Raw genomic sequence first — 144,179 nt, forward strand, 5'->3', positions numbered from 1 at the left:
ACTCGACTTCTTTGCTAAATCGTTTTTCCCCCATCCATTTACACAGTAAATTCTTCACTTACTGGCATCTTCATAAACGTGTTTCAATAAAATTTAATAATTATGTACATTAAGATACATTGCTCCTTTTTTCAACTGTTTTCTTCCTGGGTGCTTTATCTATTTTCAATGCTACCATAATTGGTATCTTTTATTAAATTACATTTTCTAAATGTTTATGGCTGAAGTATACAAACAGATTAATGTTTATATATTAATTTTGCATTAGGCAATCTTTCTGAAGTCTAGTTAGCTATAATAATCATTAGAGATCCTTTTGGGGTTTTCTATGTACATAATCATATCATCTGCATAAAAAGAAAATTGTGCCTTTTCTTTTCAAAATCTCACTGGTCTGACCAGGACTTCCACCTTTGTCTTCCTTCTGCTTTTAAAGGAATTACAGCCAAACTTCATTATTCATGGATTCCCCATCTGTAAACGCACCTGCTTGCTAAGATTCTCTGTGACACCGGAATCAATAGAGCGCTTTTGCGGCCATTTGCGGCCATTTGCAGGTGCAGAGTGGCGAAAAATCTGAGTCACTCTCCCTGCAGGTTCAGCGGAGGGCGAGCAAGGCTCTGTCTTCTAGCTTCAGCTCTAATGCTGGAAACATGTGTCCTTTTCGCAGTCTGTTTAGTGTCACGTTTTTCGCATTGTGGCACTTCTTGTCAGTGATTCCACTGTCTAGTGCCCTACATGAGAGAAGGCTGGCTCGTGACATAGGAAGGAAATACCTGTGTTGGGTACCTGGGTGGCTCAGATGGTTAGGCGTCTGCCTTCGGCTCAGGTCATTATCCCAGGGTCCCGGGATCAAGTCCTGCATCGGGCTCCCTGCTCTTCGGGAAGCCTGCTTCTCCCTCTCCTTCTATTACTCCCCCTGATTGTGCTCTCTCTCTCTCTCTCTGTCAAATAAATAAATAAAATCTTTAAAAAAAAATTTGTTCACACAAGCGTTCTTCAGGCCTATTTGCTATTTCTATTTCTGTGTAAATTATATTTTCACAGGCACATGTCTATTTGGTTCAAGTTTTCGAATATAGTAGAATAAAATGTTCACCATATTTTCTTATATTTCATCTTGGAAACACCTATAGGTATGTCCCTGTCATATTTCTGATATTCGACTCGTGCCTTTTCTCTTTTTTGTCCTCCACCGGCATGATGAGAGACATTCGGACAGGTTGGTGACGCCCCCAGGTGCTAGGGGTGCCTGGCAATGGAAGCACCTGAGAAAGAGCTCCTGCTTTCTCAGTGGATATTGCTGTGCCCAACCTCAATGTCCCAGAGGACCCAGGGGACCCTTGTCTGCGGCCCCAATCCCCCTTCTCACAAGGGCACCCATGCTAACCCCTGTTGATCTAAGACTCTTCCCCATGCGGACTGTGGGTCCCTAAGCCCTCTGTCTCCTGCTTACCCAGTGCTTTTCTCACCCTTGCAATTATAAGAATGAGGAATAACAGGTGTAACAGTGTCCCCCTGCTGTGGCAATTGCCCTCACTCAGCTGCCATATACCATAAATATTCTGAAGATGGGGAATGAGGCTGTGACCCAAGGAGCATGAGCAGCCTCTAGTACCTGCAAGAGGCTCCAAAACGGATTCTCCCCTAGAGCCTCCAGAAAGAACGCAGCCTTGCCAATGTCTTGATTTCAGCCCATGTTGGACTTCCGACTCCAGAACGGTGCGTGTTGTTTGAAGCCACTAAGTTTGTGGCTTTATGTGTTAGCAGCCAGAGTAAACTATAATACCACCTTATCTGTTGCCTTCTGTCTTGCCCACATTTTTTCATGTTTCTTTTTCTTTACTTTCTTAGCCTTCCCTGTGATCATGTTTCAATCATTACATTTTTTCTCTATCACTTTGGAAGTCCTACACTTTGTATTCTTTTTGTGGTTACTAAAGAAATCTAAATTTATCTACAGACCAGATTATCCATTATCTTTACACTCATAATAGGTAATATAAAGGGGACGCCTGGGTGGCTCAGTTGGTTAAGTGTCTGCCTTCGGCTCAGGTCATGAGCCCAGGGTCCTGGGATCGAGTCCTGCCTCGGGCTCCTTGCTCATTGGGGAGCCTGCTTCTCCCTCTGCCCCTCCCCCTGCTTGTGCTCTCTCTCTCACTCTCTCTCTCTGGCAAATAAATAAATAAAGTCTTAAAATAAATAAAATAAATAAATAATATAAGGAACTTAAAACAACCATATATCGTCACCTCCCTCCCAAAGCATGTGTTACTACTAAGGAGTATTTTGATTCTATAATTCAACACCCCAAATTAAACATTGAGATTTTTTCTTTATATGATTAATGATTGTTTAATCTACCCAAATATCTGCCATTTGCTTATTATTCCTTACTGCACCTCAGACCTTTCATATAAGATTACTTTCCTTCTAGCCAAAGTAAATCTCTTTCGACTTTCTTTAGTCAAGGATTGTTGTGGCAAACTCAGCTTTTTGGGGGGGGCGGGGTTTCTTTTGGGTCTCAAAATGTTTTGTTTTGCCTTGTTTTTTTTTTTCTGTTTACTACTTTGTCAGGATACGATTTCAGTACAGTAAATTGCATGTATTTAGAATGTACAATTTGATGAGTCCAACAGATGTAAAAACTTGTGAAACCAGCAACACAATCAAGATACAGAACATTTCCATCACCCCAGTGCTTCTTCATGCCCTTGGCACTCCATCCTTCCTGCCCCCCTTGTCTCTGGGCAATCACTTTGTTTACTGTAACTATAGATTAGTTTCCTTCTTTCTAGAATCTTATGTAGGTGAGATAATTCAGTAAATAGTTATTTGGATCTGACTTCTTTCGCCCAGTATAATTATTTTGAGATTGATTCACATTATTACATATATCAACAGTTCCATTTTACTATTGGGTGGTGTTCAGTTGTATAAATACGCCACAATTTGTTATCACTTCCTCTGCGATGGACATTGGGTTGTACCGAGTGTTTTGACTGTTATAAATATGCTGAGGACATTCATGTACAAGTCTTTGTGCAAACACCCGTTTTCATTTCTTTGGGGTAAATACTTAAGAGAGGCATGACATATGGTAGGTGTATATTCAACTATTTAAGAACTGCCAAACTGTTTTCCAAAATGTGTGTACTATTTTAAGGCCCACCAGCAATTCCAATTGCCCCCTATTTTTGTTAACATTGATGTTGCACTTTTTAAAAATTTAGTCATTCTAGTATATGTGTAGCAGGATCTTAATTCGGTTTTGATGTGCATTTCATTGATGCCTCACATAGGCAGTCTCTAAGATGGCCTTTAACAGTCCTTACTTCCTGGCATTCACCCACTTGTGTAATTGTGTAATGGACTGAACTTAATGATTTGCTTCTAATGGCGAGAATACTACGACACTGGTTGGTTATCACTTCAGCAACGAGGTTACCAAAAGACTGGCTTCCTTCTTGCATGGCTCTCTCTTTTTCTCTCTTGAAAGCGGGCCGCCGTGGAAAATTCTCAGGCATAATCTTTTCACACATTTCCTCTGTCCTTTTTTTTTTCCACTTCCCTTTCTGGAACTCAAACAAGATGTAATTAGAACGTCCTCCTCGAGCTTTCGTGCCATCTTAACTGCTTCAGTTATTTTCAATCTCTTTGTTTCCTGTGCAGTATTCTAGATCATTCCTTGAATCTGTCTCCCAGTTCCTGGTTCCCACTTCTGTTGTGAGTACTCTCCTGTAAGACATAGAGTGTTTTTCATTAGGAGCACTTTCATTTCTAAGGTTCTACTGGCTCCTTTTTATTTTTCATTTCTTACTCTTTGTGCACGTTTTTAATCCATTCTTTTATTTCTTTGAATGTTCAGCAAACTTACTTTCTGTGTCTGAAGGAGTTTTAAATCTGCTTCCGTGTCTGTTATTCCTGCTTGCTTGCCTTTGCTGTGCTTTGTTTCCTTATTATTTTGTAATTTTTCACTGTCCTGGTAGTCCTTAGAACTTTATCTTTGGGAATTCTTAGGGCCTGCATTGAAAATGATTTCCTCCAGAAAGGATTTCTATTTGAAACTGGTGTCTGTGGCACCAATCAATCCTAAACTACTTTAACCTGTTCTTGGTTAAGGTTTTAGGAATCACCAGGTATGGTAAATTTTGGTAGTAAATATGCATGAAGGGAGGCTTATAATTTTGAATTATCAAGAAAGATTTGTTTTTGGCTACTCCAAGATTCAAGAGAGGTAGTTTCCTTGCAGCCCCTCCCCCTCCTTAACCTAGGTGCAGATTTATTTCCAATTCATTATTACCCTCAGGAAATAGTCTTTTGAATCTCAGCTTTATGCAAGAGACCTATAATTAGACACTCCATGGGCAGTCTTGGCTTTTGTCAAATGTCACTGTCCCCACAAGGCTTGGAAAGCCAAGCTCAAGTTCGCTGGATTTCAATAAGAACACTCAAGGCAAAAGGTTGATTTAGTGCTCTACCTACTTCTATAGGTTAAAGCTTCTACTTAGCTTGTGGCATCTGAGTATCTCTACCTTCTTTCTAGCTCACTGATGCATTTGGAAATAATTTTTAAATAGTTTCAGAGGCGGAGTTATCAAGTCCAGCATGCTGCCAGAAATGGAAAGGTTCCTTTTAATTTTTGCAGGTTTCTAATGAAGTGTGAATTAATTTAACAATGTTCAACCACGCATCTAGTAAAACAATTCGGAGCACTTTGCCGTAGTCATTTCAGGCTGCTGTAACAGAATACCATAGACTTGGTGGCTTAAACAACACAATTTATTTCTCCGTCCAGGAGGCTGGGAAGTCCAGGATCAAAGTGTGGGCAGATCCAGTGACTGGTGAGAACCCACTTCCTGGTTTGCAGATGGCCCTCTTGCTGTGTCCTCACATGGTGGAAAGCAGAGAACAGTCATTTCTCTCAAGTCTCTTCTCATAAAGGCACTAATCGCATTCACGAGGCTCTACCGTCATGAGTCATGAGTTAATCACCTCTCAAAGGCCCCAACCCCTAACACCATCACACTGGAGATGAGGGTTTCCCTATGAATTGTTTTCCAGGGAACTTTATTGTTTCATCTCAGACAGCTGCATGTGTAGCTTTAAGTCAAGATGTGAAAGGTGAAAAGGAGGTCAGTTGTGTTTTCTTGTCATCTTCAGCAAACCTTTCAGCCAGATACCAGTTCTAGTCCTCAGCTTTCATCTTCAGTCCCTCCCCACACGGAAGGGCTATTAAAATATTTTCAGACATCCCTAACATGCATGGATGGAACGTCTTCGAATCCCTCTGTTTCGTGAAAAGTGAATTTATGTAGGAAAATACAAAAGATATCAGTCTAAACATCTTTAGGCAGCTTTTTAAGACACGTAGCTATCCGGATCATCCTCATAAGGCCCTTTTAGGCTGTGGAATCCTGGAGGTTTAGAGCTGGAGGTCATGACTCCAATATCTTATTCAATAGTTAAGGAAGTTGAGGTCCCAAGACCTCAGCTGGGGCTAAGCCTGTACTTTGTACATTGCCTAGCTCATAGGAAGCAGCTGAGTTTGATTCAAGGGGCCTGAACCCCAATCCTAATCTCTTTCCTCCAAGCCCCACTGCTAATAGCACTATTCGCAAAAATCAAGACTTGCTCTTTCAAACAATCTTAGGGGTTTTGTAGTGCAAACATCCCACCCCCCAACCAGACACATCTTTCCATAGCCTAATACGACATGCCGAAGTATTGTTGATTTAAGATTTAACATGGATTTCAGCTTCTAATAGGCCACGTCGTTGATTTGGCCACTCATAATTTTTATGTGCCATTTGTGCACTTTATAGCCCATTGGAAGCTTGTTGTATAATGTACACAGTACATTTATGCCCAATTTGTAGCATTACTATTTTAATTAATTGAAGAGGTTAATAGTTTTGTATATTTGATTTTACGGCACCTATTTTGCATATCCATTACATTTTTAATATTGCATTCTGGATCAGAAGTGTAACCCCTAATTGTAACATGGTTCCCATGGGAGAATATAGCTCGCTTTATGACAGTCTCTTTATGAAAATTTCTAGAAATGAATTATGGTCTATGTATAATCTGTAGCATCAAATTTATGAGTAATGGAATTAGGATATGTGATCTGTGTGCTATCATTTGAGGGGCACTGTCAATGGCAGCAGAAGCTTGACAATTTCCCATGGAAAACCAACGTGACCCCACCATTATGATTTTATGATAACCTGTAGAGGACAGGGGATGGAAAATAAAGCATTTAAAGAAAGATTATACATTTTTAACTAATGTGACATAAAATGTTCCCATCCCGCTAGTAAAAAAAATGCTGAATTTGTTGTTTTATAGCAGCATGTCTGTCTCCTAGAGAATAGCCAGTATTAGTACTATTTTCTTTCATGGGGTGACTGGAACATTTTGCTTACTTACATGATTTACAAGGCTACTTTAGAAAAGGAACAATAACAGCTCAGATGCGGATTTGTTCTAACGTAGAGAAGTTACATTAGAGATTTAGGATGGTGGAAAATGTAAAACATACATTATCATACAGAGGATATGGAGGCGATATGAAAATAAGGAGAATCATATGGAAAAGGAGGCAATATGAAAATAAGGAGAATCATAATTTGTTTAAAGAAATTCAGTCAGGGCGCCTGGGTGGCTCAGTTGGTTAGGCGACTGCCTTCGGCTCAGGTCATGATCCTGGAGTCCCGGGATCGAGTCCCACGTCGGGCTTCCTGCTCAGCAGGGAGTCTGCTTCTCCCTCTGACCCTCTTCCCTCTCGTGCTTTCTATCTCTCGTTCTCTCTCTCTCTCAAATAAATAAATAAAATCTTTAAAAAAAAAAAAAAAAGAAATTCAGTCAAATGTGCACTTTGCACTAAATACTTCCAGAGGTCTGTATTTGATTTTGCATCTTTTGTTGTATCCACAATCCTAGCAAAGACTTCTGTTACCATTTAATGTTAACAAATCACTTATCAACCATAATGACTTGTTATGGTAATCCACGTTTGCTTAGTCAGCTGCAAAGTCCTTAACGTGCATCAGGTCCAAGAGTCAGTGGTTATGGATGAACTATGTGCCTTAATAAGGAACTTGGCTTCAAATAGTGATAAGCTTAATCTGGTAAATTTGACTGCTGGTCATCATTGCAACATGAATGAATAAAATTCTGACCACCTAATTATTCCTTAATCTGATTATCACCACTCATCACATTCCTAAAAATGTCCTATGAGACTTTCTCATTTAAACCTAGTTGATAGCTGATTTAACACTATCAATAAGGTGGCCAAGTAGCTTTATCTGCTTCTTTGAGATCATGAGCTGTCCAGGGATGGAGGTATTCAAAAAGGAACCGGGAGGGTGCCTGGGTGGCTCAGTTGGTTAAGCGGCTGCCTTCGGCTCGGGTCATGATCCTGGAGTCCCGGGATCGAGTCCCACATCGGGCTCCCTGCTCAGCAGGGAGTCTGCTTCTCCCTCTGACCCTCTTCCCTCTCGTGCTCTCTGTCTCTCATTGTCTCTCTCAAATAAATAAATAAAACCTTTAAAAAAAAAAAAGGAAGTGATCCTTAAAAAAAAAAAAAAAGGAACCGGGAGATCTCTAGGGACACTTTCAAGACTGTGCCTCCCATTCTCTGAAGGAACGTGTACGTGACAATGAGAATATGGGAGATGCTCACATGGCTGGAGAGTACTGGATACAAAGAACAATCAGAGTTGTGATTGCCACTTCAAGCAGAAGCAAATTCAACCTGAAATTGCTGATATCACCAGCGAAACATTCACCCATGTGTTATAAAATGAAAAGCAATGGTCTAAAAGTCAGGAGTTCCAAATGCAAGTTACAGCTCTGCCACTAAATAATTGTATGTTCTTGTGGCGCCTGGGTGGCTCAGTCGGTTGGGCAGCTGACTCTTGGTTTTGGCTCAGGTGGTGGTCTCGGGGTTGTGGGATTGGGTCCCACATCAGGCTCCACGCTCAGCAGGGTGTCTGCTTGGGATTCCTCTGCCCCCCCCCCCCCGCCCCCGACTCTCTCATTCTTTCTCTCAAATAAATAAATAAATAAATAAATAAATCTTTTAAAAAAATAATTGTATGCTCTTAAGCAAGCATCTCAATTTGTTTTCTGGGCTGACGTAGAACTCACTAATCCTTTCTAGCCTCAACCTTTTGCCTATTACTTGCCTGTTTAGACTAAACCAACTTTATTTCCATTTCTCAAGGAGACAGTTGTCCACCTCAAAGCTCACCACCTCTCTCAGCTGTTCCAGGTAGAGCAGAGAATGCAGGGAAGGTATTAAGAGACATGGGACCTGCCTTCAAGGACTTTATAATCTAACCCATAGTTCAGATGGTTCTCACCCACAGGGAAGGAAGAGTTAACCTGCACAGTGTTAGGTATAATGAGGAGAGGAGAATGTGGTGCCACGGTTGGCCCAGAGAGGAGAATGTGGTGCAACGGTTGGCAATGACTTTGCCAAAGCACAGAAGGAATGGGGCTTGGATGACACTTGGGCTGGATGCTCTTGGATGGACAGAGTTTGCTCAGGCTGAGGGCACAAGGAAGGTTATTTGAAACTGGGTGAGCAGCATGAACAGGGTCAGGAAGGTAAGAACAAGCATGGCGTGTAGAGGAAACAGTGATTTGCTTGAATGAGAGAAGGTGAGCATGGGACGTAAGACTGACTGGAACAGTAATAATGAACCCAATTACGAGGACATTGAAAAGTAACTCAAAGAGTCCATTGTGACATGGGAACCAGGAGGGGTTTGGGAATCCTTGAGTAGGTGTGTGTTTTGGTCCATTTGAGCTGCTATCAAAGAATCCCACAGACTGGGGGGGGGGGGGGCTTAAACAACAGAAATTTATTTCTCACAGTTCTGGAGGCTAGAAGCCCAACATCAAGACATCAGTGGATTCGGTGTCTGGTAAGACCTGCATCTTGGTTCATAGATGCCTGTCTTCTTGCTGTGTCCTCTCAGGGTGGACAAGGATGAGGGAGCTCTCTGGCATCTCTTGTATAAGGACACTAATCTCATTCATGAGGAGTCCACCCTCATGATCTAACCACCTCCCAAAGGCTCCACCTCTTAATAGCATCACCCTGGGATTTAGGTTTCAACTTATGAATTTGGGGGGACCACCAGCATTCAGTCTATAGCAGAGTGGTGAAGTTCTGTTCAGGGAAGGTTAGACAGATGTGCCTTTGTAAACTGAGTTACTTATAGGCAGAGAGGGGGGAAAATAAGATAAAATAGGATCAGAAGCAGAAGAGATGAGTGGGGAGAGGAGAAGAAGGGAGAAGAGGCCCCTTTGCAAATACCTAATTGGTTCAGGAAGTGAGGCTAGAGTGCAGGAGAGTTGTCAGACTGACATCTGGATAGTGGAGACACCTCATGAAAAAAAGTGACTTTCTGTATATCCCCAAATTAATTGAAAGGGACTAGAAGACATATTTGTACACCTGTGTTCACAACAGCATTATTCACAATAGCCAAAAGTTGGAAGCAAGTGTCCAAGGAGGGATGAATGGATAAAGAAGGGTCCATAGAGGGGTGAATGGATAAAGAAAATGTGGCATACACATACAATAGAACATTATTCAGCCTTAAAAAGGAAGGAAATTCTGACACACGCCACAACATGGATGGACCTAGAGAACACTATTCTAAGTGAAATAAGCCAATCCCAGAAGGATAAGTAGTGTATGATGACATCTATTTGGGGTACCTGCAGTAGTCTGATTCATAGAGACAGAAAGTACAATGGTGGTTTCCTGGGGCTGGGGAAAACAGGGTAACAGGGTAGGGGAGTTATTGTTTAATGGGTACGGTTTCAGTCTTGCAAGATGAGGAAAGTTCTGGAAATGGCTGGTGGGAATGGTTGTACAACAATGTGTACTTACTGCCACTGAGCTGTATACTTAAAAATGGTTAAGATGGTAACTTTTATGTTAAGTGTATTTTACCACAATTTTTTTAAAAAAGAAAGAAGTAATCTTCCTTAGTCCAAGGCTCTGAATGCCATCATCCCCAGCTGCCTCGGGGGCTTCATTCCGTTTACCATCCTGTCTCTTTCTCTCTCTCGCCTGGACCTTCAAGCCCTCCCTTTCTCTCTCTCTGTCAACTCTTTCTGGCCAGTAGTCTTCAAATAATTTTCTATGCTTTGTAGAATCTATTTTTTCACTCTTCAGCCACTACCTTCAGACAATTGACCAACAACCCCCTTCTCCTAAAATTCACTCATGCTTTTTAGTTCTGACCTGGTTGAACCACCAAGCTGGAGTTTATCCTGTTGACCTCCACCTCCTTCAAATTGTTTCTGCCCCTCTTCTGTCCCACCGAACTCTCGAGTTATCTGCTACCTTTGGAGTCCCTCCCTGACTCCCATTCAGGCTTCTTCGTGGTTGCTCTTCCAGCGTGCATAGTGCTGGGGGCCCCCAGTTCCATCTTGGATTCTCTTTTATCTCTTTTATCCTCACACTTTTTCAGTGGTCATATCCACTCTTTGGCCTCAGGAACCATCAAATGTTGATGATGCCTAAGTCAACATCTACAGTAGAGCTCTCACTCCAGTACTTTCCACCCATAGTCACTGGCCTTCTGGAGATCATCACTTGGATGTCCCACATACATTTCAAACTCAACATGTCCAAACTTGAACTCATTTTGGCCCCTCCCCATGATGCACATACCAACTCCTCCTCTAATAAGCCATTTGCTGAAATGGCAGAATTACCAATAACTACCCAAACCAGAAAGTTCCCATCATCCTCTACTTCCCCTTCTCTCTCATGCCCATTTCCCATCAGTTATAATCCTGTCGATTATACTGATTCTGGGAAGTTGGAAAATCCGCAGGTAGGCCAGTCCTCTGAGAAGAGACTTACAGTGCTCTGCCCATCTGAGGGGCCATCAGAAAGCTTATTAGTGTCAAAAAGAATATTTTAATGGTAGTCTGATCTGTGTGTTAGGAAAAAGGATTTGAATATTCAAATGAGTCGACTTTCATTAGTAGTAAATGTTTCGGGATGATGTAGCATCCCTGGTGTTGAGTATACTCTTTAAAGTCTGCTTTTGAGACATTTGAACTGCATTTGTTATAGAAGTATTTAATATCAGCAAATGTGATAAGTTACTTCTAGAAGAACCAGGAACAGCATCTGTTGTTAGATGATAAGGCATCAGTTTGAATGCCTCAAAGCCCTGTTAAGTAGGGAGAAGGCAGTCAGCTAGAATTTGCCTGGGAGGGTTGGTTGAGGGGGTCCCTATCTCCTCCTCCAAAGCCTGTTGGAGGCTGATCTGGATTTCCAGAGCCCCTTTGAGCCTCAAACTTTGGCTCACTCACTTCAAGTGGGAAGCTACATCATCCTACCTGCCAGGACCCTCCTTCCCACACAACTTGGCGGGAAGAAGGCATCTGCAGGGTGATGGCAATTAGCACTCATGAAAGAGAAACAACAACTGTTGGCTACTGTATTGTCTTTGCTGTGCTTGAAACCCCATAAAGGGTGTTGTAGATTGACTGTCTTTCCCCTCAAAATATGTTCAAGTCCTAGTCCCTGGTACCTGTGAATGTGACCTTACCTAGAAGTGGTCTTTGCAGGTGTCATCAATTTAAGATGAGGCCATTGGATAAGGTTCTACTCCAATGACTGGTTTCCTTACAAGAAGAGAGTAACTTGGACACACAGACACACAGGGAAGAACACCAGGTAAAGACAGAGGCAGCAACTGGAGTGATGTGTCTATAAGTCAAGGAATGCCAAGGATTGCTGTCAGCTACTGGAAGCTAGGAGGCACACATGGCCCAGATTCTTCCCTAAAACCTCAGAGGGAGTCTTGGTTTTGGACCTCGAGCCTCCAGAACTCTGAGAGAATAGATTTCTGTTCTTCTAAGCCACTCAGTGAGTGGTTCTTTGCCTAGGAAAAGAAAACGATGGGGAATCCTGGATGGGACAGAAACAGGAGCCCAAAGGGAAGCCCCCATAATGTCCACCCCAGGTTTAAATGGCAGCCAGTCAACACAGTGTATCTTAAAGAGCTCTCAGGTTGGCCCTCCTCTCTGACCTGGGCCCCGGGGTCCTCTTGCCTGGATTCCACAATGGTCTCCTACCTGGTCTCTCCACTCCAGTCATACACCAGGGATAGGGGAAACCTAACGCTAATCATAGTCACATGGATTGAGAACCATGGTCTTAATAATGTCAGAAGCAACTGGCCTGCTCTGTGAACGTGCAGGCAGAATCCTAATGAGGATCCTCATCCGCCTTTCACTAAATCTTGACGACAGTTCTGTGATGAGTAATACTATAAACCGCATTTGGGGGCACGGGGACATTGAGTAATTAGCCTGAGGTCACACAGCTAGAATTTGAACTCGGGCCGGCTAACTCACCACCCTTTCCCGTGTTACTCTATCGCCTGGGGAAGGGGGTGGCAAACCACACTTCAGGGCTGGAGGAGCAAGCAGAGCCCCTTAAAGAGATGGAGTGCCCATCTTGAGACAGTCCTTTGAAACTGGGGTGAGGTATCATCATGATTTCTCGGCGGAGACACTGAACTCTGCGATTGGCCTCAAGTGCCAATGTGAGTCAGAACTGGACCGGAAACCGCACTTTATACACTCTCTCTCTCCCCCCACCAACTGCTGCTTGTTCTCTCCTGGGCCCTCCTCCAGTCTGGGCTGGGAGTGGAGCCCAAAGGATCCCCAGGCCCCACCAGAGGCTGACAAGCCGGAAGTCCTGGGGTGATCAAGGCAAACGCTTGCTTGCTCACAGCTAGCGCATTATCCAGTAACTTTCCCAAGAGTGCAGTGAGAGTTAATGTTTATAAAGTGCTCTGAAAGCCTCTGATAAAAGACATTAAATGGCATTAATAGAACACCTTCTGCAGGCCCCATGTCTCACTCCGGCTTGATTGATATGCATCCCTCTTGCGCAGTAGGTGGACGCTTTACTTCAGATGAATTGAGCTCATTAATTAGGATCCCGTGTGCAGTTTATTGTGAAGGATGCTCGGTTATTACCGTAATTAGGACCCTGAGCCAACCCCGGACTATCTCACTGTAAACATATGGGGGAGGGGGACTGTCTCCTTGAACCCTTTGTGCGCTTAGTTGCTAAATTCAAGCCCATTATCTTGCACAGACAGGTACCTGAGGCTCCAATAAAATAAAGTGTCACTGATTTCAACAGGGCTCTTTCTTAGATGACTGTCCAGTAAGCACGTGATTAATGCATTGCTTAATAGTACTTCCCTATTTCCAGACATGAGCTCAACGCTGGTCCTATAACACCTCTATTCATCATTTCCACTCAGCATCTAATAAACATTTTGAAGCAAAATCAAGCTTCTTTACCCATTTGCCACCAAGGGGCTACTTCAATTAGCCAGAAAAGTGGCAGTACCCTTAAGGCAAATGTTCACAAACGTGGTTGCACATTAGAGGCCTCTGGGGAGCTTTAAGCAAATTTGGATGCCCAGACCCCAGCCTTAGAAATTCTGATTCTGATTCATGTGGTCTGGGGACTAGGTATTAGTGTGTTGTGGGGGGGGGGGGGGGGGGGCATCTTTCTTTTTCTTCTCTTTCTTTTAATTAATAGACTTTATCTTTTTAGAGCAGTTTCAGGCTTACAGAAAAGCTGATGCTGGTCCAGCTGGAAACCCAGAGTCCCCATATACCCGTTCACAAATGCCATATAGAAAATATATGTATATATATTTAATGACCTGAGTGATTCAAATGTGCAGGCCGAGCTAAGAATTCAGTTTCAGTGCAATCATTATCTACACAACTAGAATTCAACAGCTTTGGGTAAAAATAATTTCTGATTGAACCACAGCCCAAACTGTTCCAGGTTTTCTCAACACTTGTCCCTAATGTAGCAGCCCAAGCTTGAGAGTGGATTGGCATTCATTTAAAGGAAGATGACTCTGTTCACCATCGTGGTTTATGCCTTATGCATAATGAATGGCCTTATCAATTATTAGAGGCCTGGAGGGTTCTCTTCCTTGTTAGATTAAAATATAAATAGAAATAATACAAGTGGCAATCTAGAACTCTTTGAAATGGTTGATGAGTTGCAGTACTTAAGGAAAATTAACACAGTACTTCTAAAAAGGAGTTGAGTATTTTTGATATTAGTAGTCTTGCTGTAAAGATAACCAAGTAGAACAAAGGAAGTAATCTATTTGATAGAGAATAGAAAATATGGGGGGGGGGGAATGTGTTTTTTTCATAGTACCTGAAAGAGAGCTACACACGGAAGCTAGTGTTTTGGGTCCATAACCATTCATTCATTAAACAAGTATTTATAGAGCATTTACTATGTTTCAGGTGCTAGGTGCTGTGGAAAAACAATAAACCAAGTAGGGCAATAATGCTGCTCTTATAGTATTTATATTCTGGTGGCATATTAGAATATGCACTCTCCCACTTAGCCAAATGCTGTTGGAATTGTCTAACAACAGTTGGATACCTCTGGAAACGTGAAATATTATGTAAATTGTAAACATTATTGACAACACCATGGCTTTTCATTAGGCTGGCATCAAGATAAAATGAAACTCTAAAATTCACTATGAAATACACTTAATTACTGAATTTTGACTTGAGAGAAAGTTAATGCACTTTGATACCGGTGTGTTATAACAGTTGGATTGTTGAAGTATAAATCATAAATCATATGTAAAATATAGAGAAGAAATAAATTCAGGGTGTCTGGGTGGCTTGGTCAGTTGATTTCCGCTCAGATCATGATCTCAGGGTTGTGGGATCAAGCCCTGCGTCGGGCTCCATGCTCAGCGCAGAGTCTGCTTCTCCCTCTCCCTCTGTTCTCCTCCCTGCTTGCGCATGCTCTCTCTCTCAATCTTTCATAAATAAATAAAATCTTTTTTAAAAAGAAAAGAAAAGAACTCAAGTTCTTTCATAGGGTTAACAGCTTATAGGTATGTTGGGTCGATTTCAGTTGATAGACATGTTTTAGAATGTTGTTAGGAGGAAATGGCATCTTTTTTTTTTTTTTAAGATTCTATTTATTTGACAGAGAGAGAGATAGCGAGAGCAGGAACACAAGCAGGGGGAGTGGGAGAGGGAGAAGTGGGCTTCCCCCCCCTCCCCGGGAAGAAGGAGCCCGATGCGGGACTCGATCCCAGGACCCTGGGATCATGACCTGAGCCGAAGGCAGACACTTAACGACTGAGCCACCCAGGCGCCTGAGGAAATGGTATCTTTAATGAAGGGCACTGGTATCTCTCACTTAGCTTATGGTGTATAACAAGCTTCTCTGAAATGAAGTACCTTAAAACAACACAATTTAGCTTTTGTTTAGCTCATGATTCTGTGAGTCACCTGGGAGTTTTTTCTGGACTGGCTCAGCTGAGCTCTGTTGGGGCCTCTCAGGTGCTACCGCCAACTGATAAGATGGCCTTGCTCACTGACGGCTGGTCTAGTGCCCCCTAGCTGAGATGGCTCATCTCTTCTCCATGTGGCCTCTCATCCTCTGGTGTCCTGGTCTCCTTCACATGGTGAGAGCAAGGTCCAATGCTCAACTAGTTTTCAAGTCTGTGCTTGTGTCACATTTGCTATTGTCCCCTTGACAAAAGCAACTCACATGGCCAAGCCTAGAGTCGGTAATGGGAGGGCACTACTCAAGGGCAGAGACGGAAATTATCGTGACATTTGTGCAAATGATTCACTCCACTATCCCATTGCTAGGCATGGGTTTTTAGGTGAGATTCTCCTAGAAATTGCTATTTTCTGAGAAGTTCCCCCTTTGATCATGGGCCCCATGTACACTCAACTCTAACTGTTCACAGTGAATACAGCCCAGGGAAGACAGCACCTTGCTGCATCATTTCACACAGTCTGGGATCTGGAGATGCACACTTCATCTCCTGGACCGTACTAGGTTCCACCTCTGGGAACCATGCTTTCCTATCCTAAAACAGCTTCATAAATTTCATATACACCCCTAATTTCCACACAGACCACACCCCTGCATCTTTAAGAGAAGAGAAAGATGTTTGTGATAGTGCTATGAATATCTCTCTCCCAGGACTCAAACTCAAACGATCTGCCTCTTCCTTCAGCCAGAATTATCAGGGAATCATTGTTAGAACTGCGTGCAGGGGATTGGAGACCTGGAGTTCATGGGGACTGGGTCAAGAAAGAGGCTCAGGAAAGAGAGAATATACCTCTTGGGGGGACTCAGATTGGACTCCCCCTCAGAGATGAGAAGAAGTGCAACAAAGAGAGGAAAACCAGAAGAGTGTCTTCCAGCATCTGTACGTCCTTATTTAGAGTCTGATAAAATTCAGTAAAAATTTTGTTTCAACAAGATCAGCCACAAGTTCAATACTCCATTGCATATTTGAAAGTTGCGAAGAGAGATCTTAAAAGTTCTCATCACAAGAAAGAAAAATTTGTAACTATGTGTTGTAACAAATGTGTGGATGTTCACTAAACTTAACGGGTAATCAATTTATAGTATATACATGTATCAAGTCATTATGTCGTACACTATGTTGTACATTATGTTGTACACCTAAAACTAATACAATGTGTCAATTATATCTCAGAAAAAAAAAAGATTAGCCTTGTGTTGATGATTGTTTAAGCAGATGATAGTTACATAGAGGTCCATTGTACTATCCCCTCTACTTTCGTACATGTTGTAAATTTCCCATTAAAATATTATTTTGTTTGTTTGAAAAAAAATTTGTTTCAAGTTTGAATATAATTGCCATGATTAACTCCCTGTCTTGGTACAGGAGGGAGTATAGTCCAGTGGTTAGGCACTCAGGCTTCCACCACGGACTACCTGTGTGACCTTGAACGAGTTAGCCTAGGTAAGCCTCACTTTCTCCCTCTGTCGTGGCCAGGGTTGTCCAGAGAAACAGAACCAATAGATAGAGATTGAGGTGGAGATCGATTTTAAGGAACGGGTTCACAGAATTGCAGGGCCTAGAAAGTCTGAAATTATAGGACAAGCTGGGGGGCAAGAAATTCTGATAGTCGATGTTGCAGTGTGGAGTTAGAACGCCAGAGAGCAGCAGGCTGGAAACTCAGGCAGGGTTTCTATGTTGCGTTCCTGAGGATAATTCCTACTTCGGGGCGGGGGCTCAGACTTTGCTTTAGATGCCTTCAAATGATTGGATGAGGCCCACCCAAATTATGGAGCATTATCTGCTTTACTCAAAGTGTACTAATGTAAGTGTTAATCATCTCTAAAAAATACCTTCACAGCAATATCTAGATGAGTGTTTGACCAAACAATGGGCACCAGAGCCCGTGCCAGGTTGACACATAAAATTAACTATCACACTATCCATTAAAGGGAAACGAATAGTATATATGTCATAGAATTGTAATGCAATGAAGCATACAAAGCAGGGAGAATGGCTCCTAGCATTCATCTTGGCTGTCAATTTTCTTCCCATACCCTACAGAAGCAGTAAAGGCTGGTCACCCACATACATTGGGGCTATGTAGTTTGGGGAAGGGGTGAGCAGAAGGTTTGGTGGATTTATGGCAGGTAAGTGGTTTTATCCCTTAAAGAACCAGAGTGGGGCATCTGGGGTTAGTTTTAAATTGATGTTTGTTTTCAAAAGAAAAGGAATTTAAAAAGAGCTCTGAGATCCTTTAAGACTGAGCTGTTGCTTTAGAGACCCATCACCTAGCAACAGGAAGATAATACCTTCTCTCCTCCAACAGGTAAACCTCTGGCTTATCTAATTGAAATTTCAGGCTTCCTGCCACACTCCTGAAAAACTATCACTTTAAAGGGATCAAACTGTACGCCAAACAGAGTCAAATTTGAATGTGCGAGCTTCCAAGTGGCAGGCTAATGAGATTTTCATTGGGAGAAGAGATTTGAAGCTCTACAGCTCATAATTTTAAGTAGCTTTGTTCCATTGGCATGCATTGAATTTCACAAAAAGACTGCAGTAAAATTCCTTTTTTGACTCCTGTCTGGGGATCAAAGATAAGTGTTAGAAGCAGAAACAAAGGGTAAATTGTAAGAAAATAAAGAATTATCTAGACTTTTCACCAGCTTGAGTTATCTTGTATTCTTCCCTCCCTGGTCCCTGACCCTCCCTTCCCATGTTCGTTACAAATGCTCCCCATTCTACTTCTGAAATGACTGCTCATTCCATGCTTTTCCATTCTACTGACATTGCCCTTGACAGTACCCCTGACTGATCTCCCTGACCAAACTGTCTAAGCTATCCTTGACACCATTGACCAGTTTATTTCTTTTAAGACACAGTCTTTCCTCATTCTATTCTCTGCTCAAAAGTGTCCATAGCTACTCTTGCCTTCTTTTCAACAAAATTCAAACTCCTTTGCTTGGCATTTAAGACCTTCTGTGATATAACCTCAAATTTTCTTTCCAAGATTATTTCCATATTTCTGTGCACCAGTTCTAGCCAAACACAAATTTCTGGTCCTCCCCAAACCTGCCCTGAGCCTTTTTGACTCCACATCACTATTTGAGCACCTCCTCAGATGCCCTCTCCTTGAATCCCAGTAATTCACCTAGGCCCAGGCATGCCAATTCTTCCAAGAAGCCTTCCTTGATTTCCCTCTTCCCAAGTAGTAACAGATTCTCACCTTTCAGTGCACCTCTCTTGTGATATTTATCACATTTAGAGAAGTCAGTAGGGTGTAGTAGTTAGATGCACAACTTTGGAGGCAGAACACTGTGCTTGAGGCCCAGCTCTGCTGCTTCTTATCTGTGTTACCTTGGACAAATTGCTTACCTTCTGGGAACCACAGCTTATGTTTATCTTTTTGAAAAATGAGATAGCCAGTGGTTGTGAAAGTTAAATAAGTTAAATCACGGAATGTGCCTGGCATGTAGCTGACAGTCAGTAAATAGTAACTCTTATTTTCTAAAAATCACATTTAACGTTTTTTATAGTCTATATGGTCGCCATCTCATTCCTCCATTGTGAAATCCTTTGGGGGTAGAATCTAGATCATAAACCCACCCGGTTCCTCTCCCCACCGTGCCTGCCATGTATTAATATTCGAAAAAAATTGCTCATGGTGGCCTTCCCCGGGTACCCTATCTAAAATGCCCCACCACCCCACCCCAGTCACATGATATATCTCTTCACTGGGCCTTATTTTGACATTACACCAATTCTCATCTGAGTTACAGTATATGCCTATGGTTTTTGTCATACATATATTTTATTGTCTCTCTCCCCCACAAAAATACACTTTCAAAAAGACAAGGACTTTTGTGCGTTTTGATTATTGCTGAATCCCAGCACCTGGGTCAGTGTGCATAGGGGGCATTCAACAAATATTTGCTGAACACATGAATGAATGAGGATCTCCTTTCTCTCTCTCTCTCTCTCTCTCTTTTTTTCCTCTGAGTTGTATCTCTAAATAAAGGGATGATGTTTATTGCCAATTCCCCAAAGCTAGGTTTACAGAGAACAATTGGAATATTAACCAGATGATTTTGGTATATGTGTCAGGTGAAGAAACTCCAAATGTGATTGGAAATGTATGGTAGTGATGTCTAGTGCTTACCCATTTCTTCTCTCCCTCTCTTTTGGGGCATGTGAGGAGATCACATCTCTCTGCTCCCCTTCCAGTCAGGCAGGACCATGTTCTGGAGCAGAAGTGAAGCATGTCACTTCCAGGCCAAAGCCTTTAATTATCACTGTGAGACCCTCTTCATCTGCCCCGTCACCTGAGGAGGTCACATGTTCTAGGAGGTTCAGCTCCGGGATGGTGAGCCCTCTGTTCAGCCTGGATCCTGCAATGTTGCACAGAGGATACCTGTCTTAGACTGGATCACCTAGACCCACAAACAGCTTTGTAAGAGTGAGAAATAAGCTGGGTGGGACTCAGCCATGAGACAAACGGATTGTTTGTTACTATGCATAACCTAGCTACCCTGACTTGTATTAGGGTGGATTGTATGAAGAGTCAGAAGGAGAGTCTTGGTATTTACCAACAAATCTATCAATGCAAAATAGTCTTTCACCTGAAATATTAAGTAACTCACAACATAGTGTATTTCAGTGATTGTGGAAATGTCCTCTTAACTTCCTTGATTTATCCCTCATTCTTTGTAGATAAGGGGAATGTACCAACCTTTACTGGTCTTCAGTGGAGTCCTTGCTTTGCATGCTACCATATTTACCAAACCCTGTGCATCCAGAACGATATGGTCATGATTCTAACCCGCACATGTTTCAGCTCACGCTGTACTATGCAAAGAAAGGACTGCCTGAATTTGACTTTACTAGAAAGTACTGAACTATAAAGGGAGAAGACTTGGAAACTCAATTTCCTGACAGTTTCCTTTGGTTTTCTTTTTTTCTTTGAAGATCAAGAATGTTTTTCCTATAAATTACTGTGACTTCTCATTAACAATGAACTTCACACACTCTATCTTAACATTGCTGATTGTCATGGTCTTCTCTCTTCATATCCAAACCACTGTTTCTCCTATCACATAAGTAATACTGGTTACTGAGTTATGATAATTAATTCATCATCGATTTACTCAAGATATAGCAGAATGAACTTATAAACAAATAGCTGCCATCTTTTATAAAAATACCCTTACTATCTGAGGGACAGCCTCCTTGTACAAAAATAATAAGACCAACCCAGGAGCCATGAATTCTTCCCCAGGACTAAGGGATGAGTTTGCATGAGTCCATCACTCTTTCTGCCCTTTGAGCAAGAATAGCTATTGGCCAGAGGATGAGATATGGCCCATGTCCCCAGGATGAGACAAGTGGATTGACTTTCCAAGGGATGAAGTCCATGTCGTTGGCTGCATTAGCACAGTTCTCTAAACAGCTGAACTCATGAGTCATCTGAGTTCTTAAAGAGGTTCCCAAACCTATTGATTCATTATTGACACCAACCCAACCCATGCTGGTGCTAGGAAAATCAGATGTTTTAAGGTGTAGTCTATGAACTGGAGGGTCTTACAATCTAGTTTGGGTCATGAGTGACTTGAGTCTTTTAAAGCAGAAATATGGAGTAGTGCAAAATAATTACATTTGCTGTTTCAGAAAGTCTAGAACTTTCTGTCATGTCCATATTACATTATAAAAGATAATCCGTGATGAGGGCCAAGAATAGTGTAGGCACAGTAAGAGCTGGAATGAAGAGTTGCCAAGGGAGAGGATTGGAGGTCTAGGCAGTTTTATTGAGGAGATGAGATAAAGGGCAGGTAAGACTTGCATCTGAGAAAGGAACTCAAATGCCCAGGGGGCCGAGCTGAAAACAGGAGTGAGTGAGAGCAGTACGGGCCGCAAGTGCTAAGGGCACATACACAGGCTAGACGGAACATCCACCACCCCTCTGCTGCGCACGAGCCTGGGGCCCCGTTACTAGGCCTTTCAGATGTTTCCAGAAAACTTAGAAATCCATATTTGTAAGAAATGGCCAGATCTTAAAATATTGGCAACTCAGATAAATACGATCGCAGGTCAAATAAAACAGTTTCTGGCAGGATTGGACTACTGCCTTGCAACTCTTGCCCCAGGTCACCCAGGCGGGAGGCTCGAGAAAGATTTTCTTCTGCTCTGGGCCGACCCCTCGCATTTCCGATGACTGTACTTCTCCTGTGTGCAGAATAGAGTGAGCTCTGATTAAATTGATATGAGATATAGTGCATTGACTTCGCATAATTCCTTAATTTCGAGGAGGAAATTTATATTCCCCCCCCACACACACACACATACACAATTTTGCTCTGTCAACAGTAATTGTCCTGAGGCACTGCCCCACTGGGGAGAGATGCTGAAGAGGGGTTGGCGGTAATTCATTAAATTCTATTTGCTAAAGAGCAAATGGCAAAGCCCTCAATCACACTTCGCGCCTCTTCGGCGGCCTCCAGGGGAAGCCGCTGTCCAGGATTATAAAACTGCTATTTTACTTTATTTTTTCTTTTTTTTATTGTGGTAATATATACACACTCTTTACCATTTTTACCATTTTTAAGTGCACAGCTCAGGGGCATTAAGTACATTTACAGTGTTGTGCAACTGCCACCGCCATCCATTTCCAGAACTTTTTCATCATTCCAAACAGAAACTGTTTATTCATTAAACAATCACTCCCCATTCCTCCCTCCCGATCAGCCCCTGGTAACCTCTCTTCCACTTTCTGTCCCTGTGAATTTGCCTACTCTACGTACTTCATCTGAGGGAAATCACGCAAGCGTTGTCCTTCTGGGTCTGGCCTATTTCATGACGCATGATGTTTTCAAGGTCCATCCGTGCTGTGGCAAAGATCCCATTTACTTTTTAATTTGTTCATTTCCCCCATATTTCCTCACCACTTTCCTTATTTTGGTGGTAAATAAATACAAAAAGGATAATACTCCGAGCATAAAAACCACCGAAGAATGTGTCATTCAGAGCTTTAATTCTCTTAAAAAGAAAGGATCCTGATTTGTCCAAATCTCTGGCTTTCAGACTGTCTGGATTTGAATCCTGACCCCGCCATTAACTATTATATGTTCTAGGAATGTTATTTAACCTTTCTGTGCCCTGGTATTCTCACATAAGAAAGCCAGGAAAATAATAATTCATATATATGCTAATATCCAATGTTATAAACACAGAAGGAGCATTCATACAGAGGAGTCTTAGTAATTCAATTTTTTGGAAATATAACCAGGGACTGACTTTATATCTCTATGTGTATTCTAAATTTTGTTTAAGTAAGTCCTTGGTAGTAAATGTGGCCTCTTGGATAACCAGGTACTGCTCCGAGATCCAGGACTATTAGCCATAGGAGAAGAAGCTGCCACAGGGCCTTTGCACAGCTCCCTGTCCAGTGGTCCCATCCCCAGCCATCATGCTAAAGTCTGGGAGCAGAGGACAACCCACACAACAGGATCACAGTGACCACTCTCAGCGGGGAAGTTGACTGAAATATTTGGAGGCTCTTTGAACAAAGGAAAAGAGAAAAGAAGGAACAGGGCAGGGGTGGGTGGAGAGGAGGGGTCTAATCCACTAAAGAAGGCCATTCAGTGAAGGGGCAGAAATCCTGACATACCTTTTATCAGCCCCAAGAACATCCACTTTTTCAATAGCCAAGCACTGTTCGAGAAGTACGGGTGAGAGTAAAGATACAAGTGAGAATATTCTCTACGGATCATTTACACAAAGGAACTGAGTAGGATGCCTCCCTGCAGGCAGATCACAATCAGGTAGGCGAGAGAGGTAGGGAAGTCGATGAGTTCTATGAGTGCCAAGCAGAAGAAAGGTAATAAGATACCGACTACCACAGAGGAGGGACTGATGAACTATCTCTCGGAGGGTCAGAGAAGCTTCCTGGCATATACGACATCAAGGCTAGGAAATTGAGTAGTTTCCCAGTCAGACCAGAAAGATAGGGAGAGACAGTGGATGGGCAATTGCATTCAGGGAATATTTAAAATCCTTTAACACTGCTGAAACTTAAAAATAAGTTGGAGAGGTAGGTAGGGGGAGGAACCAGGAGCCCTGGGTGTGAGGCTAAGGGATGTGGACCCTGGTCTTATTGACGAGGTGGAGCCAAGAAAGGGTTTAATCAGGAGGGGGGCATGCTCAGAGATCTGTGGTTTCTGAAAGAACACACTAGCATTGGTGAAGAGGACAAAAAGTGGGTAGTAGAGATAAAGCGGAAGGCAGGGACATCAGCCAACAGTTGATTGGAGTTTCCCGATAAGCATCGAAACCAGGGCAGTGGCCATAAGAATGTAGAAGAAAAATAAACTGGATGCTTCTTCTCTTATTTTTTAGTCTTTTTTTTCCCCAAAGATTTAATTTTTTCAAGTTATCTCTACACCCAACATGAGGTTTGAACTGATGACCCTGAGAGCAAGAGTCACATGCTCCACCAACTGAGCCAGCCAGGTACCCTTAATTTTTTAGTCTTTATAGCCATGCATTTGACAGGTATTTAATGAGCATTTACTGTTAACCGAAGCATTTCATTAATACATGCTATATTTTTAAGCTTTTTGAAGCATTTTCACAAGCGTCGTTACCGTGTTTGAGCCCCAGAGCAACTGTGCAAGGTAGTAAGTTCCATCATCCCCATTTTACAGTTGCAGAAACCGAGGTCCAGAGAGGTGAACTGATTTTTCCCAAGGTTACACAGAGAACTAGCTGCAAAGCCCAAGCTGGGACCCAAACTTTACCCGGAACCAGGTGTCCTCTCTGCTCCCATCCCATGACATCAACAGCTCAAAACTATTTCCCTGTTTACGCATCCCCAGAAAATGAAAGGCTGCTTGGCAACAGGTTATTGGTCGAGGGAATGGAAAATTTCAAAGAAAGCCAAAACTTTTAGTGAACTGTAGAATTCGTGGAGTTATTGATCTAGATACAAGTGGCCCAGGCAAATGGGAAGGAATGCAGGGCTGTTTTTGGTTTGTTTTTTAAACAAGTGGGGAGTCCACTTATCCATACACACAGCTCTGGCTCAGTTAATAACCAGGGTTTCTGGGGTGCCTGACAGGATGCCTGGGCCTCCTTCCTGCTGTGGGGGTAAAATCTATAAAATCTCTGCGTTAGATGGAAAGGCGGGTGGGGCCGTGAAGATCTGTCTTGGTCACGGAGGAAAACCAAAACGCATTTGGTGAGGCTTTAATTTGCTTTCAGGCTTCTCTCTACCATCTGTGGATGCCGGGAGGGGAGCCTTCTGTGACCCATCAGTGCACACGGATTCTGTGTGGTGTCTCCATTCGCCTGCATCCCCAACAGGAGTGCCTTCAGAAAGCCAAAGTCGCTGCTTCTACCTCTTGCTAAGTTGGTCATGTATTTGTGGCTCCCAGACCTCTTTGTTGAAAAACATTTTCCATTCAGAGTTAAATCTGGCTGATTCCGCCACCGTATTTATATGCTTGGGTCTGTGTGTTATCGCTGTAAAAAGAGATTAGTCCTGCTGCAATAACTATTTCCATTGAGAGGGCACTTTGGGCTGAGAGGCCCATTCGAAGCCACAATGTTTTGATGCTGCTTCTTTAAAATCAGCCACTTTCTCACATCAAACTCTGTAAAAACGACAGATGGGCTCTGGGCACAACCCCCACAATCGCCTGGTAGAGAACAGCCTTAAAGAAGGCCACGTTGGCAATCTTTTCCTGAACCCCCATGAGAGAGGTTGCCCACACCTCAAGTTTAGACCCAAATTAGAGTCCACCCAATTCGTGGGGAAAGACTGGCTGGAGAAAAAGCAGAAATCACCTTAGAAATCACCGAGAAAAGTGAACGTCAAGTTTATTTCTTCCAGTAGGACTCCTTTTACCCGACGGAAACCGGTGACGGACGGGCTGACACTGCCATGGTCCTCCCCTTGCCCCCCCGCCCCCCCCGGCAGCCCCGATGGCTCCCAGGGAACGTTCTCTGAAAACTTCTATGCAGGCGAACTTCCTCATTTTTTGGATAAGAAGACAGAGGTCTAGGGAGATGAGGTGACCTGCTCAAAGGCTGACAGCAAGCGGCAGGGACAATGCGGTGTCCGACAGGTCTCCTCAGCGGAGGAGGGAATCAAGGGAGCAACCCAAAGAGCATTCTGGATCCTCCCTGATCATGTCACTGTTCGTGACCATGTCACTGTTCGTGCTTTCCTCCTGAGTGGGAAACTTAGGAGATCTTCAATTTTGGATCTTCTTCAGTGTGCTCCTTCCTGACCTCCCCTTAGCGGGGACCAGCATCTTTCTTTTTTTTTTTTGCCTTGAACCTGGGTTGAAACTGCATGACCTTTTAAGGACATGCAGAATCATCCACCCCAGAACCTTCCCCTTTTTGAATCGAAAAAATAGGCCTCCAGGGGACAGAGCTCAGGCCTTTGCCTAATGGCTGGGGGGCACCTCCCCCACCTCGGGGTCCCCCCCACTGCCCCACAAGGGGCCCTTCTGCCCACCTTCACCCAGGAATGTCTTTCTTCTTGTTGTATTTGTGAAAGAAAGAAAAAAAGAAAGAAAGAAAGAAAGAAGAAAAAGAAAGAAAGAAAGAAAGAAAGAAAGAAAGAAAGAAGAGAGAGAAAGAAAGAAAGAAAAAGAAAGAAAGAAAGAAAAAGAAAGAAAGAAAAAAGAAAAGCAATGTGAACATAAAATGTCAAGATCCAAGAAAACTGAAAGACCAACCTGCTTAACCAAGCATTTCTGGAAGGGAAGAATCCTTTTGACTAATGTTTTCAGACGGTTTGCTCACTGTCCATTTATCACCAGTTCTTGTTTGCCAGTCCCAAGCAGATCATTTATATGTGCCCAGAATCCCTGGGTAATGGGCATGCTGTAAAAATAAATAGAATAAATAAATTAGTTCTTGAGCTCCTCGAATAAATCCAGTTGAATTAAACGCACCTAAAGTCACTCAGTCTTGAAGAGCAAAGTGAAGACTGTAATGAAATAGACATTTTGGGAAAAAGGGAAAAGAGGGAAAAAAACTTCACCCAAAGGCATGAAAAATTTTAAGAAACAAAGGGAGTCATATTTGCACAGAGAGTTAGTCATTGTTATTTTCTAGAGGCTTTGTCTCCCAATTGCCTTTTTCCATAGCCTCAATTTCACCTTACATTTCTAGAACCTTCCACTGAAATTTGAATGCAGGTCTTTTCCAAAGTGGAGTCAGTGACAGTTACCTGACAGTTATTATATATGCCCAAAGAAAAGGTCAGATTGTTTACTTCAAAAAATGACCCCTCCGAAAGGAGAAAGTAGCCCAAATTTTCACATCCTTATTGTCTTTCCTATTATGAGGTTTATATACTTAGAATAACAAAGATCTACTGGATTAGGCACGTGGACTAGAAACACACACGCCCACACACAGGCACGCATGCACAGTCCTTGGATGAGACCTCACAGCATACCAGGCGCTGTTCTAAATCCTTTATTTGCATTAAATGTTTTAACCCTCACAGCAACCCTATAAATCATGTACTATTATGATCATCTCCATTGTAAAATGAGGAAATTGCTAGTTTTATTTTTTTAATTTTTAAAAAATATTTTATTTATTTATTTGACAGAGAGAGACACAGCAAGAGAGGGAACACAAGCAGGGGGAGTGGGAGAGGGAGAAGCAGGCTCCCCGCCAAGCGGGGAGCCCAACGCAGGACTCGATCCCAGGACCCTGGGATCATGACCTGAGCCGAAGGCAGACGCTTAACAACTGAGCCACCCAGACGCCCCTAGTTTTAAATTTGTATAGAGGTCACCTGATAGAATTTTTTTTAAAAAGGCACCTAAGATTTAAAATATATTGTACAATTAAGGTAAATTATATTTATAGCAGACATTTGATATCTGTGCCTATAAAAGTTTATATATTCAAGTTGACTTAAACTGCATTTTTTTAAAGAACTTCTCACTGGAAAGATAAGGTATCACCTTATAATTTGGATTATTTTCTACTTGAGCATACTCAGTGTTTCCTGAGCACCTACTGTGTGCAGAGTACACACTGTGTGCAACTGTTGGGGAAACCGACATGTATCTAGCACCACCTTAAATCCAGTTACAGTCAGTACTCATCACCCTCACACACACTCACCTATGCACACTCATGCTCACACATACTCACCCACAATCGCACTCATTCTCACACACCGATGCACACTCATGCTCACACATCCATGCTCACGCTCACATACTTACCCACACTCACACTCATGCTCACATACTTACACACACCCATACATCCATGCTCACGCTCATCTATTCACACACACACACACAGTCACACTCACACATATCCTCCCTTGCTCCTCCCAGAGCCGAGACCAGGCCAAGGCAGTGGATGCCTCTCAGAGTGAGCGCCTCCTTACATGTCCCACCCCAGCAGCCTCACCTGTCTCCCCCGACTCCCGGCCCTGCCCTCTCCCTCCTCACACACACACACCACACACCATAATTAAAGACAACAAAATCAAGCACGGTCCTGTGTGCCAATGGGCTATGGGGAATGCACAACATCTGTAGATGGTCAAGTGAGAGGGCTGGAATAGATGCGACATCAGTTCATTCTGATTAACAAGTGAAGTCACCAAGGCAGTCAGCCTCAAGCATGAACAATTTAAGGAAGAGGAAATGACTGTATTGTAGGAAGACAGCTGAACAGGAGCAGCTCATTAAAATGAGCTTGATGGGCAGGAAAGAGAAAGTAAACTATTCCCCACAGCAGTAGCAAGAATCTAAGCGCAGAAAGTGATGAGATCTGCAAAGAAGAGAATCCCAGCCCACTTGGGTATTCTAAAACCGGCAGTGTATCCAAACCTGACCGTGCTGAGCTATCCCAGCAGACGAAATGACTCATACCCTCATTCATTCAGCAAATACTCACTGAGTCTCCATCACTCCTCTGAGTGCTCGGGGGTGCAGTGCCGAGTGTCAGGCACAAATAGGTCTATCAGGATAAATCCAGGGCAGGATTAACACGATCCCCTCTCTTAGTAGTACCGTGTTCAAATTCTCTTATAGGAAGTCTTTTCCCATGTAGTCGCACATCCACTAATTCTGCTTCTCCAAAATTTACATATTCAATCCTTTTTTTTTAAAAGATTTTATTTTTAAGTAATCTCTACACCCAACATGGGGCTTGAACTCACAACCCCAAGATCATGAGTCACGTGCTCTACTGACTGAGCCAGCCAGGCACCCCATCCTCTTTTTTTTTTTTTTTATAGCAGAACACCATTTTTCAGAACTATATAAACTGAAGTCATTCTGAAATTAACAATGGTTTCCATAGAAATAAAAGCCACTAAGTATCTGCTTTGGAAAAGGCTAGAGGAGCTGGGCTGAAATTTGAGGAAGAGCAAAGCTTCTACTTTGGAGTGAATGTTTCCCTTCTGATGGCTGGGGGATGAGGCACATTAGAAGGGGGTAAAATCAGGACCATTTCTTGGTTGTCTGACATAAAGCTAGAAAGGAGGTGTGATTTGTTCTAAATGGTGGGGGTGGGGGATGTAATTTAACAGGGAACTTAACTGTGCAGTGGGGCCAATTGTGTTTAAAGTATATATAAACTGATAGAAATTTATAGAAGCATAGATAAGCCCTTACATGGCTTATGCATTGAGTATATTGAAAGTAATTATTACATGGACACCTGGGTGGCTCCGACTCTTGATTTTGGCTCGGGTTCATGATCTCAGGGTAGTGAGATCGAGCTCCGCATCAGGATCCATGTTCAGCAGGGAGTCTGCTTGAGATTTTCTCTCTCCCTCTCCCTCTGCACACCACAGCTCCTACCCCCGCCATGCTCGAGCATGCGCACACATGGGCGCGTGCTTTCTCTCCAAATAAAATCTTTGTTTTTTTTAAGATTTTATTTATTTATTTGACAGAGAGAGACACAGCGAGAGAGGGAACACAAGCAGGGGGGTGAGGGAGGGAGAAGCAGGCTTCCCACCGAGCGGGGAGCCTGATGCAGGGCTCGATCCCAGGACCCCTGGATCACGATCCGAGCGGAAGGCAGACACCTAACGACTGAGGCACCCAGACGCCCCTCTAAATAAAATCTTTTTTTAAAAGGTAATTATTACAACTATTGATTTTATTCCACGAAATTTATATTTCTATTAAAATGATTTTCTATGAAATGATAAAATAATTTTTTAATTTATGTGTTTTGCATATATTCGTGAATTCCTTTATTTGTTTGCCTAATCCTCTATGTAGTGGTTCTCAAAGTATGGCCCTCCAGGGCCAACAAATCTTCCTAATGGGTTGCCCTTGACAATCCTAAAACTTTTTCTTAAGTGCCTGAATGAGATCAACTCATTAATAACATCTATATATGTTTTGCTACATTTGGTATTTTTAAACTAAAATTAGTGCTTTTTAGACTTTGGAGAATTTACGCCGGGCTCCAATTCAGTATTTTACTAACATTGCAAGGCTCCAGTTGCATGTGTGCATATGCAAGTAGTTGGATTCCTACAATTTGGGGGAAGGATACATATTAATTATCAGTACTGCCTTGAATAATCATGTTTTTTAATTGCTGCTCTTCTGCTTCTTAACAGCAAATTATTGTTAGTTTTGTTCATCATTATCAATTTAGTTTGTTGTGAGTTGTTTTTAACCCCATAGCATATAGTAATGAATATTTATGAATTTTTAGGCTATAATTTTCCAAAATTACTCTGGTATGTATGCACTGTGTTCAAGTATGAATCATCCATTCCCTTATTACTAAAGCAGATGTATACATATTTCCCCCATAATTTGCTAATATGAGAACATTTCATCAGTAATGTGTGCAGTGCATGGAATTTTAGCATGCAAATTACAATATAACATGAAAGTAAATCTAATAAAAGTATTGGGTTATTTTACATTTACGTGTTATTGTCTTAAAAAGCAAACATGGGTAATGGTTTAATCTTACTACATAAAAAGTAAGCACTGCATATATATGTGTATATATATATATATTTTTTTTTTGGCCATATTTTGATTATCTGGAGCAAGACAAAGTTGTGAATCATTATTCAAGGTCAGTAGTCTCCAAACTGTTTTACCAGATGTTAATAGGTGTTCTGCAAACAATGGATTCTTTACTCACATAAATTGGGAGGAAGTGATATGTATTATGTTTCCTTTTTCCAGATTTGCAAGGCCCTTTAGCATACTGCGATGGTTACTTTTATGTGTCAACTGGGATAGGCCATGATGCCTAGATATTTGGTCAAACACTGGCCTGGATGTTGCTGTGAAGGTATTTTGTAGATGAGATTAACAGTTAAATCAGTGGACTTTGAATAAAGCTCATTGTTCTCCCTAATGTGGGTGGATCTAATTCACTAAGTTGAAGACCTTAAGAGAAAAAATAGTGACCTCCAAGGAAGAGGGAATTCTGCCAGCGTTTGGTTTTGGACTCAAGCTGCAGCATCAACCCTTCTCTGAGTCTGCAGCCTACTGGCCTGCTCTGAAGATTGCCAACTTCTACAGGTACATGAGCCAATTCCTTAAAATAAATATCTTTATAGATAGATACATACCCTAATATGATAGATTTATACACAAATGTATATTCTCATATATAAACATATAGTGTACACACATACATCCTATTGGTTCTGTTTCTCAAGAGGACATACCACACATGTTAAAGGCTCTAGAAAGTTCTACAATTAAAAAAAAAAATCCCTGTTTAAACCAGTGTTTTCCCAGGTTATTTAACCACAAAACCTTTTTCATATAATACCTACAACTATCACAAATACGGCTTGGGCAATGTTTTTCTCAAGACTTGACCTTAGAGCTGATCTGTAGCCTCTGTCAGCAGCATCCAGCTCTAAACCTGTTCAACTCAGAAAGTGATACCGTAGCTATTGGGACAAAAGCCTCCACCCGTCCTGTCCTTCCGCACAGGGCGCTGGCGGAGCGAAACGGCCACGTTTTGTGGGCACAGCAAGGTGAAATGGTCACTGTGGGGTCAGTTCCACATACAGCGGTGTCTGACGAAAATAACTCCTGGTAGAATAGACCCCGTAGGTGGGCTTTTGTGAAATGCTCTTTTATGGATATTTCTGGGGACTGGCGAGTCGTCCTGAAATACCATCAATTACAGTGCGACGTGGCATAAGGCGACACATGAATGGCAGGGAGCCTGACCAGAAAAGCCAGTTCTGCCTCTATAAAAGGCATCATGCCTCCTCTGTCTTATTATCCCTTCTCACATGTGTTTTCACAAACGGTCCTCACTGACCCCAATTTATCCTTCAGAGCTTATTCTAGAAGCCATTGCCCTTTCTGACTAATCTCTTCCCCAGAACCCACCAGATCAGCCTGCCCTCTTCCCTGTCACGTGCGTTCAAACACCGTGGACCCCTGCACTGGACGTAAACTGTACTTATTAGTGCCTATCTTCCCTCCAGGACTGTGAAGTTCAAGAGGACAACGGCCCTTTCCATCTCGTTCGTCTGGGCAGCTCTAGGGTCTGGCGAGCAGCTGGAATGCCCCGAGAAGGAACGAGTGCCCCGACAAGAGCTTCCTCCCCTCTCGTTTTCCAAGGGAGTCCATATCAATTTTCCTTTCCTGGTAGCCCGATTGGTGTACTTTTCTCTACTTTGATCTATCCCTAAAGATCTTCACTCTTTCAACCTTTAAAAAACCTCTGTGCCAAGAGCCCGTGGCATGTTCACATGTATGTGTATGCACACACACACAGTGCACACGCATGCACATCTCCACCTTTGCTTACTCTTGCAAATAAGAATAAATACATTCACTTATCAAGCAAAATAGGGTGAAGAGATGGGGAATGCAAGTAACAGGAGGAGCAAAGAGAGACTGAATCCAATTACGGCTCTATCATTTTTTGGGTCAAGTAGAATTGTGCAGAAGTTTTCAAACCTATAAAAAGAAAAGCAGAGGCTCAGTCAGGTCCCGGGATCGGTTCCTTTCCCCACAGCTGCCATTTCCCCAGCCTAGTGCTACACTATGTACACTGAACATGGGTTTCTCTTCAAGAGTCCTCGCTGGAAACAAAAGCATTGAGAAAACTCATGCATTGGCAGGTAAACAGGTTTTCCTTTCAGGAAATTTGGCCGAACATTTGGAGGGGACGCAGATGTAAGGACTGAGGGGGAGGGTGGCGCTCAGTGGATGCCGGGCCTGGCTCCAATCACTCCCTGTGCATCCTCTACCATCCCCTCCAGACCCTCGGTTACTTGGTTACTTGCAGGGAGGGGCCAGAATGGCAAAGACCTTGGAGTTGACACAGGTTCCCCCCCTTCTTCCAACCCTACACCCAGAGGCAGAAAACTTGCACTAGCTATCCAAATAGAGCCTCATCTGAAAGAGGTTGCCAACATGGGCCTCCCCAGGCAAGGTACGCTTGCAGGGCTCTCCTGTGCCCCCCTGTCATTTACCCCAATTCCCACTAAGTCTACAGAGAAGTCTCTAGATAAGGCTATAGGTACAATCCAGTCCTGGGCGTGGAGGAGCTAAGACCTGGAAAAGCTAAGGTCTTTAATAAATGCCTTAAATGCCTTAAATGCCTTTCTGCCCCTTTTTAGAAAAGCTCAAGCATGCAGGAGGGATGTAAGGGAATCCCTAGCCGCCCCAACACACACACACACATGCCCACTCGCTCTGAGACCAGAGAAATCCATACAAGAAATTCTAAAATATGATAAATATATTTCACATTTCCAAAGATCTGGACTCCCTAGTACAAAGTGTGCTTTTTGGTACAAGAAATGGGTATTGAATCACAGTAATCTCACGCTTTTAAAACTATGGGGATTATTTTTTAATAATTGCCCAGAGAGAGCCAGGTCATGCTTATACTAGCATGCATGCATGATCAGATCATTGATAACCCCTTAAGAAGGATTAGGCCACTTGCTAAACTGAATTGAAATTCATTGATGTGATCCAGAGTTATTGAAAGACAGGATGCTTTTATCAAAAAAGGCTCTCCCAAACACTCTCTGTCCCACTGAAGAAAATATGCATTGAAGGATACCTTTCCGGATTCAGAGCCAAGAGGCAGATCACAGTGCCTCTCACTACACGAGCGCCTATGTGAAGTTGTTCTACACATAGTATAATAAGATGGTCCACCTGGGGCCTGACACACACATGGCCATTTCTAAACAGGAGAAGGAGAAAGGTAGGGCCACAGGAAGTCATGAAAACCCAAGTTGCAATACCATCCTTGCTTTTACTCATTACACATGCGCTCTTCAGCTTCTTGGAGGAGCCACTTGAAGGTCACCTCCGCTTAAAATTCTTGGCTCGGGAGCTCCCTGTTGCTTTATTACCTAAGTCTATTAAAATTCTTAGAGTAGCTGATGATGAAAATTCCAGGCAATTTTTTTTTTTCTTCATGGAGTGGGAAGAAAAAAAAAAACACAAAAAACCAACGCGTGAGTCTATTTGAAATCGTTTTATGAATTTTAATCATAGCAAATGTGTTTTAACAGTAGTCATAAAATCAACATTACCACATATACAAAGGACAAGACACCAGTTTGGCATACAAAAATACCATATATTAAAATTGGGTTCATTGGAAAAACTCAGGACTTGCTAAGACACCATCTACACCAGAGAGAGCAAGCAAGAATGCTTTTAAGACATTCAGATTTATAAACAGCAGCTTGATATCCCCCTTACAAAGTCAATTATTTGGCAACATTTGAATAATATTTTCTACATGGCCCAGCAGCTCATTTATCTGTAGGGCTATTTGGCCCTTCAAAAGAAAAGCTCCTAAAATAAATAATCCACATAATTGTGAATGAAACACGTCAAGGACTTGAGTTAGCCTCTGAGCAGCATTAATCTAGCCATCTGACTGGAATATTAGTTATCAAGAGGGCCAGGGAACCCACCAGTGGAGCTGGAAGACCGGCAGGAATCCTCCAGAGCAGCCGCATGGCTTATGATGGGGAAGTCTGCACCCACCCCAAGCTGACACCAGCCTCCCCTCCTGCAACTGTCAAGTGAGGCAAACAGGAACACGTGGTGGAATAAAGAAACTATAATAAATGACAACAACCAGGATTGAAAACCAAAATATTCTTGAACGAGTCTTCCCAATAGTATCAACCTACTCAAGTCGGCATACATCCATAGGCACAGGCATTGCATTCCACTGCTAAGAGGGTGTTATTAGAGTTTGTCTGTAATGACTCAGCAACCAACTCTAAAGCAGGCTCTGAGATTGTCTAGCATGTGGACAACCCGGGGGGCCCTCCTTGGATCCTGTCATTGGCCGAGTCCACTCCCTATAGGTCTTCAACTTAAACATCTGGAATTTAATTGTGCTTAAGTTATTCCTAGTCGTCCCTGTGTTTCTTTCTTCAGCTGGTTTCTGCCACGACTGACCTTCAGCTCCTATATACTTTGTTCTCGACCCATGTTCCCACTACAGATTTCTCTCCTTTTCTGCAAGTATTTTCTCACTGTCTTGAGCACATCTATCTATTGCTATAGACCTGAGGCCGCATCTCCACTGCTCCCACAGATCTGTCTCTCAGCCAGAAAAATCAGACCAGGAGTTTCCTGAACCACGGTGTATGATAGTAGCTACTCTGTCCTCCCATGTGAACAGAGATGACACCGACTGAGGTTGATCCTCGCTCCCCTTCCAGGGGACATCTTCCTCCTCTTTTTCCTCCTTCTTACAGCCCATGCTCCTTTACCACCCTCACATTCAATCGTCTCCTTCCAGATTCTCAAAAAGCAAATGTCAAATGAAAAATGGAACATCCCCCTTTGGAAAACTCTTGTTGGAATAACCCAATAACTCACAGGGAGAATACAGAAAACTTTCACACAGGCTACCAGCCCTACAGCCCGTAGTGATGAATTTAGAGCAGTGTTCTAGAAGAACAGGGACTATAAGAGAGCACCCCAGAAAAACAAAGAAAATGCATGCCTTTTCAGACTTCAAGAGACTCCTCTGTACTTTGCCCCAAATATTACTGATTGTCCCTAAAAAGATCATAATATGAATCGTATCAAAAATCTTAGACTAGAATAATAAAGTCCAGCTAACGAGATGAGTGTTTTCAAGCACCACTACATCATAAGTGAAATATACATAGTGGGATACCCCAGGCAGTGAATCCTAAAAAAAAAAAAAAAAAAAAAAATCCCTTGGCCCAACTGTGCAAGTAAACTTGTGCCGAAAAATTGGAGCCATGCTGCAAGAGTTTAGGAATAATGGTATTCCACCCATGATGCCTGAACAGAGCCAAAAAACAAGCCATTTGAAAGACGGAAATTAAATGCCCCACCTGCTTATGTTCTTCGATCATCAATGGCTTTCCAATAAAATGTGTACAGTAGAACCCACCTCTTCAAATGCTTGAGGTCTCAAGGGTTTATTCATCTAGACATTCCCAAAGGTGGTTGGTTTGATATAATGTATGCAGCCCATAGCATTTGTTAAGAAATTAATATCTAAATTCAACATTATATAACCCACAAATTGGAAAATGTGACTAACATTTTGTACTTGATTTTTTAACTCCTGTTACAGGTAAGTCGTGTGTGTGTCTACATGTATGTCTACACCTGTATGTGCAGATACAGATATGTGTATCTATATATAGTGAATCATGTCAGAAAAAAAAAATCAATGGCTTGAATTTCCACTTATTTTTTAGAAGTATTTCATGCTTAATAATATTTAACTGATCTTCATTGCTTTTGAGATAGACTACTACTTTCAACACAGTTACTGAGTTTTCTTGATTACTTCATTCTTCTTTGGAGCTTCTGTTTTGGTAAGGGTTATGTTATAAGTGATATTTTCCTGGGAGTGATGAAAATGGCAAGGAACAGTCTCTCCTTCCAGGTCAAGGATGACAGATCAACTGACTGGTGACACAACTTGTATGGAAACAAAACACTGACTGATTGGCAGCATCATTCTTTTAGGAGAAGATAGAAATTCAAACCTTTTCGATATCACTCCTCTCATACCAATAACCTCTGGACCTCTAAATTCCTCTTAAGTCTAAAGAAAAACTACCATTTTGGCAAAAAAAAAAAAACAACAATAATTTTAAAAGCTAAAAAGGTCACACCCACTGACAAGTTCTAGGAAAAAAAATTCACCAGATTTTGCTAAATTGAGACAAATGCAATGTTTACGTTACATTCAGAAACAATGAAAAGCAGACTAGCCAATTTTGACACAGCACGGGATTTCAAATAAAGCAATGGGAACTCTTCAAATCAAAATCTAGACCATAACAAATACCATACTACCAGGAGAGTCTCATCTTTCTATGAAAATATATCTCCAACTGAAGTTTCTGCTTTCCTTTACTCACTTAAAAAGCAATTTTAGTAACTTTAATAACCCTCCAGTCTTTAAATTCCATGGGCAATGTTTTTTAATGTAAAAAAAAATGTCTTTGTGCAAGGCTGCAAATTTGCGATTTGTTCAGCGATAAGGGATAAAAGGAAAAACCAAATGACAGGTGTCAAATCTCACTCTAAAAACAGTCCCTATGTTGTAGTCTGGTATCTGAAAAAGGATGCCCACATATGCCCACACCCAACACGACGACGAGCCAGCAGACTTCAAGGGCAAACAAAAAACCCTCTATGAACACTGCAAAACATGATTTCTCTTACATTTCACACCTTACTCATGCAGTGATGAAGTCTGGGTAAGATGCTCAAAGTGAAGAGGAATTTCACTAGGGTTTTTTTTCTTTTTTTCTGTAACATTTGTTTTTGGCCATAAGACCCTAAACACAGTTTCATAGTACAGGTCATGCATAGCTTGCAAGTCAAAAGTTTTTACAGCTACTGTCTAACTACTATTTTTGGACAATAGATTCACATACAGCTAATGATCCCAGAAAAGGGGCTTCATAAAGCACTCTTTAAGCTTCACTGACCATTCTTTGGCCCAAAGTATGAAAGTAATAACCCCAAAGGGCAATCAATGAATTTTAATCATCGTACTTGAGATCAAGCCCAGAAAGGATTTTTTTTAGCCAACTGCATGTTACTAAACCACAAACTGTCTTCTTAGCCTTACTCTGTTAACACTCTCATGTTAGATCCTACCGCGCAACCCTCCAGAATTACACGATCCAATATGGTAGCCACCAGCCAAAAGTGAGTGACTATATTTAAATAACTTAAAATGAAATAAAATACAAAATCCAGTTCCTCAGTCGTACTAACCCCGCTTCAACTGCCCACTAGCCAATGGCCACTATATTGGACCGCATAGGTCATAGAACATTTCCATCATTGGAGAAAGATCTATTGAACAGACTAGATCTCAAAGGCTGCACCAGCACATGGATTAACCTTCAAGGGACCTACTTTTAAGTCATGCTAGAGATTGAACTTAATTATGTTCTTAAAGAAAATACCTTTTAGCTTTCTAATCATTACGTATGACTGAAACTGAGAACCCATTTACCTTTTCCTCACAACTTATGCCCCAGGTCATTATACAAAAATTTCCCAAAGACAATGCTTTTTGACAGCATACTCGGTTGGCTCTACTTAACATATTAACCATTCTCTCGCTTATGTCAAGATCGTTAATAAAGATGAAAATTCATGCTTCTTAAAGTTTACTATTTACACAACACTCATTGTCCTTTACATAAGGGCGGGGGGAACCAATGGTTTGCAATTTTAAAAATTCAAATCACATCATTTTTATTAAACGTCTATACTCATCCTTAAATCAACCCTCCTTTCATTTCCGAGAGGTAGATGCTAACTAAAATGGATACATATATATTTAAAAAAAAAACAAAAAACTAAAACACTATTGAGTTAGTAAAGGGAATTCATCTACCCTCCAAAAGACCATAGCCCAATAGAGATATCATCAGGCCTAGGAAGAAGCAAGAGAAACTGTAATGCAGTTCTTGCATCCCTTTTGCTGCAGAATTACAAGGGGCCACATACCTCTGTGGGGCTCCATGGTTGGTTGCTTTCAGCTCTGACTTTCTGTGCTTTCAGTTGTGATTTTTTTTTTCACTGATGTGCAACTGTGAATTCCGGTTGATTGTGTCACTGGACTTTTGTCACACGGGGTAGATGAATTGCTAGTGTCGTGGGGAAATGCCAGAAAAGGCCAGCAGGATGGGATGCCAACTAACATGAAAACATCAAGTCTACAAAAATTCTATCTGCAGGCTGAGATAGGACGCACACAAACACACACACACACACATGTGCACAACTGCACACTTTAACAAGCAATGCACAAATAACTGCAGGCAGAATCCATTTAAACAATATTTCTTAGGTCAGTAAGACGCACGCACAAAATTCTGATTTTGGTGTTACTGTTACCTTAAACTGTAAAGTCAAGAGATTGTTTTTAAGTTACATGGACAATTTTTACTCTACGGCTTTGCACTAAGAAACACAGGGCGCCCTATCGCCACGCACATTAGTGTCTATGTGTAACCTACTTAACACGTAGAACTCCAGGACATACTGCACTACAGGGCCAGTCATTTCATACTGTACATAAACAGATGTAGATATCATTCACAAAATTAACTCAAATATGGCCTGGCTGAAAATTGCAAGGGTCAAGTCCATTTGAAATGTAGCATTCTTCACTTGATCTTAGCCAAAAGGCCGAGAAGCGATTGAAATGTAGCATTCTTAATGGAACATTATCTGTGGGGTTTTTCCTCTGAGAGGAATAGAAATTAGGTCAGACATGCATCACGGCAGCCTGGCAGAGTTTGAGAAATCAACACTAACCCAACAGTATATTATGTTACGTAATAGAGGACAGTATTCAGCTAATATGATACCTAAATTATTAATACCAAATAAATCCTAGATTATTTATTGTATAATGCCCAATAGCTTACACAATAAAATGGCATTTTAACCTAATTTCTACTTTTAGCTCTCAAATACACTTGCTTCATGAATTCCATAAAAGAAATTAGAAGAGAATTGTAAAGCTCACAGCTTTTTCTGAACACACACACATCCAGGCCCAGGAATTTACCACTTAACGCCAGCAGACCTTTCTTCACCAGCATCTGCACATTTAAGAGTATTTGAGAATTTATGAAGAACTGACCCACTTAGATTGGGAACGTGAGTTCTTAGTTTATCTTGTTACTTTTCTCAATAAACATATTTTGAAATACAAGAGATTTTCTCACTTATACCCACAAGAAGAAACTGGAATCCTACAGTTTAACTTTCACAGAGCATCTTTCAAAAAGCAATCATGGACTATTAAAATGTCAGTCCAGGTTTGTCATCGATGAACAACACTCACATCTATTACAATACCTCCAAACTGGGAGAAAAGACAGAATCTTCTGTTACTTTCATTTGTGCCTCACAGAATACAGGACTTGAATACACAGAAGAAGAGCAAATGTTGGAAGTGACGAGTGTGCGACACTTCACTGGGCGGATCCCAGTGCCCAAGAGGTGGCCACCGAGTCAGACCCTGGACTCATTCAGGCCCACAGTCTTACTCCTGGGATTCTTCTGAAAAGATTCAAAACCTGAGGTAAATCAAATGACACACACACGCACGCGCGCGCACACACACATGCACACACACACAAGTACACAATATTTACATTAAAAATTCTTATTTTGTGAGATGGCTTGAGAAAAATTGGCATATAGGGTTCCTGTGGGATTAGGCATTTCTCATTATTACTGTTTATTGCTCCCCTGTTGGGCTTTCAGTTTAATAAACACGTAGCAAGCTCTAATTACAAGGGAAGAAAAATGAAGGTATGTAACAAAACACAACACACTGGAAACACTCGTTCAGACATTTTCTCCAAAAAAAAAAATGACCGTCCCCTTCACTTATTTTAATTTGGGTGCCATTCAAAAAGTATAAAAAGCCTCAGCAACTAAATGAAGACTGGATTTCCATTACAAAGGGGAAAGAAACCAGCACTGCACGTCATCGCTGAAGTTTTACGTGGATTCTCAGGTTTAATTCTACTTGTATACATAAGCATCTCTGTTTTAATCTACCACATTTAGAGATCACATTGTATGCACTTGCACGGTTTAACATCTAAGTAGATTAGGTCTATCTCGTAACATGATTTGGACAAATCATAAATTACAGTCCATTTAATAAATGATTATGAGGATGCATGCAATCGTCCTGGAAGCTGTTGCCACCAACACTCAGAACGACTGGCCCGGTAGCTCGCTGAGACCTCACGTCTGCCCTTCGTGTCTGTCTCCGGTTAATCAAGTGGTAGCCCAGAGGCCATGGCTGGCACCAAATGATCAGCGTCGCCCCCATCTTCTCGCTGCGATCCCATCACCAACACCTGCTCAACCCCGAGTTGGCACCCAAGAGAGACTTCCCTGCAGCCCTGTTCAGCCACAGGAGATCACAGTGAAGCGCTTAGAAATGCAAGACATGTTGTGCAGCACGATGCCCAGCAGGAAGACGAGAACGCAGGCCACCAGGATCACAGTGCACACCCCGGACCAGGTGGAGCTTTTCGCCACGCCCCGCCTGTCTGGCTCCTCCTCCCCCGCCTCCGGGGGCGCCCCGCCCTGCAGAGGTTGCTGCTCTGTGGGGACGGTCACCACGGTGACGGCCTTCTGCTGGCTCCCGGGCAGCAGGCGGCAGCTCATGTCTCCCGGCAGCAGCGCTCGCTCCTTGGAGATGGGCAGGGGCAGCATGTAGCACCCATTGCTGGGAAGTTTGATGAACACTGGGGTGTGCTCGGACGCGTGCGGGATGGCGATGACCGCAAGGACCTCGGGGTCGTCGGGGAGCTGCGACACGGAGAAGCCCGGGGGCAGCTTGGTGATGCCCCGGCACCAGGGGCACCTTACGTCCTTCTGGCTCGTCCTCATCTGCTGGAGGCACACCGAGCAGCATGTGTGTTTGCAATCCAGCAACTTGGGCCTTCGCCGGGGGCTGTAGTAGTTGAAACAGATCTGACATTCCAGCAAGGAATCTTGGGAGAGCGTCTCCATCGTGGCCGTGGCTGTGGCCGGGAAGCAGGAGGGCCAAGGCCAAGGGCAAGGAGCTTGTTCTCAGGGGCTGGCACTCCCACGCCTTCCTTCTTGTCTTTCCAAAGTCGTGAGGTGACCGGGGAGCTCAGGGACATAGAGCATACTCAAGTGTGTTCATTTCTGAAGAAGATAAAAAAAAAATGCAGAAAAGTTAATGATTTCAAACAAGCTGAGATGTCAGCACATCTGCCGGAATTCAAATGTCTTGGCACTGGGTCAAAAACGTAAAAATGTCCCACTCGAGAGAGATTACAGGAGTTCCTTGGGTAATGAATGCCCAGTGGAAGGTAAACGAGTTGTCTCAGGCGGCTTCTTACGGTACTTTGCTCATTTCTAAAGGGAACACCTTCATGGGGGTACACAATGCCCCGTATTTCATAAAGAGGGAGTCTTGATTCTGTTTTGTGTATTTCGGTGGACCCTGGCTTGTTCTTCTAAAATACAAGGGAGAAATGCTCTTGCTTCCAATAAGAGCAACCTCTCCTAGAAGTAAATTTCTTTCCTTAGGCCCTCTGGTCTTCTTTTCCTGACTCTATTTACCCTCCTGTAAGTATTCATCGCCAGATTCAGGCGCAACTTCCCAAATCTAGGGACTCCATGTAACTAGTTCGCTCAATTCCGCTCTCCTAGGAAATTAAAACAATGCTGCCAAAGAAGTGCACACAGGCATGTGTTGTTTTTTTTTTCCACCAAATCACTGAAACAAAGTAATTCTTGTCATTTGGTTTTAAAAGAGACAAAAACTCAAAACAACAGCAACAAAGACGAGCGGCAGCAATGAACCTTCAGGCAGCAGGGTTTGCAAAGGCACACAAGGACCCCTAGTATTTTTCAGTCCGTTCTTTTAATTGCATTACTATTTAGGCTTGCACCAAGTAACGGGACTACAAGCAAATACTATTAACTCACCAGTCAGAATCAAGTATTGTCTAGCAAGAGACTGTCAGAGAAGACTGGCAAGCACTCCCCCACCAGGCAGCCCCCCACCATAAAACAAAGAGTGTCAGCCTCCTGGTGTAAAGGAAGCAAAGTAACTTAGTTCAACTTAACTGGGGTCTGAGGAACCCAGTGTTTCAGTGAAGGCTGCCCAACTCTGTTTCCTATTGAAAGCATCCAAATTACGGGTCTCTGGATGGAGTCACAATGACTCTGGAAAGAACTACCCAACCACTCTTGTAGAAATAATTGCCAGTCATTGAACCCCACCCACTCCCAGAGCCAGGGGATAATAACATGGAAAAGCTCCAGCACGTTTCTTAAAAAGCAAACCTCCTTTTTCTAACTTCCCTTGTGAAATTAAGAATGTACTCCTTGCCAATGATACGATTTGTTAAAAATCAAAATTAGAAATGCAGAAAAAGCATAAAGCAAAAAATAATCACTGGTAAAAATTAACAATGACAGGGGCACCTGGGTGGCGCAGTTGGTTGAGCGGCTGCCTTCAGCTCAGGTCATGATCCCAGGGACCTGGGATCGAGCCCCACATCGGGCTCCTTGCTCAGCAGGGAGCCTGCTTCTCCCTCTCCCTCTGCCTGCCTCTCTGCCTACTTGTGCTCTCTATCTCTGTCAAATAAATAAATAAAATCTTTAAAAAAATGAATAAATAGATATTAAAAAAATAAAAAAAATAAAAATTAACAATGACAGTCAAAAAGAGCAACATAATTGTAAAACATTTTAGCTGTAGTAAGAGCGCCTAGATTAAATTACTGAAAGTCAAATACAGTAATACAGCATTCGGAAAGTTCATATCATAATCAACTACTTATCTAGCTACTAATTCAAGAAATTTTTATTGAATAATTGAAATTTGCTAAGGGTAGAACTCAACTGTTCTCACTGAAAAAAAAAATATATATGAGGTGATGGACGTGTTAATCAGCTAGATTGGGGGGGTCCTTTCACAATGCATATAGCAAATCACCACCATGCACACCTTAAATACCTTACAATTTTGTCAGTTATACCTCAATAAAGCTGAAAAAAAGTAAAAATTCAAGATATCTGTGGAACGTATCAGGTACAAAGCACAATGCTAGCTACTATAGGGCATCAAGATGAATCAGATCCAAATCCTACTCTTAAGCAATTTCAGGTTAGGTAAGAAAGAAAACATGAATAGATTTCCTCTTCCATTCATTTATTCATTCAAATTATTATTGAACATCTGCCGTGCGTCAAGCATTATGGTATTTGTTTTTGTCCCTTGTAACTAAGACCTTGTCACTGCCCACAAGAAACTCCCAGCCTAGCGGTAACCAGTTATGCATGTAAACAGTTGTAATACAAATACAGAGTGATACAAGCCATACAGGAGCCCGAGGAATCAGGGATGGCTCAATGAAAGATCTGGATTATGGAGAGGATTTAAACATGTCAAATCAGGGGGCAGTTTATTTTCAGGTTCAGAAATCATTGAGCAAAGGAAAGAGGGTGAGCAACTACAGCATTATTTCTAGACTCTACCTGTGGCACTAGCTAGAGGATTTTTTTCCTAATACAAGAGTAACTTAAAAATGCCCCCTCTAAGAGTTTTATAGTTTTAGCTTTGATGTTTAGGTCTTTGAAACAGATGCCTTTTTAATTTATTCTTTTTTTAAGATTTTCTTTTTCAGTAATCTCTACACCCACCCAAAGTGGGGCTCAAACTTACAAGCCCGAGATGAAGAGTACAGGCTCCACCAATTGAGACAGCCACGCACCCCCCGATGCCTTTTAAGGAAACAAAATTCTTACAGAACCTGCAAGCACCCTCCCGCTGATCCAGCCGGAGAGCGCAGTCCTGCAGGGAGGGGAGAGGTGAGCATGGCCAGGCACAGACCACACACCGTGGACAGCCTTGAGTGCCAGACCAAGGATGTGGGACTTCCTAGCAGGTGATGGAAAACACCAGAGAGGTTAAGAGTATGAGAATGAGGGGACCCCTGGGTGGCTCAGTCGGCTAAGCATCTGCCTTCCCACCCAGGTCATGATCCTGGTGTCCTGGGATTGAGCCCTGTGTGAGGCTCCCTGCTCAGTGGGGAGTCTGCTTCTCCCTCACCCTCTGCAACCTCCCCATCCCCACCCCCTGCTCATTCTCTCCCTAATAAATAAATAAAATCCTTAAAAAAAAAAAAAGAGCATGAGAATGATTCATTAGGGTAGCCATATTCGGGATAGAATGGAAAGAACCGCTGGGAAGCTATTATGATATTAGACAAGAGGTAACGAATCGTCGAAGGAAAGACTGGCAATCAGGATGAAGAGATGAAAGGTGCCAGGCGGTTCTAGGGAAGCCGAGTGGGATCCGGCAGTGAATTACAATGTGGCTGCACAGTGGGGAGAAGGCACAGAAAGTCTGGAGAGGATAGTGACATCATTAAGAGAAATAGGGATCCCGAGAGAACGACAGTGAGTTCTGCTTGGGCCATATTCCAGTTGAGGTGCTGGGAAGATATACGAAATAAGTTATGCAGGAAGATAGAAAAGAGTCGGACAAAAGCTGAAAGTGTGGGGCTGATATTGTAGAGAAGAGTCAGGTGTGGACCCGGAGACCTACCTAGGTGACAGCCACAGAGAAGAGCTATCAGCCAGAGACAATGGAACAGAACAGAGAGACACCCTCGGGGAGCACACAGCTCCGTCTGATGGAAAGGAAGCACGGAGACAGAAGCAGAAGGAAAGCTATCAACATCTCCCAGCATGCATCCCTGGCAAAAAAAAAAAAAAAAAAAGGCCTGAGCAGCATAAGGGTATGGAGAGGGAACCTTGGGTTTTGGTGGCCAGGAGATCCTTAGTATTTTTAAGAGTGTTTTCAGTGAGCCTCAGGGAGGTGACACAGTAGGCAGGGATGCTAGATGGGAGCACCGGAGCCCCTTCTGAGGTAGTGCAAGACGAAGGGGCAGGACAGTAGCTGAGAGGGCAAGGAATCAAACACTTTGTTTTGAGAACAGAGAAATTTGAGCAAAGAGAAGCAGGGGAGGCAGGAGTGCTCCAAGCTGCGGGGTCTGCTCTTTGCTGTCCAACGCCGTGACCGCCAGCGACAGGTGCAGGCGAAGGGAGCGTGTGGAGCTTAAGAGAGGGGGAAAGCCGACAGACTTCCCCAGTGGGCCAGCAGTTAGGGTAGAACCTTCTAATTTCAGACCCCAGGTACGGAATGTATTCTTTCTTAAAATCCAAAAGCTAAACACAGGGTTTGCTGGTGAATCTTGCAAATGCTCCTCTCTATCCTTAGCGTTAAAGCCCAGGGACAGAGATAAGGCCACAGTGACAGACCACAGGGAGATGTGAATGTGTGTGGATGGGAAGGATTCACTGCTTGGAGCTGTGGAGGCAGAAATGACAGAACTGGGGAGGGGTAAGAGAAAAAGCACAGATTCTTGCAGTTTCATGAATTTGGAGACAGCTTTCCTTAACAATGGTGCTCAGGACTACCACCCTCAAGGAGTGGAGCTGGGACAAAAAATATTTCTTGACACCAGTACGGAAACAGTGACCACCGATTTATTAACCTTCCTTCCTGCCATATTCTTTACCTTACTTCTATATAAAAATGCGGGAAGCAGCTTAGCAGAGGAGGAAGAACAGAGGCTTTGGCCTCAGTGAACTTCGGGTCCAATCCTTGCTCTGTCACCACCAGCTGTGACACTAGAGCGAGTCATTGAACCTCTGGAAGCCTGCGTCTTCACCAGCTAATGAGGAAAAATGGAGCTGTAGCGGAAGTCAAGTGAAGGGCTCAAGGAGCACTGGTGTCATCTCCCTCCCTCCCTCCCGACTCCAGACTCCTTCCTTCCGGTGCTATGTGCCATCTGCCCAGGGAGCTCTCCCTGGCTCTCAAAGAACTGCCATTTTGAACAGCTTGGGAGGAAAAATGCAAGTATTCTCCTTGGCCCTGCCCCAAGACCTGCCACACCACCATTTTTCAACAAAACCAACATGCAATTTTATTCATGAATTTATGTTCCAAGTAATGTTCACTTAATTGGCATTCAGCTCCCTTAAAACTAGATTATACTACTCAATTTCCAACTCTATCCAAGTGAGCCTAGGTCCTAGGATAGAGGCTGAACACCAAAGCAGAATGGGGAAACAGTTCCTATCTTCCACGCTTAGCCACTCAAGCCATTTTGGCAGCAGCATCTCTGATTTATCCGTGGACGTGTTTGGTATGAAGCCAGCCTATACTGTATTCCAGTTTATTTTCTGCAGCATAATTAGCAATGATGATGATTAGTTAGGTAAAGAGAAGAAAATTTATGAGCCTATGGACCGAAGCTAATGATGAATCATCCCTTTTCCTTTTCTTCGGAACCTGGAAAGATGTGAGTCAATCACAGAAGAAAGGGAATGCAAACAAAGCACATGTAAAAGCTGGAAAATAAACTCGAGTGCCTGGTCAAATGCATCATACACAAGGCACACACTGGCGAGAGCCTCAGGAACCAGAGTTTGATGTTATTTCCTTACTGAAGCAAGATATGGCAATCAAGCAAAACACTCATTACATTTAAGAGGAAAGGGCACCTCACTGGAATGTATACAAACATGTGTATACTGAAATATATTGGAACAATTTATTTTGAAAGAATCTGAAAAACCAGACCACAAGAAGAGGAATAGTCCCTGAAGGACAGACTCAAAATAATTATGGTTTATAATAAGATAGAACTTACTTTCAAATATTTTCATAAAACAGTACTTAGTTTCATAAATGATGTCAGTAGTACAATATACAGATAAAAGGCCCTGAATAATCACTGAATGCAGTCCTAATGCATGCCTTGGTTTAAAATGCCTTTAAAAAAAAAAGATTTGTTTATTTGAGAGAGAGCAAGCACGTGGGGGCAGCGAGGGTGGGGGGGGAGGGAGAGAGAGAAGGATAGAAGCAGACTCCCCACTGAGCGTGGAGCCCGATGCAGGGCTGGACCTCAGGGCTGGACCTCATGACGCTGAGATCACAACCTGAGCCGAAATTAGGTGTCGGGCACTCAACCGACTGCGCCACCCAGGCACCCCTAAAGTGCTTTCCTTGGTTTCGGCTCAGGTTGTGATCTCAGGGTCGTGAGATGGAGCCCCGCACTGGGCTCCCTGCTCCTCTGAGTTGGCTCGAGATTTTCTCCTGCTCCTTCTCCTTTGGCCCCTTGCTCATGCGTGCCCTCTCTCTCTCACTCTCTCTCATATAAATATATAAAATCTTTTTTAAAAAATGGACTGAGATTTGTGTAACTAGAGGAAGCATGATTTGGGGGGGAAAATGCCAAGAACTAAAGGGTTGTGTATGTTGCTATTGTTTGGGGGCAATGGATATTCGATGCTTTACCATATTGATACATGTTCACAAAATAAAACTTCCTCCTTTTTTAAAACTATATAATTTTTTAATAAAGATTATTTATTTATTTGACAGAGAGAGACACAGCGAGAGAGGGAACACAAGCAGGGGGAGTGTGAGCGGGAGAGGGAGAAGCAGGCTTCCCGCGGAGCACAGAGCCCGATGCGGGGCTCGATCCCAGGACCCTGGGACCATGACCTGAGCCGAGGGCAGACACTTAACGACTGAGCCACCCAGACGCCCCTAAACTAGATAATTCTAAGCACCTTTCTAAAAGGTGTGGGCATCATAAAGTGCTACTATGAACTTAGTGGGTGGTAAAGTAGCACAGGTCTCCAATACTGAGTTTGTAAGTCCCAGTTACTTTTAGAAGTCCAGGCACATGAGGATAAAAAAGCTGATGAAATAAATAATCCAGATAGTTTTACTCTGCTTAGACTCTTAAGACCCTTCATACATTCTGATTTAGATTTGTGGCCATGACATTCATTGGGAGGCCTCTCCTCAGAACTGTGGCATGGACTAATAGTGATTACATCTGGCTGACCTTGAACTGTTCCACCTGATGGTCTCCAACAGGACCTTCAATTCAGTGGTCATGTTGAGAAAAATCTCAAAGTCAGAGATTAAGCTAGACACTGTACTGCTTTTCTTCCTCTATTGAAATAGCATGTCTTTCTTTTTTTTTTTTAGCAGTTAAAATTGGGAAAATTTTAATTACTAAGCATCAAATGCATTTTACATTGATAACCGCAGTACTGAAATTGTGACATGTTAAATATTTTTCTCAAAAAAAGGTTAGTGATTTTCTTTTTCCTAGGAAATATGCAGATCCAACTATGAACATTAATGTGGCCAGTCTGGGTCACTATGGTTTAGTAATGCTAATCTTAACAGGTGTTCACATTTCCTGTCTACAATAAAGCAGACTATGAACTTCTTGTCTCGTTGAATTTTAGCAAAAACTCCATGAGATAATTTAAAGGAATGTCAAATTTTGGAAGTGCAAACTCGTAAATTCTACTTTGGGATCACTTTTTGCTTCATGTGCATCTAACTCGAGAATATAGGCAATTTTTCTTTCCTAATCCCTTGGAAAAATATTTCTGCAACAAGTCTCCTGTCTTCTTAACTAAGACTGGGCTGTTTCTAAGAAAGATTATTAGCTCTGTGGTTAGTTTCCCACAGTTGATAAAAATCTATTAAAAACATCTTAATGTAATTTGCAAGGAAAAAATTTGTTTTTCAAAGGCTGCAGGAAGAGGAGAGAAATAGCACTTCTTATTCTTATTTGTATAAGCACAAACACTTAAAGCTAGTCATACTGCAGACAAATCAAACATAGTATTCAAAAGTTCTATAAAAATGAACAAAAAATACATGTTTACTTCCATTGCCCCAACAGTCAAATGTTAGGTCTGCATTAGAGTTGCACTGTAGCAGTTCGCTGCTCCAATTTAAGAGTTCAAAGTCCTTTTTGGCCCAATGATGTCCACATGCCAGATAAATTCAGTTCAAAAAACGGAAATTAGGGCAAAGACTCCATATAACAAAGCACAAGGATATGCTACTAGAAGTTGCTGTCCTTCCATGGCTAATGCAGAAATAAAAATTTTGGACGCAGAAAAACCACACCATCCAATAATTCCAGCAGTGAGAATGATTCCTACCATTCCTTGCAAAGAAAATATCACTGCAAAGCTGGAAAGTAGGATCATGGGAAGAAGACAATATCCAAGGACACTTGCCACACACCCAAATGAAACACCTGTCATACTCATTAAGTTTAGTAAACAAAACATTCCTAGACATCCAATTGCACTGATCCCATATACATAGCCAAACTGGATTTTGCCAGCCAGTAACAATGTGGCTCCAAAAGCAAGGCAAAATACCATTGGTCCTGCCAAATCAGTTTCATTCATGATGCTGCCGTCTGCTACTTTTAATGGATGTAACACTGTTAATGTTTTTTGCCAGATGTGGTCAAGATTGATACCTAATTCTTCTAATAAAGGTGGCTCATCCTCAAAGTTGTTTCCATAGAATGGCTGAGGTGTCGTTGGAGTGTACGCCTGAGTTGGCTGAAAAATCTGCCCGGTGTATGGCTGTTGTGGCTGCATCATGTCTGGAGGGACAAATCGGCCTTGCTGCGAGTAGTCATAGCCAGGATACTGTTTGCTATAGGGTCCTCCACTTCCTCCACAGTCATAGGACTGCTGTGACTGGTCAGCGATGCTGTAACTTGTCTGGTAGAAATCCGTGTTTAAGTTATCAAACCCTGCCATTGCAAATTATCAAACGCGGAAGCGGCGTCAGCAGCTCCAGCAACCCCCAAAACCCCCCAACAACGCTTAAGACCCTGAACTCACTCCGTTGCTACGTCGCAATAGCATGTCTTTCTGACACAGGTCATTTACTTCATTCTTCAAGAAAAAGTAAATATTTGAAATGGGATCAAATGAAATAATTACAATTACATTTAATGTGGTATTTCAGTTGGCAAGACCACTTGGTTACATTGGACCTTAGTAAACAGTCTGATTAGTGGCAACAATGGGAAGGGCCTGGCAGTGACCGATGTGTCGCTGACTTCCTTCCGGTCCTCTGGTAGCAGAAAGCAATCCTTTCAGGACACAATTGCCTGATACAGGTAGAGTCCAACTGGTGTTAACTACTCTCTCTGATTTAATGGAGAAGGAGTGGATTCGAGGACTCTGACAAATGTTAAATGAGAATTCCATCGGCCCAAAATCTAATATTTGCATTGTTTCCTCCCATGAGCATCTGTGGTTTGCTGTATTTAATGATGTCAAGAATCTAGAAAGTGATTGGTCTTGGATGACCACAGGGATGCAGCAGGGCATGGTGACCCAGTATGGAGGCAGAGTGGCCTTGGTAGCAGGCGCAGGCAGGGGCAGGCCGGGTGGGACAGAGAGATCGTGGCTAAACAGGCAGAGGGCAGCAGACCAGCCAGAATGCCATGGTCAGCCCCGGGGACCTGCCACACGACCCGCAGTCCTGACAGACCGGGCTCAGGACAGGCGCCAATTCTGTTCTCTGAAAATGCAACTAACCGAGCAGCTGAAGCTGAACCAGTCTCTGGAGATGTTATTTACTCAGGGGCATTTCATTTACTCAGAAGCATTTAAGTCAAGTTGGGAAAAAGATAAATGAATGTGATCCATCCACAGTTTGGCAATGCATATTTAAAATCCAAGTATATTGGAATCAAGACATTTTTGGGAATTAAAACCAAATTTCACAATGGCCATGAGTGACAATAACCACTGGTTTTTGTGGGTTTGCTTCTTCTAATAGCTATCAAACAATCATTGCTCTTAGGGGTCAGGAGATAAGGATTTTAGCTCTAATTCTGCCCTAATCAGACGGGTCCTTAAGCGAGTCACCCCTCTGCGAGCTGCAGGGTTCTCACCTAGGAGGACACTGGACTAGATGATCCTCTAAAGCACCTTCTAGCAAACAAGAGTTCTACTATGTGAACACAGTGCTGGGTTTCTGACAGCACGACAGAGCTGTCAGGCAATTTGTTCCATGCTTATGATACCTGACAGATAATTTGTAAATATCGTGTTACAAGAATGTACATCTACGTGAGAGAGTGGGCAGCTAAATAAATGGGAGGCAACTTACATTAGAAATTTCTTCCTTTGAGCACTGGGTATTATACCCAAACAATGAATCATGGAACACTACATCAAAAACTAATGATGTAATGTATGGTGATTAACATAACATAATAAAATAAAATTTTAAAACAAGAACATCATTATTGGTAAAAACTTAAGCATTAAAATCAGGGAAGTAAAAATGTTGTTCTCACTGCTAGGATTCATTCTTAATGTGGAAACCATAGTGAAGACAGACAAGTAGAAGAAATAAACAGCATGCCAACTGTAAGGAAACAAAAATAGCTATTTATGGACTATACAACTGTATATCAATAAAAATATCAGGGTAAATGATCAACATAATAAAAAATAACAACACTAGCAGAAATTTGTACAGTACTGGACATGTACAGGATGTGTTCTAAATCTGTAGACATATTAAAAGACATTCTTCATAACAAAAAAAAAAGAAATTTCTTCCTTTGTGCCTCCGGTTCAACGAATGAGTCTAAGCAGAGCTAATGCGCTAACAGAAATAGCCACAACTTTGATTTGTAGCAACAATCCAAAGAATAACTATCTTATGTCTAATCAATAACCTTCTTAGACCAAGGAAGATATCGCTATTACCCAAACTTGTTACCAGGGTAAGGTGGTCCCAACGTTCCCTTGAAGAGCCGCCTGCACAGCTGTCTAGCTCATACGGAGGCTAACCCTGGCATAAATCAGACGCTCTGCTTCACCTTCACTTGTTCTGATCACCCAGTAATGGTAAAGAAAAAGTTGCAGATGCTCATAAAAGCAGGGAAGAGATATAAAGGACAGTCAGGGGATCCCTAGGCTCCCTGGAGAGAAGGGATAATAAAAGATGCCATCAGACAGACAGACAGACAGGTAGAACAAAGGGAAAACGATCCATTACTCCAACTCCTAGAATTCTGAGTACAGCTGAAGGAACTGACAAGTCAGGCATATAAGTAAAGCCAAAGAAATGAAAAACGAACAAAAGTCCTAAGCCTTCCCAATGGCTGGACATCTACTAAGGCAAAACACTTGGTAGGTAAACAAATATTTACTGGGAATCCATCATGTGCCAAGCATTATCCAAGACACCGAGACACTATGGCAAACTAGTGCTTTTGCCCTCAAGGAGCCTAGACGTGCACTTGAGGGAGGAGCTATGGAAAGAGTACCACAGGAGGGGGTGGGCGCACAGAGCACTGAAAGGAGCTGCTTCTTCAAGCGATCATATGTGTTCTTCAGTTGATCATGCACAGGGCTTAGACAGAACTACCAAGCAAAGAACTATCACTGTCTGTTAGAACCAGAGAGGATGCTGGAACAGAAGGGGCTACCAGCCAGCCCACTGTTCTTTCTACTCCAACGACACCGGAGAACAGGAAAAGTCAGAGGGAAGGACACCAACATATGATTAAGCATCACATCGGACCCATGTGATCACCCCAGACAGCAAGGTGGGCTCTGAGCCTATAAGCCTCAAGAGAAGCAGGAGTTTGAGGTGGTATCTCAAGGCCATCTAAAGACGGCCCAGTGCCAGGGAAGCACATTAGGTCATCACTGGGGAGAAGGGTCTGAGGGCTTGGAGTTGTGCATTAATGACCGTGAGGCTCTAAGTAAGCAAGCTCCCTGGAGAGCAGAGGCCCCTCTCTACCGTCCCCATTGCCCTGCTCTTCATGTGCGGGGTAAAGGGGAGCTCTGAAGGCCGCAGACTTCCTACATACATATTTGCATTTCTATAATATGAACCACATATGTGCATTCCCCACTTTGTTTTTTCTTGCCCAAGCACAAACAGAAAACTTCAGGCAATTTGTTGTTTAATTTTTTCCCATTATCTTTTATCTTTTATCTATATCAGAGACCCTCAACCTTCTGTAAAGAGGCAGATAAGTATTTTAGGCTTTTAGGCTTTGCGGGTCATACAGGCTTGTTCACAAATACTCAACTCTGCAATCAAAGTGTGAAAGGAGTCATAGACAGCAAAAACAGGCCTAGGCTGGAGCTGGCCACCAGGTTATCATTTGCTGACCCCAGAACGCCACCATTTCTCCTCAGCCCTGCCCTTAATCCCCTAAATTCCGTGTATTACTCTGGAGACACCCATCCCCACATCAGCTTCTTGCTCTCACATTAGTTATCTTGGCTGGTATCTTTCTGTCATGCCCCAGAAGGCAAACTATTTTCATAATTTAGGGAAGATAAGAGAATATCAGCTGTATAGATGCAACACCTTTCTAAATCACTGTTTCCAGACAACAGGAAGAGAGGTGAGCAAAGAACATTGACAATGACCATCATTCATCATTCACCGTCATTGATGGTCCTCAATGACCATCACCCACCAACAGCAAGTACTACGACCATTTGTGAGAACACAAGAGTTAGGCTTCCAAACTTCTTTCCCACTTAGAAATATGGATCTACCACTTTGACAAAATGGGCAATAACTCTAGAGTTTATCATGACCACTCCAGATTAAAGACAACCCCTAATTTGATGGAACTTCACAGAGACACAATGGTAATGCTGCCTGACTGCCTGAACTCTGGATAACAATCCTGTGTTCATCTCCACAGTTATGGTAAGTCAGGAAGTAACTGACCCAATTTAGATATGGCCAGGTTAATTTCAGCTTTATGCTGCTATCTCATGGTGCTTCACCTCTATCAAGAAGGGACATTGGGTACATTTCCCAAACACATGGAGATGTCCTTCAAAGTGCCACAGAACATGTATGATGATGAGAACTCCATTAATGAGACACCCTAAGGCTAGAAGGAGGTGCAGAACAGGAAAGTCTTGGCTCAATTTTATCTTATTTTTTTTAAGATTTATTTATTTTAGAAAGAGAGCACATGGGGGGGAGGAGGTGGGCAGAGGGAGAGAGAGAGAGAATCTCAAGCAGACTCTGCACTGAGCGCAGAGCCTGACACGGAACTCAATCTCACGACCCTGAGGTCATGACCTGAGCCACAACCAAGAGTCAGACACTTAACCAACTGAGCCACCCAGGCGCCTCTTGGCTCAATTAAAAAAAAAAAAATCTAAATATTAAGACTCACCTACTTTTACACATTTAAAAAAATATATATTTAAGATTTCTTCAGATTACCTGGAAAACATTCTAAATTAAACATTTGAAAAGAACAGCACATTAAAAACCTGGCGGGTTTTATGGATATCTCTTTAAATAAATCTATTCGGAAGCCATTTTAAGATTATTTTCTTTGAGCAGAGAGTGTTTATTGCTGTAGTCTCCCTACCTAGCATCAATTTCGATGATTCATGGCATAAGTTAAGTCTCAAACTGAAGTTGCAAAGGATCCCTAACGGCACTGGTATTAAACCAAACCCAAGAAGGGTCATGGAGGGGGCAGTCAGCTGTCAGTCTGTTTGTTACACTCTGCTTTTTCTGACATCCAGCTGTAGTAACTCAACAACACCTGACTTTCCATTTAGGCAGGGTAGGAAGAAAAAAAGCACACCCCCTCCAAACTGGATATCGAACGGTGGTACAACCACATGCCATCGACCATTAATCCATCTTCCCTAACCTCACAAGAAATCCAAAAGACTTCTCCTTTGCTTTCTTATATTTATTTTAAGTCAACTCTGAAGTAATATTTGACAACAATAAAATGCACATACTTTAAACATACAGTTCAGTGAGTTTTGACAAGCATAGACAACTGTGTAACCACTCTGCCAATCAAGCTATTGCCATCACCCCACAAGGTCCCCTGTGCCTCATCCAGTCCATCCTGCCTCCCTGCCTGCAGCTCCGACCTAGTTTTGAATTTGGAGTTTATCTGTAGGTACAGGTTTAGGGGAAGTGGCAATACCCAGGACCACGTTCTGAGGAATAAAGGTGTTGAACCAACTTCACATTCATATTTCCCAGAGAAAACTACAGAGTAAGAAATAGTACTCTGTATGCATTCATTCAAATACGTACCGAATACAAGGCACTATCCTGGGTTTGGGGGATCCAGAGAGAAAAAGATGGGCCCCTCCCTGCAAAGATAACCATGTGATGTGGTCTGGGCTTCATGTAGGATATCAGACAGCAATGGAAGAAGCACCTGTGTCTGCCTGGGGAAGCCCGGCAAGATTTTTCAGGAAAAGGTGGCATTTTAACCTCAGGGATGAGGCCACAGCATAAGCAAAGGCACAGAGCCCTACATGAGGCAGTACCAGTGGTTAGGGGCAGGGATCAGAACCCGTGGCCTCAAGCAGTACTCACATATGTCTGTAAAAGGTGGTAATAACAGCACCTACCTCATAGGCTGTGTAGATTAAAATGCGTTATAACACAGGTAAAACTCTTAGAACAGCGCCTGCCACCCAGCTGGCTCTTCCTGGTATTATCACTACCTGATGAGGAAGGAAAGGGAAGGCGTGTGCGGAGCCTGACGGTCGGGGAGGCGGTAGGGTCTGAGCAGCATTAACTAATCAATCAATTAAGCACAGCCCTTCCCTCCGGGCTCTGAGACCAGTGGAAAGGCAAGAAAGAGAGGGGGGGGGGGAGGGTTTAAAGTATAACCTTGGCTTCACCATCCCAAAGCAAGACGGGAGGAAGGCCCCAAAGCCAAAATGGCGCTTCCTGTTCTTCGCATTCGGGTTCCAATGAACACAGCAGCTGTCCCTAGCGGCTGGGGAAGGTCAGGTCACTAGGTGGCAGTAGGAGCAGGGGGCAAAACATGCCCCCAAGGAGGGCAAACAAGTCAGCGAGAGAGGAAGGGAGGAAAGAAAGAGAATGAGGAAGGAAAGAGGAAGGAGGGAAGACGGGGGTAGGGGAAGGAAAGAAAGCAAGACACGGCAGGGCCCTTCTCTGTCCTCCTTGCAAATCCCCAGCAAGGGGCACTGAGAAAGGCCCAGCACCCAGTAGCAGGCAGAAGCAGCAGTTTCGATTTTGTGGGAAGCTCAGGAATGGAAGGGCGGGCCCCTCCCCTTCCTACTTCTCAGGGTTTGGATTTTATCCTGTGAATGACAGGGCTGGTGAAGACTTCACTGCGGAGGAACATCACAGTCATAACTGCATGATCTTTTTTTTTTCCTTTTTAACCATTTTAAAGTACACAATTCAGTGGCATGACGTGCACTCATAATGTCAGGTAAGCAACATCATTATGTCCAGAAACTTTTTCATCATCCCAAACAGAAACTCTCGGAGGGCCAAGGGCAGGCTGCCCCAAGACGGGCCACTCTGACATGAAGATAATTTTGAACTGAAAGCAATCCAAACCTAGCAGATTCAGGAAAAGCTCTTTACCTCCCCCGCAACTGTCTGCCTGTACCAGGAAGAGATGTATTCACAGAGATTCCTCTTTACCTAGAAACTGATCTGCACAACAGGGCAACCTTTGTTTTCCGAGCATCTCCTCCCAGCCCACCACTAATGGTCTTTCTCCTCTTCGTGGCCAGACCTCTCCTACTCCTCTCCTTAGCTCACATAAGACCCATGGTGCCTCACTGTCTTTGGGATTTCATGTCTGCGTGGATTCCCCATACGTATGAAACTACATTTGATTTTCTCCTGTTCATCTGTCTCTTGTCAATCTGATTCTCAGTCCAGCTAGAAGGGCCTTGAAGGACAGAGGAATTTTTCCCCCCTGACACTCGGTACTCCTGAGTAACAGTAACTCCCCACAGCCCGTGGTAACCTCTATTCTGCTTTTGTTTCTCAAGGAATTTGCCTATTCTAGGTGCCTCATATAAGTGGAATCATATATTTGTCCTTTTGTGTCCAGCCCATTTCACGAGCAGGTTTTCAAGGTTCAACCATGTCAGAATGTCATTCTTTTTTATGGCTGAGTAATATTCCATCGTGCATTATTTGTTAAAGCTCCTGGGGCAGCAGCTTGGGGAATTAATTGGGACTGGTTCGGGGGGAGGGGTGGTGTCACTGCTGGAACATAGGCAGTGGGGATGAAGGGAAGGGGGAAGAGCAAACAAAGAGAACTTGAGGCTGGTTAGAATTTGAGAGGAGAAGGAGTGTCAGGGAGCCCTCTTGTGCAACTATAGACCCCAACAGTTAAAACCAGACATAGACAAGACTGCTTAACTCATGCTCTAACTGAAACCCATGGTGCTTATTTCTTATCACACTATCTTGAGGCATTGACCAAACTGTTTTGCAATGACTGGAACATTCTAACTGCCAGGCCAGAGAAGCCCAGATAGCAAGGTCATGCCTAGAAGACCACACCGTGCACACCCCCTTTCCGGCCCATGATCATGTGCTGGAACACATACCAACTCCCACCTGTGATCACACGCTCCCTGCCTGCTCTTACACGTAGCCCCGCCCGAACCTCTCCTATAGAGCTCAGTTTCGGGGCGCCTGGGTGGTTAGGTGTCTACCTTCTGCTCAGGTCATGATCTCAGGGTCCTGGGATGGAGTTCCCCATCAGGCTCCCTGCTTGGCGGGGAGTCTGCTTCTCCCTCTCCCTCTTCCCCTCCCCCACTCTTGCGCGCGCTCTCTCTCAAATAAATAAAAATCTCTAAAAAAATAAATAAATGAAACTCTAGTGTCCACCTTGCAGGCATAGAGGTCAGTTGTTATGACTTGAGCCTGCCACCTCCCCTGGCTTCCAACACCCAAAATACGTTTTTCCCTTTCTCTTTTCCAACTCTCATGTCTTGAGTTATTGGCTTCTCTTGCAACAAGTTTATCCAAGTTTGTTTGGCAACAGTGTTGGCCAACCCAGCCAGAAGCTACACTTTCGATTTGTCCGGCCCTTGGGTTCCCCGGGATGGAGCAGTTGGCCACAGCAAGGCTCAGGCATGCGTTTCCTGAGTTAGTGACTGTGCTAGATCGTTTGGTAGGCACGATGGGGGAGGGAAAGACCCCCAGGTTTCTGGTTCAGACAACTGGATGGAGGGCAGATTTCTGAGGAGGACTGCTTACTAAAATGCAGGACAGGGTCTGAAGGTTACAGAGATGGCCAAAATGCTCTGAATCTTGAAGTTTTCTAACTGCTCAAGTCCTGACTTCTATGTGAAACTTAGATAACCACTGGGAAACTAGCATTACCACAGAATTTTAATTATATGATGTTATATTTCACCCAATCAATTATTAGACAACAAAGAAATGGGTATTTTCATTACTGGGCCCGCTAGAAGAAAAACAGGGGAGGAGAAGAGACTATGAACCACAAATGTTCAAGGTCACAGAGATTAAACCTCAGCAGTGTTCAAATTCTTCTCATCTCTAAAAAGGCACAGTGTAAAATATTTGTAGAAGGTTCTGTGGTGCCAGGCTAGAGCTGTTTATTAGGACATCACACTGTCAAATAATGACTGTCACCAGGCTCGAAGCTATCTTTTGCCATGTAAAATTCCTTTCTCTAAACCCTGGCTGTGGTCACCACCTCAATGCAAGGAAATGCTCAGATTTACCTTTGTTGCTTATTCAGTTTGAGATGCCCCCTCCTCTTCAAACAGACGCATCTTTACAGATTAATAAAGCTTGCCGAGTCCAGTAGATGGTATACAGCGGGTGCTCATTTATTAAATAACACCCAGATAAAAGAGCATGTCTCCCTCTTGCTGTCATATTATCTCAATAATAAGAATATTCAACTTCACAAGGAGCCCCAAACTGAAATGTGGGGTTATGGATTATCCAAATGTTTATATCCAAGACCACACACAAAGTATTTAAGCTTCAAGAAGAAAAAAATTAAGCAATTTTGGACATCATGCTCTCCCCCCTACTCTCACCAAGTCCCCTAGAAGCAAAAAAAACACTGTAAATAGTAAGCCTGTTTAATCTTCCAATTAACGTATTGAGTTTCAGCTGTCATCTCCTTTGCGAAAAAATTTCTCATAACTTACCTTTCTCAGAAGAGTCACAAAATATATCTAAAAGCAATAAGTTAATATTTTTTAATATTAACCCAATTCTACTTTGAATTTAAAACACAGAGATGTAGCAACAATAGGAGGGAAACAACAAATACAGATTTAAATGAAAATAGATGTCTCACAAACCGTTCGCTGATGTAGGTCATGGGAATCAGATTATATTGGTTTATTGAGACAGCCAGTCCATTTCAGAAAATAATTCTCTAATGCTCTCAAGTTACCGAGTGACTTAAAATAAAATAAGGTCGGATTTAACCTACACTGAAAGGAGGGAAGAGGCAGGAAAGCCTCAAAGAAATTCCAATCTAAGGTGATTCACAGCGCGGATCCCGCCCCACCCCCACTTCCCCTCGGCAGCCACAATCCAGCTCCACTCCTCCGTCCTTCCCTCTAACTGTGGCAATCCCTCCGTGTTCCCGTCAATGGAGCATCAACGAGACCAGAGAACCACAGACTCACACACAAATGCAGTTTCCTGAGGAAGTGATCCTAGAGCTAACATCACCGAACATGAGGGCCCGTCTGTTAGTCTTATCGGTTTGTTTTCCTTTAGCTGATGGGAAACATTCTAGGGCTCTCAAGGCCAAAGGGACTCTGCATTTTTTTAAATGCCATCTATCCCTGAAACTGGATTATAATAAGCAGATAAAGAGACACAAACATCATGACAACAATTTGAAGAGATTTTTCTTTCTGTCCATCAAACGAGGATGGGGCAATACATCATCCAGGTGACCCTTCCCAATTACGGATACTTTCATAACCTGATTGCCATTTGCATTTAAAAAAAAGTTCATCCACAAGATAAAATATCAAATACACTGGCACTACCAACTCCTTTTATTATGGGCGCAAAACGCTAATGCAAACCTGCTTTATTCCACAAATCAGCAAGTCATCATTCATGCAATCAGCCATCCAGTGAATTATTGAGTACTTACTCTCACCGTAAGTGGAGCAAATGATGTGGCCCTTGGTTACTTATTCAAGTACTTGTCGTGCCCTGGCTTGAACTCCACCTTCCAGCCACTCTGAGTCACCTGCACTTCTATAAAGGCAACGTGCCTCTCTTAGAGCCTCTAAGCTTCTACACACCTCATTCTCTTGCTTAGCATGCCGTCCCCTTTTTTGGCCTGGAAACATTCAGCCCAGATGTCCACCACCAACTCTTAGCAATCATCTCTTACCCTTCTAGCTGGGTTAGGGGCCACACTTAGGTTCTCATATTCTGTTTACTTGTGTCTCCCCACTGGAAAGGGTTCCTTTAGGGCAGGAACCTACACACCCCCTGTGTTTGACCAACTGAGGGGTTCAATGACTTCTGTTCACGGGCATCTCCCCCCGCAGCCAGAATGAATACCTGAGGACAGGGATCTGGCTCGTCTTCTATTCTTTCCTTAATGACTGCCACCAACTGAGTGCTCAATAAATGCTTGGAGACTGAATGAAAACTAACTGAAATCAGGCCATTTTTGAAAAATTAAGGACATATGGTCACCAGTATTGTAGGCAATTCAGAAATGATGAAACATGGTAAGATTTATGCATTAACAGTATGCTTTTATTTACCTCTTCCCAGAATGGTAAGTTAAAGGAAGGAGTTACTGGGTAGGAAAATAAACTCAGACGTTAAACTAGTACTTCTACAAAATAATTTGAGTCCATGCCTCATAATGTCCACTGAAGACTGAATAAATCAGGGCCTGGGAGTGGGGGCCCAATGTAAGTATCTGCAAAAACCTCCTTGGATGATTGTCATGGCAAGTGAGGTTTGAGAGCCACTGATAATTCTTTACTCTAACCAAAAAGGGCTTTAGCATCGACCCCACAACAGGCACTCACTCTGCGGGGAGAACACAACCGCAGGAGGGGGTGGTACCCTTATCTAATAAACCCATATGTGATTTACCTGTCGACCCAGTAACTCCACTTCTAAGTATCCACCCTGAAAATACACCTCCATTCATACAAAATAAAACATTCACAAGGTGATTCATTTCACCATTATTTGCAACAGCCGTATGTTGGGGGAAAAGGAAATTTAAATTCCCATTCACAGAAGCTAACTGGTTTCTATCCACTCAGTGGAGTCGTCTGGAATGTGGTCATACAAAAGAATGAAGAAGATGCTATGAATTGCTCTGTAATGACAGCCTGGTTGTACTAAGTGGGGAAAAGGCAAATGGAAGAAAGAAGGGGAGTAAGAAGATATATTCGCTTTTTTTTATGAAAATAAACAGAGAATAAACCAATTAATGTCACAATGGTCACAAATAAGGGGTGGGTGGGAACGAAGACGAAGGGCATGGGGCAGGTGAGGTCTCTCTCAGTATATCTTTTGTACAGCTGTGACTTTTGAGTCATGTATACCTTTTACATATTTTAAAAACGAATTAAATCAAAAAGCGTGAACAAAATCAAACCCTAAAATTAAATACATAAACAGAAACAACTGAACTGAGCTCAGATGGACAACATAACCATCATAATCAGAGGGGAAAAAAGTGCAGAAAGAGAAAAAGAACGAGAGGAAGGGAGAGGGAGTTAGTTTTTAATGACAAATCCCAGCTAATATATGAAAAATGACAGACTAATTTTTTTAAATCACCATTTTGCCATCTCCAGTGTAGTGACTGATTTAGGCGAAAATCATCCATAAATGCCAAAATCACTGGGTGAAAGGTTGCTGGAAGGCAGCATAGCATATTTACTCGCCTCAAAGATCAGCTCACAGATTGCTTATTAAATGCTGGAGACAAAAGTCATCTCTACGATGGAGAGATCTGGCAGGCATCACCTTAACCAAAGACCTAATGGCACAGGCTGATGTCACGTGCCTCCTGCAATGGCGCATGGAAGAACACAATTTTGCCTGTGAGGTACCCTGCCAAGGGCTTCATCTTGAATTTAATCACAAGGAACAAGACGTGGAGAACTTTTATGAGCTCCTCAAAGCTGGCAATGTCATGGAAAGGAAATCAAAAGCAAGGAGACCGTTCTAGATTACAGGAGACTACGAAGATGGTGTGAACCATGTTGGGAATCCACGACTGGGGGTATGTGTGGGGAGAGGATCTCTACAGTGATAAAGGACATTTTTAAATACGGACTGTATATTAGATGCTATTATTGAATTAATGGTGAATTTCTTGGACGTGATGATGTGATTCCGAAAGAGAATGTCCTTGTTCTCAGGAGATACAGGCAGGAAGCATCCTGGGAGTGAAGTGTCATGATGTCTCCAAACGTGGTGAAGTGTAAAATTCATCTCCATTCCACCTGTTTAGTTATTCCTTCTATTTCTAAGATTATAGGTGAGAGAAAGCTAAATGCAGCCAAAGCAAGCCTCTTACACTTCTTGAAAAGCTGCCAATCACCCCTCAAAAATGTGTGAGGATCTACGAAAATAAAACTTCCTGACTGTTACGGGCTGAACCGTGCTCCCCCCCAACCCCATAATTCATACATTGAGGTCCTAACCCCAGGCCCTCAGAATGTGACTGTACTTAGAGACAGGGCCTCTAAAGAGGTGATTAAGTTTAAATGAGGTCACTAGGGTGGCCTTAATTCAATATAACTATGTCTTGATTAGGAGGGGAAATTAGGGCACAGATGGGTATTCCGAAGACCACATGAAGACACAGGGAGAAGGTGGCCATCTACAAGCCAAGGAGACAGGCCTCAGAAGAAACCAACCTGCTGACACCGAGATCTGAGACTTCTACCCCCAGAACAGTGAGAAAATAAACTCTGGTTGCTTAGGCCACCCAGTCCGGATACTCTGTTAGAGCACCCCAAGCAAACAAATTACCCTACTTTGTGCTTTTCCTTCTCTTTCTTTCTTTTCTTTCCTTTCTTTTTCCTTCCTTCCTTCCTTCCTTCCTTCCTCCCTTCCTCCCTTCTTTCCTTCCTTCCTTTTTAAAGATTTTGTTTTTAAGTAATCTCTACCCCCAGGGTGGACTCGAACCCACAACCCCAAGATGAAGAGTTGCACACTCCACCAACTGAGCCAGCCAGGCGCCCCTTGCGCTTTTCTTGATTCATTTTCTATTTTGCCAGGCCAAGTGCCCAGCAGAATTCCTGGCTCACAGCACCCAAATGCACTCTTTCCTTCAGACTTCGCAAGAATGGCACACAAGGTCCTTCGATCCCATCCCCCTTAATCACACAGGCTCCATCTCCCACTACCACATCCTCCCCTAGGCTCCAGGACACCCTCCAACTCCTAGTTCCTTGCCCCTGGGCCTTTCTTTGAAGAAACACACACACTGTCCTCCTGACTTGAAGGCTTCCCTCCACAACCCTTACCAAATTGGAGGCTCCCCCCTCCCCAATTCTTCAGCTCTTTATCAGCCCCTATGAAACCTCACCCCATGCCTCATTGTAACTACTTGTTCACTCACAATTCCCACCCACCCCCCAGATTTGGTTGCTGTAGAGCAGGAAATATGTGTTCTTTATCTTTGTGAACCACAGCATTTAAGCACATGCTAGACATTCGTATCTTTAGTGAATTAAATTAATACGAAACATGAACCATCCTATACGTTCAATTTTGGACTCCTAACTTTTCATTCACTTGGCATGTTCAAGGGACCAGAGAAGCAATCACAAAAAGGACTCCAAAGTCCAGCCCTATAACCAAAGGCGGAGTAATACTTAAGTCCTCACATTTCAGCCTGTACTTGAAGCCAGCCTGATTTTCATGAGTATTAGCAGAAATGAATCTCAGAGAACCAAGATCAAATGAAATATACCTCAGTGTGAGCTTAAACCAACCTCTCTTTCTAGAATAAACTGTTGTGATCCTTCTTTAGTCCCTGGCAAACCACCTCTCCTGCCACCCCTCCCACCCAACTTGGCCCCAACGTATCTACAAACAGCCACAGAGCATCCTCAGGTAGCACTAACATTCATGGCTGGAAAGAGGTGGAAGAGCCACCGTTTACTAGGATGGCACCGGAGGGTCCAGCAAAGGACAGCACATAGACTGGAAAGAGGTGGAAGAGCCACCGTTTACTAGGATGGCACCGGAGGGTCCAGCAAAGGACAGCACATAGACTGATGCACTTCTGCCGTCCAGAGCCCCTCCCAAGGTCCTTGCTTTCCCTCCCCATCCAGATCAAAGGCTTACCTATCCTTTCTCATGACTCCCCTTCCTGCCTCCCACCTACTCCCTCCTGGGGGACTTCTGCCCATTGTAGGTTGATGCTCCTTTATCCTAAACTGCCTATATTTGCTTTGTCCTTCTTGTCCTTCCTGGTACCTGCTTCTCTGCCCGCACCAACACAGGCTGCCGATTTACTCGCAACCCTCCCCGCCCACCAGCAGTCTCAACTGACCTTTGCCATCATCTTCCACAACTTCGCTAAACATTACTCATAGGGCCCCACCTTATTGCAAAAAAACAAACAGCTTCCCCTTCCCTAAACCATTTGATAGTAAATTGCAGACCAGAGGTCCCATTACTGTTGTACCCTCAAGGTATTTCCTACATAACTGCAGTACAACCATTAAAATCAGAAAATTCCACCAAATGTCCTAATGATGCAAAGGGATAGAATCCAGGGTCACATGTTGTATTTACATGTCCTGATTCTCTATTCTTCTTCAATCTGGAACAGTCCCTCAGGCTTCTCTTGACTTTATTATAATCTTGACAGTTTGAAGATTATCAGGGGTTACTTTGTAGAATACCCCTCAGTCTGAGTTTGTCTGTTGTTTTCTCATGAATAGATTCAGTTTATACATTGTATTTGGTGGGGAGAGGAGAGAGATTACAGAAGTGATTCTAGCAGATGGTTATGTTACATTAACTTGATACTTGTGTCTCCCACATTTCTCCACTGTAAAGTTACTCTTTAATCCCCTCCCTTTTGTATTTAACAAGTATTTTTTTTAAAGATTTTATTTATTTGACAGAGAGACACAGCGAGAGCAGGAACACAAGCAGGGGGAGTGGGAGAGGGAGAAGCAGGCTTCCCGCTGAGCAGGGAGCCCAATTTAACAAGTATTTTGTAGAGAGGTATGTTCAGGCTATATCAATCTTATTCCTGATGAAACTTTCATCCACCCACTTTAGCATGGTTTAAAAGTTCTTGCCTGAATTAACTATAACATGATGGTTGCCAGATGGTGATTGTTAATTCTACCCTTTCTTCCACATTTATTAGCTGATATTCTGTTGAAGGTAGAATGTCCTCTTTTCCTTATTTATTTTATTCATACTAGTATGGGCTCATCGATTTTATATTATTCAATGAGTTAAGACCCATTACTGCTATATTTATTTTGATGCTGTAAGTACCCTAGGTTTGGCTATCAGGGGCTCCTTTAGGCTATTCCTATGTCCCCATCATTCTTTGAGCATTTCCTTACTTTGTGACACAAAAAGATATTTTAGGCTCATCTGATACTTCCCCTGTCCCAGGCCCAGAATCATCACTTCTCCCAGGAGCCCATTCCTTTCACTTTCAGAATGGCATTTAGAAATCAAGATCTTGGGGCTCCTGGGTGGCTCAGTCGTTAAGCGTCTGCCTTCGGCCAGGTCATGATCTCAGGGTCCTGGGATCGAGCCCCACATCGGGCTCCCTGTTTGGCAGGAGGCCTGCCTCTCCCTCTCCCACTCCCCCTGCTTGTGTTCCCTCTCTTGCTGTCTCTCTTGTCAAATAAATAAATAAAATCTTTTTAAAAAAGGAAGAAAGAAAGAAATCAAGATCTTAGTGGGGCGCCTGGCTGGCTTGGTCGGTAGAGCATGCAACTCTTGATCTTGGGGTTGTGAGTTTGAGCCCCACGTTGGGTAGAGAGATAACTTGAAAATAAAAAAGAAAGGAAGGGAGGGAGGAGGGAGGGAGGGAGGGAGGGAGGGAGGGAGGGAGGGAGGGAGGAAGGAAGATAGATCTTAGAAACCATAGGTATCCTTGTGGCAATCAATTATCACTGGTCCCAGGACCTGTCAGTGGACACAGCTAGGAGCTGAGCTCCACTGGAGATGTCCAACAGCTCGCTCCCATGTAACTGACAAGCCTCAACATCAGTTAAATCGCCTAAGATCCTACAACTTGGACTTCTCTGTCTTTTCTTTATAGCCCACAACCCAAGGAGCTAGGCTTACAAAGTGGGGGTCCTAACCTGTCACTCAGAGCTCCCCTTCCTCTTCCAAAGCCTCATGCTCTGGTCTGGGAGCTTCTAGTTCTGATTGTGTCATCCTTGGTCTGTCTCCTTGTCATACTACTCTGTGTGTTCGTTTCTAACTTCTTGGCTTCCCAGGTGGACTTGCAGAGTCCACGGGTTCCAGGCAGCCCAAAAGCCAGTCCTGCCCTGTGCACAATCCATCCCAGCTCCCAGAACCCCAGGAATCTGGTTGTCCCAGAGGAGAATTTTCCCACTAAAAAACAGCACCCCAAAAATATTTACATTCTTCATGGTGACAGTCCATCTTTCCCTATGTTAATTTCTAATGGATAAAAAAAAGTTTTAGGTGGTGTAGCAAAGTGATATGTACCTTTTTAAGTTTGTGGGGGTGATATTTTAGTTCCCAAGTCAGGGCTCCTCAGCTAGTCCTGCATTTCTGAGCTTCTTCCCTGTCTCTGCCTCTGACATCACAGTTTTTTCTAAAAGCACCATTGTTGTTCCTTCCTCTACTGCTCTGTTCAGCTTCCATCCCCAAAAACGTGTCCATCCAGGTAACCTAGAGATGACATATAAATCTTCTGGTTCCTACTACCTACTGTAGGAGCCTATTCTGGGGTGAGAAAGACTCACTGAGTCCTTGAAACAGCCATTCATGGGAAAGGCGACCAGAAGTCAGCCCTAGCCCACCGTACAGTCCATCTGCTATTTTTTTGGGCGTTTCCACAGGGTTCCATATATGATGGATGTTTAATAACATTGTCGGCCTAACTAGCAGTGATTGCGAGTGGATACTCATAAAAAGTTACTACAAAGGCCTATAATTTTGGACCTCAGAGCTTTCATTTTTCCAAATGGGAAAGGCATGTAATAAATATCTCCAGAACCGCAACGTGATATGACACCAGCTATCAAGGCTCAAGGAACCAATATTCATGAAACAGTCCCTTATCCATTAATAACAGTTACAAAATGTCATATTCCACAGCTGTGCTGGGCTGCAAATCTTATATTCTTTATTTAAGAATAGATAAATAAATAAGCCTATGCAATGGTTTGACTTTTCTGGGCATAGAGAAGTGAGATCTTTCTAACCATCATGTCAAACATGAATCCATGAGTTCGGAGTCAAGGTCTCCCTCTTCTAGACTAATGATTCTTCACTCTCAGGGGCTACAACCATTCTGAGAAAGTGATAAAGGGTACAGACTCCTCTATGTCTGAGAGGGTAGAGGTGCAGAAAAACACATGTACACAAGCAGAGTGTGCCTCTAACTTCACAGAGCTTGATCACAGAGGCCACAGGGGAAGAACCCCTGCCCTCCGCCAGCGCTTCTCAAACGTTAATGTGCCAATGAATCACCGATGCTGCTCTGAGCGGCAACCTTCTAGAATAGAGGTCAGCACACTTTCTCTGTCCAGGGACAGAGGGTAAATATTTTTGGTTTTGTGGGCCACACAGTATATGCTCCAACAACTCAACGCTGCCACTGTCCCAGAAAGCAGCCATAGACAATACCCCAACAAATGGGATGTGCCTGTGTTCTAATAAAACTTTATTTACAAAAACTGGAGGCAAGCTGGACCTGACCTGAGGAACACGCAAGAAGGTATTACTTTAAACCCGGCTCAAGGACTATAATAGCAAATTACAAAACTAAACGGATTTTTTAAAGGTTTATCACATATTCACTTTGTTAAAAAGTGAATCCAGCAATTCCCATTACCACATTTTTCCTATGGAACAATTTGTTAGGAAGAAGCCATTGTTCCGTTCTGCAGCCGACACAGCGAGGGTCAGAATAACTCCACATTATAAACATTTCCTGAAAGACCCTTTGTGTCCTGCTTTTCTAACTCACAGCACAGTTCTATTAACTGACAGCTGACCACATGCCAGACGTGAAAGCAGAACACATTCCTTCGTGTTCCAAGCTGCCCGTTCCTCTCTTGAATCCCGCTGTCATTTTAACAGGCCCGGCAGCTGTCAGACTCAGGCCAACAGTCACAAGGGCTTTGTTTCCACAGAGACTTGTTTTCACAAAAATCAGGACCCACACAAGGCCCTTCTCGGGCCTCACCTGCCCTCTGCGGCCAAAGGGCAGATGCTCGACTACTGAGCGCCTTCCCGGGTGAGCTGCCCCGAGTCACTTCCCATTTCCTGCCTGTTTCTGGCAAAGCCCCTTCAGCCACAACCTGTTAGCTCCACAAAATGGAAGGGTTTTGGATGGGCTTTCCTCCCAAGAGTCTGCATTCCGAAGTTCACACCCGGCCAGGTGCCTGCCGACCCTGCCCTGGAGGAAGCATGGAGCACACAGGAGCATGGCCTGTGTGGGTATGGAGTCATTTCTGAGGGACTGGGAAGACTGTTTTCTTTTCAGCACATGCACACCCTGACAGAAGAGCCCGCTCTCGCTAGAAAGGACTTAAGGCTCATGGTGTGTTTCTAGCCATTTTCGCTGGTTTCTCAAGTTAAGCCTCACCGAATTCGGTATGAACTTCTTTGGGATTGCCAACTAGTGTTTAAAAACCTACAGCATGTAGGGGGTCTAAACAGCACAGAGCATAAAAACTCTACAAAGTACAAACGATGCTTATCCTTTTGTGTGAAAGTCCAACTCAAACTCACGAGCAAATACACAGCTCCCACACAACTCATCTGAAAAGAGTTGTGAGTAACAGGACACCGGATGTCAGAAACACAGTTATCGTGTGGCCCAGCTCTTGCTATAGTCAAGGACGTTCATCACCTGGATCTGGTGGAATAAAGCCACAGGGACACTGGTGTTTCTCGGGTGTTTGTTATTGTTGTTTGTGTTTGAGAAACATGTCTGGGACTGTGGGGCATTCACAGCAGCATTTTTTACCCAGGGGTCAGATTCTCTTTCTAAATCACTAGCACAGATTGTCCAACAAGTTATTCATCTTGCGTCTCCACAATAACTCTAGAGATTATGAGGGAATAAAAGTAATAATAACATGAGTCTGCAGGTCATATGTGCTTAAAACTTGGGTCTCCAAGGAGGGCAATCAGCTGCAGTGAAACTTGACTTCTTAAGGGAATGAGCAAAATACATTTTACCTTAGTTTTTAAAGGCTGTGATGGCCCTTAGCTATTCACGGTGACCTTGCAAAAAGGCACTTATTCACCTGCTCAGCCTAGTGATGAACAATTATGGAGGGCAAGTAACAAAGAGGCTACTTCATTCATTTCATTCCCTCTGTTTCTCCTGGGGGCTGTAAGTGAATCCAAGGGCAGAAAAATGTTGGTGACACTGGGAAGATTTTTATAATAGTAGGGAGGCTGGGTGAAAATGACTTTCTTATTCACTTGTAGAGGTGACAGTTTCGAGTTTGCTGTAGAAGAAGGGAAATGCTGGGGATCTCAGATAAAACCTAAACAATGAAGGTGGCTTGGAGTGCCAGATCTCTCTCCAAGTCCACAAGCCGGCCCATGGCAGCTGGGCATACAGCGCACGCCCACCAAGCCATCCCAGAGCTTTCCTACATAGATGGAAGGTGTGCAGCACCTTCCACCTATGTAGGTGCTGAAGTGTGAAGTTTATAGTCAAAAAGGTTTCTTCCCTGACAACAGAGTTGTTTTTTTTTAAAGATTTTATTTATTTATTTATTCATTTTTGAGAGAGAGAACAAGAGAGAGAGCACAAGCAAAGGGGAGGGTCAGAGGGAGAAGCAGATTCCTCGCTGAGCAGGGAGCCAGACGCAGGACTCGATCCCAGGCCCCTGGGATCATGACCTGAGCCAAAGGCAGATGCTTAACCAACTGAGCCACCCAAGGTGCCCTACAACACGGTTTTTCCAGCCTTTCATCTTACATGGGTAGGCACATGCATACTTTCAGATGCTGCCGGGTTTATGCGAGCATCCTCTAAAGCACCCACACTCCCCACCCTGCGACTCTAGCTGCCCAGCTGACATTCCTCCCACTTAAAACTGTCCTCCCAGGAATCACACTAGCACGTGGGGAGCCTGAGAATAAGCTCACTCAAAATGCAGCAAAGCACACTCATCCAACCATGCTTGCACTTGCTCTTGTCTTTTTCCTAACCTTTAAAAAAATTCCCAAAAAACTATCTTTTTTTTTTTTTTTTTTTAAGTAGGCTCCATGTCCAGAGTGGAGCCTGATGCGGGGCTTGAACTCACAACCCTGAGATCAAGACCTGAGCTGAGAACAAGAGTCAGATGCTTCACCGGCTGAGCCACCCAGGCACCCCCCAAAAAACTATCTTGAAGAGCAGCTATGGTATCATGAAATAGAAAGTCAAAGGTACAACCGACCACCACTTAGCACCACAGAGTAGACCACATCTATCTCCCCTAGACGCTTTTCTCTTCCCTCCCCACTGCACCAGCACAATCTCCTCTACCGGGTCTCAGCCCTGCCTTCAGCCTTCGTTTTTGCTGTGCCCCATGCCAGAGCCTTCTTCCCCCACCTCCTCTTCTTCCCACTCCTCGCCAGCCTAATCCCTTCCTTCATGTTTGCTCAAATATAAGCCCTGAGGACTTGCTGCCCCCTACCAACACTGAGCTCACCACAGTAAACCTGAGAAACATCTACGAAAGGGGCAACAGACACAGAAGTGTTAGTACTTCTTAATTGATAAGAAGGCCAGACAAAGCAATGCACTACCATCTAAAAGCACTAACCTGCCTGAAGAGAGAACTTTGCTTGGGCAGAGCTGAGGCCCTGGACCCTGGAAAGTCACTCGCTGGAGTCTCAACTCGTCACTAAGTCACTAATTAGCTGCGTGGCCTTAGGCCAATCATTTAACCTCACTAAGTTTCAGTTTCCTCACCTCTTAGGCAAGAACAATCACAACGATCTCAAAATACTGTTTTTAGGATTAAATGGGTAACTGGTAAGGTACCCAGCCCAGTAACCAGCACATAATAGCTGCTCAATGAACACCGGTATTCTTTCCCCTACTTGTGGTCTGACTTCACTTGGGGTGGAAAGGGGACACTGTCACCAAGAAAACAGACCTTTCGAAAGAGGTGGAGAGAAAAGCACAAGAAAGAGGTAGCAGAATAATATTTAAAAGCAAAAATATCTCTGAGAGGGCAGCAAAGTTTGAACACACCAGGAAACAGGAGCTTTGCAGAATGTGCTATTTCCCTGTGCATGAGGTCTGCCTCTGCGGCTGACTTGAGACTCTCAGTGCATCATACCATGGCGTGCAGCTCTGCTCTAAAAAAGGTTTGGTGCAGTTATAGTAGGAGCTGGTAAAACACTGCCAAAAGTCTCTTGGCTCAGAATAAATTCCCACAAGTGTCCTTGAATCTGTTAACTCTGCAAAGACAACTCTGCATCCGTGGAAAATAGAGGCTGCCTGAGGCTCAGTCTCAAAATCACTACGGCCATGGCATAAACATTGCTTTTTCTTAAAACACACCTCAGAGAAAGCCAGCCACCGAGGGTAATATAATCTGAAAATGAAAATTACCATTCAAACATGGACAGTAGTCACACATCTGAGATCACCACTGGGGGTTCTCATAAACTTCTCAAAGTTAACATGTCCAAAATGGGATTCTTGGTCTCCCCCCAACACACCCCCAAATCTGCTCTTCCCACAATCCTCCCCAACTCAGTTACTGGCAACCCTACCCTTCCAGCAACACAAGCCACAACCCTCAGCATCATCTGGTCTCCTGTCTCTCACAGCTTTGCTCTTTTCCCTCCTCCCCTCCCCCACCCTGGTCCTGGCCACCACCCCTCTCACCAGGAGCACTGGCAACGTGGTGGTCTGACTCCCTGCCCCCTCCTCTGCCCTCTACAGTCTACTCTCGGTACTGCAGTCAGAGTGATGTTAGGACAACAGAAGTCAGAGGTGCCTGGGTGGTTCAGTCGGTTAAGCGTCTGCCTCCGGCTCAGGTCATGATCCCAGGATCCTGGGATCAAGCCCCACATCAGGCTCCCTGCTCCCCGGGAAGCCTGCTTCTCCCTCTCCCTCCTGCTCATGCTCCCTCTAATAAATAAAACCTAAAAAAAAAAAAAAAGAGCAAGGGACTCCTCCCTCAAAGCCTATGATAGCTACACATGCCGTGAGAAGTAAAAGCAAAGTTCTCACAATGACCCATGTGTGTGCCATCACACCCCCGGGCCTCCCCTGACTCACCCCTTGCTCCGTCTGCTCCAGGCTCACTCTTCCCTGGGCCTGCAGTCTCTTCTCTCAGATATTACTGTGTCTTTCCTCCTCACCTCCTTTAAGTCTGTGCTCAAGCACCACTTTCTTAAGAAGGCCATCCTTGATGGTCTTTTTACAAATTGCAATGCCTCCCAGCATTTCCTCCCCTCTTTCTCTGGTTATCTTTGTCTAGACACATCATCTTCTAACACTGTATGTCACTTAATCTATTTTGCTTGGCGTTGCCTCCTAAATCCCCAGAACACTAGCTCCATGGTGTCTTACTTGGTGCTGCATCCCCAGCATCTAGGACTGTGCCTGGCACATACCAGATGTTACACTCAAAAGGTGCTTCTGGGCTTCGAGCACATCAGCCAACTAAAGCTCTATGGGGGGAGTGGGGGGGCGGGCAGGAAGAACAGGCTCTTACTCCGCTCTCCTCTGTCCTCTCTCTCTCTCTCTGTCCCACCACACCAAAGCTTTCTAAGTTTCCCAATATTTTTGCAAGAGCTGTCAGGCTTCCACAATTTTTCTGATCATTAATAATTATACCACGTTTGCACGATTCCCTAAAAGAGAAGTGTATATGTCAGATACAGTAAAAATTAAAAATAAGTTACTACCCCTCCTCTGCTATCACCTTCCTCTAATTAAACTGGAGGTCAGTAAGAGAATATAGCAAGCAACACTCATATGCTTACCATTTTAATACTCAGGGATCCAGTCTGGGCTTGACCTAAGCTGGGCACAGCTACATCTTCCCAAGGAGTACCTGAAGAGAGCTAAGGAAGGGCCTGTGTAATAGGTAAGGTGGGGAGGAGGGTGAGGGTCCTCGCAAGGCCACCAGGGATTAGCAACAGTCGAAGAGCCCTACCAACCCCAGAACTGAAAGGCCAGAGGCAGGAGCTGTCACCACAATCAACAAAAGCCTGAAGTTCTGGAACCTGGTAAGTGGGCCTGCCCAACAGGAATGAATAGAGTTGGAAGGGAAATGGGGCTCAGGCAGGGAGGGAGCAAGGATGTGGGAAAGGAGAGGTCCTACCATCTCCTGCCAGTAGTCAAACCCAACCTGAAGCCAGAGGGCAAGGGAAGTAGGGGGATGCAGCCCAAGGTCTGGGAAGACAGGAGAGTGATCTGGAGGAATGAATGGAGACTGTCCAGCACACCCCTGTTAGCTAGTGGAGATCCTGGAGTCTTGACGGGTCCAGGGAAGAACATGGAAGGGGAGCCTGGATAGGGGCTGGGAGCTTTCCCTACTTCCCCTCACTGTTAGCTGTGGATCCACTAGGATTTAGGAGCAAATGTGTCAGGGAAATGCTGCCCTGGGTGGGAGGTGGGGGGTGGGGGGTGGGGTGGGTTAACAGCTCATAACCTAAGTACTAAGTGCCCTGTCCAAAGCAAATGGTCTCTAGTACCCCACACACAAAAACTGAGATGCAATTGCTATGTGGTATAGCCACAGAATTTCTCTTACAGAAAATCTCCCATTTCTGCTACCTTGAAGTTGACCCTGAAGGATTTCCCTAGGCCCATGATTACAGTTCTGAGAATCCTGCTCTCCCTTCTAAAGTTACTCCAAATGCATAATAAGTGACCGATCACTGAGCAATTACAGAGAATACCTACAACGTTCTAGGTGCCATTAGCACCCACTCCTCCCAAGAGCCACACAAAGGAAGCATTCACTGCTGAGTTGAAGTAATCTGCCCGAGCTGACCACTGAGCAGATGCCAGAGCCTGGGCACTTTTCCAAAATATGAAAAAAGAAGTTTTAGAATTTAACCCAAATGAAAAATTCTTTTAAACCTCTGATTTCGGAGGACCCATAACAAAACAGATCTCTCCTTCATCAACGCATTTGAATTGATGTAGGTGGTGCAATGGTGTAGGCTGAACCTTCACTGAATGAGTTTAAAGAGCACCTGGCTTTTGGATTAAGTTCTATCAGTGATTTACTTTGTGACCAGAGGCAATACTCAATTTCTCAGCAGCTCAGTGTCCCTAGCTCTTTAAATACAATGACCCTTCATCCAAACCTGTCAGGGACATATGGAAGTGAATTACTTAATATATCCTTCCAGTCTCTTCCAGAGGCTCTTCTTCCCCAACCTCCTAAATGTGGATATTGCCCAAAGCGACAATACGGTAGAATAGAAAGCACATCTGTCAGACCCATCTGGAGTCAAATGGTAGACCTTTCACTGGTCAAACCATTTGAACTTGGGCAGTTTATCCAGCCTTGTTGTGCCCTAGTGTTCTTCATCTGTAAAATGTGAACACTAAGAAAGCATGCATGCTCACACAGTTGCTGGGTGATAAAATGAGAATATGTGTGCAAAGCCCTCAGGATAGTATCAGGAATAGAATAACCACTTGAAAGCAGAATGTAATCATTATCATCATTATAATCCTCATTATCATTTTTCATATGTGGTTCTAAGTAGAATTGGTGAAAGTACAAAATTTCTTTGAGCATTCTCCAGAATTATTCTATGACCTTAAAATAATTCTCTTTTTTTGTCTTTACAAGCAGAATTGAAAATAACACAAATAGGGGGCGCCTGGGTGGCTCAGTTGGTTAAGTGTCGGACTCTTCGGTTTCCCCTCAGGTCATGATCTCAGGGTTGTGAGACTGAGCCCCGAGACAGGCTCTGCACTCAACGAGGAGTCTGCTTGAAGATTCTCTCCCTCTGTTCTTCCCCTTACTTGTGTGCACTCTCTCTCTCTAATAAGTAAGTAAATCTTAAAGAAAGAAAAGAAAAGAAAAGAAAAGAAAAGAAGAGAACACAAATGGATATTATGATCACCACCAAATTTAATTGATAGCTCCCATTGATAGTAAAACCCAAGTTACTGGAAAGCAGGGTCAAGCTACATAGACCTGATTAGAGCACAAGTAATGTGTCCTGAGAGAAAGCTTGGGGAAACAGGATTTCATTTTGGACTATTTTCTATGAAAAAGCTCTAAATTCATGACAACAGAGTAAACCTGCTTGTGAATGAATGGTACCCAAAATACAGGTTAAAAAATAAAAAATTTCATGAACCATAAAATACCCCAAATGCTTCTTTGAGCTCAGGCATCTGGTGAAAACTTCTTGAAGCTCCTACCCGGCATTCATTGTATGTTAAGTACCCCACCCTCCACCGTAAGGTCTTCTGATACTCAGGAAGCTCCCCCTGGCAGGGACCAGCCCCCCGGAGAACTGGCACAGCGCCAAGCACACGGAAATGCCCAGCCACCATGTTTGCTTTGATAAATGACTGCTTCTATGGCAAATCGGATCAGAGAACTACGTCAGCTTCCCAGGGAACCACTCAGTGGATCAGCAACATGCCAATGACCTTCCTCCGTTTGGTCCCGAAGACCAAATCTACTGATAGCCACAATTAGAAAAAAACATCTGCTGATCTGACCCTGGTTGGTACAGATAAACCATCTGAAGTCTTACATTTCTGATCTAACAGAAACAGACAGGCTTTACTCACCCAGTCCTTCCCCATCAGCACTTTGCACCAATATTTTAAATCAAACTTTCAAACCATTCAAGTTCTGGACCACAGTGTCTACTTTGCATTAACATGGTAGCCACACTATAGTTCCTAGGAGTGATAGGTATCCAATAAACATTTACGGAAGGGAGAGAAGGAGGAAAGAAAGAAAAATGGGGAAAAAAACAACACTGAGCCAAGCTCCTGAGTTGCCCCAGATTCAAGGGTAAAGAAGTGGAAGAGCTGACCTATGTGACACGGTACCATGTTTTTGATGGGCCTCACCTCATCCTTATAACAGTCTTATGAGTAGGTATCTCATTCACCCATTTTAAGGATGCAGAAACTGAGGTATAGAGAAATTAAATAGTTTTCTAAGTGTCCCCCAGACAGTAAGTTTCAGAGCCAAGATTTAAATTGAAACAATATAATCCAGAGCTACACTCTAGCACCGGACACCCAGATTCACCCAAGGCAGCCTGAAGAAAGCCAATCATTAAGGTTTTCATTTATAGATAAGAAAATTAAGCCCAACTGGTTAAATGACCAATAAAAAAAATCGCATGCCATCTCATGGTATCAGACCCAGTGCTTCTACTCGGTTGCTACCTTAGAACCTAGATAATAAGGACCCCCAGCTGTTCTTATACGTGAATATAATAAGTTTATGCTACAGGCTTTCTATCATCTTTCTAACTTCAACCCAGAATTCCCACTGAAAATACAACAGCAACATTTACATAGCACCTTGTGATTTATAAAAACAATTTTATCTGCAATACCCTCCCCGTGACATACACCATGCAGATAACATCACCAGCTGTCAAAGACCAGGGCAATCTTAGTGACAGGCAGCCCAGAGAGGCCCTCGGTGACACATCTCAGCTCAAAGCACCCAGGAACACAGGGAGGCAACTTTCAAAGACCACGGCTTCTGCCAACAGTGGTTCCCAAGGAAGAAATTTCAAAATGATTACTTTCTCCTTCAGACTGGAGACATAAGGACACAGAATGTAAGTAAAAGCAATATTTCTCAATCCTCAGGGGGATCAACCATTTAAGGAGAAGGTCTCCACGTCTTTCTTCTCTCTCCCTCACTATTGCTTTTCAAAACCTTTGGGCAATACAAGGAGAAAAGTATTTGCTTATTGAAACTGTGTTTGCTATCGGGGCACACCAATCTATTTGCTAATTGTCTCAAGAGTTGATGGCTAATACGTTTGTCTTTCTTGCCAAAATTAAACCACAGCTTATAAACTGTTAAGTTAATATCATTGAAAGATATAACCTAGAGTCCTCGGCAGAGCATCTTCCCCAAAACTCAAAAGAACATCTAGATGACCAGACTTCCGAAGACTGATTTAAAATCTTACTTAGCAGACACAACACCTCTGCAATGGGTCTCATACTTGGCTGAACACTACAATCACTTGGAGAGCTTTTAAAAAAAAAACGCCATTGCTCAGTTTCCACCTGCAGAGGTGTTGATTTAATTGTCCTGGGTGAGGCCTACACACTGGGGCACTTAAAAGCTCTCCCTGTGACTCTACTGCATCCAAGCTTGGGACTCACAGGTACAGAAAGTAAGGCGTATACCTGCCTGCTCAGGTAAAAAGTGACTCACTTTTGACCTACTGACCAGGAACAATTACACAATTTAGGATTATTTGATAACATGGATTTAAATTTTCAGACCCAATCTGTTCACTGCATAATTGAAATTGTTCTCCTGGTCTTCCTGACATATTCTAGACCACCTTCACCTGGAAATGCAGATGAATATAAAAATGCATTTTGAAGGTACTAACATCTATGTAGCACTTTGAGATTTATAAATATATAAATACAAAGTCACATTTAATCATTACAAGAGCTAGGAGGTATTAGTTTCCTATTGCTACTATAACAAACTATCCCAAGCTTAGTGGCTTAAGACAACATGAATTTATTCTTAGAGTTCTGGAGAACAGATGTCTGAAATTAGTCTCCCTAGACTAAAGTCAAGGTGTGGGCATGGCTGGTTCCTTCAGGAAGCCCTGAGAGGAAAATCTGTTTCCTCGCCTTTTTCAGCTTCTAGAGGCAATCTGCATTCCTAACCCATAGCTCCTTCCATGTATTATTACTCTGCTGCCTCCCTCTTATAAGGAAGGACCCCTGGGCTTACTTTGGACCCACCCAGATAATCCAGGATAATCTCTCCATTTCCAGATCCCTAATCACTTCCACAAAGTCCCTTTTGCCCTGTAAGATAACATTCACAGGTTCGGGAATTAGGACAAGGACATTTCTGGGGGCCATTATTCAGCCTGCCACAGAGTAAGGCAAATGTCACCACTATTACCATTATGCCCATCCCCCCTGCCCACCATCCTTATTTTTCCATTAAAACTGAGGCTCAGGGTTGCATGACTTAACCAGGTCCCATGTCTGGGACAAGGCTGAATTTAAATCTGACCTCATAACTCTCAGTCCCACTTTCTCTCTGCCATAAGTGTTGCTTCCCCACAATAAGGTGATGTTTGCAATAGTACTTTCTTTTCCAAGTTTTCACCACACTGTTAACAAGAAGTGTTTTCACTCGCCCTCAATCATTACTTTTGTTCCTCAGCCAATATATGCCAAGTGGAAACTTCCATGCACTACTCCTGGTAAACATGCCTCAAGCCAGGCCCCTTCCCTATGGCCCAGAAGAACCAGCAAGCCCCCTGAGGCAGTAATTCATTATACAGACTATGATGTCACAACTATCTGAGTGAGCTGCACAAGGTAAGTACGTGGAGAGAAGAAGCAAGCTCTCGGTTGTAAGAGAGCAAAACAATCTGAACTTGCTAAGACATACACATACACATAACCATCTTGAGAAAAATCGATAATCGGTGATGTCCATACACTGTCTGCTTGAAACAGCCTAATCAGAACTGCTTTCTCTTCCCCAACTGAGGAGGTGGTATGTATTTAGAAGCTCAGATAGTGGTCTTCTAGAATGTGGTATCATTTTAGCTGAAGTCATCAGGAAGTAGTGGGTAAGGCTTTCTACACAAAGGACATTATAATATGATGGTCACACCTCCACTGATGCTTGGGATTTCACATACCCCTCCTCCCAAGCACATCGGGGAGAGAAGAACCTGGTGCTGAATCATAACCACTTTAACAATGGGGGGAGGTAAACAAGCCAAGCAAATCTCACTGCCAAGTTTATACCTGGCCTGAGTCTGTGTTCAATCTGATGTGAAAATGGTAGGGAAGAAAAAGAAAAAAATAAGTGCTGCATCAGAATGCAACTGGTAGAACACCAGCAAGTTACATGATTTTCCAGGAAGAAGAGAACGCATCGACTCTCTCCCCAGAACTATAAAATAACGGCAAACAGGGTTTTAAAGGTCATGTAGAATAATTCAAACAACCAGAATATTATATTTTAAATAAGCTAATGCAGTTGGGGAGAGGGGGAACGCTGGAATATATTCTGTGGCTTGTATTCATGCCAAATCCTTGCTCTGAAGCTATCATTTTATACGATTATAACAAATATTTGGAATGATTCTTGGGGGCAGCAAGATTCCCTGACATCTAAGAGTCAGTTTGGGTCACTCATTCAGAAAAATAAACCAATGCATGTTTAAAGCTTTTCAACAAGGTAGCATTATACAGGAATTCCGGTTTACCAGGAGTCAACCATAAACTCATAATAAAATTAGGATGCTCCAATCCATGTGATTTAGATATAACTTGGCTAAACTAAAAGAGAGCACACCTGCTAAGTAATCCTTTCTCCGTGTTTCCTGACATCCAGGTAGTTACAGACCCCTGGGTTCTGGTCCTGGTTCTGCCATTAATTCACCCGGACCAGTAACTCAACTTCTCTGGGCCGCAGAGTTCTCATTGGTAAGGTGAGAGGGCTGCACAAGATGACCTCCAAGGGCTCCTCCAATTCTGACTCCAGAAGCTTCCAAAAGATCCATTAACAAAGTTTACTAGCTGTCTTCTGGAATTAGATTCCAACTGAGTGGGGGAATAAAGTGAGGACAAGGAAGCTGATGGTCAAGACTCTGAACTAAAAGCTGGAGAAGACATGTAAGCTGGAGAACAACATGGCGGAATAGAAAATGGGTCTCCCTCCTGGGGAAAGTTACAAAACCTGGGGGACCCAAGAGTTTATTTCAAAGACTCCTGAGAGTGCTTATACTTAACTGCTGGAGGGTCCTGCATTTTTACGCTGCATCCAGCACTCAGAGCCTCCCAAGTACAGAAGGGATGGGCCAGAATGGGGGCGGCGGTCATCCTTGGGATGGGAATTCCACAGGTAGCATCATAAAAGCATCATCGCTAGGGCCCTTCTGGCCACCTAGGGTCCAGCACAGTGTTTAAGGTCAGTCTGATGCAGGGATGGCTATTCATTTGAGCTGGAGACTGAGTGATTAGGAATTGGCTGTACCTTCTTCCTCCTGTCCCTACCCGGGGTGGGGAAGGGGGACAGTAGAGCAACCTTCATCCTCTGAGGGTCTGCAAAATTAGCCACAGCAAATGAAAAGTGGATTCACAGAGCTGTTGAGCTCGCTCAGGATTCAGATCCCCGAACAGCTAGTTCCAGGAAACAAATGTGCTTAAGTGGGAGAGCCCAGAAAAAAAGTGACAGGAAAATTGAAGACTTGCTATAAAACTCATCTTCAAAAAGCCATAATTATCACAATCGTGTCACCTAAGCATTATTTACAAACATCCTTCTGCACAATTTCTCCTCTTGGAACAGCCGTTGTCTAGATATAGTGCCATTACTCAGGGTAACATTTTAGATTAATTAAGTAGTAAAACACGGGAAAACAAGCATTTTTCCATCAAAACTCTGGAGTGAATATAATTAAAATAAGATGCAAGGGAACAGGCATAGAAGAGGGAGGATCTGACTTTTCACCTTCGTGCTGATAATCCCCACTTACCAGTTTTATAACATGTCAGTTTCCAGGGTTGTGTACATTACTCAGTGTAAGATGACCCCCAACACTGGAAAAGGGAGAAAATGTAAAAAAAAAAATTTCCAGTTTTGCAGATGAGAAAAACTGAGACTTTAAGGAAATTAAATGACTCATTCAAAGTCAAGTCACAACAAAAACCCTGATCACCAAACTCCTTATTTCGAGGCTTCAGGACATCAAACACAGTCTAAGTGATTTTGTTTTCATGATAAAACTAAAATAATTTTTACATCAAAAGCTGTCATCTATTTTGTCTGGGCCTTGCTTCTGAATCTTCCGGGCCTCAGAATATTCTGGTTTGGCTCCTGGCAAAACGAAGCCAATTCTCAAGAGCCACACAAACAGGGTTTTCTCTACCAGCAGAGACAGGCAAGAGAATGCTCCTCACGGTCTGCTATATTAACTGCAGTTCTCCTCATAACCTACTATTCTTTTACATTTTTTAATTGAAGTATAACTGACATACGGTGTTATGCGAATTTCAGGTGTACAACATAGTGATTCGACAGTTCTATACGTCGCTTGGTGCTCATCACGCTAAGTATAGTCCCCATACAACGTGATCATTCCCTGTGCTGTACTTTGCACCCCCATGACTTATCTGTATAAGTGATGAGATAACCAGAAGTTTGTACCTCTTAACCCCCTTTACCTATTTTGCCCCTTCTCCCATCCAACCCCCACTCACCCCTCTAGCAACCACCAGTTTGTTCTCTGCTTTTACGAGTCTATTTCTGTTTTTGCTTGTTTTGTTTTTTTAGATTCCAGGTATAAGTGAAATAGGGCATTTGTCTTTCTCTGACTTATTTCACTCAGCCGAATACCTTCTAGATCCATCCAAGTTGTCCCCAATGGCATGATTTCATTCTTTTTTATGACTGAGTAATATTCCATTGTGTGTACAGATATTTCTTTTAAATCCCAAGCTTCATGGTTCATGGCCATGATCTGCTTGTACAGGGCACAAAAGTAGCAAACGGTTCCACACTATTTCCATGTCTTCCAGACCCTGGCCAGCAATCAAAAATAGGACCGTGGACCTTTGTTCATTCTATTTGGGGATGGCATCATATCACCAAACATCTCTCAGTCCCAGCTCTGTTAATCCATAGTCGTTTTAGGTAAATTTGTCATGGAAGGTATATAAACATCTACCTTCAATAGTGTTTTCCCAAATAATGTTATTTGCCCTGTGATTTTAAGGAATGAGACAACTAAAACAACAACAGCCGCAGGAAAAACAACTCTAGTCTACGCTCAGCTGGTGGAGACGAGTTTAGCCTTATTTTGGGATCTCTGCTACTGAGTCCACAAGTCCACTCAAATCAACGAAGCAGGGTAGAAGGATGGCTCTGTCCCAACCTGGAGTCGGGCTGCCCCAGCCCTCTCTTCTCACAAATGAATCCTCCCCACCTACCCCAGTTTCTAGGACCAACCCTAACCTTAGTGGAGATATCTGGGAGTTTGGTGCAACCCCCCGGGGACCCCGCCCAAGTCCCCCAGAATGCCAGCTCAGCGCGGACTTCCTGCCAGCACTCCTCTACCTACACCTGGGTCCTTTCCTGATTCCTTAACCTTCAGGTCTGGAGCCCACTGGACCCCTGGCTGCCTTTCCCTCCCCCAAGCATCTGGACCTGCTGTCCCTTCAACCCTGTACCCTAGGACTGGGACTCTGTCCCTGAGATTCTGCCACCTCTGGAAACATTCCCCAATCCTGCCTCCTTAAACTTCCCATGCAACCCATCACCCCAGGGGGACGCCGCCAGCCCCCAGCCTTCCCACAGCTCCTCCATCTTATCTTGCAGGTGTACTTCCACCCAGGGCTCCTACAGGGCAAGTCTACTGCATTCCTTCCTGGCCTGGCAGGGCCCTGAGAACAAGACCAGCAGCTCTTCAAGTGACCCTCTGCCTTTCGGACCATGTTCTTATTTAAATGCCTCTGTCTGAGCCTAAACTCCATTTATGGGTGAGACAGAGCTAGTGAATGGCTGTCCTCATCATCAACCCCTCACTGTTCACTTGAGGTCTGCCAGCGACTTGCATACAGCAAGCTATTAATTACCCTGCAGACATCATGATGCAGCAAATTCCACTATTTTCACAGAGGTGAGAAACCGAGGATCCCATTCTAATAAGAACCGGGCCTACGTTCCGTTGGCAAGACGCGGGCAAAACGAGGAGTAACCCGGAGTCTCGTGCCTTCGTGCTGACAGCCTGAACCCTCCCTGGGGAAACCGCATTTCTTGCGCACGGAGTTATGTCAATTACCCCGTGCAGGAGGGGGCAGAGGAGGTCCTTTCCGGCCCTGGTGGCCCAACCCCCGGGGCAGGGACAAGCACCTGGGCTCCCTGGCATCCCAGTCACCTGCCCGCACGACCCCAAAGCCGCCGCACACTCATTCCACCTCGCAGAAGGGGCCACAGCACCCATTGGCTAAAATTCCCACCCCAGCACTTCTGATAAAACCAATTGTTTCAAATAAAACTGGAAGGACTTTTGTACTTCCCACCGGCCCCATCGAAGCTTCCTGGTCTCAGGCTTAGTTGACTTAAGTGAAATCGGCAGCAGAGCCTGAGAGCGCTGTTTGGTGCTAATTCAAACTCTAAGCTGCTTCCGAAGGGGGGTGGCATAACTCTAGCACACCACGTTCAGGGGCGAGCGGGGGCGAGCGGGGGAGCTCGCAACACATCCCCAGAGACACGCAGCTACCAGTTCTGGAAAGAGCGAGGGGGGAGCTGCCTCCCTGTCCAGGCTGGCACGTACTGCCCTCTGCAAAGCAGCTTGAAGCTGTGGTGTGAGTAGATGAGGAGCAATCCACGTGTGTGCACGCGCTGCAATCCGTGTGTGTGCGTGCGCGTGTGCACAGGGGGTATGCAACGGAGTCCCCCAAAAACGTCTGTTCAAGTCCTAGCCACCTGTACCTCACAATGCGGCCTCACTGGGAAGTAGGGTAACCACCCAGGTGGTTTGGTAAGATGCGGTCATACTGCTGGGAGGGCCTTTAATCCAACACCCAGGGGCGCTGTCAAGAGGGGAAGAGACACCTGAGGAAAGAGGGTCCTATGACAAGAGGGCAGAGGTCAGCTGTGCCTACAAGTCAGGGGGAGCTGGAAGAGGCAAGGAAGCCCCCCACCCCGCGCACACACACAGCGGGTTTCAGGGGAGTGTCGCCCTGCTGACACCTTGAATTCAGACTTCCAGCCTCCAGAGCTGTCAGAGGATGCGTTTCTGTTGTTCTCAGCCACCCCGTTCTTTGCACTTTGTTAGGGCAGCCCTAGGAAATTAATATAAGGTGGAAAGGAAAACTGAGGAATCCCCCAAACCCCTTGATTTAGCAGCAGCACCAAATAAGAAAAATATATGGTTGCGCTCAGGGACTTCCGCAGCACGGCCGCCCACCAGATGGAACTGGAGGAAGAAAGACAAGGCTCTGCATCCCTCAGAGGAAACTTCCTTCCCCTAAGAAGTGAGACTAATTCAGCTCCTGAGTGGGGAAGGGAATGGAGTCGGAAGTCCTGCCTTCTCCACCCTGAGCCTCTTGGCGCCTCTCTGCCTCACAGACTTGTAAAAGGTACTAGGTAGGTGTTGTCATACCCCTGATGGCCTTTCATCATCACGACCACCTGGGTGACAGAGGAAGGGGGCAGGTGTTACCATCCCCATTTTACACACAAGGAAACTGAGGCTCTGACGAGGTCACGGGCTGCCCACAGACGAGACGACCATTCCAAGACGACCTCGAGTTGACAAAGCAAAAGGTTTTCAAAAGAGGTGAGATGGGGAAACAAAACAAAACAAAACAAGCTAAACAAAAGTTCTAGACACCTTGCATGTCCAAACCAAATCAAATCTGCTGGCCTTGACACGTAGCCCCTTTCCCTTTTTCTGAAGGTAGCAACAGTCCCAGAACGTGGCTGTCGACAGAATCTGCCAATTCTCTGGCCGGCTTTTTACATTCAGGTGTCTCTGAGGGAAGGAAAAAAAAAAAAAAAAACTGCACATGTTTCCCAGGCTTGAAATACAAGGTGTCTGCACGCTGGCTCACCGTGTGCTCTAAAATCTTCAAGCACTGCTCTGTCCTTGCTCAGCGGTCACCTGCGCCGGGGCGTGCTCTCCCGAAGCTGGCCTTGAGTGTTCCAGAGGCTGAAGCTCCCACACACTGCATCCAGCAACCTCCATGACTGAGTGAGCCCTCTCCCAAAGCAGCCCTTGGGAAGGCAGGGACCCAGTGGGATGGCCTGGGTCCCAGGAAAGGTCAGGATCGAAAGGGTTAAGCTGGAAGGCCCTGGAGATAAGGCCCTTGGGTGGAGAGCTTAGACTATATAATCAGCTGCCTTTTCCAAATATTTAAATCTTTCCCCTCTGGAAAACACCCAGTCGCTGGCCACTGGAAAAGCTTGGATTTCTTCTTTCCTGCCCATTAAAACCTGCAGCCAAGATGCCGGGCAGACACACATTCCCGGGACCAGCCACTAACCACTCTGGGAACGCACGGCCACGAAATGCCATTCCACGTTTTGTCAGCTTGAAAATATTGAACACCACTGAACAAAATTTAAGGTTTCTTTTTTAGACGTAAATGTCTACTTATTTCAAAATGAATTAGTAGTTCTCTGGGTTTCATAATGTTTAATTCATTAATGATAACTACAGCTCGAGAATTTGAAAGGAAATTGCTTCCAGGATAAAATTAAATGCGAAACTCTAAGCAGTGATTCATGGCTGTTCCTATCTAAATTACTAATCCGTGTGACAAACCTGGTTGGCAGCACACAGAAAAAGCAATTCTACTTCCCCCCAACTGCCTTTATATACTTTGCTGAATTGTTTTGCAAACTGCCTAAACCCAAGTCCTAGATAATCCCCTGCTGGAGGCCTCCATCCCATAGTGGGATTCAGTACTGAGAGTCCCTATTGCCTCGGAGAGGCTCATAATGGACCAATACTTTGCGCCTCGGAAAAGAGTTTTCTCGACATTAAGAATTTAGACATGTAATCCAATGGATTTCCGAGGAAACTCATTTTAAATTAAAGACAAATACCCCATGATATCTGTCTGCATCTCCCCAAAGAAACCTGCATAAAACTGTAGAAATGGCAATTTTCCTTTCGTTTGCAAGGAAGCCTAGCCAGCTGAGATCCAATTACATATCCCCCCGTTAGAGAACAATTGGGCACTAGAGTAACCACGCTATCCAAAAGACGAGACAATATAATGCTTCTGAAGTTTCATTAAGCCCAGGTTCTGAAGTTTCATCAAGCCTTCTGCTTCCGGAAATTTCTCTCAGGTCGGTTCCGGCAACCACTGCCTGGGTTCACAGCCGAGGCTAGAGAGGAGAAGCAGGCAAGGACATTCCTGACCACACACACACCCCCCACCTCCAAAGGAACTCAGAGGACCAGGGTCCCCCAGGGCACCTCTCTGGAAACTGCTACTAGACTGCCACAAACCAGGTACCCGGTCTTCAGGCTGTGTCTCACTCCAACCAGCCTGTGTGCTGCTCCTAAATGGCAGGTCAGATCCCCACCAGCCCTCAGGGGTGCCACTCCATGCCAGGGAATTACAGTGACTCCTTTATCCTTGGGACAACTTGGGGAAGGTGTCCTCCTCGTCCCCACATTGCAGAGCAAGAGATGGTGGCAAAGAGGTTCAAAAAGGCTGCCCCAAGTTACAGAGCAAGTAACAGGCAGAGCCAGGGTTCACACCCACACTTTCTGCTCAATTGTCCATGCGTCGAACCAGCTGATCATGCCCCACCACCACTCCGAACATTCCACTCACTCCTTACTACCAAGGGAGCAGCACCCATGTAGCCACCAGGCTCTATGGGTCCTTTCGGTGATTCGGTTACATTTGCAGCTCATCTGACAAACACGCTCTTCTCCACCTACCTCCCGTTCTGCCTTTTCTAATCTATGTGCACCTGCTCTTTTCTCCACCTCTCCCCCTGGGACAGCCTCCAAGTCCCCCTTTGGGGTCTCCTCCTCCCACCTTTATGCTCCTGGAGTGCCAAGTTCATTCCTTCAGCTGACCATCCACCACTGCCTACCGACACTGGGGGTGCACCTTTGTCTCCCTGAGTGTGTGGCCTTCTCCCAGCCAGCTCACTGGCTTCTCTACGACCTGCCCCTGGTTCCCATGGCGTAGCAGGGGCATGGTGAGATGCTCTGTAACCTCTGGAACTAAAGAATGTGCTACAGCAAATCATCAGTGACACTTAAGCAAAACCAAACCAAACCAGAGACTCAGGGACTTGTCCCCAAATGACCCAGTTCGGTCCCTAAAGAGTGAAGACGAGGAGATGGCGGGACTTATGTGAACTTTGTAAAAGCTCTATCAAGGAGTATTTTTTCCATCAAGCATGCAAACGTTGCAACCATGAAGGGAAGAACACCTAGCTATCTGCTCGCTAGCAAGTGGTCTTATGAAACAAGCCTGTTTGGGATTTAAAATCAGCAAGAGATCACCTTCAGAATGGGAACTCAAGAGTCACCCATGCACCACAAAATTGGGATGGCAAACTGAATCCACAACTCAGACTGGTTTTTACTGTTGTTTCGGAGAGCAGCAGGAGGGGGAGCGAAGAGAGGTGTGAAGGAAGTTCTTTTTCAATTTTAAGGAGGGAGTGTACCCACTCCCTGCAGCTCTTCTGTCGCCCCCACACGGGGGGTGAAGGGATGGAAAGCAGGCTGGCCTGCCCCTAGTACCAGTCTTACCAGGCGGGTATCCATTCCTGAGCATGAACTCGGCATCAAATAAACCCCAATACCATCAGCAATGCAGCATGAAAAGCAAAGATCACGACAGTAACTCACGGTCATAATTTAAAATATGATAATGCTCCTAAATCCCATGAAATGGTTTACAAATGTCCAATGCACGCAAATTTTCTGAGGAACTCCGCAGCACCGTGGAGATACACAAAACACACATAAAAATACAACCCTACCATTATGTAAAATTAACCTAAAACTAATATGCTAGCTGAAACAAACTATGTATTAAATCTGTTTGGCTCACCTTCTTCGAACTTAATGAGCCCCAGGGGGCGGGTGGAGTGGGTGCGATTTGGATGCCGGAGCCTCTTCCAACAAAACCTTCCGAGGAGGTTCACGGTAATGGGTGGAGCTGGGTTTTTCCGATCTCTCCCCATTTTCCTTGTAGGCAGAACAGGCATTCAGAACAAGCTGCTGACTACAGAGGTCAGCTCCAAGTGTCGCCGTAGGCTTACAACACTGTTTTTGGGGGTGTTTCTCCCAGGGAAAAGGATTTTAAAAATATTTTCTTTTCCTCCCAGCTTATTCAAGGTCTCAAGAGCAGCCACACCTGCCCAGTGTCAGCTCAGAGAGCACGGGATGGGGAGAGTGCATCTCCCATCACTGTTGGCTGAGCCTGCAGGGCGCTCCAGAAAAGCCATTTCAGGTCGCAAGGCTAGGCACAGGCTTTACAAGTAACTTCAAGGTTGTCCACTAAATGAATGAAAAGGCATAAATCAGTATCGTGCCCTGTAGTGAGGGACGTGGAGGAAAGAGGCAGAGCAGGAAAGTGTGTAGGCAAGTCAGGAGTAGGCCTTACAAAAGCAGTTTGCAGGAAAAGGTCAATGACATACAGGAGGCTTCCCACGTGACATAAAGCAGGTTGATAAAGGGACTGCCTAGCCTTGAGGTTCTCAGGGTTCCCACTTTAGTGATTAAATAGAAAAACTAAAAGTATTCACTGTTTTTAAAAATATAGGTCTTTCATAAGCATTTGAAATTCTCAGAAAAGATTTTTTTTTAGAACATTCTAACACCTTGCAGGTGATCTTGTTTGTTACACAAATACCTTAAGTTCTCCATTTCTTTGTAAGTAGAACTAGCTAAATAAAGGAAGCCCCGGTCTCCACCATTTCAATTACCACAAAATTCTAATTAGAGAAATCCATAGAAATGGGAAATCTCGATCTTCACGTTTTAACTGCTAACGATACAACAATGATATAAAGACGAAATGAGAAAGTTTGTAAGCAGCTGTGCTTTGAACAGGAAACCACCAACGGTTGACAGTGTCATCAGGATTCACTATAAGCTATAAGCACTTGTATTTTCTGGTAGAGACTTCTGCGTGGATCCTCTTCACTCTGAATTTAATTCATGAAAAAAAAAAAAAAAAGATGGGCAAGTCTATCAACGCAAAGTAGGCCTCACCATATACCTTGTCATATCATATCTTTCCATTGCTCCTAAACCTTGCCCTGTCTGGGAAAGAAATCATTTGGAAATGCGGAAATATTGTTTTACTGGACCCACGTCTGACTCTAATCCCCTGCTCTTAGGATTATAAAGAGGCTGGAGTGGAGGTCGGGTTCAGAGCTCAGCGAGAAGCCTTCGGTAGCCAAACGTCACTGCAGCCAGGACATGGCCTATGCGCTCCAAAGAGAAACAGGCTTTACGGATCAGTGTCTGAGGATGGGGTTTATTATTACAAATACACTCATGGATGGCATTTTTAAAGATCTTCATGCCATACATTTCCTCTGCTTGTCTCCCACACCACTTTTCTCCTACTAAGTGACCTCATCTGCTTGGGCTTTTTTCTACCCAAGGAGAAAAGTGTGCAGGCAGCGCTCCCTTTTGTGTTCCCGGGGTCAGTCCCCTCGCCCCTTGGCTCTTCACAGGCAGCCTGCTTCCCCTCCGGGAAAGACTCCGCAGCCCGCCATCTGCACCGCTCCAGAGTCCAGCCAGGGTCTGTGTCTCAGCCAACGATGACCCCAACCCCACTCCCTTTAGGTTTTGCTTCAGGATGTCACTGTTCTTTCTCTCCCCTTTTTTTCCTTTTTTAAGGATGTGGAAAGAAGAGTTCCTTTAAGGTTAACCAAGAAGGAAAAAGGACCAGAGTCCTATTTTCCTGCCAGCATGTTTGTAGACCTCACTTCTTCAGATCCAAGAAAAAGAAAAGTGAAGCCAAAGGGGCCCAGCTCCATCCAAGGCAAAACGATCCAGTTTAAATTGAGTGCTTCCCGGTCTTCCTGCATTCACGCCTCCTGCCCTGGTTCTGGTGCTCAAGCCAGTCCTCCCACCACCCCATCCCCAGGTCTTAGTGGGGCCAATCTGTCTGGATAATGTTACAACCTGTGGTCTTCCTCTGCACGTTCCCTCCATCAGACCCGCCCACACCCCATCGGCACCTGCTTCCCAGCAGGGCTGGCAGATACTCGGTCCAAGCGATTAGCTACAACACCCTTATGGAGGTGATTGTGTTTCCCTTCACAAGGGCGCTCACGTTTTAGCAAAGGATTCAGGGACATAAAACTCAAAAGGAAAAGGAACTGATTTATAATGGATCGTCTACGTACCAGCTTCAGACCCCAGACACATCATTTAATTTCTCTGCGCCTGCCTCTGGTTCCCACCTCAGACGGCTGTTCCTATAATTAAGTAAGCTAACATATACATAATACTTAAAACAGCACCTGACACCTTGCAAGGGCTCCACCACGCATCAGTTTTATTAACCTTCACCATGACCTTCTGAAATAAGTACTACTGGTCTCATCTTAAATGAGGACACAGAATGACTTGCTCAGGATCATAAGGCTGATGAATTAGCAGAGGAAGGATATAGCCCTCAGTCTACCAAGTGACCACAATCCCTGCTGTTTTCAACACAACACAAGGAATGACTCTCTACTGGTAAAACCATGGACACTCTGCAGACCTGTGGGGTGAGATCCCATTGAAGGGGTCCTGTGGTGTGCCGATGGTGGACTATCAGAAGGAAAGCCTGGGCAGCTGGGGTGAGCACGGAATGATTTCTGGAGCATGACCAGAGTTGAACAGCATGGTGTATCCTCTCGGGGTGGTGGTGGACCTAACTCAAGGTCCACCTCTGAACCACAGACCTTGGTCTACCCACTCGCCTCCTTTAGGCTCTGCTTTTCCCGGTGATAAAATGGGACATAAAATTTACTTGAGACACTGCAAGCTCCTGACCCCGGAGTTGTTCATGGCAGAAGAGGAAACCTCTTGTGAGGGAAACTCCAGAAAGGGAGTAAGCCCTACAGTAAGGAGGACAGCAAACCTGGGAATGTAAGTTACTTGCAATGTGAGAAATCGAGGCTTCACTGAACAGGCTAGAGATGAATAATGCTTACTTAGGGTAAAAAAAAAAAAAACAAAAAAACTGCCAGAGCCAAAAATATTACTAATGACCTCGATAGTATCTGGTTAAAAATTCCGAATTAAGTCTGCATGGTGTAATTTTTAATCTCCAAAATATTCCTGAAAATTCACCTATTTCCATTATGGGTTACAAATCCATAATTAGGCCTCTTTCCTTTCTGGCTTGTTCTACAATTGAAAAGCATTCACTATTCCACTGAAGTGGACATCCCTCAAAATAACCTCATTATTCTAGACTTGCACAATTATGTCACGGATATAATTACTACCATCATGATTCCAGTGGCTATTTGTTGCACCATAATTTCCAGATGAATTTCTGGTGTAGAAATAAAATAGCCACAATAAGATAATTAATTACAACTCTATTATGACTACGGCACAGAGTGACCGAAATTAAAACTCTGAAAGTTTTAGTATTTCATTTTTAATATCCTGTTCATCTTTGTAGCCAGCAAATAATTACTATAAAGATGCTTATTGTTAGTATATTTTGTTTCTAACAGCACTGCTTTCTTGGTACTTTTCCATAACTTCTACTGCAAAGTTTTGAAAGACCACTGTGTCATGATGGTCTGAGTACCACTGCTACTACTAATCAGATTCAGGGTTTTCTTGTTTGTTTGGTTTGGGATTTTTTTTTAAAGATTTTATTTATTTATTTGAGAAAGAGACAGCGTGCAGAGTGAGAGTGAGAGGGCACAAGCAGAGGGAGAAGCAGACTCCCCACTGAGCAGGGAGCCCGACGTGGGGCTCGGTCCCAGGACCCTGGGACCATGACCTGAGCCTAAGGCAAATGCTTAACTGACTGAGCCACCCAGATGCCCCCAGATTCAGGGTTTGTATGCTCCTTTTGCCCCTTGGGAGCATAATCTTAACCAAGCTACCGAATTTCTTTGGGTCTCAGTTTGCTCACCCCCCCTCCAAAAAAAATGGGGCTTAAAACAGAACCTACTCCTAAATCATTGTGATAATTAGGTGGGGTAACTTATATAGAGCTTCACAAAATGCTTTGGATTTAGTTACTGCCAAGTAAAGTTAGCAATTACTTCTTTAACTTGTAAATTCAATTCAAAGGTATTCAATATTTAAAATTTTAGGGGCGCCTGGGTGGCTTAGTCGTTAAGCATCTGCCTTCGGCTCAAGTCATGATCCCGGGGTCCTGGGATCGAGCCCCGCATCGGGCTCCTTGCTCAGCGGGAAGCCTGCTTCTCCCTCTCCCACTCCCCCTGCTTGTGTTCCCTCTCTGTGTGTCTCTCACTGTCAAATAAATTTAAAAAATAAAATAAAATAAAATTTTACTCAAGGGGCGCCTGGTTGGCCCAGTAGGTGGAGCATGCGACTCTTGATCTCAGGGTCATGAGTTTGAGCCTCACATTGGGTGTAGAGCCTACTTCAAAAAAAATGATAAAATAAAATAAAATTTTACTCAAAATGTTGTCGCCTCCATTTGCTTCTTTTTCTGCCAATGTACTAAACTGATTATCCAACAGTCAGTTATGAACATCAGTCCACCTGACACATTCTCTGAAGGAATAAGGTTCCTTTCCAGAACCCAAAGAAAGCAGACTCGTTTTCTGAGACAATGGAACCAGCTAGAACAAAGCACAGGGCAGCAGGCTGGAACTAATCGGCACTGATTATACTACAGTTTTTTGAGGCTGAGGGGCAGAGATTGCATTGGTAAACCTCACAAAAGGAAGATGAAAGCCTCTCCCATCTTCAAAGTATTTCCTAATCTATCTAAACGAGTAGTTTATTCTGTGTATTTGTGACCATTCCTCACACCATGAGTGAATTTTGTCTGATTAATTTAATTTTAGACATACAAAAACTAATTTCAGGCCTCTACTACTGTTTTACCCATTTGGGGCTCCAAGTATATTTTGGTTCCTGAAAACCTACCCCCAACTTCTTACATGAAATCCAAAGGCCGAACTACAGGGCAATTTGCCCCAATAGTATCCCCTTGCTGCTAGTTTTGTAGCACATTAACTGACCAGAGAGAAGAATCAATCAAGATAGTCAATATGTCTCTGGAATAGCGAACCAACATACTTCCCATTACCAATATGAGACTCGGCTACCAAGATGCTATGCCCCCCAAAAGAAAACTTCCTGATGATACGGCCCTTAACCAACGAGTAGCATGAAGATACCACATCCAAGATAGTGTGGGGGATATACAAGTGTTAGATCACTACAGGCTTTGAGGAGATTAAGAGCCAGTTAGAGATAGAAGATAACCGGTTACAACAACATTTACTGGTGAAAAGAAAAAAAAAAATAAGCCAGGTCCCTAGATGCAAAGATGCATAAAGGTAGGCACGGCCCTCACGCAAGCCACATCCATCATCACTCAGCAGCCGGCCACCCCGGGGCCCCACGCTAGGTCTGCAAGATGGAGGAGGCAGCAGGGGCCCCACGCTAGGTCTGCAAGATGGAGGAGGCAGCAAAGGTCCCTTTCCCCCGCAATCATCAGGGATTCAGAGACGGGCCTTGGGCACGGTAGCAGAGAAAGAGTTAGGATTTGAACTGAGGGGTGGAGGAAAAAAAAAAAAAGGCAGGCATCCTCAAGGAGGCCATAGGAGGAAGGCAGACCAGCCCGAGCATGCCCAGGGGCTGATGAGATAGAAATACCATGGCCAGTTCGGGTGAGCAGAGCTGCAAAATAATCTCAAATGTTTTAAATCTAGGAGAAATCATAATCAATCTGGGGAGAATAAATATAAATTTAGCTCCACTATAACATGAAGTCACACATTACCTTTTAGTTTTCAATACATGCAAGTGTCCTATGCTCCAGGAAACAAATGTGTTTTCCTCATTCCTGCCTCCCTTTTGATCTATGTCCTTTCGCAGAAAGCTCTCAGACACTCTCTCTCCCCTCCCTGGCAACATGGTTCAACCTCGGACTCACAACGGCTGTCTGGATGTGGATACAGCTCTGTCCTCTCTTCCGAATGCCATTTCCAAAGAGAATTCTGGATTTCTTCCAAATCTGGCCTTTTCCACATCATTTTATATTTGTTACTGTTATTCACCCCGTAACCCAGACATGAAAACCTGTTTATCTCCCACCTCTCATTCCACTGGTCTCCAAAATTCCACTAATTTTGTCTCTGAAATGTCTCTTGTATTCACGCATCCTTTCTATTCCTGTGGCCTGCCTCCTGGGGTGCAGGTCTTCACTACATCTTCTCTGGACCCCAACTGGTCTCCCCACCTTTGTCCTTCCCCATCCATATTGACTGCTGCCAGATTAAGCTCCCAAAAGCACAGCTTCCTACCCACATGCTCCCCATCCCCAAGCCATCAATGACTTCCTGCCAAATAAATCCCCAAGGCCCCCTCCCCACCAGCTATTCTAATCCTTTCCCTCTCAGTGCCGCTTGCCTGCTCCACAGTCCTAAAGCATTGTAGTCATAAAGCATTATTTGTTGTCCGGAAGACAAGATCCACCCTCCCCTAGCACCTTGCTGCTGCTGGAATGCCACTCCCCTGCCCACGTGGCCAGACTACTCCCTACGCTTCAAGAGCATGGCCGGCCGAATGCTACCTTCTTGCATGAAGCCATCTTAAATCCTTCAGCAGGAAGTAATCTCTCCCCTCCGAACCCTAGTACCACTTCATCCGCTACCAGCTGGCATGTGAGTTCCTTGTGTGCATGTGTTCTCACTCCTACCAAGGTGACCTCCTAAAGGAGCAGCTCTGTGGGAAAATAATCTAACCAATGTGCTAAGGTAGTATTTCCTTAGGAGGAAGCACTGTGCCAAGAGTTATGGAAGACCCAAGAGCATCAGTTGACAGCTAACTTGGGAAATTATGCTCAAACAATGCAAAAATAAAGCAGTAGTATCAGTAACTCTTTTTAACCATCATATACAGATGTTCACCGAATTCATGAAAATATAGAACATCTCAGAGAAAAGGAGTCTCCTGAACAGAATGAAGAATCTGAGGCAGCATACTGATACATCATAGCCTCAACTCTGGAGCCATTTGGGGCTGAGTTCTAATCCAAGCTCCGGCATTTACTCACTTTGTGACCTTGAGCAAGTCATTTGGCCTCAAGTTCTTATAAAGAGACAAATTAAAATGGAGATATTAAAAGTACCTTCCCCTTCAGACTGTAGTGAGAATTATGCACGCACTATGCAAAAGCACTTAGAGCCTGGCATATAACTAGTCCTATCCGTGTTCGCTAGTCTGACTAGGGTGCAAATGTTCTATATGGGGGAAAAAAACCCACAAGAATCACCTATTTGGTAGTTAAGATGCCTAGCAGGACTTTTACTAGAAAGGAAGACTTTACCATCTTAAAATCGTCAATCCACCTTGGCTCGACATCCTGACTGACTGGTAGGGTCTCTGGCTGACTGACAGGTAGGGTGAAATTCACCAGGGGTGGATCTTGTACCGCGGACCAAAAGCTGTGCAAACAGAGCGGGCCCCTCGGCCACTGAATCAGACACAAAGCCTTCAGCCGTCGAAGGGCTCACCCACAAACAGCCGCTGTCTCCCACAAACAACCCCGCTGGCCAGGTGGGGGCCAAATGAAACCGTCTGACTTACGCATTTTGGTCCGTGGCTCTGTGTAGAGACAACCACAGATACAATTAATTGCTGCACAAGAACTCCAGAACTAGGCACTGAATTTGGTCTGATAAGCAAGGTTTCGGGGTCAGATTTTTAAAGGACACTAATCCACAGCATCCAGCTGGACTATGCAAATAAGAGTCTGTTTCAAGGCCCATCACATCATACGGTGACTTATTAATTACTGGTGACCGTAGGGTATCAACATCTGTCATTTTCCCCCCAAAATGTTAAAACACATTATACATAAATTGCCACAAATAAACAACCTGAGCCTGGACCACGGGCGCATATTCCCACACAGTGAAGTGAAACCTGCAAGGGCATTTGATGTTTTATTACTTTTTACTAAATTATTTATAGCAAAAGTGCCTGTTATTTACATGTCAGAATTACCAGAGTGGTGGAATCACAAATTCACATTTCTCCTCGTCTTAGTTTCTGACAAAATCTAGAAATTAACAGAATTATAGCACTAAGGCTGATGCCTTACAAGAACAAACAGAAATATCTATCCCTTTCTCCATGGTTGGAAGATCTGTTTTTACTTATGAGCTGGAATCCTGCCACGACTGCTTCAACGAGATCTCTTTATCCAAATGTCAGGGAAGGTGAGGCAGGGGAGACTGACGGCCAGAAAAAATACCCCCAAATCTCACTGGCCTAAAGCCACACATGGTTTAACCTCTTCTTCACGCCGCATTCCAGTTCCGCTTGGCGAGGGAGGTTCTGCTCCACACAGTCATTCAGGCTTCTCCCATCCTGTGGCTCCATCATAGCCCAGGGCTTCACAGTTCGCCCCCCAGCCCCCCTGCAGCTGGCCAGCAGACCACAAAGAGAGCAAATGTGGAAAAGGCACTCCCACCCTTAGCCGCCTCGCATTCCCACACACAACCCGTTGGTGAGAATCGGTCACATGCCCCGCCCACCCCCACATGTGGAAAGTAGTCTAGTACAATGGTTGTCAGCAGGAGGCAACTGTGACTCCCAGGAGACACTGACAATGTCTGGGGACATCTTCACTTATCACAACGAGGCAACTGGCATCTAGCGGGTGGGGTCCAGGCATGCTACCCAACACCCCACGGTGCACAGGTCAGTCTCCCCACAACAAAGAATCATCCAGTCCCAAACGTCAACAATGCTGAGATTCTGCTAAGCATCTAGCCACTCACCACCATCATATGACCTGTCAATGCTCAGGTCTACCGCCATCTGTCACGAAGATACACTCTAATCAATCCCAAGGAATCCATATTTGAAGTTTGTTCATTCATTCCCTCGTTTGTTCCTCCATCCACTCGTCCAAACTCCTGAACAAGACAAGGTCCCTGCACTCAGAGAATTCTCAAGGGGAGCACGGCGGCAACCACATACAGAACCATCACACACGGAGGGAAGTGGGATCAAAAAGGAAGAACTGGAAGGGACACTAATTCTTCCGGAGGAAGCTGGAGGAGGATCCATAAAGCAGATGGCCTGGGAAGGAAGTCTTAAGGCACAGCCTTATAGCTTTCCATCAGAACAAGGTGTTTTTGTGGGAAGGGGGACAAGGAAGACAGGAAGAAAAGGCACCCCAGGAAGAGGGAACTACATGAACAAAGGAATGGCCATATGAGAGGACAGGACTTCTTCTGCTTTTGGAATGGGGCAGAACAGTAACTAGGGGAGGAGGGTCCACCCACCAACAGCCATTGCAAGAGATACTTTTTGTTCAAACAATATTTTTTAGTAGTGTATTCATGAAAGTCATAAGTGCCCAGCTACACACGCTGGCTTTCAGTCAAGTGGCCCTTCAAGAAACAATTCCCATCACCCAACTACATAGAAATGTGTGTTAGCACAGGGCAAAGCTCAGATAATAGTTGGAAATCTCACTGCAAATTTCCCAGCAGAACTCCTCACTGACGCTTTCAAGCCATGAGGCCTCAAAGTCAGCATCAAACTGATTCAGGGAGATGCGGACCAAAATCATCCATCTCTGTTCCCAGAGACAGAAGAGTACAGGAGTCCGATCACTTCCTGAGTTATATGACACCGAACCCATTTTTTTAAAAAGGCGTTACTGCTTTTTTCAATCCCGAATCCCAGCCGTGGATGTGGCTCCCAGGCTGGGGTTAAGTGCACAGACCGCATGGGCTCATATCCCCGGGCCTCTGGCATAAACTCGCCGTGTGTCCTTGGGCAAGTCCCCTAACTTTTCAGGATCCACTGCCTCTCAGATAACACGCTTAAAGCAGTTAGCCCTGAGCCTGAAGCATATAATACACATTATCTGTTATCTCTGTACTAGAGTTATCTCCCCCATTCCCCCCAGAAATACACTGTGGAATCCAACAGTTTGGGAAGGAAAACATCTGATAAGCTTCCATGTCATTTTGTAAAACATGCATTATTAATAACAACGTCAATTTGCTTCAGGCAAGATGCTTTTAATTACGAAGTCAATACCATCATGTAAACAACAGTTGTTCTTAATGTTGAAGCTAAACTAAAATTGAGTCTAAAAAATACCACCCTCCTACACCATTATTTACCCCATTATTCGCTCAACTCACTTTTCCTCCCTCCAACTGTTGGTACCGCACCCTCTTTTTCTCATTTTCGCTGTGATCTGCTCTGGGGAAACAAAGTGTATTTAGCTGTTAAGTACTATAGATTATATCGAACGACACCAGTCACCTAGCACTAAAAAGCCTCATAAAAGGAAGAAATTTGTTTCTTCACAAGTCGGAATCTCAAAGGAGAAGTTAAACCCAGGGAAGTGGACTCCAGAACCCAGAGGAGCGTCAGCCCATGCCCAGCGGCCTCCTCCTCCGCCCCACTTCTGGGGTGTCCTAGGTGATCACACGGGAAGCCCCAGTCACCTGTACTTACAGTGGCCACAGAGTCTAACGGAGCTGCCCTTTGCAGTAAGCCAAGGACAAGGAACAAAATGAACACCAAGGCGAACGGACGACCGAGGCTGACTCCCATTTACGCCTCAAAATTGATTATCACTGCCCTCCTAATTTACAAGGAATTCTAAGTCGTCTGGACAGCATCTCTTTTTCAATTTCCATCCCAGACTGGCCTTGATTCCAGAGAATGTTATTTTAAGGAGCACATTAAAGAGAAGGTTTGGCACCTCCACGGACAGGTTCCACAAATAAGATGTAGCAAATCTGGGGTAAAACCTCACATATTCTTTTTAACTTCTTGGTGAAGACATTTTTTCTCGCAAATCAAAGAACTTCTTGTTGGGAAGAATGACTGCCCTAAGAGCCAATTCTCAAACACCTCGTTTATCGCATAAACTCAAGGTGTGTGAACGATTCATTTTGGAGAGCTCTGACTCTGCTGCTGGGAAAAAAACAAAATAAACGTGTGATTCTGTAAAAAAAACACAAAAAACAAAACCCAAAAAAACCCACTAACTCTTTCAGCTAATATTTAGTATTTGTGTATAGAAATAAGGGCAATTTATAAAGTGAATTCTGCTGTCCCCCTTCCCTAAACAAGCCATTTACCTTTTCCTCAGGTGAAGCAACAGGCCCTGGAGAAATCTGGCTTATCAGGAACCGAAATGAGTATGATTTCTCAGTATGCATGGTGATTACCCAGGAATCTGAGTTGAAAGAGTGACGTAAATGTCTAGCAATTGCCCCCAAGTGCTCTGTGCTTGGGGTTTGCAGAGCTAGCAAACTAATTACTGTTTCTGGCAATTTGCTGCAGGTCCTAACATCCCCAGATAAATAGTTACACTTCCCAAAAAGAAACAGAACACAAAGGGTTATCATTGGAGGCATCAGTTAAAGACCAGAAAAATCTGTGGCTTATCCTGGGGCCTTATCAGTTGCCATCAATCCCATGTGTTAGTAATGGAGACTCAGAAAGAGGGAGTGCAGGCCAATTGGAGCCCGGGCCCCAGACATCTCCACTCGGGAGTATGGGGCTAGGCCTGCTTCCCTTCCCAACCCCCACTTGGAATGAACAGACTCATCAGGAAATCGCACCCTTAACTCGAGGAGGAAAGCACTGGGCAGTGTGTACACAAGCACTCGATCACACAACCGTTATGTTCACAACACGTGCGCGTTCCAGAAGCATCCTAGCTGCAAACAAAAGACAAGGCATCAGCCGGTGTCACGTGGTTCCACCAAGAAAAACAACAACAACAACAACAAAACAGTCAAGAAAAGCCTAAGCTGATAGATAAATAAATACACTCCAGATAGCACAACCAGGAACCCAGAACAGAGAGAGGGCCATGCATTTGCCAGGTAGCCACCCAAGGGCCCAGCCTGAAATCCTGCAACGATCAGCAACCCGGCCCTGAACTGGAACCCAGCTCTCAAAGTTATTCCTCAAGATTAAATTTCACCATTCCTTCAACAACTCAACTCTATTGAGTGTCTACTGTGTACCAAACCCCGTGCAAAAGCCCTTCCAGGCACAGCAAATAGTACGGCTTAAGGAGCAATTTTAAAAGATCCCACTAACTTTACAGTCCTGTTGTATAGTCTAGTGGCCTTTCTTGCCTATGCTCAAGAGATCTCTTCTTTAATAAAAAGAACAACAATCATAAAGATCCTATTCCAAAAAGCATATTCATAAAGAAAAGGATTGACAAAGCCAACTGCCTTCTGCAGGCTTATCCAGCCCTGTTCTCTCCTGCCTCTTTTCTGAGGACGGCTGCCTCTCCATCCATGTGAAATGTCCACAAAGCCTGCTTCAGGGGCCAAAAAAAACAATCCCAGAACTCAGGACCCCTGAGTAGGGTGACCAACTGATGCTAGGTTTCCTGGGACCATTCTGGTTTTAAGACAGAAAGTCCCTCCACCCAGGTATCCTCTTAGTCTTGGACATGCTGAGTCAGTGGGCCATCCTACCCGCCAAGAAAGCAGACCCTGGAAACCCGACGCTTGCCCAGCCTGGGAGGAAGGAGGCTGGTGCCCTGGAAGGAAGGCCTGATTGCTTGCAGGCTGTCCCAGAGCCTCTCAGGTTGCTCCAGCTTCCTCCTGAGAAGGCCTATCATCTTAAACTCCACACCATTCAAGCAAAGCTTTAGAAAGACTCTCCAGTGACAAGACTCCGATGACATGACATACAAAGCAAGTCCTCATAAAAACGCCAAAGGCCGTAGTTCTTTAGACGTGGTTCTCTTCGTGGCTAGTTAAAGAGCTTCTTCAGTGTAGAGCACAACTATTCACCCCGAGATTTCCAGATTTCACCACCACAACTGGTGGATGGTAGATGCTGAATAAAAGGGACACTAATAATAGCCACCACGATGCAGCATTTACAATGCACAGGGCAACACGTTAAGCACCTTATGTAAATGATCTAACTTACTCTCAAGTGACTCAGTGAGGTTGTCCACCACTTTCCAGGTGAAGCAACCAAAGCTCAGTCAGACCTTATTTACTCAAGCTCATTATGGCAGAGCCAACACTTGAACCCAAACCCATCTTGCTTTAAAAATTCCAGGTTTTTAATCACTCAACGGAGTTAGGATCAGGTAAGACGAGTATGTATGGTAACAGATCAAGAATTGAGAGAGAAGAGTATCAGATACATTTCTTTTATTCTGTCCCCTTTCAGCTCTGCCACTAAAAAAAAAAAAAAAGGCAGAAAACCAAATTAATTACAAGTTAAGTTTGTACATTAAGCTAAGGGAAGGCAAGGGTTTTACTCAGAATTGTGCAGAATTGTGCCTAGCAAACAGTAGGCACAATTTAATATATACAATTTAACATATACAATTTAATATATACAATATACAATTTTATACCTAATACAGGGTTTGAGACATTGGTTCTCAGTATTTCAAATGCTATTTTACCCATCACCAGAGGTGAATAGATGGATTCCCACCTTAGGTTTCTCAAGTGTTAAGATGATGGAGTAGGACCTGATGGACAAGTACTTACCCTGGATAAAGATGGCTCTCTACCTGGATGGTTGAATTAGCTATCACTCCCTTACAATGACCATGATCCTTATGTCGCATACAACAAAGGGCCAAATTCTCCAGACGAGGTACAGCGATCTATCCACATTCTCTCCAACCACTTTTAACCTCATATTAACCTGAAAGGAAGCAATTTACAAACCTACCCCAGAGCCATACAACTGGAAAAGAGTATCACACCAAATACTTTGTTTTTGAGACATTGAGCTCAGCTCCATTCATTAGCCCTCAAACTGAGAACATTATTTTGATGTTAACGTACCCGTGGCCATTTTCTCCAAGCAGCTAAAAACATTTCCTCTTTCCTAATAACGCTATCCGTAATGATCAAGCATTCCAAGGGTTAGGGTTTCTATCCTGGGAACCAGTACTCCAAAATCAAAAGAGGTAGAGCAAACCAGATGTCTGCTGTTGTTTTGGAAGAAGCAGACAAACAGAAGATGAAAAACAGACTACCAATAACAATTCATCTTGTTAGAATGTTCACTTCCCAACTACTGAAATGCACACTGAAGCCTGGCAACGCTAATTTGATTCAATACTTAATCATTATTAATGCAAGTAGGCGAAGCTCTTAAAAATACGTTTCCCTCGGGGTGCCTGGGTGGGTTCCATCAGTTGGGCATCCAGTTCTTGGTTTCAGCTCAGGTCATGGTCTTGGGGTCCTGGGATCGAGCCCTGTGTCGGGCTCTGCACTCAGCGGGCGGTGAACTTCTCCCTCTCCCTCTGCTCCTCCCCCACCCCACTCATGCTCGGGCTCTCTCTCGCTCAAATAAATAAATAAATAAAATCCGGGGGGGAAAAAGTTTCCTTCTTCTTAACTTCCTTTAAGTCTAAGGCCAAAAGCATCTGTAATTCCTTTATCAGTAGGTCAAAATCATTTCTGTGCTGTCAAAGATTCATCAATGATTGAGTATTTATTGAGCCCTTCTGTTGTACAAACACAGTGCAGAATACAAAACAGGTTCAGACCTCATCCAGTATTCATCTCTAAGGAGCCTGCAAGAGAAATGAGCTCTTGCTGGTTTCAGTCCCTACATCCACCAGCTCCAAGGCCCCCTTGGAGGAAACTGTATCCCTCACCCTCTCCCCCAGCTGAGCAGTGACTGGAAAAGTCCCATTCACATCCTGGGACATCTTTTCAGTGTATCACCCTTTATCTGAACTAGCTTGAGTGGGTTTCTGTTCTTTGCAATTAAAAAGAAAGAAAAAGACGGGCGCCTGGGTGGCTCAGTCGGTTAAGCATCTGCCCTCCCCGCAGGTCATGATCCCAGGGTTCTGGGATCGAGCCCCGAGTCGCACTGTGGCATCGGGGGTCCCTGCTTAGTGTGGAGTCGGCTTCTCCTTCTGCCCCTCCCCCCTGCTCATGCTCTCTCTGGATCTCTGTCACTCTCTCTCAAATAAGAAAGAAAGAAAGAGAGAGAGAGAGAGAGAGAGAAAGAGAAAGAAAGAAGAAAGAAAGAAAGAAAGAAAGAAAGAAAGAAAGAAAGAAAGAAAGAAAGAAAGAAAGAAAGAAAGAAAGAAAGAAAGAAAAAGAAAGAAAGAAAAAGAAAGAAAGAAAAAGAAAGAAAAAGAAAGAAAGAAAGAAAGAAAGAAAGAAAGAAAGAAAGAAAGAAAGAAAGAAAGAAAGAAGGAAAGAAAAACAAAGAAAGAAAGAAAGAAAGACAAAGAAAGAGACCACTCAATCTTAGGTGATAATACAAGACCATCTATGATAAGTGCCCTTTGTAGAATGAATGAATGTTGAACAAAATGAGAGATGAAGGTAATTTTACCAGAGAACTTGGGAGGAGTGAAGAAGGATTGCTATGGGCTAAAGTGACAGAGTTAAATTTTTTAGAAGAGTTATAAGAACCAAGTCACACCTTGACTGACGGAGTAGAGGGAGAGGACATTGTAGGCCACAGAATATTCCAGAATTTTAAACAGGCTATGCAAAGCATTTCTGGGGACTTGTGGGTTCACCATCCAGTGTTTTAAAGTCAGGCAGAGCAAAAGTCAGGGATAGGCACGAAGTCTGGGTCTAGGTGGGGAAAACCTTAAGAGGGAAGACTAAAAAATATGAACTTCATCCCCAAAGACAGAAGCCACTGACAAGTATTAAGCAAGGGAATGAGCGCTTAAAATGGCCTACTGTCCTAAGGGTATCAGCATTTTGTCATATGGATTGGGGTGGGAAAACCAGGAGGTAAGGGTACCCACTCTCACAGTCCAGAGAGAAATAAAGTCCTCAGGTGGGAGACAGGAACTGTCACTAAGGAGGGACAGTTCATCTGTTAATCAGCAGAATCCCAATATTCATAAGAACGTTCCCCATTTCCACGGTATCTGTCAAAACTTTTGCCAAAATCTCATCAATGACTGTAGAACCTCAGTGAGGAGTGTACTAAATGTGCCTTTCTGGATTCATAAACGGAAAGGGAGGCAGGAAAGTTACATTTCCTTGGGAGGTAGGTCGGAGGGACTAGAGAGAAAGCACGGGCACGGAACATGGCGCCCCAAGACCCCACTTCATCACGTCTTTGCCCCTCCCAGCCGCATTCGGTCAATACCTTCCCTGCATGAAGCCTGGTAGCCCAGGAAGCCTGCATGATGTCAGAATAAGTTTTAGCAGGCAGGATGTTCGCAGTGAGCTTTACGTATGTGGGGATGAACAAATCCAGGGGCAAATAAGACATCCTGCCGTACTCACGCCCTCTGCTCCCAGCAGATCACAAGGAGCCCCCACAATTCTACAAAAAATGTACTCCGGGCCTCAGCAGCCATAGAGGGCCTCGGCCGGAAAACCACGGGCTTCAAGGGCCACCCAAAGGAGAAACAAGTCACACACACAGCCGCTGGCCTCAGGTCTTCCCATGACAGCAAGCCAACCAGAAATACAAAATCCTTAAACATAAAACAAGTCCTTAATCCAAATGGTGATTTCAGTCACTTAGGCGGACTCCTGGAACACCGGGCAGCTCACAAAGTCAGGAGGGAAGGAGCCGGAAAACCCACACCTTCCTCCCTTCCGGCTTTCTGGACATTTCGACGACGCCTGGGGCCAGGCACCACATTCACTCCACAAGTGTCCTCTACCTGGTCAGCCGACTAATTATGAAACTAATTAAGTGGTGGGCACTCAGAGGCCAAACAAAACACAGAAATGTCTTTTGGAGCTTCCCAAGTATATTTCGAGACTAGTCCCTCAGGGCATCATTTTCCCTCTTGCCCGGTCTGCGCCTCGCCCTCAGCCCAACCGCACGCACCCTGATCCTTTCCTGGAGGTCGTGGACGGGCTATATTTGGCTCTCCCTGCCGGCTTCTCAGCCACTCATTTCCCACTTTCCCTCCCTTTGGGTGCAGTGTTTTGTCACTCAGGGGAAGCAGAGGGCAGCCTCTGCAGTCTTCGGCTAACACTGATGTCCCCTAGTCACTGTGACTCAGGGGCCAGCTGTCATTTCACCATATCACCTGTCTAAGGGAGAGCTTTCTTTATAAAAATGACTTCAGCGAGCGAGGTGATTACTGAGCCAGAAGCAACACTATTTTGTTAAATTCCACGCTTATGCCGAAGGTACTTCTCAGATCCTAAAAATTCTAACCCATGCACGCATTTATCACAACACGAACAAAGATACTTGAGGAACCAGCACTTCCGACAGCAAAATCTCTCTCCAGGCCACCAGCTACTTAATCCGCCACCCCTTGCAATGCCTATTCCTCGGCATCCAACTATTTTTAGGGACAATGCAACAAGGCAGGCTTTAAAACTTAACCCGCCTCCTTGTCCACATGGTTGCTGATGGTAGCACGAATGTCCCAGAACTCTCTGGGTGTTCTGCTGGTCCCGTGACCAGAAAACGCCACTTGTCCAAAGTGCTTTTTCTAAACATCAGAGTAATGAGGGGGTGGCCCAAGGCCACCCTACACACATTCTTGCCCCCTTGATGTCTTCTCTGGGGCCCTGCAATCTTTGCTGTGGGAGGCCACCCCCTTTGCCACTCCTTTCTTACCCCAGGCTGTCCAAACAAACTCAGGAAGTCTTAGATAAGAAGCAGATGGTGAAGGAGAGAAAGTCTGTAAGTAACAGCTCTCTGTTACATAATGCTAAGCACAGAACCTCCTAGAACTAGCCCTAGAACCATCTCCTGGCCTACCACGTCAGAATAAACTACTCAAAACAGGCAACAAGAGAGAACATTATAATGTTTTTTTATTTGATGGTCAGTGTATAATCGTATTAGCAAATAGAATACCAACACATCAGTAAATACCATGTGGGGGTAGGACCAGATTCTTTAAGATAGTTATCATTCTTTCAAGTGATACTTGTGTAACACCCAATGTCTACAAAGCATGAGCCAGCCCCACAGGAAGACACTTTGTAACCTCATCTGGGCCACATTACCTGTGGAAGTCATTGGTGATCACTCACCTGTATCCATTTCCCCCTTTTTCAGGACAAGAGATACTTGAATTATGGTTTCAATGGGGTCCTAGCACTAGTTCTGGCCAAAGCAATGTAAGTCACTTCTGCGCCCAGTCATGTCATTAATACAGCAAGATCCTCTAGTTTCCTTTCCAGTGCTGCACACTCAAGATCACACCTCCATCAGTTTGGGTCTTCGGGTGACCACGACAAGCAGGGCCTACCTGATGACCACACCGGGGACACAGCATGGGAAAGAAAGAAACTGTGTTTAGCCACTGAGATTTGGAGGTGATTTCTTACTGCAGCACAACCTAACCTAAATTGCCAATAACATCGCTGCTTTAAAAAAGAGAGAAACCTGCAAAAGTCCCTGTCCCCCATCTGTTTTCTAAATCAGATAATACCCAAAAAGCAGAGTTTGTTTCAAAACTCAAGTAATTCTGTCCAATGTAGACGGTGCAGACAGGATAGACAGGTTCAAGCAACTCTGAGGGGATAAGGAATGAAACAGAATGACCTTTCAACAACAGTGAAATCTAAACATTCGTGTGGAATTCAGCTGCAGAGTTTAAAGCCTACGAAGAAAAGGTCACCTTCTGACAACAGGTCCAGTCACTTAGGAAGTAGTGATCTCCCCAATGAAAGAGGCATTCAATGACCATATGCTCCTCCCTCAGAAGTCCAATACCACCCTTTGTTCCTCTCTCTCTGGCTTCCACTGAACTTAATTAGAATCAGGTCTTCCATAAGCTCCCCGAAGGTGGTTCATCTTTATGTCTCCAGACAACACCCCCCGCCCCTTGGCATTTTTCACAAAACCTATTATTTATCAGGTGCTTGATAAACATCTGCTGAATGAATTAAAGGAACACTGTAGAAAGGACTTGGGCACTGGAGACAAAGGTTGGTCTAAAAACCCTCCAGGGCACACCCCCCCACCCACCCACCCACAGCTAAACACACTACTGCAGACCTCTGGGGGTGGGGAGCCTCCACCTAAAAAAAAAAACAAAATAAGCATCAATACAACACTTTATTATGATTTATTCCTGCACACCGTTTAAAACCACAGTGAAACCGAACACTGCACTGTGGCTATCTTTGTTCTTGGACGTGCATTTACATGTGCAGGCAGCGTTTTCCCATGTGGAATTTTGCGTGTGAGGTATTTATTTTTTCTATTAAAAAAAACCACACCCTTTGTTTCTATTGCATTATTACACTCCTTATTATCCCATCACGTGGCTTTCCCTCTTGCAGGAACACAGCAACACACCCTGCGTTATTGCTGACATAAAAATTACTTGTCAGAATCCCTCTGTCCTAGCACCATCACAAATCTGATCTTCCCGAAGCGGTGGCCTTTGTTCGAGCTGGGACCCGATACCTCCTTTACTTCTCCTGGTGATTCCTGGATGCTCTGAGGAGAAGGATACATGCCAGTGTCACTTAGGTTTTCTTAAAGTCACCTTTCAGAACTACCCTAGAGGTGAATGACAAATCCTTCAAGTTTTTAAATTTTATTTTTCAAGGTATGGTGGGGGGGGAGGGGAAAGGTGGTGAGAGAATCTGCCACAGACCCTGCGCAGCTGTTGCTGCAGGAGCACCAGGAGCCTCTGGCCCTCAGCAATGCCTTCTTCCCACAAGATGAACCTTGAGTCCACCTCCATAACCATTCTTATTCTCTGCTCCTCGTGCAGGATGCCAGGACTCTGCCCTCTAGGAGACAATGCCAATGCCAAGGTGATCTGACATGTCTGAAGGTGACATTTCCATTGAGCCCCGTCCAGAGAACCCCAGATTTCATTAGGTTGACATCAAAACAGAACTATCCTTGGAAAGAAAGGAACAGGCCAGAGTTTTTGGAAAAGAACCAACAACCTAAAGATAAAATGCAGCCTGACAGCCTAATGGTTCATGGCTATTTACATGGAAACTTAACCAAAGCACCATTTCTCTGTTCTCTTTCTGGTCCCCCAACTGCCCTCCGTTCCACCTCCCAGGAACTTACTGCTGGCATGTCCCTCCTGATATTGCAAATACTATTACAATGAAGGCTTGCAGGAGAGACATTATTTTGTAAGAAGGTTACTACATTTGACCAATGCCCTAATTGAGCACTGGTCAAATTTACAATCGGCCTTACAATGATACCTTTTCAACATGCGATACCCATGAACAGACTGAAGCCAAAATATATTACTACACATAAGAAAGCAGGCATATATCCAAACCCCACGTTCAGATACAATTGCCTATGTACTGAATACATCAAAATTCCCATCAATGGAAATCCGGTGGAATTGATTCAACCCCAAAGGCGCCCTGCCCTCAACGACTTCTTCCAAAGGAAGGTTTCAAGTCATTTGCAATTTCTTTCTCAGAACCAGGAGTTATCAGCAGCCCCCCACGGCTCCTCCACACAGACAGTAAAGGAATGGTGTGATGCAGAAACCACCCAAACAGCCCCGTGCAAACACTGTTGGCCCAAATGACCCAGAGACACCCAGGCGGCTACCCAGACTGCTGGGGGTTACCTGAATCTGTCACCGAGTCCCTTTCACCCCCTTCCGCGTGATGACATCAAGTGGAAACGGTACGCGTTTGGGAGGCAAGAGGCTGACAAGCAGGAAGCACAATTGAGCCTGAGCTTTGTTCAGCCTGCAGTGAAATACACGCAGGAAGGGTTAGACTCGCGCAGCAGAGAAAGAAATCCAAGCACCCTCCCCGGCCGGCGGCGGTGGAGCGGGTGCGCGGGGAGGTGGAGGGAGGCGGCGGAGGTGTGGAGAGCCGCCCGGCCGCGGAGGGGGGCGTAACGCTTCCTAATTGTCTCTATAGGATAAATAACCCCTCCCCCCCACTCCGTTGCAGTCTCCCCCGCCCCCAAGTTCTCCTCGTGTGGTAGAGCTTGCACCAGCAACTGTATGTAACCCCTCAAAAAGAAAGAAACACCAGAAGGTTGTAGAATAATATCTCGGAGCAAAGACACACTAGCAAAATATACTAGTAAACCGGGTTATCAGGGAATGCGGGGCGCCGGGTCACCCGCCCAGACACACCAGCGCTGCATTCGCGAGCATCCTCTCCCTCGCCCCTGTCCGCCACCTCAAGTCCCTGTCACTGTTTTGCCGATTTCTCTACTCTTTCCAAAACCGTGCAGCGCTCCCCCCGCCCCACCCCCACCCTAGGCGGGATCGGGGACCGCCGCCTAGCGTGCAGCGTCCCACGCGTCCAGCCGGCTTTGTCCTGCCGCTGCCCTTCCAGGAGCAAGCGCCCCAGGCACGTGGGTCCGCACAAAAGACCCCCCAACATCTGGCCTGCCACGGCTCCCTCTCCTCCCGGGGCCGCGGAGTGGCGCGCGAGGGCAACTTCTGGGGGTGGGGACCTTGCCCGACAAGGAGCTTGCTAAGGGGACCGTCCCGGGTGCGTGCGGGGTGGGGGCGCAGCTGGGGCGCGCGCGCACGTGCACCTTCCGAGGTGCGCGCGGCGCGGGCGCGGGCGCGAGACGCGCTCCCTCGGACTGGAGCTCCAGGGGGCATCCGAGGACTCGGCGGAGCCGCCGACAGCGCCGTTCCCCCGCCCCAGCCGCCTGCCCAACTCCGCCAGCGCTCCGGAGAAACGCAACTCCAGGGAGCCCCCTTCCCCGCCGCCTCGGGACCGCCCCGCTGTGCCCCGCACTCCACTCCCCGGGACCGCTGCGGCCCGCCACCCCCATCCGCTGCCCAAAAGGAGCCCCCCTACACACCAGGCGGCGGCTCCCCTTCGCCGCTTCCCTGGCTCCGGGCTCGGCCGCCGTGGGGGCGAAGGCATCCCACCCTTCGCGCCCCTCTCGCCGCCCCCGACCCGGGAGGGGCAGAGCAGAAAAACAAACCGAAAGTCACCGACCTCTCTCTGCAGCGGGCTAGGGCGCTACCTACAGAGGCGGCGGCGGCAGCATCGCGGGATGGTCCCGGCGCGCCCGCCACCCGCTCGGCCAGACGCGCGGGGCGGGCTGCGGGGCGGGCGCGGGGAGCGCGGCGTCGGTGCCTGCAGCCCCGGCTCCCGGCTCGGCCCTTCGGGAGGCGCCCCACCTGCCCGCCGCCCTCGGCGCTCCCGGTCGGACACCGCCGCCAGGCGCTCGGCTCCGAGCGGGAGCTTTTTGTGTCACCGCCCAGACTAAGGCACCGAAGCGGGGTGGGGGCGGGAGGCCGGGCTCCGCTCCCCGCGGCACCGCCCCTCCCCGGCGGCTCCACCTCCTCCAACCCCCCCCCCCCCCGGCGCCCCAACGGCTGCTCGTCCTGGACGTCCGTCTGTCGGTCCGGAATCGCACACCCAGCCCCCGAGTGAGGAGCTGCCCACCCTGACCCGCGCGCTCCCTAGGCCGTGCCCCAAGTGCCCAGCCTGGGCCGGGACCTCGACATTGTCTCTGCACCGCGCGCTGGTTGGCGGGGGGCGGGGGGGCGGAACCTGAGCAGCGATCAGGTGTGAGACGGGACCAGCGTTCAGCCGGCAGCAGGGCAGGGCTGGGGTGGGGGTCGAGGCTGGCGGGGACCAGCGTACGGCTTTGCGACCGGGGGACCGAACCAGGGAGTTGATATTGTCGCGTTTCCAGAAACTGCCCTGGCATCCGCGTCGCCGCAGATACTTTTTGGCTGCCCCTGAAAGTTCACGTAATCCAAGCAGGGAGCGGTCCTGCTTTTGTGAAGGGGAGGACGCTTCCAAAGAAGCCCGAATGGATACCCGCCCCCCCCCCCAGACACACCTGGCTCCCTGGAAGGGGGGGCGGGGGGCGGGGAGGGGAGGGAAGAGGGAGGTACAAATGCTGAGGATTCTATGGCAGGTGCGCACCACTGCGGCCCACCTTATTCTCCACCTTGAAACCTAACTTCTACCTTAGGGAAGATGCTTAGAATGACTAGTTACTCCAAGAAAATGTAAAGACATGGTCTCTTGCCTCTTGTGTTGACTGCAAAACTGGGGAATGGAGAAGGGGTGGCTGGTAGAGGATGCTATCCATGCTCCTTGGTGCCTTTTTAATAGATTTCTATGCAGAATGAAGATCCAGAACTCTATTCTATGACTCTGGTAAGGATAAGCCTACCCACTTGCCTGGAACTCCAAACAACAGAGAGCATGCAGCCTCCTGGCTGCTGGAATGGAGCTGTTTTATGTTCTGCTGTCTTGTCCACAAAGAAAGAACTCCCATTCTAACCTCTCCCAATAGCTCATTGAAGTGCTTCTACCAGGAAAATGAAAAGGAAACCCTGCAAACCATTGAGGGGGCTCTGAATGACCTACTAAAATTCAAAACGTACTCAAGTAAAGCCTGTTCATAGTGTTTCCAAATGTGTTGTCACTAAGCACATACAGAAATCGGTCACCAAGAGACAGCTTTATAGCTTGATGGCTGTCAGTCCTCTCTTAGGCTCCTAATTAAAGCGTTCACTTGGGTAAGCCGTGTCTTTTTGTTCCCCGCAGTTATAGCTTCACTGTGCACCTGGCAGCAGTGAAAGCTAGATGTGTGCTTTAAAAGCCTCAGGTATACTGGAAGTAGAAGACTTCAGGAGTCTTTACTTTTGTCCTCAAATTTAGGGCAGAAAAAAAGTTTTTTTTTTTTTTTTTCAGTGAGAAGCTAATGGGAGTATCGAAAACTTCTGATGTTGACCAGGAGCTTGCAATAGGATGGTGAGTTATCACATCCCAAAATTTTACTAGGAACGCTTAGCCTATAAATATTATGATTGTTCAAGAAGTGACTTTAAAGACTACTTTTAGGAAGCTAATTTCAGGGACCGGTAATTATTCCGAAATTTTGAAACTCTTTTGTCAGCTGCTTTCAAAACAATTCTTTGGGAGGATTCAAGCTTTCGGCATGGTGTGGGGTGACTTCCATCCTTCCTCATTCATTCCCGCTGGCTGGTATTTTAATTCACACCACATCATGGGTGTTCTGCCTTCTGTCCAGTCTTGTAAAGCTGTCATGTAGAGAAGGTTAATTAACTGGGGCAGACTGGGATAGACCAGTTCTAAGACTAGTCGGGGGCCGCGCTGGAGCGGCAGCAGCCATTCGAGTCAGGGGAGGAATAGGCAATGACACGTCTGAACAGATCCTTCAGTGAGGCAGCCCCGGGAGCAAGGCAGCTGCGACCAGGCCGTGGCCCGAGCCGCAAGCTGGCGGGCAGCGTGGCCAAAGCTTCTGGCCTCACCCTCCAGACTGAGAATGCTGCCCGTGGTGGGAATGGGAGACAAGGGGCCAGGCAATGTCCCGGGTCTTGAAGAACGAGGCTTATCAGGATGGGCTCTGGCACTGGGGAGCAAGATAAAGATCAGATATTCATGAATTCATCCAACAAGTATTCCTTGAGTGTGGACTGTGTAGCGGGAACTTGGCCCTCGGATCAGAGCAGAGAAGAAAACAGACCCAAACTCCTGCCCTCCCAGAGCACACATTCTAATAGAGAAAGCAGAGAATATACAACCTAACAGGCAAAATGAATTGTGTGTTGGGGGGTGAAAAGGGAAACGGGAGCAAAGCAAGCAGGAAAGAGGGTGATGAAGTGTCTGTGTGAGAAGAGGGCTAAAATTTCAGTTCGGGGGCCGGAGGGGGCCCCCACTGAGAAGGTGCCCTCTGAGGAGCACGCTGCAGGAAGTGAGGGGGCAAGGCAGGCAGTAAACTGGGAAAGAGTCTCCCTTATCAGACAGGGTACAAGAGATGGGTCTGTACTTCCCATGGGCAAAGGTTGAGATACTAGGACTGGGTCAGAAGGTCAGTCAGACCAGTTAACACTGACTGATGTTTAGTGACCTGAGGTGGAACGAAAGCCATTTAAATCCCGACAGGGATGAGCTCTTATTCGTCTTTGTACCCACAGCATTGAGCCCAGTACCCAACAAATGTTTCTTGGCCTGAGCCCTTAAATCTCTGAGAACCTGCGATGCAGCGGAGAGAAGTGTGACCCCGGAAGACCAGGGACAGCCCTTCTATTGGGGATGACACTTCCACAAAAGAATGTGACGATCTTGGGGCAGCTGGGTGACGCAGTTGGTTAAGTGTCTGACTCTTGGTTTTGGCTCCGGTTGTGATCTCAGGGTCCTGGAATCGAGCCCTGTGTAGGGCTCCGGGCTCAACATGGAATCTGCTTCGGATTCTCTCTCCTTCTCCATCTGCCCCTCCCCACGCTGGTGCGCGCTCTCTCTCTCTCTCTCTCTCTCAAGTAAAAAAAATAAATCTTAAAAAAAAAAAGAATGTGATGATCTGTTTCATGGCTTTTTGTGACTGTCTTACTAATCTTTGAAGGCAGGGATTATCTCTTACCTTCTACCCTGAGCACCTAACACATGAGGAAGGAGGGAGAGAAAGAAAAACAAGAGGAAAAGAAGGGAAAGAAAGAGGGAACTGAGACGGGAAACAAACAAATCCTACTCAATGCTTGCAACCTCTAAAGATCCTAATCCAGCCCAATAAAGAGGGTGAGTTTTCTGTTTAACATGCATGAGTTTTATATATTAAAACTGCATCTTGAAATCGAATTATGGAAATAGTTGCACACTTAAAAACAAGGGGATTTTATGGTTTGTAAATCGTACCTCAGGAAAGTTGTTTGAAAACATTGAAGGAGCACCCCATGGTGAGCCAGCTTTCACATGCTGTCAATGATAAGCCAAGGAAGCATGGTCAAGCAAACACATTCTCATCCTTCCTCAACTAATAACAGTTTAAACCATATTGATTTGTGTGAAATAGCAGAAAACATATTTATTGGTCTCTGCCCCTGCTGCCTGGCACAGAGATCCTGAAACCCTTGTCATTTTCTAAGTGGTAAGAGCACTAGGAGCATCTTTTGTTCTAATATTTGGCCTTCGACCCCAGTTCCTGACACGGAGTTCCTACACCCCTGGGAATTTCCTGGGGGATAGGAAGGTCTTTTGTCCTAATGAGGTGACTCTTGGTGGGCTCCTAGGTGAATGCTGGTCACCACAAAGACCAAGCCATGATGAGAAGCTTCGAATTTTCAGCCCCATCTCCCCTTCTCCAGAGAGGGGAAAGCAGCTGGAAATGGATTTTAAAAATGATCCAATGTGATGAGGCCGCCATAAAAATCCCCAAAGTACAGAGTGTGGAAAGCTTTTGGGTGGCTGAATACGGGGAGGTCTGGGGGGAAGAGGTGCACCAAGGGAGGGTGTGGAAACTCCCAGCTGCTTCCCGTCTTCCTTGCCCTCCACATCTCTTCTATCTGGACGGTCATCGGAATCCTTTATCACGTCTTTTATAATAAACTGATAAACAGTAAGTAAACTTTTCCTGAGTTCTGTGAGCCACTCTCACAAATTCACAAAACCAAGGCAGGAGATGATGGGAACCTCTGCTTTATGGCCCATCGGTGGTCAGATGCACAGGTGATCACCTGGACTTGCAACTGGCATGGGGGGACAGGGGCAGCAGTCTTGTCGGGCTGAACCCTTAACCTGTGGGATCTGTCATCTAGGTAGCGTCAGAATTGGGTTAAATTATAAGACACCCAGCTGGTGTCACAGAGAATTGCTTGTTGTGGGGGGCGGAGGGGGGGAAACCACACCTTTGGTGACCAGAAGTATCAGAAGTGGAGTGTTCTATGAACGTAAAGGAGAAACACCCAGGAGGAAAAGTGAGTTTTTCTTACTCACTTTGCAAACTTACTTTTCCCTTATGTGATATTTGCCTCCTTAAGGCATATATAATCCTTTTAAAAGTCAAAAGAAGAGTCTTAAAGTCTACATAGCTGAGATAGTTTACTAATAATGACTGCTAAAGAGAGTGCACATTTCAAAACTGGTTTTTATTTTGGGGCCCTACTTCAGCCAATTCCGACAGATTAATTATTCTTTTTTTTTCAAGATTTTATTTATTTATTTGACGGAGAGAGAGAGAGACAGTAAGAGAGGGAACACAAGCAGGGGGAGTGGGAGAGGGAGAAGCAGGCTTCCCGCAGAGCGGGGAGCCCGATGCGGGGCTCCATCCCAGGACCCCGGGATCATGACCTGAGCCGAAGGCAGACGCTTAACGACTGAGCCACCCAGGCGCCCCCAGGCTAATTATTCTGATAAGGTGTTCTAAGCGAGAAAGGTACTGTATTTGACACACTGTCTAATCTCTTACCTACTTGGAATCAGGTGCTATCTATCTAAGGACAATGAAGCCTCATCTGGAACAAAATACTGAAGTATTCCGGAAACCCCAAAGGATTTTCATCAGAACTATATCTAAATTGCTTTTCTAAAAGTGGTGATGGATTGAACAAAGCCATCTCACTTTTCTTTTTTTAACTTCATCTTTGATACATACCGCTGACACTGTGAATCAGCTGTCTAGAACTATGTGAGCATAGTTAGGGGTAACAGTCAACATGTTCAACCAGCTGTGGGCCTAGGCATCCCCCTATGTTGGATAATGACCATACACAATATGGCCATTTGGTGCATCCGGGCTGAATGTCAGCCTTAGACTATGGCGCCAAAGTCCTGTGGACACCCCCCTCAACAGCAGTCAACAGCAGGTACCTGCTGTGTTCTCGTCACATTTGGGACAGTTTGGGGGTGAGCGAGATCCTCCTATCCACCCGTCAGTTGCTAGTATCTGCTAGCATGGTAAGTATGCTAGCGGGAAATCATTATATTAAGTATGGTAGCGGGAAATCATTATAAACTGAACTCAATTCCTTGCCGTGCACGATCAACGTGAGACGCTCTTCTCACCTCCTAATGGGCTGGAGCGACCACACTCGATCAGCCCGGGAAGGTTTGGAATATGCAGCTCCTGTGTTACTCACGGTCCGCCCCCCATCAACACCCTATTCTCCCTCCCTCTAGGTGTGCCTTCATCCATGCCCACCCACCCCTGTTCTTCCTGTGTTTCCTTTCCACCAGCTGTCAGGTTCCTGGGACCCACTTGGCTCCCCTCCTCTCGGCCACTAACCCCGCTGATCCAGCCGCCAGATGGTACAGCGGGGCGGCTCTGAGACAGGAGGAAAGGAAAAGAACAACAACGACGTTCCATCTCCATAGTTCAGACCCAAGTCTGAACCTGACGCTTTGCCCTACTGGCCCAAGAAGCTGGCTCCATCTTGTGGACTCCATTCCTAGCCTGCCTCTTACTCAAGTTGACCGGGCACCCCTTTACCTGATCCAGGTCCAGACCCGGCTTCACCCACCCCTTCTCCCCACTGTTTTTGCTCTGAGCCACCATCACTCCGAGCAGCAGTCTTTCCAGCACGAGGGAAGCAAGCATCGGTTTCTGGCCCTTCTGGATCCCAAGGGTCAAATCAGGGCACCCTCTAGTGGTCAGGAGGAGAGACGGCAACCCCTGGCCTGCGTCTCCTAGAGGTCAGACCCTTTGTGGAGGTCAGGACAGGGCAAAGCACAACAGGATGTTCTCCACAGACTTTCACTACCTCTTTTTGCTGTAACGTCTTTCCTCTGCTATTACTTCTCTCCCTCCCGGTGGCTGGAGCGTGTTGGGAAGGGGGGTGTGGTAAAGCAAGCCCCACGGCATTCTCAACCTTTCTGCTTGAGTGCTTCCTATCTCCCCCCTTTGCGTATCTGTTTTAACACAAATTATTCTGCTACAGGGCAAGAGAACTTCGAGATATAGTCAAGTCCGAAGTCAGTAAAGAGCGACTTCTTTTTTTGCTAGTGAACGGTTCTTGGGCCTATGTACCAAATAGTGTTGCTGACCATTACCAGGGTATTTCCATTCATACTCACAAGAACCCGAGAAGTGGTATGATCACCCCCACTTTACAGACAGGGAAACTGATGCCTACAACCATTTACACACCTTGCCCAAGAAGACAGGACAAGTAAATGGTGAACACAAACTTGACCCAGCTCTGCCAAACCCAAGGTCCTTCCCCTGAATATCTGCCATAGACTATGCTCTCCTGGTAATTCCAGGTAATTCCACTTGATTTGGCTTTAATGCCTCTCAGCCTCTTCCAAGCTGCTCCTGTTGTAGCTCAAGGCCAGCAAGTGGCTTCCAAGGCTGACCCTGTGGCTCACAGTACTGCAGGGCCCCAGATTTCAAGAGGATTTGCTCTTCCCCAGCCTCACTGTCACACTTCCTTTGTACCTTACGCAACCATGTGGCCTACATTTATAATGGCCAATCTCTAAAGATTTGGTGCTTTCAAAGTTTCCAAGGGTGTATACATCTCTGTCTCTCACCATGGCTTCGTGCCCCTTCAAAGTGCACTCAGATTTCTCCAACCAGATTCATTTTGCCTTCCGTGAACTCTTACGACCCATCAGTCGTTCTTTTATTTCACACTTAACTGCGTTCTGCCTTACATCTGCCTTACGGCTGCTCACATATTTATCCCACCAACAGGTCCTTAAAGACTAGAATTCTGGTTTATTTACTTCATCCACCCAGGCACACACGCCCCAGCATCACACAGATTAGCATGGTCCTGCCCTGCGCACACTCAGTGCTTAGTAAGTGTTCATTTTAAGGACCAGTCAGGAGTTTCCATTTTCCCTTCCATGCTTCCCACATCCCCTCTCAGGGGATTTTCTTTAAGTTGTTTCTCCACAAATCGGTAAGAACCTAGTTACTCCAGCTCAGCCAAAGTGGGATTTAGGGTTAGTTCCAAATCCCAGGGGGTGGGGGGTGGGAGGGGAGACAGAGAGGGGATAAAGATTTATGACGTGAAAATTCTCTCTGGGCTCCGCAGGAAAACGGACTTTTCTAATAGCTATTCTTACCCCGTGTTACGGGTTGAAATGTGTCCTTTCAGAACCTGTGTGTTGAAGTCTTAACCTCCGGTACCTCAGAACGTGACTGTATTTGGAAGAGAGTCTTTGTAGAGGTAATCAAGTTAAAATAAACGTATTAAAATGGGCCCCAATCCAAGATGACCAGTGTCCTCGTAAGAAGGGGAAATTTGGACACAGACATGTACCGAAGAAAGAAGATGTGAAGACAGGCAGGAGATGGCCATCTACAGCCAAGGAGAGAGGCCTGGAACAGGTCCCGTCCTCACAGCCCTCAGAAGGAAGCAGCCCTGCCAAGACCTCAGTCTCAGCCTTCTGGCCTCCAGAACGTGAACCAAATTTCTGATGCGGAAGCCACCCAGTTTGCGGCACTTTGTTATGGCAGCGCTAGCAAACGAATACACCTGAGGACTCCTGCTCACATAGACGTGGATACCACAACCGATGGTGGAATATCCAGGGGCTATTGATCTCCTGAGTACTTACTACAGTGGCAAAGCTAAAAAAGACAACCAAACAAATCCTCATTTACATGTTTGGGAGAAGAAGAATAGCAATGATGGCTACCATTTATGAAGCACTTATTGTGTGAGTAATGAAATAACGTTTAACACAATAATGTGTCTAATCACTGTTAGGTGCTTTGCAAACATCATCTTAGTTAATCCTCCCATCGGCCCAACTGAGGTGGGTATTGTTACTCTCCTCCCTCCTTTCAAGCGTTCTCTCTGGGAAAACTCCCCTTGTTACAAGATGGTTGCCCCCTTTCTGACATCATATGGAGATCAAGTAACATCCAGCAACAAAAAGGGGAACTCCTTCTTCCCAGAAGTAGTTTCTGGAACTCTTCTCTAGAAGCCTTCCAGCCAACCTCCTCTTGTGACTCATAATCCAGAACCGTGTCACATACTCATCCCTAAACCAATTGCTGGTAAGAGAAATGGCACTGCCACGAGTGACCACACGACAAGCCGGGATTGTTGAAATCATGTGGGGTAGGGTAAATGCTACAACAAAAGAAGGGCATAGCTTCCATGCTACATGGAAGGAGAGCAAAATAGACTAACAGGTTATAGCCACGCACTGAGTCTTGTGAGAAGTATGATCCTGGGCAACTTACATAAAAAATCCCCTTATTGTATAAGACACTTCACATTGTTTTCTGCTACCTATAGCCAAAATCATCCCCATATGCCACTTCCACACGTATGCTTGGATTTTCCACTGTGAGAACAGTATTCACATCATTTTATGAGAAACTAATAACGCCAAGTTGACTGTCATGCAGAGTTTCAAAGGCCTAACAGACAGAAACAGCATTTTTTTTCTTATCGTGATAACATATACCTAACATAAAATTTATCACTATAGCCATTTTTAAGTATATGGTTCAGTGGCACTACGTACACTCACACTGTTGTGTGACCATCACCACTGGCCATTTCCAGAACTTTGCATCATCCCAGACTGAAACTCTGCAACCATGAAACAATAACTCCCCATTCCCCCTCCTCCTGGTCCCTGACAACCACCACTCCACTTTCTGTCTCTATGAAATTGACTTCTCTGGTACCTCATACAAGTGGAATCACACAACATTTGTCCTTTTGTGTCTTGTTTCACCTAGTCTAATGTCTTCAAGGTTCACCCATGCTGTTGCATGTATCAGAATTTCCTTCCTTTTCAAGGCTGAATAATAGTCCATTGTATGGATATACCTACATTAATTTATCCATTCATCAAATAAACATTTGGGCTGTTTTCACTTTTTTCCTATTGTGAATAATGCTGCTATAAATGTGGGCGTTCAAGTATCTGTACAAGACCCTGCTTTCAATTCTTTTAATATATGCCTAGAAGTGGAATGGCTGGATCACCTGTTAATTCTACTTTTTATTTTTTCGAGAAATATCCATACTGTTTTTCACAGCAACTACATAATGACATCATTTTGCACTCCCACCAACAGTGCACAAGGGTTCCAATTTCTCCATATCCTTGCCAACACTATTTCTAGGGTTTTTTTGTGCAATAACCATTCGAGTGGGTGTGAAGTAGTATCTCATTGTAATTTTATTTTTGAAGATTTTATTTATTTATTTGACAGAGAGAGACACAGCAAGAGCAGGAACACAAGCAGGGGGAGTGGGAGAGGGAGAAGCAGGCTTCCCGTGGAGCAGGGAGCCCGATGTGGGGCTCTATCCCAGGACCCCGGGATCATGACCTGAGCCGAAGGCAGACGCTTAATGACTGAGCCACCCAGGTGCCCTCTCATTGTAATTTTGATTTGTATTTCTCTAATGATTAGTGATGTTGAACATCTTCTCATATGCTTATTGGCCATTTGTATACCTTCTTTATTGGAGAAGTATCTGCTCAAGCCCTTTGCCCATTTTTGAATCAGGTTGTTTGTTTTTTGTTTTTGTTGAATTTCAGGCATTCTTTATTCTTCAGAGATTACATTTAACTAAAACTAATCATTTCTATGAGCTTCTAGATGGTCAGCTTCTTGGTTCACTTACCTCTGGCTCAACTTTGCCTTTCCCCAAAGCTCCAGCTCAATGTCGTCATACGATAGGAACTCAAAACCTTCGTTGGCTGGCTGGCTAGATAGGTGGTGTTTGGAGGCAGATGAACCATACTTAGGAAATAGAAGATAAGGTTACTAAAGTAATTTGGGTTTCAATTTGAGGAAGTATCAGTTTGGTGGGAAATGGAAAGCAGGATAGTTTTTGAGCAAGAGAGTAATTTAGAAAAGCTGACATGGCCCTGGTACATACGTGGGATTGGAAGCAGAGATCCTGGAGACAAGGGTCACAGAAGAGAGCCCTAGTGGCTGTGGAGGTGATCAGGGCTAGAAATCAGGCTGGCAGTGCCAGGAGTGTGATAATCATAATAGTACCTAGTTCTTTACAGTTACCATGCCTTTTCACACCACTATTTCATTTGCCCCTTCAATAATTCTGCTAGGAAAGTTTTATCACCTTCTACAGAATCGTAAATTGATTCTCAGAAAGTGTGACTTTTCCCCAGGTCAGAGTAATTAAAGGCCAGGTCAGCATCAGATCCCAGGCAATGCTGTTTCTCATCTACCAGCACCACCTGACTACACATTAGAGTCACAGGATAAACTTCCAAACAGTAAGATGTCTAGGTGCTCTATCCCAGAGAGTCTGACTTACTTGGTCTTCAGTGAGGCATAGGTGAGGGAGCTCCTGAAAGCTCCCCAGGGATTCTAACTTGCAGCCAGGCTGGGAACCTCTAGAGAGGGGAAGGGGAGGCAGAGTCGATGAGACCCAATGACTAACTGCAGAAAAATACCAATGTGACAGCCAGGTTCTAGCCTGAGGGACTAACCTTCCCAACAAACTCATCTTACCAGGACAGAATTATATGCACACACTTGCAACAGCTGTATTCAGGGTTAGAATAAACAGAAAATGGCTGCTTTTGATGGGATCTCAAATAGTCATCCACAGATGGTAACAGGCAAGTGTATGACAAGTGTTGGGGAGAGGAGGTGGCTAACTCTAAAGGCAGTGATATGGACAATGCTTCCTCCGGATTGTCCCACAGACTTCCATTCAATGACGTTAAATGGCCTCCTTAGAAACATTCCACAAGAGACTTCCTCTTTTGCATTCCCACAGCTATCCCCGTTAGTGGTCCATGGGAAAACCAGTAGCAGTGCCATCCTTGAGGTTAAGTCAGTCAGTTATGGAGGATGGCTGGAGGGGACGATGAACTTAGGAGCCCAGAGTATTTGAGATGCTGGTGGCATATCCAGGTGGAAAAGATCAGCAAGCATTTGGAGCTGAGAGACTGAATCACCTGAGGTTGGGTCTGGGCTAGATTTTAAAAATAAACCAGGTAGAAACTGGTTAAAATTTCGATATGAAAGCGATCACCAAGGAATTCCATAAGTGAAGAGAAAAGGTCCAAGGACCAAATTGTAGAGAATGACTCAGATCATGATCTCAAGGTCCTGGGATGGAGCCCCACGTTGGGCTTCCCGCCCAGCGCAGAGCTGACTTGAGGATTCTCTCTCTCTCTCTCTCCTTCTCCCTCTCCCCCTTCCCACCACTCATGGGCATGCTCTCTCTCTCTCTCTCTCTCTCAAATAAATAAATGAAATCTTTTAAAAAACACAATACCAGTTTACAGGTATCCATGAAGTACACACACACAAATAATTAAATACATAGGAAGAAAAAAGGATAATTTCAATAAATTCCAGAGAGCAAAAATTATATAGGTCACATTCTCTTTTAACAATCAATTCAAATAAAAAAGTAATAGAAGTTTAAACAAAAAACACTCCACCGTCTGACAACTAATACACATTCTGTTATCATAAAAATAAAAACTATGTACAAAAAACAAAAATTAGAAACACACATATTAAAACTTAGGCTATTTGGCTGAAATTGTGCCCAGACACAAATTCAACATTTTAAAAGCTTACACTGTTATTCAAGAAAGGTTGAAAAAAGAAAACTTAACCATTTGAATGTGGAAGCTAGAAAAAGATTATAAGATACCTAAAATAAAGAAAAGGCAGAAAATAGAGGTAAAAATCCCAAAATAATAAAATTAGGGTTTGGTAAACAACTTCAAGAGCTTTATATGTGAGAACAAATAACCAAAATGGTCTATCTCTGAAAAATTAAGTGAAAAAATTAAAAAACCCACAAATTTAGAACAGGCAAAGTATGTGAAAATTAATATGGAGGGGAATTTGAATAGATTAGCATTGCCTTGCATATGCAGTTCTCAGATCATATTCAACTCTATGCTAATACATTTCAAAATCTGGCAGTTTTCTGAAAAAAATGTAAATTTCCAAAATTGAAACCAGAAATACTATAATGCACTAGTAGAGTAATAACAATAACTATCAAAGAACTACTTCCCAACAAAGCCTCCAGAATCAGATCATTTACTAACAGATTCTTTCAAATTCTCAAGGAGTAAAATCCATACCCTCCACAATTTGTTTCAGAGCACGTAAAAATGGCAATCACCCCATTCATTTTGTGATCTTTCCCTTCACTTTCTTTTGCCCCTAATCTTTCACCATTTATTTTATTTTATTGGTCTTTTACACTCGGTTAACCTCATATTCTATCAGACTTGCAGCCTCACCAAAGGCTGTGACACAGGCTTATAGATAAGAGGTAAACCAGAAAATGATTTTCTCATCCTTTTCAGAATCCAAACTTTCCATAATAAATATCCATAATGTGGGTGACTCTATCCTGCTTTTTTGTTTTTTAACACAGGCAAAAGAGTAGCTGACCCTTGCGATTTTTATCCTTTTTGTATTTTAATTTTAATACATTTTTTTGGCTTAGTTTAGTTTATTTAATGTCCTTCCCTCTTAAAAATCTCTGCTCATACTCAAAGGTCTAGGCCAAAATCTTGATGTTGCAATTCTTATATTCGCAATGACTTTATAATCATGAATGCTGTTCTTCACCAATATTTTTTTTTCTGAATACTAGCTGTTTAATATTCAGGATCATCCCGGGGCGCCTGGGTGGCTCAGCTGGTTAAGCATCTGGCTTCAGCTCAGGTCATGATCCCAGGGTCCTGGGATCGAGCCCCAGGTCAGGCTCTCTGCTCACCCTGGAGCCTGCTTCTCCCCCCCCCCCCTGCCCCTTGCCCGCACTCGTGCTCTCTCTCTCTCTCTCTCTCTCTCGCTTGCTCTCTCAAATAAATAAATAAAATAAAATAAAAAGGGGGTCATCCCTCAGTTAATAAGTCAGAGTTACGAGCAAATGGAGAAAACTGCTTGACTCCAGGAAGAAGGTTGCCATCATGGGTGGCACACTTACTGGAAACTTGAACAACCTGGAAACCTCAGAAATATTTCCCATTTGCAGAACTGTATTCACCAAGTTCAAGGGCAAAACTAGTGAAAGGAAAATTTTGCCACCATACTTCTTTGTTGTGCTTCTTCCATGGGGGTGGGTGGGAGGAGTCCTTTCTCTACCCACCCACAAAGATTTGAATCCTTCTCAAGAGCAAGGGCCCAGTTTTGCTGAAAGCTTTCACAGTTAATTCAATGCAATCAAAATCATTCATTTTCGAAGTTGTCGGCATCTGGAACACTGATACAGGTTCCCTTCCCTCTGCCTCCTTTGTGTTTTGTTGTTACCAGGGAAACAACTGTATTAAAATTAAAACACACACACACACACACACACACGTGCACTTGCACACACTCCTGTTTGATGGAAAGTGCAATTTAACTTTTTGTTCCTTGGAGCCCAGCACAGTAACTAGTACCTAGTTTATACTTAATAAATGTTATTTGAAGCTAAATCAAATCAAATTGAATTGAATTTAGCTAAAATAGAAGTATAAAGACAAAGCTAGGGGAGCAACAGAGGAGAGCAATTTCTAATTCTGCCTGGGAGCATTTGAAAAAGTCCAAATAAAAATAATACAAAATGCGTTTGGAGGAGTCGAACACACCATTTTGACAATGCAATTTAATTGCATGGAGCAAACATTTATTTAATTTTAATAATAAATGCTTACACATTTTTACACAGCATTTTAATCTTTGAAACCCTTCCAGGCACTAAATAATTGAATTTTCTAGATTACATTCTTCAAAAATCATCCACATTGATTTAATGTTCCCAGCAGAGTAGTTAAATGAAAATGTAAACAAATTAAAATAGAGACAGCACAAAGATCAGTACTCTTCTCTACATTATTCGGACCACCCACTACCTAAGAGGTGGCGCCAAGAGGAGACAGATGGCCCAGATTCTGTCTGTGAGAAATGCGAGCCACCCACGTCACTGTGGACACCAGTGTCACCTTATCATGCGCAAAAGGGAGATAACCAAAGAAGACACTCAGATCCTCTGGACTTCAAGGGCAAAATAACAACATTGAAAGCTCAATATGGGCTATTCGTCTCAACGCTCACTTTCTATAGTCACTTCTTTCGTAGTAATAGACTGAAGAGCTTCGAGGAATTATGTTGATCTTTGAAGAGCTCTCTAATCGTGTGAGGTAAAGTTTCTACACTGGAATGTACGCGTGCTGTGATATGAGTAAACAGATGCTTAATGGGATTTTTTCTTGTTGTCCTAAGTCCATCTGCCGCTTATTCAAGAAAGACTAGAAGTAGGGGCACCTGGGTGGCTCAGTCGGTTAAGTGTCTGCCTTCGGCTCAGGTCGTGATCTCAAGGTCCTGGGATCCAGCTCCGTCTTTGGGCTCCCTGCTCAGCGGGGAATCTGCTTCTCCCTCTCCCTCTCCCTCTGTGCCAAACCCCACACCCCCCGCCCCACCCAGCTCATGTGCGCGCGCAAGCTCTCTCTCTCAAATAAATAAAATCTTGGGGCGCCTGGGTGGCTCAGTCAGTTAAGCATCTGCCTTCGGCAAAGATCATGATCCCAGCGTCCTGGGATAGAGCTCCGCAACTGGCTCCCTGCTTAGTGGGGAGTCTGCTTCTCCCTCTCCCCCTCTGCTGCTCCCCTTGCTCATTCTTTCTCTCACCCTCTCTCTTGCAAATAAATAAAATCTTTTTTTAAAAAAAAAAAGGACTAGAAATAAAAAGAGTAATCAGAGAAAGTAATCAAATCAAAGAGGGAAAGCTTCCTCCCACTCCAGGCCAGAAATGGGAGGGCACTGAAAGACCCCCTCACAGAGGCTGGGGTTGTCTTCAAGAAGACAATTTGGGGGGCAAAGAAAGGGGGGAAGAAGAATGAGGGTGCTGGCCCTTCCCTGCTGGATCTCTGAGTCAAGAGGGTGAGGCCACAAGAGGGGAAAGAAGAAACTCTGGATTGAATGAGAGACTGAAGTTTTGACTTAGACTAGAAGAGATACTTTAACTCTTGAAAATGAATCACAGCTACCTAAGTGAGATTATTCTTATAACTGAAAGCCACTTAAAAGCAATGAGATATGCCCACTGTGCCATCATGGATCAGGGAGTAGAGATCTGGCAAAGCCGTGAAAGGAAAAAGAAATCGCGCTATGTTCTGTGTTTCTATCCACTGAGATCATTCCATGTAATAAACTAGTTACACAGGGGCGCCTGGGTGGCTCAGTTGGTTAAGTGACTGCCTTCCGCTCAGGCCATGATCCTGGAGTCCCGGGTTCGAGTCCCACATTGGGCTTCCTGCTCAGCAGGCAGTCTGATTCTCCCTCTGACCCTCTTCCCTCTCATGCTTTCTATCTCTCATTCTCTCTCTCTCAAATAAACAAATAAAATCTTAAAAGAAAAAAAAATAATCTAGTTACACAGCCTTAATACATCACCTCATTTGTCCTAACATGGCCAAAGAAATACGCTGTTACATAGCTGATTCTGTTAGCAGCTGTAATCGCCCAGTTGGCTTAACGACATGGTAACCCAAATAATAGTGCAAAAATCAAATAAACAGCCACACGAAAGGTTGAATGGCCATGGATAGCGCAGCTTTAGACTTCTTCCCTTTTTCCTCATAACTCTCAATGGAACTGAATAATAAAATTTAGATGAAGCTGTCATTAACATGACATTATGACTTGTCCAGATCATCAAAACCTGGCAACCGTTCGGTAGAACTGTTGTTATAGGCAAACACTTTTCCACTCAGAAACAGGCCGAGGGACTAACCTCCATGATCAGTAAGGACCAAGTTTAGCTGGAGAAACACATTTTAGCCTTGCCTTCAAATGTCCCAGGCTTAACCTACTTTTTAGAAGGACAAGATGCTTAAGTGACAACAGCCTGCCCAAATTACTGTGAAAATGGCCTCTTGATTTTGAATCACTGAGATGCCCTGTTCTCATCTATTACCTGCAAGGAACATGGAAGCAACCTCTTTCCCGATGAACTGCTCTCATTTTCCACCTGCTGGAAGGGTCAGTCATCCCAACCAAAACAAAAAACAAAAAAGTGAAAAAATAAACCAAAAACTGAACTAAACTGATCAGGAGATAGCTAAATGAATCAACCAATAAAATTTGGAATGCTTTGTAACTGTATGATAATGACAGAATCTACAATAATAAAATGGCTTGCAATTTGAATTTACAATCCCTACTTACTCCATAAAGCCCTAGCATTTTAGAGGCAAGATTATCTATTCACGAGGCTTCTGCCCAACTCCTGTAAGAGGATTCTATCATGGTTAAACTGGAGATAAAATGGGAGTTTTAATATGATTATAGGTCAGTGGGTTTTGAATTGTTAATGTATAAAAGACCCCAGAGGCATGTGCTGAATATATAGTCCGTGAAAGACAAAATTAAATAAACAAAAAGCAATTTACAAGCTGGAAAACATTTTTTAGTTCTCATGGAGCGTTATAACACATGTCCTCTAGCATCCAACTTAACAGGGCCGAGCTGACACCACGGAAAGGAGGCGAGTAAATTAATTTTGCTTCATAGGCCCAGAACTAGAAGAAAATGGTTTGTGGAAAAGCTTTTCAAAATGGAAAATATGAACCACAGGAGTAGACACATGATTCCCGAGGGCATGGAAGTTCCTGAAAATGAGATTCATCCTAGTAATGTTACAAAATAATGAAGATGAGATATACTTATTTATGTGCTTATTTATGTTTGCTCTACCCTACCTACCTCCAGAAAGAGTTGTAGTGAATGAGAAAATCCTGGAGAATAAGAGGGGTATTCCCAGTCTGGGTCAGGCGGTGTTTTGAACATATTGGTTAAGCAGTCATACTAAGTATGGTACCTCTGAGGGGTCTTACACACAGCTTCCCCTTTAGCAGTTCAAGGATGACCTTGGCTGTGGTAATTCACTTCCCTATTTTCTTGTCCCTTGGCCCCTAGTTGCTCATTTAGACCATTGATTTCTTGCCCTAAGATGCCCATCTGATAACAGCTGTCCAGAGGAGAGAGATGCCCCTCCCCATCAGCGTCATTGCACACACACCATGGAGACTCTGGGAAGAAACACATACACTTCTCCTTTGCAGCAGCCTAGAAGCATGAGAAATGTCCCAGCTACCCATCCTAGTTAATGGTTTGAAAGAAGAGACACAGGTGGGTTTGGCTGCAAAACTTATCAGAAATGGTCATTATAGGCTCTCAGATTCCCATAGGCTCTCAGATTCCCTGATGCTCCCTCACTAAGTGGGTATCCAACAGTTGAGTTCCATTCTGACACTAAGCCCCGGAGTAGTTAGTTCAAGACCACTCTCAGTTCAAATGCCAATTGCGAATGGAATGCCTAGGCTGCTCACACTTCCTTCTGACTTGGCTACAAATTCTAGGGTTCCCATGCCCCCTTTCAGTTTTGATGGTTATCTAGAACAACTCACAGAACCCAGGAAAATGCTATACTTGCTACTACAGTTTATTATAAAGAGTGCACATGAACAGCCAGATGAAGAGGTACAGAGGATGAGGTCCAGAGAAGTCCTGAGCACAGGAGGCTCTGTTCCCCTGGAGCTGGGGTGCATCATGCCCCTCGAACATGGAGATGTTCACCGACGTGAAAAAGATCCCTAGACTCCCTCATTTGGGAGTCTGGAGGTTTCATCATGTCGGCATGACTGAGTAAATCCTTAGCCATTGGTGACTGAATTCAAACTCCAGCCCCTCTTCCCTCCTCAGAGTCAGAGAGTGGGGTTGAAAGTTCCAACCTTCTGATCATGGTTTGGTCTTTCCTGCCACCAACTCCCATCCTGAAGCTATCTAGGGACTTGGCCCAAAGTTACCTCATTAGCAGAGACTCAGGTTGAGTGGTTCAAAGGAGCTTATTATAAATAACAATAGATGCTCCTATCACCCCTATAACACAGGAAATTCCAAGGGTTTTAGGAGCTCTACCCCAGGAACCTGGGACAGAAGTCAAACACATATTTCTTATACTGCATAGGCTCATCTAGCATTAAACCTCAAAGGGCCGTGATGTCCTCTAATTCAAACCAACCTATCCCACGGTAAGATCAAATCAGGTGCATTTCCTTTTCACCTCCAGGAATCCCCAGCATATATAGTAGAGATTTCAGTTTTGTCCCATAAACATTTCCTATAAGCCAATTCTGCCTGTTAGTCATTGCCGAGCATATAAGAGAGTAAGACATGGGGACGCCTAGTTGGTTGAGCATCTGCCTTTGGCTCAGATCATGATCCTGGGGTCCTGGAATCGAGTCCCGCATGGGGCTCCTTGCTCAGCGGGGAGCCTGCTTCTCCCTCTACCTGCCGATCCCCTTGCTTATACTCTTTCTCTGACAAATAAATAAAATATTTAAAAAAAGAAGAAGAGTAAAACCTGGAGCTAGTTCATACCACTGGCTACCACTGAAGAGTGCTGTCCCGGCTTTATCCCATTCAATCCTGTTAACCATCCTATGTGATAGGACCCGTTTTACAGATGAGGACCCCGAGGGTTAAGGAGTTGAGGAAGGCCAAGATCACATGCTAGTAAGCTGTGGAAATGTCATTTGAGCTCAGGTCAGTCTAACTCCAGGGGCTGAGTTCTTTACTTGGCACCACTCTGCCTCCCAGCCACCATGCGAGCGCAGACCACAAACCACTGGATCAGGATTAAAGTAACCTGTAGTCATCACTAATAGTGTGAGTCAGGCATGTCTTCACAACCGATCCCTCTGATAGGGTGGTCCTGAGTGAGGGTGATATCTTTGGCTCCCGTGAGTGGGCTCTTTCAGTTATTGACCACATCATGGATGCAACCACCAAAAAATGTTATATAATCGAAACAAATTGTTTTAAAAAGTAAAGTTTCACTCAAAATAAAACCTCATTAATTCAGATGCCACTAGTTCATAATCAGTGCTATATTAATAGGAACCAGGCCTTGTTTTACCTTTGCAAACACTTTCCTAATAAATCAGGAAATTAATCGCATAGTTGTGTGAGATTTATTATATTCGTTATCAGGTTCCAGAGCACTATATTATTCTCAATTAAAATTCTGCAATGCTATATTGACTGTTTTCATTATTTTTTGTATCCATGCTTGCAAAACTTAATGGAAAGGCAAAATATAGTTCCTAATATATGTAATATAGAGTATAGATATTAGAAATATTTATGCAGCAAATATTTGTTTATTTTTACAAAATTTGCATAATCATTTTAGCAACTTTATACTGTTCAATGCATGTATACAGAAAAATCTATACTTTTGAGGTATAGTCTACATAATCCTTACAAAGAATGTGTGGTTCAGGTGGTTATTTCCTAGATAATGACATCATTCATAATAAAAACTGCAACTTCTAAGACTCCAATAGCATTGGGATTTAAAAGTTATTTAACGATGAAGCTCTAGGGAGATCTTAAGTGTTCTTCCAAGCTATAAATATGTCAACTGCTTCATATGTATGAAACAAATAATCTTTATGGAGTGTTTGCTGGACAAAAGGGCTTTTTCCCCAATTTCAGGTTCACATGAGGTGTGAATCTCTAGGTCCTCTGTTAAACCAATGAACCACAGGGACATCTTCCTCTGCATGGGATGAACATAAATACATTTGAAGTTCCCTAGGTGGGCTTTCCTATCTGCTACCCCCTCCAAAAAAATCTGCGTGTTCTAGCCTGGCTCTTAATAGTATTCAAAAGTTGGGGCGCTCAGTTGGTTGACCATCTGACTCTTGATTTCAGCTCAGGTCATGATCTCAGGGTCATGGGATTGAGCCCCAAGTCAGACTTCACACTGGGCATGGAGCCTTGCTTGGGATTCTCTCTCTCCCTCTGCCTCTCCACCCCCACTCCCTACCCCAAACCCTGTGCGCGCGCACACACACACTCTCTCTCTCTCAAAAAAAAAAAAAAAAGTTCAAAAGTTGCCAACAGGGGTGCCTGGGTGACTCAGTCAGTTGACCATCTGACTCTTGATTTCGAATCAGGTCATGATCTCAGGGTCGTGAGATAGAGCCCTGCGTAGGGCTCTGCGCTCAGCAGGGAGTCTTCTTCTCTCCCTCCCCCTCTGCCCCTCCCCCGGCTTGCATGGGCTGTCTCTCTCTCTGTCTCTCTAAAATAAATAAATCTTAAAAAAAAAAAAGTTGCCAAGAGTAGTGATTGAAATACAGTTTGACCCTATAGCAATCTACTGAAATGGAGGCACATTTTGTAAAAATCAAAATGAAATCTAGTATCAGTGGTTTAGAATGGGGGGGGGGAAGGTAATAAAGAACAAATTTTGGTGGGAAACGGGCCCCCATGGTTTGAATGCAGCTCCCAAGGAGCTGCTCCTGGGACACAGAGGTGAACACCGCAGGTGGAGCCCATCCTGGCTAATGCCCCAGGACTCACCTGTGAGGCCGATGTCCTTCCTTCAGTTACCTCAGACCACCATTACAGAAGAACCTCAGGAGTTCAGGTTTCGTGGATTTGGAATCTGAGAGACTTCATGAAACCAGAAGATGTTAAGACTGAGGGATCTGAGCAAGTGCGTTATCCAACCTCCTCGTTTCACAGATAGTACAGATAAGGAAACTGAGGACAAACGATGTTAAGCGACTTGTCCGAGGTTATACAGCCAGTTCCTGAAGAAAATCTTCTCCTCCCCGCCAGGCTATGTTCAGGGTCGCTATTGTGGTTTAAATTGTGTCCACCCCAAAAGATATGTCCAAGTCCCAAGCCCCAGTAACTGCGAGTGTGACCTTATTTGGAAATAGGGTCTTTGCAGATGTACTTAAGTTAAAATGAGGTCCCACTGGATTTGGGTGGGCCTTAATCCAATGGCTGATGTCCTAATAAGAGGAGGGAAATTTGGACACAGACACAGAGGAAAGAAGGGAAGAAGGTGATGACAGAGGCAGAGCTTGAAGTAATGTAGCCGTGAGCCAAGGAGCAACAAGAACTGTGAGAAGCCATGAGAAGCTGGAAGAGGCAAGGAAGGATCCTCCCCCAGAGCCTTCAGAGGGAACTTGGCCCTGCCAGCACCTTGATCTTGGATTTCTAGCCTCCAGAACAGTGAGATCATAAATGTGTTGTTAAAGCCACCCAGTTTGTAATAACTTGTTACAGCAGCCCTAGGAAGCTAATACAGTCACATTCATATTTTACATATTCATATTCCATGGTCACACTACATAGTCACAACAGCATCAAAACCCTTGCTGTACTAAGATAGTTTACAGTGACATAAATCTCCAATGAAGATTCACAATTGACCACAAACACCTATCACAAAAAGCGTATTTATTAAGCATTTGCCACTTTCTGAAGTGCAATACCTTACTTTATTTAATTCTCATAACAACACAATGATGGCTAAATCACCCATTGTAAAGATGAACAAATAAAAGTCTGGAGATTGTTAAGGAACTTACATAGAGTCAATAAACTAATAAAGGCTGAAGTTGGGAATCAAATCTGGGCATATGCACCTCAAAACCCAGGCTCTTAGCACTACCTCAAGCCAGCTGCATATGGCGGGTCAGCCTGGACACTGAACATCCCAGAGTTGTGTAACATGGCAACCCTGCCCTGGGTCATGGGATTGCAGTAATTGTAAACAGTTGTCAAAGAGGAATGGCCAGACATGCGAGAGTCGTTTAATAGGCCACTAAAATGTCAGATAACCACCTGACTCTTAATAGTTCACCTTCCTACCCATGCCTCCATGTTCATTCATTCTTTCCTACAATAAACTTAGGCTACGTGCCTTCATATGCCAGCCAGTCCCGTGAGTGCATCAGTGACCACTCAGACAATGAGATATTAGCATTGTCCTGACAGAGCTTATAGGGAAGTTGTGGTTGAAGTGAAAAAGACTAGTTCTTGCCTGAAAGAGAGTCAGAAAGTTTCCCTGTGGTTCGCGGATGCTAGTGCTTTCGTGAATTTAGAATTTTCCTCTAAGTATTAAAAATGTAGCTCAGAAGATCCCCGGCAGTAGAGCTCTGATTGGACCCTTGGAATTTCTTCTCACTTGCCTGAAGGCATGGGAATGAAAGCAAGCTCAGAAATGGGAGACTGAAACAGAGGAGCACATTTCCCAAGCATGCTCCAAGGAAAAGAGAATGAATTTGGTTTCGTGTTCTTCACAGCTAGGTTTTGGGGGCAAATGCGTGGTTTCAAGGCACAAGAAAGGCATGAAAATAGCAAAAACAAAGACATAGAAAGCATAAAAGTTTGTGGAATATGTAGAGAGCTATGAGATTAATGCAGCCGAAGCACAGTGCGTTGGGGGGTGGGGGGTGTCCACGTACACCCAGGTACATATGCACAGACATGTCCACGCAGGGGGCTCTAGGGGCAGTGTGGGTTGGTGATGCTGGCAAGGTGGATGGGTGCAGCTGAGCTCAGGCGTTGACCAAAACAGGACACGGAACATCTAGTTTGGAACAGAGCAGCTTAGAAGGGTGGCCTGAGAGGAAGCCACCACCCCTGGGGAGATAAGAGGAAGCTTTCTCTATCTTAACTGCAGTTTTAAATAAAGAGCCTAGACGCTTTCTCAGTCAAGCTAAGATCTGATGCCAATTAACATTAAAGCTTCTGTTTAAACGTCATCTTTCCTCTCTTCTGCAGTTGTCACTAATAGCCTGACCTGAATAGAGAAGCTTCACAACTTGTACTGACAAAATTTTTTATTTTTTAAATTCTTTTATTACAAAATTAAGATCTTTTACTGTGATTTTTTTTTTTAAGAATTATTCCCCATTCATATATATGTTACAAATTGCCAAAGAAACAAATTTTGTCTGGCTCAAAGATTATCTCTAGACTAGAGGTTGGTAGACATTTTCTATGAAGGACCAATGAGTGAGTATTTTAAGTTTTGCAGGTCATACTGTCTCTGTCATACCAACTCTGCAGTTATAGTGTGAAAGCAGCCATAAACAATACGTAAAATAAGTGAATGTGGCTGTGTTTCAATAAAACTTTATTTACAAAACGAGGCAGGAGCAGATTTGGCCTATGCACAATAGTCTGCTAACTTCTGCTCTAGCCACATAACCTTATTCTTTTGCAGTCAAGGAATATTTAAGCCCCTTTTATAACTTGCCAATTTTAGTTGTCTTATTTTTCAGTTTTCTCCTCATGTTGATCATTCAGATTAATATTTTCATACATATTTGTATAAGCACTGACTTTCTTCTTCCCTAGGGCAGTATTATACAGATTGGAAAGCATTCAAAAGAATAGTTTTACCATTTCACTCTCATTGTTATCAATAACACTCTTATAGAGTCCCTTTAGTTCATGGGATTCTTTGTAGAAAGTGTGAATAGGCATCCAAAATGATGGCCCTCAGGGCACCCGGGCGGCTCAGGCGGTGAAGCATCTGTCCTCCGATCCCAGGGTCCTGGGATCGAGCCCCATGTTGGGCTCCCTGCTCAGCGGGAAGTCTGCTTCTCCCTCTCCCCCAGACCCCCACTCGTGCTTGCTCTCTCTCTCTCTCAAATAAATAAATAAAATCTTAAAAAAAGAAACAACCCAAAAAACAAAATGACAGCCCTCTAAAGGGATGAGGTCATAGATAGCATAAATAGCAGAAGGTCTCTCCAGCCTTGACTTTATATATTAAGATTTTATTAAAACCACGGCTGGGAGGGGTGCCCAGCTGGCTCGGTCAGTAGAGCACGTGACTCTTGATCTCAGGATCATGAGTTTGAGCCTCATATTGGGTGTAGAGATTACTTAAAAATTAGAAAATAACGCATAAACACATAAATAAATAAAAGCATTCCCGGGCATTTTCTCTGTACTTTTGAGCTAGCAGGCCACACATCTCATTATTCCACTCTACAAAATGTTCCTGATCAGATAGTAAACAATATGGTTACCCTTCAGGACAGGGTAACAGAAAGAGTCATGACTCAGAATCTCAGAATCAAAAAGTACCTCAGACAGTGGTAGGTCCCAATTATATGTGGGTCCCTTTAAATAAAAGGAACAGAGTGGGGCACATTATGAATGAGAAATTAGGTACAAAAGTGAATTTTATTTCAAATGAGAAAAAGAAATTTCAACAGATACAAACTCTAAAAAGCTGGGAAATATGACAACCATTTTATTTCAGATTTACCTTTTGGGTTTCCACTAAGATACGTCCTACTGTCACATTTAAAATTTTGGCTGGGTTTAAAGAGTACACTTATCATGATGAGCACTGAGTAATGAACAGGATTGTTAAATCACTATATTACACACCTGAAACTAATGTAACAACATTATGTTAACGACACTGGAATTTTAAAACTTAATAAAAAATAATAAATTTTGGTTGGTTAATAATTTTGGAAAAATATTAAAAATTAATCTAAAATCAAAGTATACACAAATGCAATTTGAATACTTTTATAATTACTGTTACATTGCAAGGGTGACAGTGTGTTATCAAATTACTCTTAGTGTAAGGGTTCTGTCACTGGCCTTTCTTTTCTGCCATTGTCACTGGTTTATTCAGGCTGTTCTGCTGTGTGGGTGGCAATTTTGCCTGCTATTTCATCTGGAACTACCATGCTTTGTCAGGACAAGACGTGTCAGATATTCTAAAATTCAATCCGATATGTCGGAATCCATAAAAACACGCAACTTCACAATGAATTGTACTCATTTCCAGCACTGCTACACACGTGTTATCTACAAACCCTGGAATTCTGATAAATTCCGTTTCGAGAAATTCCTAGAAAAAGTATTAAGTTGCAGTCATAACAGTCAGTGGTCGGGCCACCTGACTGGCTCGGTCAATGCAGTATGTGACTCTTGATCTTGGGGTTGTGAGTACAAGCCCCACGTTGGGTGTGGAGATTACTTAAAAACAAAATCTCAAAAAAAAAGCACAACCAAAACCAGTCAGTGGCCTTAATCGATAGTGATACAAAGATCTGCACATTTATGGACATGTGTGGCCATGTAAGCACATTGCTAGGCCTTAAAAGGGTCTGTGAAGAGGAGGACACACAAGTTTCAGCTTCATTATCATCACGGGAAGCCCACCTCTGACCTTCAAAAGCACTTAGTTTAGGTTTCATAGCAATCACGTACCCCTGGTGGTTAGCCAGCCTCTATAAAACACCCCAAAGTGTATTATATCCTAAAGCAACCCATTCCATTTTTAGGCATTGTATTAGTTGGGGTTCTCCAGAGAAACAGAGTCAATAGGATAGACATAAATATACATTAGAAGAAATTTATCATAGGAATTGGCTCAGCAGTTATCAGGGCTGAGAAGTCCCACGACCTGCTGTCTGCAAGCTGAAGACCAGGAAAGCCAGTGGTTCAATGCAGTCCAAGACCGGAGGCCTGAGAACCAGGAGCACCCGTGTCTGGGAGCAGAAGATGGATGGCCTAGCTCAAGCAGAGTGAATTCCGCTGCTGCCTTTTGTTGTTATTAGGGCTTTCAACAGATTGGATGATGCTCACCCACATAGGTGAAGGTGATCTTTACTCAGTCTACTGATTCAAATGCTAATCTCTTCTGGAAACACCCTTAGAGACACACCCACAAATAATGTTCTACCAGTTCTCTGGGCATCCTTTAACTCAGTCAACACATAAAGTTAATCGTCACGGGCATCTTAAGTTATTCTAGAATTCTTTCTTATGCTAAGCCAAAACCCACCTCCTAATAACTACTATCCAGTGGTCTTAGGTCTCCTTTTTTATTATCAAAGTTTGTTTGTTTGTTTGTTTATAAATAATCTCTGTGCCCTACATGGGGCTTGAACTCACAACCCCAAGATCAAGAGTCACAAGTTCTTCTGACTGAGCCAACCAGGCACCCTCTACATCTCCCTTTTGAATAGTAAATCTAATCACAGTCATCCATACATTTGAAGACTGTGGTCACATCATCCACTGTCTTAGTTTGGATTCTCTAGGACACAGACTCTGTCATAAGGATTTATTCAAATGCTAGTAGTTTATCTGGGAGGTGGTTCTAGGAAGCACCAGTAGGGGAGTGGGGAATTGAGAGGGAAGGGAAACAGCCAGCAGGGTGTTATCAAGCCAATGACCACTGCGGACAACCTAAGCTCTGCCTTGGGTAACTCTGGAAGCCAGTGTAGAGCCCTGGCCTCAGGGTTATCCCACTTAAAGGGTGAGGAAGCTGGGGATTTTATACAGCAACACCCATCAGTTATTAGATGATGGCTGCTCTTGAAGAGACGGGGCTCCAGCTTTCAGAGAAAGCTCTCAAAGAGATGCATAGGTTTGGCAGCTGGAACTCAGCCAGCCTGCACTTCCATGGAAAGATCCAAGGGAATATGGGCAGCACATTCTCCAGGTCAGAATGCCCAGGGGTCTTCAAGCGTTCTGCACACAGAACAGCTAGAGGTCTCCTCCATCCTGTTCTTTTTTTTTTTTTATGTTATGTTAATCACCATACATTACATCATTAGTTTTTGACGTAGTGTTCCATGATTCATTGTTTGTGTATAACACCCAGTGCTCCACGCAGAACGTGCCCTCCTTAATACCCAACACCAGGCTAACCCATCCCCCCACGCCACCCCCTGATGGTCTTGCCTTGTTTTCTTTTCCTTTCTTCTTCTTCTTCTTTTTTTTTTTTCTTAGAATTGAACATGATACTCCATGCATAGTCCTGTCTTCTCATTCCTCCAACTGCTGGTCCCACAAAGAACACACACAACATGGAATAGGCATCATCATTGATCAAGGGTAGAAAAAGACTTAATCAAGTTCAGCCACGAGAACAGCTAAGAGTATTTAAGCAAATTTGACAAGAGTGGCATGGGCTTGGTGTAGTTCTGATGGGGCTCCTGAATGGCTTTTACTGATCCATCCCAGGTCAACTGGGAAATTCTGTTTTCTTTAAAAATTCTAGACAGATTCACTCTTTCTTTGTCACCTGTGACCTAAAAGGATATTCTTCTTTAGTGCTGTCATGTAAACAAGATCTAAGTTTGAACTATGGAGAATGCATGAACAATTGCTTATATTAGATGATCAAAAACAGTAAGTTCTTTGCCAAAAAGTGACAGAATTCTTTCCAGTTATTCATTACTGTGGCAGTTTGTTGTTGTTGTTGTTTTTAAGACTTTATTTTTAAGTAATCTCCACACCCAATGTGGGGCTTGAACTCACAACCCTAAGATCAAGAGTTGTATGCCCTGTTGACTGAGCCAGCCAGGCACCCCCATTACTGTGGCAGTTTTAAAATACACTCACAATTCTTTGCTACTCCTATGTTCATAAGGTGGTTCCTAATTGCCTTCCCCTTGAGTGTGGGTTATACTTTGGTTCTAACAAAGAGAATGTGACAGAAGCAATCACATAGGAATCCTGAGTAGGTCATAGCAGACATTGTGGCTTCCTCCTCACCCTCAGGCCACTCTCTCAAGGAAGCTAGCTGCCTTGTTGTGAAAACACTTGAGCAGCCCCATGGAGAAGTCCACATGGCAAGAAACTGAGGCTTCCAGCCAAGAAGAGCAATAGGAACAAATCATCTTGAAAGCAGGTCATTTGGCCCCAGTCAAGCCTTCAGATGACCCCAGCTCTGGCTGACTTCTTGACAACAACCTTATACGAGATCCTGAACCAGAACCATCAGCCAAGTCACACCTGGATTCCCGACCTTTCAAAATTGTGAGAGAGAATATATAATTGGGTTTTCTTTTTGAAGTTGTTATGTTTTGGAGTTATTTGTCTCACAGTAATAGATAACTAATACATGGAGAATACATGCATGGCTGATTGGTCTTCTTAGATCATCAAAACTTGCCAACTCTTTACCTGAAAATGGCAGAGTTCCTTCTTGTGATTCATCGCCACGAAATCTCCATTTTCCTTGAGTTCTTAGTGAAATTCTAAATCATTTATCAATAACCTTCCATTACCGTTCCTTGAATTGCACATGTTTTTAACCTATATTACTGCACCCCAAATCCCAGCACTACAGAGACTTAAATCCCATCAGTGGATGGCCCTGCCACGTTGCCCCAAGAGCTATAGAATAAATGTCTTACTTAGCATAGGGCAAAGGTAGTGGGCATTAGGGCAAGGTTTTATTTTGATATGTTTCATTAATTATCTCTTTTATCTTTCTTTTCCTAGCACCTTTCACAAATGACTTTTTAATAGCAATATGTGAAATGCAACTGATTAGGCTCTAGCCCATAAAAATGCCTTCCTGAGCAAAACAGCCCAGCCAACCCCACTGACTCTGGCCAATTAATGTTTCAGCAGACAAGTATTTCTACATAAGGCAAGGGGTCCCTGTGCCTTCCTGGCTGCAATGGGGAAGTAATAAAACCATAGATTATGGTTGGGTGGAGAGCTAGCCTTTGGTCCTTGATCCTGCTTCTCTGACAATAGCCAATAGGCTTCTTCTTATGGTAGATTGAACTTACCTTGTTTCCTTTTTTTCCCCAAACAGCTGCAGTTGCAAGTTATTGCTTGCCAGAACTCATTTCTCTCATACCTGTTCAAACATCTATCTATGAGCAAGAAAAAGCTGATGGAAGGAAAAGGATATTTTGCTGTCCTCAGATTATACGTGACTTGAAGAATTGAATTCATACTGACACCAGGATGGAATCAAGAGTAGTTTTTCCTACCGTTATATCAGAACTAGAGAGTGAAATAGAATGCTGGTTGTGGTTGTAAATGCATATGCTCCATGTTCTTAAATTATTTGCATTATTTGGAACTTCCAAGTTAATTAAAGCATGGCTCATCACAAGTTACTGGATTATAATTATCCCTCAAAAGATATGCATGCTTTACCTGGCAATAAAAATTCTCAGGATGAGTCAGTGAGTTCATGAGCAGTTTTCAGCTGGTGGATTTGCCCCTCTGATTCTGGCCACTCAGCTGCCCCAAAGTCCAGACACCACCATACCAGCACCCAGTTTGAGCCTCTTCCATTTGGATGCTTATCTGTGGGCCTTCCTTGACTTCCCAGTTCACATTTTAAATGGAAATGTTATAAGCCAAGCCAAATTAGTGTATTTCAAGGGTTTATTCCCATCTCTTCTATTGTTCTGTAATTATGAGTTGGGTCCAAGATGATTTGGAATCTTGTGCCAATCCTGAAGTTATTCCAAATTGCTTATTTTGGGGATGAGTCTTAGAAAGTCTGGCACACAGTAGGCACTCAACAAATATTTATGGACTCCTGGTATATACACGTGGTATTTTTTTTGCTGAGACAATTTCTATTTTCAATAGACAGTAGAAGCAAGATGTGCCTGGCACATGCCACACTGACTCGGGTGACCATAATAACAAGGAGCACTAAACAGAATTCCTGGAAGGAGTGATTTCTTCCAGCTTCTTTATTATCATTATCACCTCTTACTCTTAATTCATTTCCTCAAAGATCCACAGATATCAGAATAAATATGCTGGGGCCTTAACAGCTACCTGATTCCTAAGGATATTGAATTCAGTAGTCTATCCAAGACTTCTCACCACCTGAGCTACAAGAGCCTTTATCACACACCCTCTGGTATAGACTCAGGTACTAGCATGATAGCTTGGCCTAAGGGTTTTCTTTTAATAAAATGAAAGAGGAAGGGGGAGAGAGAAATAAGAGAAAGGGCCCTTCAACCCTCAAACTCAGCATATTCACCTGAGCACATAAGAACAAAAAGTTGAACTTTAATAATTGAACTTTAATAATTCCACCCTAGGAGTGACCTTTTTTTTTTTTTCTTTCATAAACTGAAATATTCCTATCTCCTATTTTGGTGAAAGAGATGAGAGAGATTGATGAAAGCACCTTTCTTGCCAAAGTCCTCTCTGTCAGTTCAGAGCAAGGAAAATGAAAATACCAAACAAATTCATCCATCATGATATACTTCTTGTCCCCTTTTCATCTTTCTTCTACTTCTTAGATTACTAATTTCTCAGTCACCTTGTTTTCACTCCCAGTCTGATGGGGAGCATATTTATAATACTTAATACTTGCTATATCTATTGATACTGGTGTTTTAGTACTTAGTATCTGCCATATATATAGGATCTCAAAAAGTTTCAAGATATGAAGTAGGTGTCTAAAGCTATTTCAGAAATTACAATAGGGGCGGGCGCCTGGGTGGCTCAGTTGGTTGAGCAACAGCCTTCGGCTCAGGTCATGATCCTGGAATCCCGGGATTGAGTCCCACATCGGGCTCCCTGCTCAGTGGGGAGTCTGCTTCTCCCTCTGACCTTCCTCCCTCTCGTGCTCTCTCTCTCTACCATTCTCTCTCTCTCTCTCTCAATAAATAAATAAAAATCTTAAAAAAAAAAAAAGAAATTACAATAGGGGCACCTGGGTGGCTCAGTCGGTTAAGCGTCTGACTCTTGATTTCGGCTCAGGTCATGATCTTGGGGTCATGAGATCGAGCCCAGCATCAGGCTCCCTGCTTAGCAGGGAATCTGCTTGAGATTCTCTTCCTCTGCCCCTTCCCTGATCATATTCTCTCTCTTTCTCCTTCTGTCTCTCAAAAAAATAAATAAATCTGTTTTAAAAAAAAGAGAGAGAAAGAAATTAGAGGGTGCCTGGGTGGCTCAGTCAGTTAAGCCTCTGCCTTCGGCTCAGGTCATGATCTCAGGGTTCTGGGATCGAGCCCCATGTCAGGCTCCCTGCTCACTGGAGAGTCTGCTTCTCCCTCTCCCTCTACCACACTCCACACTTGTGCTCTCTGGCTCTCTCTCTGTCAAATAAATAAATAAAATCTTTTAAAAAAATTAAAATAAGGGCACCTGGGTGGCTCAGTTGTTAGGCATCTGCCTTCGGCTCAGGTCATGATCCCAGGGTCCTGGGATCGAGTCCCGCATCGGGCTCCCTGCTCAGCGGGGAGTCTGCTTCTCCCTCTGTGTTCTCTCTCTCATGTTCTCTCTCAAGTAAATTAAAAAAAAATAAATACATAAAAATAAAAATAAAGAAATAAATTAAAAAAATTAGAATAGGTAAGGAAAGTGAGCTTTAGAAAATCGAAGGATAATTTATTATCTCTAGCAAAAACTTGAGGATTTCATCAGGACCCTGGGGCTGCCTATCACATTTAACCATTGCCTGCTTGACCACAGGCAAGGGTATCAGTCAGTGTAAGTTAGGTTATGCCGCGGTAACAAACAATCTTTAGAACTAAGATTGTTTTCCACTTACATCACATGTCCATCACAGGAGGTTGTGGCTTTGGGCCACATCATCTTTACTCTCAGATGGAGGCTGATGGAGCAGTTTCTCTCTCAGATCTGGCCAATTTTGTGACAGAAGGAAAAAAGCACATGGAAAATAACATGCTGGCTCTAAAAAGCGTCTCTCCAGAAGTGGCCACATCATTTCCACTCAGTCTGTTGGCCAGAGCAAGATAAATGGCTCTGTCGATGGGACAGGTACACGATCCTTTCATAAGGGAGGGGCAGCAAGTATTATACACATTATATAATCTATCCCAGTGAGAGGCCTCTGTTTTCTCACTTGTGAAAAAAGTTTGGCCTAAGTTAGCTCCCAGATAAAACTTATGATCTAGTAATTCTGGAACCACTTGGCAATAAAGGAGCATAGTAGAGTTGTTGCTCATACCTGCCCTCCATAAGTATCATAAATGCAATAGTTCCTCATAAAAGCAACAGGCAAAGTTAGGAATGGCTTCTTGTTCAAGTCATGGTTGGTCCGGTGTTTCTGGAAGATACCAGCAACTACTAGCGTTCTTTCCCTATCAAAACTCTATGAAACTCTAACACAGAGGGGGTTAACAAAGGCTGAGAATTCTGTGAAAACACTCTAGCCAGGGTTTTCTTTAAAATGTTATCTCCTTCATAATTATACTTAAAATTTCAAAATATTAATCTGAGTCTTCAAACCTGTCACCAGAAATCTTTGCCCCTGAGGTTACTTTTACCTAGGAGGAAATCTCAGAACCCCACCCAGTCTTGGTTTATGCAAGCAAAACCCATGGATTTCTGGTTCCCATTCAATTTGTGCTGTGAGAGTCACATTATTTCCCTGGTTATATTAAAAATGGGAGGCTAAGTGTTATAGATACAATTCTTAAAAAAAAAAAAAAAATCCAGGGGCGCCTGGGTGGCTCAGTTCATTGAGCGTCTGACTCTTGGTTCAGCTCAGGTCATGATCTCAGGGTCGTGGTATCCAGGCCCACATCAGGCTCCCCACTCAGCACAGAGTCGGCTTGGGATTCTTTCTCTCTCCCTCTGTCCCCTACTCCCCACCTCTTGTGTGTGCTCTCTCTCAAATAAATAAATAAATAAATAAATAAATAAATAAATAAAATTAAAAAAAAAAATCTGGGGCACCTGGCTGGCTCAGTGGGTGGAGCATGTGACTCTTTATCTCTGGGCCATGGGTTCCCACACTGATCATAGAGATTAGTTAAAAAAAAAAACCAAAAAACAGAAAACAAAAACAAAAAAGCAAAAACAAAACAAAACAAAAAACAAGAACAGATGTTGGGAGAAGGAAAAAGTCTAAAATTACTAATAAGTGATTTGTATTTTACGGGTGCAGTATGCCTTATCTGAAATCCTTAAGAGTTAGATATATTTCAGAATTTATAATTTTCAGGTTTCAGAAAGGTAATACAGTGCATATACCATATGTCATTTAACAACCCATCAAGCTATGAGGCTGGACAAGGTGGAGAAGAGCATGTATAATACGCTACCTTTATCTTAGGGGGGAGGGAATGAATATTTGCTTATATTTTTTAAAAATTTGCTCATACTAAAAAAAAAGAGCAGGAGGAGATGCAAGAAAAGATAAACCAAAAGCTAAAACAGTGGAAGTGATGTGGAGAACAAAGGCAAAACAAATGTAGAAAAAAATTAAATCTCCTTATAACTTACAGCCCTTTGCCAAATCCTTGGGACAGGCAGGGTGACCTTTCCCTAGGAGTTCGGTTGTCTCAATGTGAATACTTTGCTAGGGGCAAAGGGCAACCTTAGCTTGACATTAGCCCGACCTCCAGGATCCTATAAGTCTTCTTCAACATATAAAAAAATCCCTTTGGAAACTTCCTTTATCTCTACCCCCCCCCCCAAGATACATGTTAGCAATCATGCTCCAAACATATAGTCCATTGCTACACATCTGAAGGGTCTCATGACTAATGTTTCACTAGACACTAGTAAACGATCTTATCTTAACAGCAGCTAGCCCCTCAAGGTCCTGGAAGCCTTACTTCCAAATTCCTTAGAAACTTAACACTATCCTTGACCCCCTCCCAACTTAAAAGTCTATAATCAGTCACTCCTCACAACCCCACTGCAGCTCTTTCTGCCCCATGGGTCTGTCCTGGTGCTTTACTAAAACCACCTTTTTTTCATCGAAGACCTCTCAAGAATTCTTTCTTGACAGCTCCCCAACCCCAAAGC

The 144,179-nt window shown here is 44.2% G+C and overlaps 2 protein-coding genes and 1 long non-coding RNA gene across 8 annotated transcripts; 1 reads left to right on the plus strand and 2 right to left on the minus strand.

Moving 5' to 3' along the window:
* Positions 1-33,890: 33,890 nt before the first annotated feature.
* Positions 33,891-110,345, minus strand: RNF152 (ring finger protein 152). Of its 6 annotated transcripts, none has more exons than XM_027576460.2 (2): positions 110,128-110,345; positions 33,891-41,620 (listed from the first exon to the last, which is right to left on the minus strand). In XM_027576460.2, the coding sequence occupies exon 2, from the start codon at positions 41,459-41,461 to the stop codon at positions 40,850-40,852; it is 612 nt and encodes a 203-aa protein (XP_027432261.1). In that variant the 5' UTR covers positions 41,462-41,620; positions 110,128-110,345; the 3' UTR covers positions 33,891-40,849. The 6 variants fall into 6 exon arrangements, with proteins under 6 accessions (XP_027432261.1, XP_027432256.1, XP_027432258.1 ...); XM_027576455.2 differs by having other exon boundaries at positions 110,096-110,345; XM_027576457.2 differs by lacking the exon at positions 110,128-110,345 and adding an exon at positions 108,748-108,877.
* On the minus strand, positions 49,267-50,189 carry LOC113912764 (protein YIPF5-like). Its single transcript, XM_035723931.1, has one exon. The coding sequence runs from the start codon at positions 50,096-50,098 to the stop codon at positions 49,325-49,327; it is 774 nt and encodes a 257-aa protein (XP_035579824.1). The 5' UTR covers positions 50,099-50,189; the 3' UTR covers positions 49,267-49,324.
* A 175-nt stretch (positions 110,346-110,520) lies between the features above and the next one.
* On the plus strand, positions 110,521-113,272 carry LOC113913338. The gene is made up of 3 exons (XR_003517162.1): positions 110,521-110,671; positions 111,815-111,874; positions 113,062-113,272. It is a non-coding gene; the product is annotated as an uncharacterized LOC113913338 (long non-coding RNA).
* The last annotated feature ends 30,907 nt before the right edge of the window (positions 113,273-144,179 follow it).

This window comes from Zalophus californianus, chromosome 14 (assembly GCF_009762305.2).
Source record: "Zalophus californianus isolate mZalCal1 chromosome 14, mZalCal1.pri.v2, whole genome shotgun sequence".
Classification (NCBI taxonomy): Eukaryota; Metazoa; Chordata; class Mammalia; order Carnivora; family Otariidae; genus Zalophus; species Zalophus californianus.

What these genes read in the sequence shown, in the direction of transcription:
- RNF152 (XM_027576460.2), bottom strand. Translation starts at nt 41,461, where the DNA reads ATGGAGACGCTCTCCCAAGATTCCTTGCTGGAATGTCAGATCTGTTTC.
- LOC113912764 (XM_035723931.1), bottom strand. Translation starts at nt 50,098, where the DNA reads ATGGCAGGGTTTGATAACTTAAACACGGATTTCTACCAGACAAGTTAC.